We start from the raw sequence: 121,896 nt of genomic DNA on the forward strand, positions 1-121,896 counted from the left end.
TTCGAGCATTTGAGCTATTGCTGGAATAAACAGTGGTGTGTATCTCGCCAGTTAGAGGTCACTTATACAAGATTGCGCTGTGCAGTTCTACAACTAAATTTTTACCTTAATAAAGCTCGGCTCAAGGTGTCACCGCTATGCATTTGGTGCAACGAAATTGAAACAATTGAACATTTCTTTTTATTCTGTCATCGTTATTCTTATCAGAGAAAAAAGATTTTTAGTAGCCCCATTACAAAAGCTAGGAATACAAGTAAATCTACCAGTAATTTTATGACTTGGCGGAACTTCATTTGGTTACTGCCACAGGGATGTATGCTCCGCTGTGTTTGATTACATCAACGCAACTAAAAGATTACCATGCTAGTGAACCACTACCTTTTCAGATCTTTAGTTTATAATTCGTAGTTATGTCTTTCAAAAACAAAAGATGGTTTGACCGCTTGCTCAGCAAACATTTTTGTTTTTTGGTAGTATTATTTTAAGCTACTTTTTCAGATTGGCTTCATTTTCAGTTTAGTTTCATTTAAGTATCCTGCCGCCCGGTTCTTGGCCCATCCCCCTTTGTGGGTAAGCGCCATCCATCAGAGGTCATGAGCATCAGCATCAGCATCAGCTGGTCGGCTTTATACCTCTGCGTTTGCCCCAATAAACGTGTCTTCGGCTCACTGCTAAAGGCGCACTAACATACTATGTAGTTTGAGTTTGACTATATATAGTTAGACTGTCACTTGTAGAAACATACTCACCACCGACAACACATGCGCACAGATTTTTAACAGACATTAAACTGCCGTATCACATATTTTTTATCAAAATGCCTCACTGCACTTTCAGCAGTGCATTTGAATAGCACGCAGTGAACCAGAAAAAAAAATGAGAGCGAGAGACTTGGAGGTGGGAGACAGGGGAAAGCCAGTGGTGCGCAAAGTTTAGGTTACTCGCGGAGTTCACATTATTGCTGCCGACCTTCTGCCGCCGCTATACGGCAGACGATGCGAAGCGAGACATTTTTCGAACGTGCCCTACGTGACCATTATTTTCCGTTCCGTTAGAGCGGGCGATTTCCTCCGAGCTAACGCTCTCGGGTCGAAACTCAACATAAGTAAAGCACAAAATGTATGCTTCACCTCCTCTTACACAAGCGTGTCCTTTTGACACAAAGATTGTACTGGGAGGCTTCTCAACACCCCTTGGGAAGTGCTACGGCGCGATTATTCCATTGTGCATCGAGGTGGCATTTCAAACCCGCTGGCTGAGTTAGCACTCTGTCGAAATGAATCTGCGAAGGCAGGCAAGTACAAGGGGGGTAAATCTTATTTTGATAGAGCCCACAGTAATCTAACGTTAGTGATTAAAATTATAGAAGTTTGATTTTGTTCGTTGGCAAGGTCAATGACGCACTGTAATTTTCAATTTTGGTTGCGGATAACATAAAGATAGAGGAAAAACAACAAAACAAAGGCTATAGGAGTTGACGTTAACTGCTTTTCTCTGTATATGAGGCTTCCCAATCGTTTTGATAACAGTGAGCTAGGTGACACTGCTTTTCGGCTTGCTGCTGATTTCCATTAGATCGACAAACGACGTTATTTTGAGCCAAGAAAAATCAAACTTTTATGGTTATCAAGGAAGTTCGAAGTGAAGCACTGCAGCATTTATGCTGAAATAGAGACCAAAGTGACAGGGCGCCGTGTCCTATTTCACAGCCAGGATGACTCTATTGCTGGCTGCAGCAGCTATAGAATGTTGCCATTACGTCATTCAGATCACCCCTAAGCCAGACGTGGGGACGCGTTGAAATGACCTCCATTGAACAGGCGTCGTTAGAGCAGATCCGCTTTCCGGAAGCGGAATCACTGCAGGGGCCGCTGCCAAAGAGGAGAGCCGATCGTGGACCACTCTCGTGTCGACATCAAGGACGTGACGAGGTCACCATCGGCCTCGGCTCTCGGAGGCTGCTGACCGTTACGTTATTTTAATGGGCAGCCGATTTCTTCGTTCCGAAAGCTACAAAGTGCAATAATTGGTGGCCCGACAAATAGCTCGTCGGACGATTGAACGCTGAATATTATCTGGCGCTTTACTTATGGGGCCACCACACGGGCGAATTGGCAACACTGATAAACTAGACCCCTGTGGGAGCGTTCTGCAAGGTTACACAGCCTAATCAGACCATAATAACCAAATACGATGTCTGTATTGTACGGTTTGTGCATTTGCACAGTGCCTAATTGACTGGACAACTGTCGACCATTGAAACAAAATTTTCTGTGATAGTGCTCCCAAACTCGAAGCTCAACCCATGGCAAAGTTCCGCGAGGTTTACTCGCGAAACTTGGGTTTGTGATGTGAATGGACATTTATCATGGACATTAGCATATCTGTCTACTACTTTTTTTTTCCTTCCTAATGCTTCACTCTATCCCTGTATTTTTCTACTCACTCTTTTATTTCCAGGCCCACTCTGTCCTCCTTCTTGGGGATCCAACCGGAAGTATACCCTTAGTTAACCTTAAACTTCCTATGACATTCCTTCTGCTTTGTCCTCTCCACTAGGCTTTCTTTCTGCTGCTTACTGATGACTCGGCCGAGTAGTGATGACGAAAGAGACAGTCGTTTTACGGTAAAGCTGTTTAAGACAGTCGTGAAACGTGTGGCTCATATGAGCCATGTGTCAGATAAATGAGGCAAATCCTGCTACTCATGAATGGTGCAGTATAGTCAAAAGCAAATAGTCAATAGTTATCCCAACAAACAGGTACCTGCCAAAGAAATTTTTGCGGCCTTTCAGGAAACTATCATCTTGAACGAATATGTTCCACAGAAATAGGGTAAATCAAACTACTCGCCATTTGTTTCCTAAACGGAAGAAGGCAAAAGGTAGCCCAATAGATCACAGCCCCTGGACCAGATGGAAATACGAATTCAATGTTAGATGTCTTACTTCAATGATCGCATAATGTTCTTTTAAATAATGTTAATTATTCGTTGAAGAACTTTGCATACCCCTAAAATGGAAACTTGCTGAATTTATACTGTTGCTGAAGAAACAAGACAAAGGGTACATGTTGAATAACATAAGGCAAATCCCCTGACGTCAAATCCGGTGAAATTGATTGAGAGAATGATCCATACCAGAACCAATAGTTTTATTGATGAGAGGTCGATTCTAAGCCCCTGTGAAATGGGGTTCAGGGCAGAGTGTTCAATATGGAATGTCCATGTTGATTTAAAAAGTCGTATACAGTTACCACGACATCACAACAAATATGCGGTGTTAGTTACTTTGGACATCGCTAAAGCATATGATACCGTAGAACTTGGCATTCTCATAGACGACTGGAATCCCTCAATTTTCCGGCATACATAGTATACCGTGGATTCATAATCTTTTTTTTTTTGTGGACAGGAAGTTTTATTGAAATAAAGGTGGCTTTTTATCGACTATCCACACACAAACGAAAGAAGTACCGCGACAATCAGTGCTGTCCCCGATGCTATTTAATGTGCTGAGGAGCACCATTTCACCTAACCAAGAAATTGCAACTTAAGTGTATGCTGACACGATAGTATTCTTTGCAATAATATACGACATTCAAACCTTATATGACCGGCTTCAGTGTGATCTTAGCACCCTGGAGAGCTGGCTCGATGACAATCACTTATTACCAAATCTTAGTATATGTGCCCTTCCTGTCTTCCGCTTGAAATACCCCGTGCACTTCTCAGTATGTTACCCTTCTGAGGGCATGCCACAGGAGGAGTCTATAAAATACTTCAGGGCAACTTTGTAATGCAGAAAAAGGTGCACGAGCCATTGGCATGTTATGTAGGATAATCAACTACGGAATACGGGCATGAGAAGAGATACACTAGCACTGATAAATTGAATGTACGTTCATCCTATTATGGGATTCGGTCGCGCGCTTTTCTCCGGTGCTCCAACCGACGAAATCCGGCCTCAAATTATTTTAGAAAGGAAATCACTGCGCTTATGCCCCGGTCTCCGTCAAGCGGTTTTCAACTGCGTTCTATACCTAGTCGAGAGTTCTTTCATTTTAGTGAAGGTGTCCTATTTTGACCATTCAGACGTTCTTCAGAACTTACGAGTCACCACTATATACAGCAGTCGGAAACAGCATTTATATCCTCTTCTGAAACTATTCTTCAGTGTAAGGTGACTATGATTTCACAACCCACAAATTACATTTGTACAGCGTTTACTGGACTCGCTGAATGTACGTATCTGCGAAATTACACCAACAAGTGAAATTTCACACCAGGTGGATATTCAATTTGAAATTTTTCCGAATAATATAAAGAATGTCCTTCATCAAACTTCAGATGGTTTATTGCAAGAACATTTGCAGAGCGTCAAAACAAACGTAACTACAGATGGATCACAGTGTGACGAAAAGTCAGGTGTTGGTACATATATAGCCCAAACATTGATGGTTCTTATTCGCCTTCGATTACTTGATTTCATACTCATGTTTGTGGCTGAGTTTCTGGAATTGGTACTCGGCTTAAGAAAGTGTAACACGGAAATTACATCGGCTGTCATAATTACAAATTCTCTGCCTCTTTGTGCTACTCTTTCTGTTGGTGCTCACACGTATTAAAGACGTTCCGGGCATTAGTACACCTACATTTGAGAGAAATTAGATTAGATTGGGTGCCTGGTCATAAAGGGCTACTCCTAAACGAAATGACCGATTCTTTAGCGAAGTCATCAATAAGGAGGCCAACTATACCACGTTTCCCACCATCCGCTTATGTGACGGCTGCGTGACTTCACGCACGTAACCTTATGGAAAGCTTTGCAACTACGGCACTAACAAAGTACACAGAATATCAGCTCTTGTTATATTCCGTAAACTAGAAGTAAACTAGAAGTTGCAATTTATGAGGCTGCGTTGTCGGGGGCTGAAACTATATTTCTATCAACACAGGTCTGATTGATTGATAGATTGATATGTGGGGTTTAACGTCCCAAAACCACCATATGATTATGAGAGACGCCGTAGTGGAGGGCTCCGGAAATTTCGACCACCTGGGGTCCTTTAACGTGCACCCAAATCGGAGCACACGGGCCTACAACGTTTCCGCCTCCATCGGAAATGCAGCTGCCGCAGCTCGGATTCGATCCCGCGACCTGCGCGTCAGCAGCCGAGTACCTTAGCCACTAGACCACCACGGCGGGGCCAACACAGGTCTCTTTAGGCTCTTTCTTCAATTTGCGCTTTCTGTGGCTGTCTAGAAAGTATAGATAATTTCTTCTTGAGCTTTTGGCAAATTACCACAGCTATAAGAGGCAAATTGAAAGTCCTAGCTTTACGTGCTATTAGAATGAATTTAGCCGTGTCAGTGTTCTATCTTTTGAATCTTCTATTTCTTGGTTTCCCAGTGTGAAGGTTTGCGTTGCTGTGCGAAATGATCTGAATTAAACCAAAAGACTATCGACTATCAAAACAATTTACATTATTATCCTTTTTTGTCGACAGCTGCTTAACTTTTATCTTATTTGTTTGTGTTTTTAAATGAGGGTGTTAATTCAGTTTGCTATATACCACTAATCAAAAAGATTTACAGTTGATACTTAGGAGTGAGCATCAAAATTTCATTCTAATATTCGTATTGTTTTCATTCTATACCATTCATTACTCTAAAACACCACATAATTTTATAAGACCACTCCATTACTGGCCAATCCCCCGCAGTGGGTATGAGCCGAAGTAGGAGCTGAACAAGAACAAAAACAACAACAAGAAAACGGCGGCTGTCAGAAGATCACCTAATGATGGATAGGCTACGCCCACAACGAGCTGCCTGTATATGTATGAAAGGTGTGAACGCTGAGTGTCAGAGCGAGTTCTTGTCTTTGGAGTTTGGACATATGTGGTTTAACTGCCTGTGGTTTAACGCACATCTCTCTGCGCTCAGAAAAAAAAAGTAGAAACGCTATATACTTTCATGGTTAAAGCCTAGCAACGACCTAAGAGAGACCTCGAAATAAGTACCTGAGGGCTTGGAAATACCTAGATTAGTCTTCAGAATCGTACAATTTCACACTGTCTAGCTTTGCATGACTTTGGGCCGGCGTACCTCCGCCCTCCCACCGCTCTTGATGTTATTTTTAGTTAATAACCACGCAGCGGCGATGTCATTTGTGAGGGTATAGAGTGCCCTCGCGTGCATGCGAGTGCACTCTACCCCCTCACATGTACGGACCATAATAAAGTTGTTCTCACTCACTCACTAACTCACTAGCTAACTCACTAACTCACTAACTAACTCACTCACTCACTAACTCACTCACTCGCATGTATAACGTTGCACGTGGTTTGTTGTCGCTTCTTTCCGGGGCTATAGCATTCGAAAAGAATGTTAATACATGTTCGCAACGACAAATCTGGCTGCGTGCGATAAAAGCGTTGAGACCGGTTCTGTCGACTCGTCGCCTGTCAAGCGATAGGTGAAAGCAGGTATTAGAGTATAAGCTCGGCGCTCGCTTCTTTCACACACCGGGTGCACGTACACGAACGCACTTCAAGACATCGAATTTTCGAGACAGCGTGGCGAAAAAAATCGGAACGCTTTCTGCAACAGGTGGTCTTTTTGAAAGAAAAAAAAATATATGTGAAAACTTGCTCAGTAAAACTCCCTATCCGTGAGGTTGACGAAGTTCTTCACTCGTTCACATTTACTTTATAGTGATAGCACGAATGTGTGCTCAGCAATTCTTGCTGCGTGCATAAATATAGGATTCAAGACTCGCACTGTTCAATCCAGGGTCGTGGACTCAAAATAGCTCCTTTGCGACTTCTAACACTGGCAACTCTGGCTAGTGACTACTGTGGCAAGTAATTGTGGACGCGGCATTTTTTCGCTCTGATCCTATAGAGTTACGAGAGGACGCGTTTTTTTTTTGTAAGTCTTGCTGTTATGTGCACATCTTTGCATTACCAGGAACGACAAATGAGCCATTGTTTGAAGGGTAACTTATGGCTTGACGTAACCTCACCACTCACGTCAGAGCACAGATGTCAGTATTATCGACAGGTAGTGCCCCGAGAGGCAGTATGAAGGAAAGAAGGAGTCAGAAAGGAACATTTTGCGGTGCAATAGAAATAAATAAACGAGTAAAAAACCCAATATAAAAAGATCTAAGCATAAACAAAAAGAAAAAGAGCAAGCATAGCCACGTGTATAGGGTAATTTAGCAAGACAAGGGATAACTAAGAGGTAGGAGCCTAGCAAAGCTAGAACCACATAAGTGCTCAACAGCTCAGCTGTGACCCACTCGCACAACTTGAGAGCAAATTGCGCTACTTTATTTTAGGGGCGAAGCTCCTGAAGGCGTGGGTATTTCCATTCTTGTATGTATGTACGTTCCACCTTTACCAACTGCCCACTACTTTGTCCTAGCAAATTTCCCTCTACTCTCCATCACCGAACCACCGCTTCACCAACCATAAAGCAAATACTGTTGAGAAGTAGCCAATATAAGATGCTAGATGGTCGTGTACATGTATCCAGGTGCACGTTGAAGAACCATAGATTCTCCCACTGTGTCCCCCCTTGTTTGTACGTGACCGCCTATACTTCCACCTTTGCCAACTGCCCACTGCTTCGTCTTTGCAAACATCCCACTACGCCCCATCACGGATCCACCACTTTACCGACCACAAAGCTGTTATAATAAGGGGCAACGGAAGCGACGTATAGCTACCACTTACGAATAATAACATTTCTGGTATGAAAATATATACAGTGTTTGTGACGTCTTCGATTACGTAGTGGGCGATATTCGAGGATGGTTCACGGTTTAGCGATGAAACCCTCCAGCACGTCGCCCCACTCCTCATTATTCACTCCGTTGATACGCTGCGATTTTGTTTTTGCGTGCCATTAATTGTTTGATTGATTCATAGCACTGTTGGCAACATTTGTTTGGCGTTGATGTGTACGTCGCCCTACAGATTTAGAATTGTAGAGTTGTATCGGTGGTGAGAGGAACTGGAGTTGCCACTTGGGTGACATTGCGCACACTATCATTCGTCGTTGCATGCATTTACTAATTTCATCATATCTAAGCGCCGCGCAAACTTGGGCATCTTCGCGGCGACCCTCTTGTGATGTCGTTAATCTCTATCGCGAGTGCCTTCTGAGCCCCGAATCGCGGAACGAGCGTGAAGCACTACGTAAGAGATATCTTTGAAATGTGAGCAGAGAATTTTACGGTACTAGCTTGTGGTTCCTTAGGAGGGGGATGCCGATAGGAACGCAGGGCGAGTGTGTTCGTGATGTTTGTTTCTAGAAAAAAAAAACAAGTGGGCAGGGCTTGAGATACGGCGGGAATATTTATCTTTGTAGGAAGCACAACAGCTATTACACGAGACCCACAACACCAGCACTTGTGTTGTGTGTTCCGTGTTGTGTGTTCCGTGTTGCTGCGCTTCCTATCAAGATGCATGGTTCATACCAACTGGCCCGATGCAATTGTTGATTGGGTATATTTACACTTGTATTTCGTCAATGAGGAGTTGACAAAGGTGTAACATAAAAAAAATAATTGCTTCCTTTATTCTGTTGTTCCTTCCTGCATGCGCTGGTTGTTGAAGATGAATGACCGACTGTGTAATTATAGAACCCTGCCTCAGTATACAATAAGTTCCTGGTGTTATTGCGAATGACCGTATTGGTGTCAACGCGGCCGTAAGAAATACTCAAAAATGTCAACCGACGTCCCGCAAACATTTCTAATAAAATCCCATATACGCGGAATGTGAGTGAGGTTATAGACACATGTCATTTTGAAAAAAATACTGCAAAAAATGTCGTACTGTAATGTCTTATATGTATGACGACAACTATTTGATGGTCAGTAAAATTGAGTACACATATGTTTCGCGTGCGCGACCTCTTTTCGCGATTTTCGGCACATCAAGAAATCGCCAACTGTCTCGAAAAGATCCCCCTACCTTTCAGTACTAGTGTGTTGTCCATGATGCAGGTTTCAAAACGTTGGTAAGCTTCCGGTTACGTCCAATTAGTGCAGTTCCTGGAAATGTAACACGCACAAGTCTATCAACCAAGTCGGTCGCTCACGATAGCACGCAGTAGGCCTACAGGTAAACATGCGTGCGTGGGAATGAAGAAAAAGAAAAACCGGGGTCTCAATCTTTCTATAGATAGGCATATCGATGTAGGTCGAGTGATCACAACCCGGAAGGAAGTGCCACTGGAGACAATTCTAGTCGCATGCCAGCAGCCAGGGACCAACCACATGGAGACAACTTTCTATACGTGAGACGCCTTCACGTCGTTCCAGTCCCATCCATCAGCGCAGCTAGCCGCGTCATCTTCACCTTTGACGCTGCCGTTCGATGAGTCATCCAAAGAATGGAACTCAGAAAAGAAAGCAAGATTGCCTTGCCACCAAAATAAACATCAATTGAAGATATATATATATATATATATATATATATATATATATATATATAACTGCTTTTTATCTCTAGTGGGATGCGGAACGCCAAGACGTAAAACAGGCAGGCGCTCAATACAATGGCTCGATTTCTTTTTCTTCCATTCGTTTTTCTTTCTCAGCGTTTCTCTTTCGCCATCTGCTTCCCAATCTACCCACGAAGTGTGCGCGCTAAACAACACAGCCGGATGGCGAAGAAGCACATAATGAAAAAAAAAGCCGGATGCTTGATAATCCACATGTAAGTTAACCTTGCGTAACACATCGGCAATATTGCAGCGTGTCATCGATCGTCGAATGTGGGGTACATATCGTTCCAGCTCTCAAAGGAGCGGCTTTATGGACAGAGTTATGATGTACTTTCTTTTGATACAATGTTTTAAATGCCGAGTTCTACGCACATATGTAAATAAATTTTTTCAGTCATATTCTATTAGTATTTATGGCTCAATTAAGTAAATATATATAAAGTAACTGAGTGTCCCATGTTTTGCAACAATGCGAGAGAAAAATGTTCATTAACTTTCCGCGGTGCTGCTATACTCGTATTCCCTCACGTTGAATGTTATCAGGTTAGTTTTCCCAGAACAAATAGATTTGTTAGCCATCTGTTCGTAGCGTCATAGAAGCACGTTGCTAGAAAACACTTCAGTGATGTCTTAATGGCATGTCCGTCATGTTCTTGCCTAGTCAGACATTGCGAACAAATAATCGTCATCTTGTGCGCGACTGCTCACTGTTCAGTACAAAGTACGTCTTCTTCTCGGTATCACACAGACGTAGAAGTCTTATGAGCTGTTGTTTCAGAAAAGAGAAAAGACATATTCATTCATAAAATCATGTGCCCTGGGCTTGATGTGCTGCGCTTTCTAAGTGCAACGGCTCTGAGTGAACACCCGTATCGTTGTTGCATGTACCTCATAGGTGTTTCTCTTAACCTCCTCCGCTACTCCTCTGTCAGCTTCTGACAGCGGAGTGGATGGGCTTTAGATTGCCCTCCCTACCTTAATTTTATATCCTATCACGGCCCAATCATCCCGAGGCAACATAATTGTAAAAAAGTAAGAAACAAGAAAAGATCAGCAAGAAGTTCATAGGCAGGCGCTGCATTTCGGTTTCTGTAGATGCTTTCGCAATATGCCATGATCTCGGCCTGACAATTTGCTGAAGCATGCTCTGAGGGCACGGTGCCGCAGCCTCAACGAAATGCCGAAACGCGAATGACCCACTATACGCTGAACAATACGGCGCACATACTGGGCGCTGCCTCTGCGGTCGCTGCGTGCCGCCCAATTCTGATCGAAAGTGCGTGGCCCCGTCACGGTCATTCGTGGCCGAGCCGCTCGGCACCATTCCCTCACCATGTCCGAAGGCTCGTTGGGGCACCCCTTTGTGCGGCCGCCAGTGAACAGGGTGCCAAGGTCAAGGTCAATCCTCGATCTCGTCGGCTCCCTTGCGTGTTCCCGTTATTCACGACTGCTAACGCCTGCGCAAGCAAAGATTTCGCATACAGCTGTCGGTCCCGCGGAAACGATCTTTCCTTCCACATTTAGAAATCAGCCATCCGAAAGCTGTGCGGGCCTGAGTGTTTTTATTTATTTATTTATTCAGTAAGTCCTTTCCGGCTCCCCCAGCGCATCGCATACGTTCAACCTGCGGGTAATAGCGCGCGAGCAGCGGTGATGAACGCGGCTGAAGCAGAAATTATACGAGCCGTCCCGTCTCTGTCGCTCAGAAAACGCATGTAATAAGATCCCCTGCCTATCAGACTGGTCGCCTAATGCTGGACGTATGAGTGGATGGATGGATGTATCCGGCTGTGCCCTTCAGATCGGGCGGTGGCTCACGCCACCTAGCCATAAGGTTAAGTAGTATAACTATGTGTTGAAGGATTGAATTTCACTCACGCCTTGAATGTAGCCACCAATCAGTTAACCTCCTCCTGATTACTTCTACCCGTTTAAAGTCTATTTTGCCTTCACTGTCCCTAAGCCTCAATGCTTTGGAAATTCGGCGCCATTATCTTAGACTATAGGGTGTAGCCTTTTATATTACATTATCGAATGTTAAGCCGTCTCCTCCTCCTCTTCACACGCACTACATACCGTGTCTGTGCCTTCGTATTTGGATCGGTACGTCTCGGTCCGCAATACTCCCGTTCTGGCCTCCAACAGCAGAGAACTAGCCCGAGAACTATCATAGATCTTTTCTTTTGCAACTATCTGCTTGAAACTTTGGTAGATCTGCAGTGATGATTTCGTAAGCATTCCAATCTTCCACATGTTATTCTCTGTTTTCTTCACCTTCTTCCTAACTGATGTTTCCTTTTTGCTTGGTATTCTGCAGTTGTTTAAATACTTGCTTGACCATTTTCGAGTTCGCTTCCTCCATTTAGTATCAACACTCTTAATGTACAAGTAGCTGAAAACTTTCCTATAGCCCAACGCTCCTCTCCCATTTCTATCAATCGCTCCTCAAATTCTTACCTGCACTCTATAACGATGTTCTTCCCATGTCACTCGGCTGCTGACCAGCAGGTCGCGGTATCGAATCCCGACTGCGGCGGCTGCATTTTCTATGGAGGTAAAAATGGTGTAGGCCCGTGTGCTCAGATTTGGGTGCACGTTAAAGAACCTCGGGTGGTCTAAACTTCCGGAGCCCTCCACTACGGCATCTCTCATAATCGTATGGTGATTTTGGGACTTTAAACCCTCGATATAAATCAATGGGTATGCGTCAGCGCATTGAGGGATTCAGTGAAGGCTCAGAGGCATTTTCACGTACTAAAACCATCATATGATGAGAGAGACGACGTAGTGAAGGGCTGCGGAAAATTTTTGCGATCTGGCGTTCCTTACGTGCGCTGACAGCGTACAGTACACAGGTCTCTACCATTTCGCCTCCATATAACTGCAACCACCACGACCGGAATCAACCCCGTGACCTTTAGGTCAGCAGCGGAGCACCGTGAACACTGTTCTGCCAAGGTGGACGCAGATTTAGTTTGGCCACGACGAAGTCATGTCTTTTTCGCTAACAACAAAAGCTTCCAGCACGTGGATGGCTGGTGTACGTCGATCACGACATAGAAGGAAACACTGATCGATCAGCAGATATATTCCCAATATACTTAGTTACCTTTCTTTTTTTAACATTGCGAGTTCACGAACACTCTCAATAAAAAAAAAGTCAGACATATGCAGTTTGCTTTGCTCATATTTCCTGCACCAACAGGTACCTGTATGGTAACACTGTTAAAGGTCTTCAGTTCACGTAATACACTTCGCAAGACCGGTTTTCCTTCCGACAAAGTCTGGATTCTTGACGGCTCAACGAAATCCTCCCTTGTCGCGCAGTATAAGCTCCAGCTCGTGCTCAAACACAGACAGGCACGCGAGGTCGTGACCGCCCTACGCCGCATTGGGGTTACTACCGCGCGCGCGCCTCTTTCGTCCTCCCATTGTTTCAGCTTGAGCTCCCATCGGCGTGAAATCCAACGTGCGAAAATCGACGCGCCACGCTATAGGCGTAAGCCTGCATGTCTCAGGTGGCAGTGCCCAAGTGTTAAAAAACAATAACTGCATACACATTAAAGAAGCGAAGCACGAAATGAGTATCGTTGGCAGTCACGTCGCTGAGTCGATAACGATAACCTCCCTACCTTTTTATATTATTTGTTTCTCTCTGCAGTTTGTAGCTTTTCGTCGTTGTTGCTGTTCTTTGTTTTCGCACCTGTTCTATAATAGGTGATCAATTAATTTATTTATTGCTCAGTGTTACGTGAAGTTCCGCAAGGAGCACTTATAATTTCTTACAGAACATTGATTGATTGATTGATATGTGGGGTTTAACGTCCCAAAACCACCATATGATTATGAGAGACGCCGTAGTGGAGGGCTCCGGAAATTTCGACCACCTGGGGTTCTTTAACGTGCACCCAAATCTGAGCACACGGGCCTACAACATTTCCGCCTCCATCGGAAATGCTCCATCACATGCACGTGCACAAAGGCGGAGGGTGAAGGGAAAATGTTGATATTGTGCGCCTACACTTACGCATAGACGTGCGCAGATTTTCCGATAAGGAGGTGTAGAGGTTGATCGCAGTGCCCTTTTCCCGTCACTAAGTCAATGTATGGGACGAATTTTACGGCTCACCTCTTAACTAACCAAAGGGGTCACAAGCATTTCTTTCATTCGGCCAGCATGAGTTAACATATAACCGTGCAACAAGAACTCCACATTTCATTCAGAATTGGCATCCATATTTAAGTCATTCTGGAGATTAGTATCAATGTCTCTCCGCAACCGGACGCCAAATTCCATTATGAAATGGTTCACGTACGAGATATAGAAAACGGATTCTTTCAAGTGGTAACATCGGGGGCCATTGTTTCAAGCCACCCTCCACACTCTAAATTTTTTTTCAGTCTCAGTCCTTTCGGGTTAACTTTCGTGACTGTTACCCGTTACCTGAGGTGGAACCCCTGGTGTAAGGCCTGTGGCCATATAAAACCTCCTGCGACCTTTGCGTATCAAGAGAACACTCGGTTTAGTGCGGAGAAGCGTTCTTCAAAGCCTTATTTTTGTTTCTTTGAAGGCTTCACGTGACATGTAATTTGTGAAGTCCGTGCTTGGCTATTGTTGTCACTTCTTTCTGTCAAAAACAGCTATACGTACCAGTCAGTGTCAACATAAAACTTTTCCCCCGGTCCGTCTAGCTTTGTTGTTGGTGCCAATGTGCGCATCCATACACCGAATCATCCCTGCAATATCAACGCTTATCGAAATCACTTGCTTTCAATGTCCCTCCATCAAGTATTTTATGATATATTAGCTTGTTAATAACAGGCCACTTTCAGGTGTCAACGCATGTTCTATGCCTGGGACTAGGGTTAACTGCAGTCAGTACGGCGCCTTCGGAGCGAACAGCTGAATCGATCACGTGCGATTACCTTATGTACGCAAAGTCAACGACAGCATGATGGCCAACCGATGAAGATATATTGTGAAATGACAGTTGCACACTTAGGAATGGAGTTTCTTAATACATGCCGACTGACCTTTCTACGGGTAAACCTAACCGTAGCTAACACGCCAAGAATAAAAACATTGCAATTGTTACCAATGGGTCCACCAATATACCGGGACGTCGTTCACTTGTCCGCGGTTACATGACCCTGCTTATTCAGTTTTTCTCTGAACATGTATCTATGGGGTGAACTGTAGTTGCAGTAACTGATTGTTGCGCTTTGGGGGCACATTTCGTTTGAACGGTATTTTTTTAGCTGCAGTCGTACGTCTGTTCTCTTTTTGGCACAAAGAAAACCTTCAATTCAAGCTACATGTTTAATGTAGGGCTTCTCAATCTACGTTATCATCCCAGTAAACCAAGTATGGCAGCCTTGTGCGTTTACAAAGAACACACGAACTTAGTCCTATGCCGCCGATAGCGCTAATAAAGGTGGGTCCGGATTAAGCGGCAATTTACAGGGTGGTATCTGGGAGCGGCTTCATCCTGTATTTCTGCCTACATCCCGTTTCGCTAGTAGATTTTGTTTCTATGACCTAAATGGTCCAAGAAACGTGTCAGAACGCACTTGCCTCCGAACGTACGTATACAACTACCGCTTCATCATCCAGCGTTTGTGCATAAGTTGCTTCGCGTCACGCATTAGGCATTTATTGTCTAACTATGTTGACACGTTGCACGAATCATCAATTCCAACTCATTCGCTTCAACAAGTTCAAGTAGGTCAACATAGTCCCCACTTCAATAGTGCGAATTAACTGTAACCCGCTGAACAAAACAAGAGAGTAAAATAAAATCATACCTTTCGTGTCAATGCGCACCCCTATGATACGCATGGAATATGCAGATCAGCCTTAATACAGCAATCCTCGATCGAAATTTTCCCATCGTCTACCCTGAACTGAATTTCGAATGTTTCACCCACCTAACCGAAGTGCGTTTGATTCGCGGTCAACAAGCATTTTCGCAGAGAAACCCTCGCGAGCGTGGCCTCTCCTTCTTCGACTAGCCCCGTAAGAATGCTGAATAAGGTGCCGCCGCCTCTGTGGAGACAGGTTCGCCGAAAACACAAGGGGTGATGAAGCCAACGGGTGCTTCCACCACCGCAAGAGCAAGGAAGGAAGGAAGAACGATCAACGGCGGATGGAGGGAGGGCAACCAATGAAGCCGTTGTTTGTCGGCCATGCCAAGGTGGGGGGATGGGAGTGGGCCGAGGAGGAAGATGAGAAAGAGCGTTGTGGCGGGGGGAGGAGGGAGGACCTGCGGCCACGGAGGAGGCGGTGGCCTTGGCCGGCCCGTCTGGAGCGCCAGAAAGAGCATCGCCACCGGCCAACAACACGGAGCATACTATCTCTCGCTCGGGGCAAGGGACCTGCCGCGGCGGTCCGCATCGAATCAGCCGCAGCATCGTGTGCCGACGTTGCCCATCACTCCTTTTGTCACCAGCAGGCAGTAGTGGCCCATCTTTAACCCCTCCAGCGGAACTTAGCGGTGAGACACGACACAGCGTGGCTTCGTTTTAGTGTTTCGAGTGCTTCCTGGCTGCCTTGGCCGCTGCCTTGGCTACTGCCTGCCGCTGGTCACTGGCGGGTCACGACCACCGCCCACTCGCCCCGAAGGCGTGAAGAAACGTACGTACAAAACCCATTTGCACGCTCCTTCTCATGCCCAGTGATCGGAAGTTCATTTTGCTTCGTTCATCTAGCAACCGATAATTATCACGGGAAGGCAAGTTTCTGCCAGTAGCTTTTTTATATTTATTTATTGTGGTACTCTGATGATTCGGGAATGATTTTCTTCTCCTCCGGCTCACACTTCGAAGCTTTGCTGATCGAGAGTTAAACTTACAGTAAAGCGCAGATATAAATTGAATTCATCTTGCGCAAGACATTGCAAACTGGTGATCAGTGGAAGAGCCCTTGTTCCTGCTTTGGATATATAAATTGATTGATTGATATGTAGGGTTCAGTGTCCCAAAATTACCATATGACTGTGAGAGACGCTGTAGTGGAGGGCTCAAGAAATTTAGACCACCTGAGGTTCTGTAACATGCACCCAAATCTGAGCACACGGACCTACAGCATTTTCACCTCCATCGAAAATGCAGCCGCCCTAGCCGGGATTCGATCCCGCGACCTGCGGGTCAGCAGCCTAGTACCTTAGCCACTAGACCACCGCGGCGGGGCGTGGACATATAAATTGATGATGACGATACAGAAGAAGAAGAATTGATTTGAGCGATGTCTTATTCGGCACTCCCGATACGTAGGATCTGAAGTGAACCGTCAACCGATAGCGCACGCAGAGTGAGAAATCCCGGACGAGGTGACAAACAACCCACGTACCATGTATGGACGCGCAACAGAGCGTACGCACGAGCTGTATCAGATGACCTGTTGCCACGCTACTTTCGGCCAGCCGGGGCGAAGAATCGTGATTCATCGGCAATGCTTACGCCCGGTTTATCGAAACGTGCCGGGCGCGAAGCTCTCCCAACAGGGTTCCGCGAGCTCGTCCATCAATGCATCGCCTCTGCCGAGGCAGCAGGCTACAGCACTTTATTTTATTATACCACGCTGACCTTGATGCATCTGGGACAGCATCCGGCTTGCGCTTCTGGTCTTTCTGTCGCTCCCCAGTTGTCGTCGTCGCCCAACCGTTTTATGTCCACTCGTTCTTCATTTAGACAGTTCTCTTTTTTTTCTATCTCTATCGCTCTTGCTCTCCTTCTTGCACGCTTCTATCTCCTCCATCTTTCCGGTGGCGGCACACAGGCCATTTAATCCTTTCCTGCAAGGCACGGGCACAGTGTCAGTGAACCTGCCGTGACCGTGTTGCTTCTGGCTGGACGTGAATGGAATTGCGCAGCTGCAGGAAAAGGCTGCGCTCCCACGTTCATGACCCGCTCGTGGTATCACTGCTAAAGTAACAAGGCGAGTTCATTAGCTGCCGCAGTACTACATCAGAGCGCTGAAAGTTTATGCAACCGGGCGTGTAACTAGCACACGCGTGTACTGCATAACAAGCTATACCTTACGCTACATCTAACGGTAAACCGTTAGGCATGGTGGTGCTGCCTTACCATCACAATCGGTATTGTAAGCAAGGCAAAATAAACGAAAACGTCGCATTGTTGTTTGTTATCTTGAAAATGTGATGACGTGCTAATCGAGCATGAGAGACAAATCTGAAGGCTTCAGCTCCACTGCGATGGTCTCAACGTTATCCTGCTACAGACGTGTGGTTCTATGAAGATCAGTCGTGATAGTGATTTCTGCTCATTTAAACATGTATTCATTGTTCAAATCATATTAGTGGTACGCTACTCTATTGCTTAAAGGCAGTAAAGAATCTACAGATTGTCAGTTCTGGACTGCTATTGATGCCGATTTCAGGCAATGGCTACGTTAGATCACCCATTAAAATTAGAGAGATTTAGTATATCGGAAGACACTTTCGTTCGCGTTAGCGTGCGTCTCAGAGCTAACGCTAGAATGGAACGCGTGGCATGCCAACTTATGCGCTTTTAGTACAGTGAAAGGAATTCCCGTTAGCGCAAACGCAAGCACGTATACAGCGTCATCTATGGTTATAAAAGCAATATAAGCACTGCAGTAGATTGGAGGCAATTACAAACCCAATTCATCCCCAGCCCAATTTATTTTAAGAGGATGTATTCAGATGTCTATCCAGATGATACTTGTGAATTGTGCGGCTGGGGTGACGCATCACTTTGGCACATTCTCTGGGAATGTGCAGCTTTAGCAGAAGAAAATGCAATCTTCTTAGATGAGGTTGCGGCGCGGTGGATGGCTGCGCTGTGCAGCTCCTACCTCCAGAATCATCTGTCGGCTATCCAACAAGGCGGTGAGGCGGCGAGGAGAGTTTCTGGTCCTCTTCAAAGGTGGCCTCTAGGCCACAAATCTGCCAGAGTTATTAATAAAGTTTTTATCACAACAAGTGTAAAAAGCTCAAGTGCGCCACTGAATTGAGTTGACCCAAAGTCATCGTTGTTGCAGCTCCGTGCCGCGTTTGTATCAGTGTACGTCGACAGGCCGAAACTCATCGTTTTCGTTCGACTTATGCCATGATCGAGTATTCCTCAAGACCCGTCTTACCTGACTTAGCTTGAATTGTGGCCGAATTTGCCTTATCTTAAAAACATGCAAATGAACACAGTGGGGCCATCTTTTTTCGGCTACCAAAAACATGAGATAACCTATGATAAAGGTTATATTAAGCCTTGTGCACCCAAATCCACTTTGTATCTCAATAACGTAGCTCTTTTATCGGAAGTACACAGCTTTCGAAGCCTCATTACACCGTTCTAAATCAAGTTCGAGCAGTATTTGGGAATGAAGGATTTTAACAATGAAGGCTGACCACTATAAAGGTTCGAAGAGGACGATTCTCACTTCAACAGGCCCCGCCACCTTGTCCTAAGTACGGCATCTCCTGCTTGCGTTTGTGTTGAATGCTATATTTCAGAAATAGCGCTCGTACTTAATATAAGCTCAGGCTACGATAACGTTCTGCACATGCTCAGTTTGGAGCACGCAACGCTAACGCTAACGTTATATCCTTGCGTTTGTTGTTTCTCGCGACAGTAAAACTCCGTATTGACTAGAGTTCAATGTGCACAGCTAGAACTGAAGAAATTGCGTGGGATCAACAATCAACGTCATCTATGGTTTACTTCATAAGTCTAATGTACTCGGGCAGTATTGTGATTAAGCATACATTTTTTCTGGGGTTGGCCTCCGGGTAATGTTTCATAAAAGTGCTGGTTTAGGCTGATATTTGCTTGATATGTGAACATCCATGTGCGCAGTGATAAAATAAATGCTGCAACTCATACTACAGAAGGGCAATGCCGAGATGATTTCTCTCGTACGCTCTTCCTCTAGCATTCCGATTCTCGGGAGTTAAATTATTTTGGCAACATTCAAGAGTGGCACTGCATGTCGTAAATATACGCTTCCACAAGGTACATCTTCCTACAATTATCAAAAGCTTTAGGGATATGTTAATAACCACAAGATCATGAATGTTAATATTCGCAGTGTCTTTGTGAATCTAAGGCTATTTGTTGCATGCCCACGACCATGAACAACGACATGCTTTATCTCTATACAAAAATAATAAAGAACTTGCCCCTTTTGACAAGCATCAGGCACAATTGTGTCATAGAGAGACAGTTTTCTTGCATCTCTCATCTCCTGGGCACCTTTGTTCCCGACGGTACATTGGAACAAGATCGCCATCTTTTTCCTCGAGTCTCTGCTTTTCCTTTAAGGCTACAGCTGGAGGCTAGTCTTCAACGCACTTCAACGTGTGAGCTGCAGCGCCGCTATGGCCTGCAAGCGGTACCGGTTTCGAACATATCACCTACCGGATGGCTCGGCTAAGGTACAGTGGTTGTGCTTTGGCCCCTATTAGCTTCTTGTCAAGCAGCCGGTCCTGACGATAGGCCCCAAGCGGCGCCGGAGGCGACCTTCGACGCCGTCACGATCGAGTCAATTGTTCGGACGCCGTGGACTACTTTCTGCATGGCGTGTGTCGTCGTGATTCCTCCCCGAATGGCAACACCGGCGGGGACACGCGTGGCGAGTGTAGCAGCAGGAAGAGACAGCCTTCCACCGGAGGCCGAGCCGTGCATGCCGCGCAGGGCAAAAATCGGAGGGAGCACGGCGACCGCATTGGCCGGGGCCCACCGCTCGCGCTTACCTCACGAAAGGGGAGAGACGCGTTGAAGAGGAAGAGCTTGCATGCACTACTCGACTTCATCCTCCGTAGTATACACCGCGCGTACTGTACGAACTACTCGAGTTTTCAGTATAAGTAAGAGCAAGAGGCACGCGATGAGATCGCTCGACATCTGATGTTTGCCCGTGCCCATTGACTCGGTCTGTACACCGTGTAGCCTGTTATGCGTTGATGAAAAAGCTGATCAATAACTTTCAGTTTCAGACAAACGAGCTGGGCGAAAATCATTTACAGTTGCATCGCCTGATTACAAGTGCTGATCGTACTTCGTATGCAGTATATGATAAAACAGGTATAGTTAACGATTATGTTAGCCTTTGTAGCAGGTAGCTCGCTTAGCATGGTTGAAGCGTTTCTATGGAGAAGAAGATGTCAAATATTGTTCCATTTACCTTTTCTTCTACGTGGTTATTGGCCACTCAGTAAAGTAAAAGGTTATGGTTTTACTGTGTACATATTCTTCTGAGCTATTCGATAAATCTCACCAGAAGTCTTCTTCACTTTCGCTTATCCTGTCCCTTCACATGTAGTTTTTTTTTTTGTAGAATGCAACTACGCTGCTGAATAAATGACTATCTTCGTCAGATAATGAAAGTAACCGGAGTTTTTTTTTGTTTTTGTTTTTGTTTGTAAACTTCAAGGGGTATATTTGATGACTACAAAGTAAACAAGCACCTTCGAACAAACTGGCAGCTTCACACCTTTTTATTACATTGCGTCGGCTAAGACGAGTCATCGAGACTTAAATACTTGTAGGTTTTATCTGTTTGTTTATTACTACTCAGTAATAGGCCAGACGATAATCGAGCATGAAACTCTATAAAAACATAGTAACCCTGAAAACAAAGATATTACGTGGAAATATATTACTATCAGTGTTTTCAGCGTTATTGATGCAGTTTCTATACTTCAAGCTTTCATGCTAGCAGGGCGTGCAAGCTTTACCTAAATTCATGATGATTTCCTAAATAGACAGGAGCGATCAAAATTATTAAAACAACGAACTTTCCCTGTCGTTTACAAGAACCGATTCGCACGTTATACTGACGCAACGTTCGTGCCACCGTATGGAGAAACTTGCCCAGCGGAAAGCGCAGACAATATCTATACAAAAAATAAAACTTCAAGGCAGCACCGCAAGGCAGAGATGTATGGGCTACTGATCCCAAACTATAAGTGCAGGTAAACAGGAGAACGGTGTCTAGGCAAACAACGTATTTCCATATCTTATCCAGTGACTCCCGTAATAAGAAAAAGAAGCAATTCATAAGAACGAGTGACGTAACGAGCCAAAAGAGATAAAGAAGGGAAGCCGGGAAAGGAAGAGATGCTTACCGCATTCTGCTTTCTGAGCACGTATGCAACGTCTGCAGTGTGCGGGTGCATATTTTAGCGAAGCTCGCTCTCGCACTGCTCTCCTTCGCTTATCTCGAAAGCGCGTTTCTCCCACTGCAGTACAATATAGATCGCCGCCCGCAGAACGGCATCCGTGGCTAGTAAGCCCGTAAAATCGAGCAACTCCAACAAAATCTACGAGAAAAGCCAATTCTGTTCTTATCGCAAACTGCGCTTCTCTTTCCCAAGACTTGACAGTTTTCGAACGCCTCCTGCTGTATATGTGCACCAGATAGACCGCTATTAGTGATGAGCACAAGAGGGCTGAAATAGGTGCACTTTGAAGCTACATTGAAAAGGTGCAACGTTCTTTCAACACAGCTCTATTTCGTTAAAGGTGACCTCAGTACGCGCCCGTGCACGAGGATGGCCGTTGTGTCAGGCACACTGGATTCAGATTTAGTTCAGCCTATTGACGACAATTTTTTCCCTCTATCTATGCTCTCTCTCTCTCTCTCTCTACTATTTCCTCTCTTTCTCATCTTTATGCCCTCCTTCCCATTCACCCAGCATAGGGTTGATTGATTGATATGTGGGGTTTAACGTCCCAAAACCACCATATGATTATGAGAGACGCCGTAGTGGAGGGCTACGGAAATTTTGACCACCTGGGGTTCTTTAACGTGCACCCAAATCTGAGCACACGGGCCTACAACATTTCCGCCTCCAACGGAAATGCAGCCGCCGCAGCCGGCATTTGAACCCGCGACCTGCGGGTCAGCAGCCGAGTACCTTAGCCACTAGACCACCGTGGCGGGGCCCCCAGCATAGGGTAGCAAACCGGGCATGTTCCTGGTTAACCTCCCTGCCTTCTCCCTTGTTGTTCTTGTCCTCCTCCTAGTTGAGCATCCGCAACGTCTCTATGTCCTCCTACTCACCAGGATGTGTCTCTTGATTGTACTTTGTCTGACATGAAAAGGTGGCCTTGCAAGGTGGAGTACGTATACGAATTGACTCAGTTTCGACGTTGCTGTCTGCGCCGAACCCCACTAGAGCCGCCTCTTGCTCTTGTTTCTAGTTTGCCTAAAGTCTCGCGAGAACGCAACGCACTGAGCGCATTGTAAGCGTTAGGTACACAGCGCCTTAATTGTTACGGACGCACGCGCGCATTCCTGGAATAGATACGTTGCATACTGCGCATGTGCACATGAAATGAAATGAAATGAACACATTTTATTTATGGAGAGATACAGTTACTTCTCTCCCGCAGTCATGCTGCGTACGTAAGCTCGCTACACACGTCAAAAAGAAAAAAAGAAACTGTCTACTATCGAATGCGATTATCAAGCATTATCATGAAGCAGTCAGCTCTATATCTTCAATCGATCACAGCAGGTCTGCCTAAAAGACAGTGCTGCTGGCAGTCATTGCGGCAGCGATGAAACTATAGAGCACGTTCTCCGTCACTGCCCTCGTTACAGCGTGCAAAGACGGAAACTAGCTGATGCGTTAGCTCGCCTTGACGACAGACCTTTGTCTGTACTTTTCAGTACACGACCGGCAAACGTCCTCGGGCGAACCCGCGAGGGGGCTACCATCGTAGCCTTCCACGGGGCAGCCCTACTAATACTACGCTACGCTACCAGCTCTGCGCTAGCCTAACAAACCAGGAGGCCCAAACAATCAGTGCTTGAAAGGCGCCATGATCCGTGTGCTCACAGAAAATCAGTGAAGGCCTTACTGAACTTTTTGCGTTGCAGTGGCCTATTGTAGAGACTATAGCACCCCAGCCCCACTCCCCTTTTTTTTCCTTTTGCGCGCGTCTATTTCTCTCTTCGTATTTTCCCCATCTTTCTTCCCCATTCCCCCTTCCCCTAGTGCAGGGTAGCAAACCGGATGCTCCATTTTCTGGTTAACCTCCCTGCCTTTCCCTCATTTTATTCCCTCTCTCTCTCTCTCTAGCAGATCTGTGGAATTTATTTATTTATTTATTGCCAAATGCTATAAATAAAATAACTACTGGTTTTGTTAAGAGGAAAAAAAAGATAACGCCCCGACCTCAGCGAAGCTCGAGGGCTAGGTACCGCTCACTTACACCTGCAATACTTTTTCGGGCTTATTACTTGATTGATTGATATGTGGGGTTTAACGTCCCAAAACCACCATATGATTATGAGAGACGCCGTAGTGGAGGGCTTCGGAAATTTCGACCACCTGGGGTTCTTTAACGTGCACAAAAATCTGAGCACACGGGCCTACAGCATTTCCGCCTCCATCGGAAATGCAGCCGCCGCAGCCGGGATTCGATCCCGCGACCTGCGTGTCAGCAGCCGAGTACCATAGCCACTAGACCACCACGGTGGGGCGGGCTTATTACTTCCTGAGCGATTCTCAGCCGACGGGAAGCAAGGAGTGCTTCTGTGGAGCATCCAGCCTCCTTAATTTCCCATCATTATCGACCAAACAAGTTGCCCCAAATTCGGATTCTTCGTTTCTTGAGCATCCTTGTTGTATGTGTACACATATATTCCGAGTATACAGCGGCTCGGGAATCAACAAGACCGCCGTGCAGAACGATGATTGAATGCCGCTCTTCTGCCACGTTACGGTTTTCACCTTGAAACCGGCTGCCAGGCACGAACAAATGCGTGCGCCTACGTGACGTGCAGGGCTACCCGGAAGCGGCGGAGCGCATCCCCCTCCCCCATCCCTCTCGCTGCTGCGTTTAAAACCGGAGCTCTAGATTGCCCCGCCAATTGCGCTGCGCGAGCACAATTACCCGCATGCTTGCCGCAGGACGAGGATAATAATGGCATTCTCGTAGATTTATCAGCGTTTCGCGCAAACGGACAGAACTCCTTTGTTTATGAGGCCGTGCTTGGACCTCGCAATAGCCCGTGGCAGTTTGCGAGCTTCTTTTGCCGTGTGTGTTTTGTTGTGCTTATGTGTGCGCGTGTTTATGTTTACGCGTGACGTAGATAAATACGTGTCTGTCATCACTATGGCTGGTTTTTCTTGGCTAAAACAGATTTAATTGACGTTAAATTAGGAGAAAATGAGTACCGCTTCTTTCATTTCATTTCATTTCATTTATTTTACCCTCAAACGCACATAGCTTTACAGAGGGGAGTGGGGTACAGAAAAAAAAAACTATAACCAAGAGCAAACATACGCCTTCTTGCCTTGGCTTTCAACGCCTTTTATTTATTTATATTTGTTTTGAGAATTCGTAGCGCTTTTTGAACGCATTAGTGCGTTACGGCTGCGCGTGGTCGACTGTTTTATAGCGCCCCTCTAGCTTAGGGAGCTCATATTTCACAGATTGGCGTCTCGTTAGTTGTCATGGATGGAGTCAGCCTTCCGTGATTTGAGCAACACTACGTGCGCGAAGGGGTGACGTTTTTGTCATCGTGGTGCTCTCTCGAGTGCGGGAAAGTTAAGCGCACTTCTGTGGTCCCAATGACGTCATGTTCAGAACACACTGTTGTCGAGATCACGTGGTCTGCTTCGACAACCAGGGACAGCATGCAAGGCCGAGTCAAGACAACTGACCACATGGAGCACGCTGTCATCCCGGCCATCATGTCGCATACGCACTGGTGGAACCAGAAGCGGCGACCCGTTCCTTTGAAGTCGTGTACGCGTTCAAAAATAATAGAAAGAGCGAAGCTTTCGAATGCTCCAGGAAGCAGCACGAAGCTGCCACGTCGTGTAAAGATCCCGTACAACGTGAAGTCCTCTTCCACACTCGCCACCTTGGCTACGAGTAGCGCTATCTTACACTAAAAAAAGAATGGCGGGCCCAGGAACACCAAACAAAGTGGACAAAGTAGAGTATTTTCTGGTAGTTGAACTTGTCAAAAATCAAATGCGTAATTCAAATGTTGTCGGTTCGGGCCCCACTGACGGGAAGGGTGTTTGTTCGTCTATTTTAAGACATATCTATTTATGGCGTCACTACTACGTACTGTTCAAAAGAACAAATAATAGCCCCGATGTTTTCCTTGACTCAAATGTTTGTTAGGCTCATTTGATTGCATCTATTAAAGAAACGAAGTGCTCTTATACAGTGTGTTGTGCGAACCAACAACGCAAGCCCAATTTTAGTATGTATTCGAACCACGCTAGAGGAACACCACGTCGATGCCCTTCTTTCCCGTGCTCGGGGAAGCAACACTGAGAATGCAAAAAAAAATGAGAGAACACAGTGCGAAGCATATTCTCCACTAGCGAGACCCGTCGGTATAGAGAACTAAACTTCCGAAGCGATAACAGCGTGCGACCGAATTTAAGAGGACAAAGCTGTTGTCACGTGCTCCACGCACACGACCTCAAACGTTGAAGCACTGCCAGTCTCACCCTTCCCCAATCACGGTCGAATCCGCCGAATCACCTTACGCGTGTGTGCACGATGGCGCTATCAGCAGCTGTGATATAGAGCCATACTGTGATAGACTATAAATGAAGACGACCGCAGGGATACACTGCACTAACAAGTATACGTACACAGTCTTCACGCAAATGACGTCATATTCTCTCTCTCTCTCTTTTTTTTTTGTCTTCTTCGTCTTCATAGGACGCGTATTATCAGCGAATACGCCAAATATATAGTACCTGTCTCATCAGATAGCACCGCTGTCTTGCTTCCGAGTTGGAGGTCACGTGATATAAGAACGCAGTTTTTCTTAAAGAGCTCCAGCCAGCACACTTTGCTTGAGCAAGAACTACACCACAGTGGCATTTACTTTAGGCGAATCTCACAACACGTCTTGTCTTTCCACCACGAAGGTTCATTAAGTGCCACTTTAGAACAAAACCAGTACTGAACACTTCGCACCTGTTGAGAATAGCAACGTGGTCACATGTGGAGGGCAGAAAGTACATCTAAAATGCGAAGCATGTCATAGGGAAGTAAGCGAGTATTTTATGGGTGACAAGTTTCGGTAAAAACGTTGTCTCCCGAGTTAAAAATGAATAAAAAAAGTATTTCATGGAAGGGGCAAAGCATTGAATGAGATAGAATCAAACTGTAAGAGGGTGCCATATAGGGTGCCAAGCGCACCTGCTGAATTGTACACTTTGTTGATGCAAGCTGCTGATAATGACTAATTATTTTCAAGTGATTGGTAACAGGTGGGTCTTCAAAATACCCACTCGTTGCACTTAATGTGTTTTGATATGTTCTGACGCCTGGTTTTGTTGTGTGCGTTTACCACGCAATATTACATGCGTTAAGAAAACTCCTCCCACTACGCGAAATTCACAGTGTTTTTTTTTCCTCCGACGCAGCTTTGAGCAACGCAGTGTTTTTCTGGCAGTCTGCTTGCAATGCAGACAGCCTGCGTTCGTTTCTTACTCGAGCTGAAGCATTTTTACTGTTTATTGAGTTGCATTTTTCTGTTTTTTTTTGTCAAGGAAAACGCAAATTTCTCGCTCACAATGACGCCGCCGCCCGCAATTTGACACCGCAATTTCTTCGAAACGAGCCTTCCTTAGAATATGTAACGTTAATTTCAATACTTATGCAAACTGGAGGCAGATTCTTGCCTTTCACTCAAACTGTACGGTGGTGCAATGACGCCATATACGCTAACGTCAAATAAGCCCGAGCATTTGAGACTCAATTGATTTGATGATTTATTTGTGGGGTTTAACGTCCCAAAACCACCATTTGATTATGAGAGACGCCATTTGAGACTCAAGGAGTCTCCACCTAAAATAAACGTCCGCATTGATCTGATTGACAAATTACTGCGCACACGCGACAGGTTTTCCTCACGGAAATTCACTACAATTTCTCCGTCTTTCCCTGTTCAACTCTTGCGGAGCGGAGCGCGCGGCATCCATAATTAGAGGTCATTTTGTTGATACAATACTTGTCCTGCTACTTGGCGCCTTCGAGAAGATTGAAATTTCGGGCTGGTGAATAGCAGTTTGTTAACCTCTCGCTTACATGTCAAATTATTTTTTTTACATATCTTGCTACATCCATGAATTAACGGAAAATAGAATGCCAGTTACTGTAACAATAGTAGCACTCTAAGCGCAGCAAAAGTGATTCCCATACTTCAAAGACCTAGAATCTGACGTGCCATACATTCAATCCACGTGATGAACGTGGGCGTCTCTGACACGCTTGACGGCACTCGAGTGTTTTCAAGCTAAACAGCTGCTCTTACGTTTCTGGAAGCTGTATAGTCTAGGCGCAAAGCCGACAACGTTGTATTCATTGTACAGCTAAAGCTTCACACCAGTAACTTCAATAAAGAGGGATGCGAAAACATTCAGTCTACGAGCCACGTGAGGCAGCAGTTTATGCATACGATCTTCGACGTCGGCATTCATTTATTATTCGATTTTCTTACAAGGAAATACTGCAAAGCGGAGCAGTAGAATTTTTTTAGTCTAGTCTCTCCATATATGGAGAGACTAGACTAAAAAAAATTCATATTCTGTGGCTAGTAGGTTGTTATAGCAACCTACTAGCCACAGAATATGAAAATTTTCTCCACACATCGCGTATAGTTAAGACTTAAGACATCTTGACAGTTTATATGCATTTCTGCAATGACTGAAGCAGAGTTTAACACCTTTAACCTTCTCAAGCACTGTCAGCGTTCTGAAGCTCACGGTAAGATTTCCAACTTTAAGTCGTACACAGTCCCTGAACCTGCCTGGTGGAACGGTATTCAAACAGCCGTAAATAGTGCCATCGTTTCCGAATAATGAATCAGTGCGGGGAGCTAGATAATCACTCGCTCGCCGGCAAACTAAGTTTTATGCGGGCTAAGGACAGATGACGTGAGCTGGAGACATGAACTTACCGAAGTGATCGGGTAGCTCGAAATGAACTTGGCGATTCGATCGAATAACGAAACTTGAGGTACTTAAGGCACACCTTCGAGAGATCACGCCTTACCGCTGTAGCCGCCGCACACAACGGGATGAACGCGCGTAATAGAGTATCTTCAATATTTTATTTTCCAATATTGAGCGCCACTTTCAAATGGAAAACAGCGTGCGTTCTGCATATACTTATTGGGGCACGCATTTGAACGCGGACGACATCTGTTCGAGATAAAATGTTTTTATTGCACGCAAGAGTATAGGAGATACGCCACGCGTTTCTCTTGCTTAAGTATACTTAGGGAGAACAAGGTAACATTTGCCATCACCGCTTCGTGGTGTGGCGTTCATATGCATAGAAACACGACTGAAGGTCGTTCTTTACAGAGTTGCATCTCTACAACGAAAAACAGAGCAGTGTGCGCACTGGTCCGCCTCGGTAGAACAATGTGTACGGTTCTCGGATGCCGATTCGAAGGTCGTGGGTTCGATTCCGGCCGCGACAGTCGCGTTTTGGTGAAGGAGAGATGGTAGAGCCCCGTGTACTCTGTGATGTCAGTGCGGGTCAAACAACACCACGTGGTCGAAATTTCCGGAGCCCTCCGATCATACATCTCTCGTAATCATATCTCGGCTTTGGGAAGTAAACTCGCAGATATTATTAGAGCTGTTAGCACCAGAGTAATACATGGGTTTTACGAAATCCATGAACCAAACGGACCTCCCCACCCGTTTATAGACGGTCTCTTTCCCTTTTTTTTTCTTCTTTTCTTTCTTATTTATTATTTTTTATTTGTTTATTTACTCGTACTTGTCGAAGTCTTTGTCAGTTTTTTCTCTCTCTTCCTCATCTTCCTTCCTCTTTCTTCCCTCTAATCTTTGTTTCCTCTGTTTCTTCCCTCCTCCCGAAAGAGTGAGCAGGTGTTGTACCCCTCCATGCAGGTGGCAGTTGCCAGCTTGCTCTCTCCCTCTTTCCTCTGTGTCTTTGTGTATGCAAATCAAATAATAATAATAATAATAATAATAATAATAATAATAATAATAATAATAATAATAATAATAATAATAATAGTAATAATAATAATAATAATAATAATAATAATAATAATAATAATAATAATAATAATAATAATAATAATAATAATAATAATAATAATAATAATAATAATAATAATAGTGATAATAATAATAATAATAATAATAATAATAATAATAATAATAATAATAATAATAATAATAATCATTGCTTTTTTAAGGCAATAAACAATCACCTTCAATTGACTGTTCCTCATTTTAGTGCTAATATCAGCGGAAGAAAAAGGTAATGAAGAGAAAAAGTGAAAATTTGCGCTTTTTTTTATTCCCATTGTGATTTTCCATAAGGCCGAAAACAACAACAACAACAAAAAATAATACCTCACGCCCACCCCACCCTGCGCGGCTCATGAGCAGATAAACACAATCCATGTCCTTCTGCTTGGATTCGGATACAGCTACTTGTTTTGCTACTTCTTATCTTCGTAGATGTTGTACGCGTATATAATTATCAAGTAAATGTCGGCCGAGTGAGTGTGAGGACAAGGCTGCTCATTCGTTCAAATGCTTCCTTCGCAGACGCGTAAATTGTTTTACTTGAACACAAGTGTATACCCAGTCAATATGTATTGCAAGTTTAGGTCTCGCTTTTCTAAATTTTCTAAGGGTCTCAAAACAAGAATTACACGCAGAAGTAAGTTTCGTCGTGTTTGTTTCAAATGTTTTGACGTTTATTAGAACGTTATATAGAGATCGGAGTGCTGAAATTGAACTGTTCATATAATTTCATTCTAGACATGTTGAAAAGGGTCGTTCTACGAAGTATCAATTATTTTACTACCATTTTATAATTTTTTATCACTGTTATATTTCTCTTAGACACATTACTGCTGATGTGCTTGCAACGATACCAGTGCACCACTTTACATTTTATGTATATATAATTCATTGTACTATATTTAACATGTACACCATCCTTACAATACTCTATAGATTACGAGGTCACGTAGCACCAATGCCGTAAATTTGATTACGCATGGTATTTCATCAATAACTATTTCTTTAATTAAAACGTGAGAGATAAACTAATTAAAAAATGGGAAACTTGACTGGAACAGAAGCTTCTGATTTGCTATCTTACACCAATCGAAAGGGGAAAGAAATAGCGAGCTGTAAGGTACGAATAAACAAGGTCAATCCCACGAAAAAAAAAATCCCTTGTGTATTGACCGCCTTCTGGTGCGACGAATGCTTACGTCTTCAATTCAGGTTGCCTGCTCCGAAAGTGGGCTGCCACCAAGATGGGCCACCACGATCACCTGTGCGCGCTGTAGCAAAGACAGAAGCAAAAAGCACGACAGATAGTTTGCACGCTACCACAGTGACCACACAAATAACACCGTTTTTCATATTCAGTGAAAGGCGAATAATTTTAGGAAAAAGACACGAAGCGTTGACCATATGCAAGCTATTAACACGCAGATATCGCATGTATTGCTTTCTTTCTTTTTTTCGTTATTCGTACAACTTTCAAAGATGCCACATGAGTCTTCATTGCCATTTTCATTTATAGGCCCGTTGGTTCAGCATACGTGGAAAGTCGAGATAAAGTTCAAAAGAGAAATGACAAGAACAGCTAGCGGATGACGCTCTTAGTAATAACTATACGCCCATCGAGGTGACAGCCTTACGCATAGCTGTGATTAGTGCTGAAGACACCCTCATCAAGGGCCAACAAAAAAAAAGAATGCGCACAATCGCTACACACCGCAATCTTCACGATAAGAAGACACAATAGCGGGGCTGTTTATATCTCACAGCCCTACTATACAGGCGACAGTAGAATATAAGGACACTGCCGTTATATGGCCACTGTTTCAATCGTAGCCAAGTTAAGTGCGCTCACGGACAAGCGAGGAATGACGTTCTTCGCTTCACAAAACACACACTCAAAAAAAAAAAAGGCGTGGAAAAGCACGTAGAGTGAGAATTAGCTATCGTAGGACGGAGACGAAGCACTTGAAACATGATGGGCGCCAAATGAAATGTGAGCGCCCGTGTTGCTGCAGTTGCTTCATCCCCAACTTTGCGCCGTCAGTTCTTACGCGATGTGTTATCAACTCGCTTATAGGTCAAGTAATTGCAGAAAAAGATGGTGGCAAAAATCTGCAGCCATCAGCAGCGTAGGCAAAATTCTCTTCTTTCAGCGAAGGGGGCTGCTGGGGAGGTTTCAGCCTCCCACATGTTTTATGCGTGTGTTTGTATCTATATACTTGTGCACACGCACACGCCTAAAAAAATATGAAAATGGCTTTTTGTTAATACACGTGTTAAAATGTTACGACCTATACTGCCATAAATAAATTTGGGCATGTTCTTTCTGGATTTTTTTTTCCTTTCAAGCAAACTCAAAGCATTTTTTTGCCTACTGCTAGCACCTTGAGTATCTATCTATCTATCTATCTATCTATCTATCTATCTATCTATCTATCTATCTATCTATCTATCTATCTATCTATCTATCTATCTATCTATCTATCTATCTATCTATCTATCTATCTATCTATCTATCTATCTATCTATCTATCTATCTATCTATCTATCTATCTATCTATATCTATCATGATCACCCCGATAGCATGGCGTAATAAGGTTCAAGGAATATGACTCGCTGGTCATCAAATAAATAATGTCACAATCTCGTCGTGTACGTCGTCAAACCCTATCCGCCAGACGTGTGGAACATACCCGTGGGCGGGTACCTGTGGCACATACCGGGGACGGGTATGTGCCACAGGTATGCGGGTATACGTGCCACAGGTGATTGACAGTTTATACCTACCCAGGAACGGCGAGAACAAAAATGGGTAATTTCAATGTGGGAGTTTTAAAAAAAAACTGACATCGGCAGCGTTGACCCGACTGATCTAAATAATAAATCTCAGGGCGCCACCAGAAATCTAATCCCCGCCTTCCGCGTGGCAATCAAGTATTTTACCACAGAGCCGCATCAGGTCTTGGACCTACTTTTTATGTTCATGAAACGATAACCTGGTTGTGGCGCTGGTTATCAAATTGTATAAACGTTACATATGTACCCCTGATATACAGCCGCCACGTCGTGTTAATGTGAATTGTAGTTAGGTGCCATCCATTGAAGTTGATTTATATAGCAGTGTCCAGGGCTACTATTCTCGCAAGCACCAGCGCTCCATATCATTTTACTGCTTCTCCCGTCGCTAACATCTATGTTGCTGTTGCCATCCTTACGAGACTGTACACAACCGGTTATATAAAAGATATGTGGCAGTTTAACGTATGCCTCTGCGTGCATTTGTACATATCTATAGCGCCACATCGTAACGTTTGACTCAGTGAAAAATTACGTCACACAAACGTTCGATCCGTATGCTTCGCATAAAATTGATTCCCGTAGTACGCTTCCGAAATTCGCTGCCTGTCTCTTTATGTCCGCATAAATTTCTCGAGTAGGGTCACCACCACCATGTTACGTCACAAAGTGGCGGTGAATTCAGCGCTTTTCTTAAAAATAGGTGCATTTTCGTTATTTTTTGTAATCTTGCCTTTTTATTCAATCACGTTCACACAGCACGTGGCAAGGTCATTCGTCGATTCATGTCCGTCCGTCTTGAAGACTCAGTGGCTTCGCGACCACCAGGAAACGGCGTAGCTCTTTATCCGTCCATGTACAGAACGCGCCAAGACGTTTTTCCTTTTTGTTTTTTTTTTTTGCGACCGCACGAGCTCTGTCGAGTCCATCGTGCATGATATGCAACTCGCCTCGTGCTTCTCTCGGGTTTCACATTCACCACTTATCTCTGTTTGGCGTCAGCGGCGCTTACATTACTTATCGCCGCGAAAAAACTTTCACTGAGTGTAGAAGGGGGGGGGGGGGGCGCAGCTTCATGATGTGGCGTTGCCAGACAGCTTTAGCACACTGGCACCACAGCATAACGTTCAAGAAATGGCGTCTGACTGCCTGTCAGCTTTCTACGTGATGGCTCGTACTTTCACCTTTGTAGACAGACCAAATAGATTTAATAGCGGAAGCAATTAAGGTGCTGTTTTTAGGTGTGAAATTGAGACAACTAAAAGACAAAAAAGAGCGCTCGCACATTATATCCTGCTGTCTTTGGTTGACACTGAAAAGGGCCGCAACGTCATCATGCAAAATACCTACCCTCCCATCTTTACTGAAAAGTAAAGCTCTGTCATGGCAAACAGTATGGGTATGGTAAACATATCCTTAATACTGCATCAATGCACGTAGCAGATTGACCTATATACTGCGACAGAATAAGGAGCAACGATACTGATGCACTTTATTGAGGATGTAGTTCATCTGTCCCAAGTGGTGTTTTATCTCAAGGCTATTTATAGTTTCGGCATCTCTTTCGAGCGCCGGCTAGTTCAGCTCGTTGTTGCCGATTGCCTGCAAAGCGCGCCGAATCACGTGCACTGCTCCGTCCGCGAAATTGATTTCAGGGAATCGTACGAAGCGCCAGCTATCGTGGCGCGCTCCCACAAAGCCAGCAAGGGGCTGCCCAGACCGGTTGCGGAAGACTGCCGCACCGGGCACATCATTAAACGGCCTTAGCAGTCGGCGCCAGGTAACGGGGCAAAACACACAATAAAGCCCACTTCGAGGGCGCTCTCCGGAATCGCTGCGGGCCATCAGTGAGGCACCCGAAAAGAGGAGAACCACCGGAGGGTGAGGTTTCGTCAGCGGAAATAAAAAAATACGGCTGGGAAGAGGAAGGAAAGCGCCGGCGGAACGATAGGAGATTCGGGTCTGGGTCGCACACGCCAGTGTTGTTCGTATAGGGAGAGCAAGAAGACGAGAAAGATGGAGCGAAGCTGGGAGTCCATTGGCGTATGCGCAACGAAGCGTCCACGTGGCCCCTTCGTCTGACCGGAAGACGACGCCGGACACGGTGACATTCGCGGTTCGGCGAATTCAATGCGCGCTGCGCTCCGATGCGTCGCTCCGCCGGTGACAGGCCATTGCGCGTGGAATGGCGGAGTGGCTATTAAAGAATTCATGAAGCATTCTTATTCCGCCGATCAATGGTATGAGAAGTTCAACCCCCCTCTCCCGAAAATTTTCTATTACACGTGTATGTATGCAAACGCACACACGAGCTTCCCCCTCCAACTGCAGAAAAAAAAAAAAAACGCCAGGCCTGCACGGAAGGCGCAGCGCAGTCACAGCGAACTGAGCTAAAAGAGCGGCCTTTCAGAGCATATTCAAAACACTCAGTGGGTAAATACTGCAAGCACACTTGCTTGATACCCACTAGGGCATTATTAATAAACATTTGGGTAGTTGGCCGGCCTTCGCTTTGCTATTTTTTGTTATTCTTCCGAGAAGCGTGGTATCCGCTAAAAACTTCCGAAGAATTCCATGCCAATTGCTCATGCACTGGCTGACGACGATGAGCAATTATGGCTGGAGTGGGTATGCGCCACAGTTAATAGGGGAACGAGAACAAGCGTTTGTAAAGGGTTAAAACATTGGACGGTCCACTCGTTACGCTATTCGTATTGTGCGACGACTGGTTGTTCTTTCGCTGTTTTAAAACGCTTTATAAGTCATAATAACGTGATTGCTTTGCCGACATCAAGCCTGCCTAAGGCAAGTTTGCCAACAAGTCACAAGCACCAGCGTATACCTCAGTGGTAGAATACTGCGCTGGCGCCCAGCAGACCCGGGTTTTGAGCCCCACTGTGTTTTTGGGGCTAGTTTTTTTTATAATTTTCGCGCCATGTGGTTACGGACACCGGCGGCGGCGGACAACTGCGCGTGACCCGCGTTTTGATCTCATAACAGCTTTCGCTGTAAAATCTTGCTGTCCAACAACGTGAAAGCGCCTCGCTGCGTGAAAGCGGCTTACACCAGAACTAGCAGTAAAGGTTTGCATCCATCCATACATGGCTGCACCCCTGGCGGCGACTTACTCTAAGGCGTAAGCTTGAGCGCGTCTCTTCAAAGCTTCCGGAAGAAGGAAGAATAAAAAAATACCACGGATATTGTGTACAATCGAATCATCTTAAGGTGTACGCAGCCACTCCAATCTACACTCGCGTGTGCGAGTGGATACCTTGCTGTGCGTCAGCCATGCGATGGAGCAGGGTTGCGAAGTAAGTGAGGTTAAGCGCGTGCCCAGAAAGCATGCCAAACCGGGCTTATCTTCTATGCTTCCAAAGCGACGTCGTTTGGCACCACTGATTTTATCGTAACTAGGAATAACCACGGCCCTTCTTTCGCAACAGCACTGTCATTCCGCTTCCGCACACGCGCAGTGCTCTCGGATTACGTCTGTGGTGCGTCGCAGTGTAACTATTGCTGACTAGTAGTGCTCCGGGCCGAATGAGGTGCGCAATGGCGCAAGTGTTCTTGCCGCCGCCGCTTCTAAATCCGGTGACAGGCAGCCTTTTCCGGCAGCATTTGATTGATGATGTGGGGTTTAACGTCCCAAAACCACCATATGATTATGAGAGACGCCGTAGTGGAGGGCTCCGGAGATTTCGACTACCTGGGGTTCTTTAACGTGCACCCAAATCTGAGCACACGGGCCTACAACATTTCCGCCTCCATCGGAAATGCAGCCGCCGCAGCCGGGATTCAAACCCGCGACCTGCGGGTCAGTAGCCGAATACCTTAGCCACTAGACCACCGTGGCGGGGCTTTCCGGCAGCATTTATCGGCATAGTTTGGACTTTCAAAGATACTGAACTCGCCCACGCTTGTTCAATATTTTAATAAAGCTGCGCGTATACATGCGATGGCGTAAGACCGTCGTATTTTTTTTTATATGACAAAACATTCTGCTCACTTCACTCAATTTTTGAAGGGCATTCATCCCTGTGCACTTAAAGAAAGTTTATCAAAGTCTCATATAGCCGCCCATAGAGTGACTAGTAAGCTTCAAGGCCTCAGAGGAACATATACGCTACGTCCTGCCATGGTGGTATAGTGGCTAAGGTACTCGGCTGCTGACCCGCATGTCGCGGGATCGAATGCCAGCAGCGGCGGCTGCATTTCCGATGGAGGCGGAAATGTAGGCCCGTGTGCTCAGATTTGGGTGCACGTTAAAGAACCCCAGGTGGTCGAAATTTCCGGAGCCCTCCACTACGGCGTCTCTCATAATCATATGGTGGCTTTGGGACGTTAAACCCCACATATCAATCAACACATACGCCACGTATCAAATTCTGTTAAAAAGGGTTTTGTACTAACATTAATCGTTTGTTTTCATTTACTTTCGCCGGCACCGAAGGCTTCGAAGACAATTGTCGTTGCACTGTGCCCTTATTATATTGTCGTACGCAACGGCTAGGAATCAAATTCATGCCTTTGTGCTCATCGACATAGCGTCATAACTACCGGGACGTGTTAGTGCACACTTGGTCATCCTATCATCAATACGGCCAGTATACTGTATGTCTCATGATGTGCTTTCGGTACTAGTTGTCTGCTTGCTGTGCTTTATTGTTTGTTTGTTTATGTGTGTTTGTTGCATCAGGAGAGGGTGATTGATATTTACATGAAGCACATGTTTCAGCGTCATATGAAATGAGAAATCACGATTTTGTGAAATGTTGCTGACACAGGCTAAAAACAGTTCAGCTTTCGTTGTTTGACATTTGTTGAGCACACGCGATGCTTAGAGCCACGTGGCTCGTCAAGAGGTGCGTGTGCGCAGCTACAACGGAGTAGATGAATCATGTAGACCCACACATATACATAAAATATATGCAAAATCGATTCTTCTGCGCACTTACCATATTATTGCACGAGATCTTGAGATGGTGAAGATCGTGTTTACTTTGTTTTGTTTTACTCCAATATCAGTGAATATAAGCCCAAAAACCCTCTATTACCAGAAGAACACGAAAAAGATTAAAATAGTGCAAAGCGCAACAGAACGTCACTCTTGCGGTGCGTTCCAATCAACGGAACATATGCGCATGCAAGACTTGTCAGCATCTATGAAAAAATGCGAGGGCCAGTTCATTGAAGGGTGGTCGCAGCATCTCATAAAGTAAGTGCCCCTACACTGAAAGCGGCATTCCTACAAATCAGCGTTGAAGAGCGGAATCAAGCCTATACAAAATGCGCTCGACCGAATACAGCATCTACTTTTTTTTCCTTCTTTCATACGAGGTAGATGGGGGAGGAGTGGTGATAAAAATTGCGAGAATCAACATAATGGAACCAATTTTTTTTTCGGTTGTTCCTCCTCGCCTGCTGTTCCAAACACTGAGCTGAACGTTAGTTTGTTTGTTTTTTCGTTTTTTTTTTTGTTTAAAGCAGCTTCTTATTCTTTGACCCATCCATAGGTTTATAACAAATACCTGTACAGATCAAGACGATATAGAGCAACGAAATAAGATGTTTGCGAGTGTGTTTGGGGGGGGGGGGGGGAGGTAGTGCGCGCACTTATCGGTATTCCTACACTACCACTCACCAGACTACCTTCCAGCGATTTACCAAGATATATTGAATGCATAACAGCGTCCATAATGATAACGTCTGATAAAAAAATTGCCCGCAGCTTCCCTCGGGGGAACACTGAGGAGGATGCGGACCATATAATTGGTTAACGGGGTGTTAAAGTGCGACTTACTTGGGTCGATGGCTAAATTGGTTAACGTGGTTGTGAAATGGGGTGTTAAATTGCGACTTACATGGGTTGATGGCTAAATTGGTTAACGTGGTTGTAGGAGGGGGTGTTAAATGAGTGAACACGTACACACGTATGCGAAAGGGCGGCGCTGGTCGAAGGGACGTCCATCATTGTGTTTGTGGATTCGTTGGAATTCATTTCACCGCGACCTTGGACGTCGACGCGCCGTACAAACCAACCGACGAGCGGCAACTGAGCGAGCGAGCGCCGACCTTGAGTATATATACAGCACGACGGCGCATGCACTGTCAGCTGTTGAATGTTCTCGAAGCGCGACGCCACATGCGCGTCCACTGGAGAATCAGGAGAATTGTAGATGTCGAACGCGGTGTGTAGAGGAGGAAGGGTGCACAGATAGTGGAGGAGTGAAGCGCGCGCGGTGTGTAGAGGAGGAAGGGATGCACAGATGGTGGAAGAGTGGGCGACGGCGCGACGGCGCATGCGCGCGCGTCAGCTGTCGAATGTTCGAGAAGCGGTGCGGACGGCGCACTACAAGGCGCGAGTATAAGATGCTCCGCATCTAAAAGTATTGTCATGAGGAATTTAAAATATAACCATGACGTCTCATTGGAGTCATTCTCACGTATTGGTCATGCCGATCCAGAAATCTCGATTGGTGTTCGCCGCCCTTGTGCTCCTTTTTTCATATTTAGTGAGCCAGCGTGGAGTAGTAGGATTTTATATCAGTAAAAAACGTGCCTTAAAACGACAAGAAGAAAGCCCAAGGAAGGAAAATAGGAGGAAAAGAACGGCAGGGAAGTTAACCAGCTTATAGACGGCCGGTTTGCTACCCTGCGCACGGCAGGGGGATGGGAGAGATGAAATATAGAGAGCAGAGAGGGAAGAGAGATAAACACAGAACATTTGGCAGCACACGCACGCACACTCAGTCATAGTGCAGTCTTTTCTTTCGCGGTGTGTGAGATTGCAGTTACAGCCACTTGTCAAGTCCGTGTCGCGTGGGAATTTCAACAGAGGTTTTGTCGCCTTCTGTTGCAATGTCTTCTCTCGGGCACTTGAAAGAATAGTGTCCACAGACATTTGGCTGTCGTCGATAAGCGCAAAAACGGAAGCCAGTGACTGTCTCTGAATGTCATACTACGGACAGTCGCGCAGGATGTGGTGTAGCGTCTCTTCGCAATGTAGCTTTCTTCGCAATTGCGAAGAAAGCCCGAAGAGGACCAGCATGACATCGGCCTAATTTCAGTGCATGCGTTTTTGCCTGCACATGACTTCTTCATAATTAGTAGAGCAGCAGTGAGAGGGGGCTCTTTCCCAATTCATATAGCATATATATGCTCGGCGATGTCGCGCAAACATTACGGACAAATTTCAGTTTCGCTTAACTAAATACAGCTTCGTTATAAAAAACAGACGATATTTAGTAGACGTATATACGTTGCAGTGGAACGAAAGAAAGTCTCCCTATAGTATATACACAAACAAGCGTGTCGTCTTATTCAGTATCACCACGTGGTTAAAGATATATATGCCATTTGAATCTGCACTTTCATCGTCACAGCAATCCACGTAACAATATCAACTAAGCCTAGCGGCTTTGCATCAACATTAAATAAAAAAAAAAGAACAAGCAGTTCACTTGTTGCTTTTATAGTAACACGTGCATTCCAATCCAGCTTTATCTCCCGGGTCTTCCACTCTGCGTCACCGCAACGCACATTCTGTGCTTGACGTCGGTGTGAACAAAGAAGGTCAGCGCCTTATTCTTCTCTAATGCCTGTACGCGGGAGTGTAACGCGGCTATGCACCAGTCACCACGGACGACACGTCATTTTATACAGGCCGGAACGAACGGTGGGCCGTTAGCTCTTCTGCGAAGCACGGGCGACGACGCAGGGGAGCGGCCCGCGGGTTCGATGAGTGGTCGTTCCGTAGAAGCACCCATGAATCGCCGGCTCTTAATAGATGCGCAGAGGCGTCTGGGTTCGTGGTCTAAATTGATTTTCAAGGCCGGCTCTGGGGCTAGAGGCGTCGTTCTTGGTGTCCCGGAAGTTTGCTCCGTAGTGTTACAAAAAACGGGCTTACCAGTTTGCGTTGGCATGTAGCGCGAACAACTGGCAGACGCTGGCTTCACTTGCACCTGCAGGTGGTTGTGAAACGTGAGTCCACTCGAGTCTAGAAAACTTCTGCGAAAGCGGGTTGAGCCTTTGAGCTCTGCGCATAGATCAACCAGCTGTGTACTTTTGATTGGTTGACTTTCTTCAAAAGATAACAGCTGATAACAGCTGTGTACTAAGCTGTGCCATACACCTAATAAAACTTAGAAAGTAACCTTTTGAAGATGCACGTTCGAGCCCGGCTGCAGATGACGGACTTCGATGGGTCATAAATGCAACAAACACACGTGTCCTTAGATCTGTGAGCCCGTTAAAGAACAGCAGGTGGTCGAAATCAATCCGTTTCTCTGTTACGGTGCACCTTATGATCGTGTCGTGGTTGGAGGTGCAAATGGTATAGGCCCGTGTGCTCAGATTTGGGTGGACGTTGAAGAAACCCAGGTGGTCGAATTTTCCGTAGCCCTCCACTACGGTGTCTCTCATATTCATACGGTGGTTTTGGGAAGTTAAATTCTACATATCAATCAATAATTGCGTGGTGGTTCCGGCACGCGAAACCGCAACAGTTTTTCAGTTAGACGCCGCCTTTTCCCGCGAGATAGATATCATAGCATTACAGAGAAATTTATGTGTTGCATGCTATCCAAATGCTCGCCTTCAAATCGTAAAGCTAGAAAGAAAACGCACTCGTATATTTACGAGCGCATGCGCAATCAGAAAAAAAAAATGTCATGTTAGTATTTGTATCAGCATTATCTTCATATGCGAAAAGTACCTTTTACTGTGCTGTACAGATAACGTATCGGTGTGAGTTGTTATTTTACTCGTTCCGACTGAAGTATTCTGTTGCAGAGTGAAACCGCGTAGAGATAAATCCATATTGTCTTTTTTTTTTAAATACGTGTGACGGCCACTTGCGCTGTTTGAAGTATTTTATTTTTTGTTCAATGAACCTACGTATCTGAGATGAAGCTGTACTTTTTAGTTACCCATCAAACATTTTTTTCTTCAAACAGTTAAGCGATGCTTGTTTCTCGTATCATCTATTTCGTCTGCGTCACCCTAACGTACTCAGCATATCCCAGGAAGAACCGAGAACGCCACGTTACTGATACAGCCAGGTCTCGCAAGGGGCCCTATAAATCGCGCGTTCTGTGTTTCTCGTTACTTACTGCATATAATATTTTTTTCCAGCTGTAGAGCATTTATGACACCCTACATTAACCCGAGGACATTTCGATGCTCTCCATTAATGTCCCAGGATCACCGACACAGACGCAGGTACCGGAACAAAAGGGGACTATATAGAAACTATACGCAGGCCTATATATGCACACGCTTCTTCAATTGCTCCCATTTTACCCACTGAAATTAGCTGAAACTGAGAACTCAAGATACTAATGAGGAGACAAGGCATGTCGAGCTGTGCGGTGCATGTGATGTTGAACCCTTGAGCTACCACAGTTTTTTGTGTACGAATATATGAGAGACGCTGAAGCAGGAACCCAACCAATGTTAGTTTTACTGTTTAGCAGGCCTTATAATGGCGCTGTCAATAATAAAAGTTGTTTTAAGCTCAAGGCTGAGCACTGACACGTCCTAGAGCCAACAAGCTTGACAAAGTGGTGATTCGAGGGGATTACCTGTGCCATCTGTTGACTACATTTTCAGAATGCGACTGACATTGAATTCCTGTTGGTGCAAGCTGTTGGCGTGATACAAGACACTAGTTACTGAGGGGCCAAGCGACTATATGCTAACATATAGTGACCCGGCCTATGAAAACTCGGACCTAGCGCAATGCAGCCGTCAGCCTCGAATACGAGCAGAAAAACTACGGAAGCCCGATGAGCCGCCCGCTCGACAAGTACTCATTCGAAATTTTGGTTTTCACTGTCGGTTCCCAGAAACAAAGTTTAGTGCAAGGTATTTGACGTAGCAATTACGAGAAGTGAGTGTCCGGAATGAAATTGTTCTGTAGCATGCTTCCGCGTTAACCGATAGGCAACTGATCTCCATCAACGATCGCTTTGTTCGCAGGGCCTTCGAATAGCTATGGCCCCGGCCAGCAGGAGCCGGATCGTCGCAGCTGCGTTGCTGTGCTTCGTTGCAAAGGTAAGCTTTTTCATGAGAAATTGCGGGCGTAAATTAGAACAGATTATGATTTTTCAACGATGAGGAATGTCGATAATCTAAATGCACACGCCCGCTAACCAAGCTCTGTTGATGTACACACCTACGTTGATGCGGTGCCTCTGTTCAGGATATTAAAGCAATCGAAAAAAATTACGAGCAAATAGACACTGTGCAAGACGTAAGGACGCAATACAAGGTGGATAAAACAAGGGAAGATCCTTATCCTGTATCTCTTGTTTCTTCGCCTCGAGTAGCGTTGTTATCGTTTACACAGTCTGCATTAACTAGCCGAACAGCATGTTTTGTTAAAATAGCGAGATAACTGGGCGCGGAAGCATTTGAATACGGAAGTTTGGAGACTGCTGCTTGCAACTGCATAAAAAATATGCAATGATCTGAACTAGTCTGAATAATGATACACTTCAGTGCACGCTTTGTGGAACGGATCTGAATATGCGCAGGGCTCAGTTCTTGATGTTTCACTTTAGTGTCTGTGTTATAAGCAGTGTTACGAATCTCACTGCTACAAACAAAGCATAATATTACTCGAAAAGCAACGACACGAAACCAATTACAGCTCTCGCGAACCATTTACGATTTTTCTGAAGCTTTATTAAAAAATACAATTTCATTTCGCGCTTTTTCAATAATAATGACACTTCTTGTCTAAAAATGAATAAAACACAGGGAAGTAATGCACATAATGAAGTGATTTCACTCGCGTGTGACAAAAACTCAGTCGTTAATGAAACAGTGTAACCATGAATTGCCTGCAATGTGCGCTTACTTCGTTCAATGGTTTGTTTCGCTGTCTGCCAGGCTCTGCCACTCAAGCCACCAATTGGCTTTGGTTGGCAGGCCTAGTCGCATGTACTGTTTTACTTGAAGAAATAAAAGGCATAATTATTATTATTATTATTATTATTATTATTATTATTATTATTATTATTATTATTATTATTATTATTATTATTATTATTATTATTATTATTATTATTATTATTATTATTATTATTATTATTATTATTATTATTATTATTATATAGTTTATTGCTACATCTAAAACTGACGCTTGATATCTGTTTCTGACCCGAATAATGCTATAAGAATAGTGATTCGCCTGTCTAACCAGACTTACGAAATTTCCCTGTTCTTGCTTTGTGGGTACTTAGGAAACCAGAAGTTGGGTATAATTTTCGAACTAAAATTATGCAGATGTCCATGGCAGGACCCACATCATCCAACCGGTTGGAAGAGTTAGAACGGCCGTTCTTCAACATCGCCCACATGGTGAACTCCATCAAAGAGGTGGACCAGTACCTGCGGCTTGGTGCCAACGCTATCGAGGCCGACGTCACCTTTCAGGGAGACGGCACGGCCAAACAAACGTTCCACGGGAGTCCCTGCGACTGCTTCCGCAACTGTTACATGCGTGAAAACATCGTCGACTACCTCGAGTACATACGCAAAGTAACCGGCCCGCGTAAGTTGGTGCCCGTCCGGCGTGACTGTTCAAGTGAATTCAATGTGATAATAAGAGCAATAGCGTTATAAAGAAAAGCTGTTAGATTTATATTCAACAAGTACTCCAAGTTAGACTCACCCTCAGATTTAATGCTAGCCAACAACATTCGCTTACTGCAGATGCGAAGACAAAAAGCTAGATTAGAATTCCTCGATCAACTTTTGAACAAAAAAAAAATAGCTCTAGACCCATCCCCTTATTTGACACCCCTTAGTAGCCGGCCCACCCGACACCACTACCGAAAGGCCTTGATCTCATATTTTGCTCGCACAGACCTACTGAAGTATTCGTACTTTCCAAGAACCATATGTGAATGGAACTGTCTTACTAATACATGTGATGAATGAACTAACCTACCAAACAACCTTCTTCGCCCTTTATTGTTTCGTTTCGCAATTATTTTATTTGTATGTGTATTACCACCCTGCTTGGACCTCGAGTCTGCAGTATTGTTTAAATAAATAAAATAAATAGCATTATACAATAGACTAGATCACGGGAGAAAAATGTAGCTCGATTGTATATTTACACTCCCGTTTCATACTTCAGGTGCGACAATCTGTGAAAGCTACGCAAGAAATTCACCCGGCAAAGTGTGTAACTACGCCAGCCTAGCACTTGGATTTCGTCGTTGCAAACGTGGCCTCCGCGATCGTTTCCGGCTACACACTACCGGAAATCGCCAGTAGTTCCGGTAGCAGCTCTGATACCGATAGCGCACAGCCGGAGCTAATAATGAAGGCCATTGTATGAAAACAAAAAAAAAAAGGTCAAGTGATCTGGAACAACCTATACTGACAACCGCATGAGAGGTATTTTTCACTCCTAAGGCATAAAACGTCATTTATTTCTAGGTCTAAGAAGAAAAACTAACGAGATCACAATACGGTTTCCTGGTTGGCCAAATCATTGAGCTATCGCTTGGCGCTGACGCATCTGCGGCGAGAAGTCTCACTAACCTGGAAATCGTAGCACCAGTTGTAAGGCACGGAGTACAGAAAATATGTGGTAGAATTCAGATAATGGACTTGAGAACCCTTAGGCAGGATTTCTACTCCGAAGCCAAGACTATCTAGGGTACTCACGTTCATACTATGTTCGGAAGTGTGGACAACCTTTGAGCTCGCGTCATGACCAAGCACTGACGGGAAATGGTGATTTAGCACCGAGCGAGACAGCGTGATAAACAGATAATTTTGACTTCGTTTCATTCGAACAGCGGATGCAAAGTACAAGAACCGGGTAGCGCTGCTCTTCCTAGATCTGAAGGTGTCCGACCTGCCTGCACCTAGCAAGCTTAAGGCCGGGAAGGATATCTCCAAGAAGCTCCTCGAACATCTGTGGTATAACGGTGAGTGTGCGCTCTCGTTTGTGATCGTTTACTATGACGCCTTCTATGCAACCCTGTCTGATGCAAGATAGCGCGCACAAACAGTCGCTTGACCAGCGCAGACTGAACAGGTTTTACCGCATCAGCTGTCAAAACAGCATCTTATTTGTATGTACTTTATATGTGGATTATTTGACCTCATGACAACCACTATTCAATTTTTCCCTGCTTTGTGGCGGCTGTTGTGGGGGTGGTGACGCTGCCACAGACAGGGTTATTTTCGCTGCTTTATCTTTAAAAGTATCTCGGTTATCTTGTCTTCTGTCGAATTCACAAGCCTATATACTTTCAAAGTTCAGATCTAGCGAAAAGCGACAATTTCTTGTGATTCTGACTGTGTGCACAGGTATGGTACGGTACATGACAACCGGCCAACTTCAATGTATGCACACATGCACGTGGCGGCACAATTCATGTTTCTCTGACGTACATCTAGTACATATGAATAACCCAAACACCAACGTGTCGTAAGCCGGAGTGAAATGGCACGCTATTACCGTCGTACGATCATCGTCACGGTCTTCAATATTTTACTATTGTCCTCACTCACGCACACTCTCGAATTGTTCGAAGCCCCACGTCTCGCACAGACACGCCGACATGCAGCTCTGCGGCAATTCAAAAGATGCTTAATACTCAGTTCTCTGCGTAACTTCTCGTGTTACGTTGGTTCTTGTCGCACACCGTCTTGCTTCATTTTGCTAATGTTTTTCTTGTTTGATGACGATTGGGGGCAACGTTAATGGTAGACTATGTTATACATGTGCTGCAAGAATTGTGTATGAAATGACGGGGTGTTTTGTTGCATCATTTATCATATATCTATGGGACATAGCTGGTTGCGAAATCGCAACGGAGACCGGCTTTCAGCATAACAGAAAGTTCTAATTGCAGGCATGCTGCTGCATTTCCCTCTTTTTTTTTGGGGTTGCGTGGGAGATGGGGTGTGTGATTTGGCAGCCACCTCGACGCAAAGCACTGCCTTTTGCTGCGCCTTTTTTGTTCCACAAGTATCTCGCTATTCGAATCAGATATGTTGGGTGAAATCTATATGACTGGTCGGCGACCACAGAAGTCTATTTATGAAAGTAAACGAAAGCTAAAGCAACATAAGTGAACAAGGTGTGTAGCCTTGCAAAATCACGGACCATTGAAAGACTGACAGAGTCCTCAATGAATTCACCTGAGATGACTCAAAAGCTAAATTCAACTTCTTTATCTCCTCAGTCTACTTATTATCCCCCACCCCCCTCCTTGCAAAGCTTTCTGCTGCTAACGGGGTTTTGCGATTGCTCCAGCACCTCACCTCGTTTTAACCTGGCTCCCGACCAACCCACCTCTGACCAAACGATGACGTCATGATGTTACGTCAAGCTGGGTGTCGTCATGTTGGCGTAATATGGGGACGTCATCAGTTCATGATTTTTTTTTTTTGTCTCTTGGTGTTGACACCACCACCGTGGAACATCAAAGGTCAATTTTCGTATTTGATGAGACATCTAAGGCTTTCTTTCACTTTAAACGCACAGTAAAGAGTATTATAGTACACTACAATTTCACAATACCATCAGTACCATAAACACCACTCTTACTGCGAGAACACAATTCGTAAGCGAGAAAACACACGAAAAAATGCGGTACTGAAACGCGAGTTATTTATCTTAAAGTATTAACTTTGGGTTCACTTCTTTTATGTCATTGTATGGTGAGGCAATCGCTGCCTTCATTGTGTCTATACCTGTCATACTGAGCAAATGCAGGTGCAGAACAATGTACTTGACGGATTAAGCAATTGCCTTTATTTTGAGAACTGGCGCCATGATGGATGGTTCTCAGAGAACGCTGAAGTTCTATGCCACTAAACTGATTCACTTGCAGACGTTCATTGGTTTTAACGGAATAGCGTTAAAGAGCTTGTGTCGCAGAAAACCCGCCGCCGGGGTCGGCCCCGTTCGTTGTGAGCGAAAAATCGTCTGTGCGTCTGCGACAGAAAAATCAAGTTACCGAGATAGCCGCGCGAGGCTGCTACTTGTCCAAACGTGCGCCCGTGATCACATTGAAAAGCCGCGCATTCAAAGAAAAAAAAGTGCTCAGGGTCACCAGGCGCGGTAGCTTTTTTGCCCTGCCACCCCTCTCTGCTTAGCTTCCAGCGCTTTCGTCGGGACGAGAGAAGAGGTAATGCAATTGCAGCATGCGACAAACCTTTGTATCAGCACTTCCACTGGACGGATTCTTAACATTTTGCGGTGTTGAATTCGGGAGGCAATAAGCTCTTCTAGTGAATTCATTTTCCATGGTTACTTGAAGAAGTGCTTCAGGGCGCCTTTAACGCATTTGGTTCGGCAGGTGTCACGAGGAAAACGAGCCCATTAGGCGATAATAGCGCGCGCTGGTCCAATCTACTGTGTGTGTGTTTTTGTGCGTGCGTGTGTATGTACCAAAACATATGGATAAGTATGCGCTTAGCGGTTGAGGGGTGCACTAGGGGCCGGATTTCGCAATCGCGTTCAACAATTAAAGATGAAGCTTAAGGGTCACCCAATTTTTTCGCTGTGAACTTGAGTGATGTTTTGACGTAAAGGCACTTTACTATTACACGAACCAGATCAACGCTTCAAGATGTTGTGATTTCAAGTGACCAGCAACGGTCGAATAAGAGGTGTCACTGAATACAATAGTTCCGCATGTCGTCTGGTCGAAACATTGATTCCTGAGGCGTGTCTTTTTTGACCGGTCTAATCTGCCAGAGCTTGTGTTGTGTGCAGTTTAGGCTACAAATATGCAAGCTACTCGGTTATATTTCATTTCCTGTCTCAAATTCACTTTTCCTACTGCGTACGTGTGACATAGAAAACTGATTGTACTTGCTGTAGTGCGTGCCTTATTTTGTTCGTCTTTCTTTCTACGTATTTTTTTTCCTAGAAACGTGCGATCAACGTAAATTTATACAGAAGGTCCAAACGTACATTGCCAGTTGCAATTTTTGAAGAAACTTTTCAAGAGTAAAAATATTTTTTTTTTTGCAGTTAATCAACTACATCATCTGATATATGTTTGATATTTATACTACTGATAATTTGAACGGGATAGCGTTAAATAGCTCGAGAAATTTCGTTGACAGTGTTGGCGTCATTGGTTGTAAGTTAAAAATCGGCGTTGCACGCGAGAGGGTATTTTAGGTAGATTCAAATAAGGTAATAATAAACATATTCGACTTAGGCACATCAGTTCTCCTTGAAACAAGTGGAAACACGCTGAACAAAAGATGTCTGCCAGGCGTTACTTCGGTGTTTTTAATTGCGAAAGCTGAATTCGAAGTACTGCTACCAAGAGCTTTTCCCGACACTTTAGTGACATGCTAAACAACGGCTCAAAAAGCATTGAATTGGGAACATTACACTCAAAGTAAATGCCAGGTATTACACTCACCGGCGGCGGTTCACGGATCTTCATACTCGTGAATATCGTTACGTCCGAAGTTTCACATATGAAGTCAGAGAAGTGTTTCATCATTATGCCTTTTTTTTTTTTTTGCAGTCGACCCAAACAACACTGTGAATGTGCTGCTGTCAATAGGGCACGTCAGTGACAAGGATGTATTCAAGGGCGTCGTGGAGACGTTGATGAAGAATGGTGATCCAATCATTGCTGAGCGAGTAGGTGAGTTCCTTAACTTCTGTTGTGTTTCTTCTATACTTGTGTATCTTTCACGTAAGCTGATTTATGTGCTAATGCTTTTGATGCTCCCCAGAGTACAGATCCGGACCTGCTCACCATTTCAATGGCATGGCATATCAAATGCCCGATGGCCAGGAGCATGTTCTGGTTAAATAGTATTGATATATACTTGTTCCAAGTTCTTCATTGTCTTTTAAGTACAATTTTCACATAATACAAGTGTATTAGTATAAAAATATTAGACTGGTTACATCAGGTATTTTATAGCGAAGTGTCTGAAATCTTGGTAGACTAAGTCACGCGCATGCCATTGTATCAGCATGAAGGTCAAGGTCGTCTTCGTTGCACAGCTTTAGTGTATTAGCAGATGCATAAAAATAGTCCTGCGCACAACCACGAAACTAAACTAAGAGGAGCATACTGACATGTGTATTTAGGTATTGTATGGATACTCTAAAAAGGACTACAATATTTACATATATCATGAACAATAAGCTGTCTGGACGAATGGTCCAAGTTTGGCATTTCAAAGCAAAGAAGATTGACACATAGAGCTGGCGACATTCGTCGTTAAAGCAACGCGAGAAATTATACGATCGATTTGCGATTCTTCGTGCAGGCTTTGACGTGGGCCTCAATGATCCGCTGGAGGACATATCCAAAATGTACAGTGAGCTGGGCATCGACCACAACCGATGGCAGGGCGACGGCGTTTCCAACTGCATCAGCCTCTTCCGACCGACCAACCGTCTCAAGCAAGCCCTGCGCTATCGGGACTCCCGCAGTGATCGCAGCTACGCTGACAAGGTGTACCACTGGACCATCGACCTCAGCTCCGCCATTCGCAATTCCATACGGTATGATAAGCTCTCTATATTGAATGTTGTTTGCAGCGATTTCTACAATAGATATATCAACACGCTCTTGGATTTCACATCTGTTCTAAAAGCACAATATACGACGTTAAGTAAATTTAACACCCAGGACATTTTCACTCTATACGGCAGCACATGCAGCAAATAAAGATTATCAAACAGTACGCTGTTGATTTGGCAAGAATCGTTTGCCTCATGTACATCTAGCTGCCTAACTGCCTGTTTCAAAACAGCAACTGTAAATAGGGCATAAATCACTTGCAGTACGACATCATTTAGTGCATTCATTCATTTTCTTTAAGTTTCAAAATCCAGAGTTTCAGCGCCACCCAACCTGCTTCTTTTATTATTAGAAACTATTTCGTACTTCAAGCGTGAGCTTCCCGGTGTTGCGTAAACAAACTAACGGGTACATGTTTTTACTCTACTTCTTTTGAACGCTCACCGTTGAATTTTGGTTGTGACGATACGCAACCAGAAAAAAGGACGCTTGTTCACCTGTGTAGTTATCACACTGTCTTTTGCATGCAGACTCGGAGTGGACGGTATCATAACCAACTACCCGGAAAGAGTGTCTACCGTTCTCATGGAGGCTCCCTTCAAGCGGGCCGTCAAGCTAGCCAGTCCGCAAGACACGCCCTGGAAGAAGGCTAGCATTGAACTTCTCATGCCCGGCGGCGGCGGAAGTCCCATCTCCACCGTCCTGGGCAACGTCTCCGAGGTGCTGCAGCAGTTCTGGGCTTACGTGGTCACGCGATTTTCGGGACACATTTTCCGCCGGCGCAGCTCACGAGACTACGACGCCGCCGAGGCGGACCCTCCCATGAGCCCACGGGAACTGCAGGAGCAGCGGTACTACAGGTGGCTTCACAAAAAGCTGGTCGCCTGAATTGTGCGAACGACTGCAGACGAAATGGCGCGAACGGTGCATGTCAAGTCACCCGGTAGGCAGCTATACAGTGGAGAGCCCAGCCGTTATCGGCAGTTGTCCAGGTCTGCCCAACAGTCTCGTAGCTTTCAGCAAGCTATCTAAAGCCTCCCCGTGACAAACGGCAATCACCAGTCACGTTCAGGTCAGAAGCACCGCTATTGAAAAGCGCTTGTTTATTTATTTCTTTCCTGAAATGTAGCCCACCGTGAACGCAGCGTGCCATTGTGACTTGAATCTACGGGAAGTCTTTAATGTATTGTACGTACACTTGCTTCAATATCTGATCAGTCTTTCTAAAACTATTGAGGACGTAGTCGAGACCAGAAGTCCGCGAATGTTTTGTGATTCGTAATAACAGGCAGGAATCCATACATCCGTCAGTTAACTAGATTGCAGTCTTATAGTTCTTGGTTTAAGCAGGGCCTCCTATTTGGCGTAACAGTAACTCTTTGCATCATTCCGAACGTGCCACAAATTATACGCATTGTGTGTTCATACATTCAATCACTCTAAACGCAGTCATTTTAAAAGTAAACAGTCAATTCGCATTTTTATCTCTGCTGCCTACACATGGTGTAAGGAAAAGCCGTAATAACTGAGGTATGTGGACGTTTATACACCCCGAGATCCCAGTCGAGTGAACGCTGCCCGGTGAGCCTCGTTTATTGAGATGTAGCGCTGATGTATAGGAGCGAAACCGATGTACCTCAAGCACAGCAGCTCTCATACATGTTGGGGTAGATACCTCTTCGTCTCCGCATTGCCCTGGTACTAATCAATAGATTATCTGGATAATATAAAGTTAAGGATTGGTTTACACACGAGTGGTCATTCTGTATTTGGTAGTCTTATATATCTAGTTCTTTACTCGAAGATGATGCTTTTTCATTTGTTTCACATTTTGCACTTCATAGAATAGCACTGAGGCGTAGTTATTATGAACGGAGGCATGATGAAGGAAGGCCACAGAAAAGAGTTCCAAGATGCTATTTCCATTTCGCTTTACGTCAATGAAAGGATAAACTGATCAACAAACGATACAAAGTCGGACATGTCCACGACACATCTGCGTCAATGCTACTAGCACTTAACTTGTAAACGAACGATGGCCTTGAGATTAGTCGATCAAAACTTTTGCGCAATCTTTTTTGTGCTACCTCTCCCAGTGTGTCGTCCACATTTGAGTAACAGATAATCAATCGCTTCGACATCAAGCAGTTTGCAGCAGACTCATCTCTAAAGAATTGAGTTTTCCATCACCAGTCACAACGCTGAAATCGGTTCGCAGCTATGTCTGGGCAACAGTGCCTAGGCGATTGCAGCACGACGAGATTGTGAGGCACGGGACGGACAATCGGTGTCGCTTCGTTCTACGAACTTTTGTACAGTTTATTTATTTAGTATTTATTGTGACGAATCATGCGAGCATGTAACTGCATCTGACGGAACAGAGAGACTTGCATACTGGCATCTGCCAACAAGGTGATAACAATACATGATGATGCAGTCCCCGGCTACCGCGTCACGTATCGAACAACTGGTCATTTCTATAGTGACCGCACCACATCCACGCTACTTTTTGGCGAGTGCATGCCTTCCAGTTCGACCGAACCTACTGTAAATAAACATTGTTACTTCTCATACTTGTGCGTTTGTGTTTACTGAACGATTAGTGTTTTCCATTAAGCAAAAACACCGTGTTTTCTTCTTTTACTCTACCTACTCAACACATGTATTCGTCCAATGCTATGTCAACGACACTCGGTTAATAACTAACAGACAAAATGTCATTTTTATCGGGTTGAAAAACATTATCTCAACTGTGCATTTCATCAGATGTTACAATATGTGAGCTGCCGGAGAGTGAACAAAATATTTTTGTTTTATTTGAAATACTAGATTTTAGTCATTTGGGCTTTTGCGAGGAATCAATTCCGAATCAGGGTTCAGAACATAGTAATCCGAAAGCAAGAGACTACCTATGGACACATATATCCAAAAGATACGTTATACTTTTGCTATACATTGGTGAAAACATACAAGTGCTTGCTATAGGGAAAATAGGTAACATAACAAAAAAGTGCAATTGTCATGAGCTATAGCCAAATCAGCCTACGCAAAGAAATTTCTGCTATACCAGAAACCCAGCGACGTAATGATCATATCTTCCGCTTCTTAGCCCTGCGTTGAGGTGACCCTAATAGGAATGTTAGCAGAAGGTGAAAAAGGCTTCTTGCGAAAAAAGTATACATCGCCAGCTCTTTCGAGCAGTCGTCCACTTCGTATTCATGTAAAAAGAGACATGGCAGCCATTGAACAAAAGTGTAGCAATTGAAGTCGAGCACTGATCCGTGAACAAAACCAACCACCTCCCCACTTCAAATTCTATTTGTACGCAATATCAGAACAAAAGCTTGCACCAATAAAAGCTTATGCACCCTCACAAAGTGTACAGCTGGTCCTCCTACAACGGAGATAGATTATGTGGACAGTTGAAAAATATACTGGTGCCTACAGCAGCTGTCTTCGGGCATGATATACGCCCGTCTTTCCTTCATATGCTAGAAACAATGCATGTGATGCACTTGTTTCCATGCCCATCACAATAGGCAGTGTTTATTACGTCCAGCTATTAGACATATGAAAGGTGCAGGTGAAATAGAAAACTCTTCCTAAAACTACAGGGACAAGAAGTCCCTGTTCATAGTTTCGCTTATGCCAGCGCAGTGTTGCAGGTAAGAAACACTGTACTCGCTGCTTCGCAGGACTTCCTCCCTGTGCCACGTGACAATATAATAATGTTATTGTGAACGAATGGTGAGTGCATCTGTTCTGTATTTCAAGGGCAGTTTGTGGTGTGAAGATTATGCATATGTATATGAGCGTGCGTTGTTACTGCCCCTGTCATATCATTACGAGCGGCTGTCATTTTTATATTACATTACCTAATTGTTTGATATACCTAACATAGTGTATATTACTAAAGATTACCGGTCTGATTATGCAGAAAAATATGCCATTTCGTTTTGCGTTCACTGCCCCTTCAAACTGAGTTTTGCTGGTGGTACGTAAGCAAATATATATATATATATATATATATATATATATATATATATATATATATATATATATATATATATATATATATATATATATATATATATATATATATATATATATATAATTTACACTGCTTTGAAATACGGAAATGTGAACGGGTCTTAAGGAGCCTCCACGACTTTCATTCAGCTACTCAAATAATTAGGCGCCGTAAGGAGATGTGCGACGAAATGAAACAAGTTATTTATCAGAGTTTTCTCAAATTCTTTTCTGCTTTCTGCTGATTTTTTTCCATCAACATTACGTCTGTATGCTCTATTAATCTATATAAGGCAGTGTGAAAATATATACCACAAAAATAAACTATATGTATAGTTCCACCTAATCTGTAGCTCTGCATTGTTTTAGAAAATATTTGAAAACACGTGAGTGGTTTCCTTTTTAGCTTTTTGCGCCTTATAGCCAGTTTATCTGCCAAAAACGCACAGCAACTTTTTAGAAACGCCAGTGAAGAACTGACAGTCAGCTGTGAGCAGTAACATTTTCCTCATACCCTAATTATGTTTCTTACCCAACACAGCTCCTGAAACAAAAGCGTACTCTGTACGTATAAATGCCTTTTCTAGCTACGCACACGTAATTATTTTCCCGCGACTACTCATTCCTTTACAGGAATGCAGACTGCGTCTTCTTATTTATTGAGGTCGTCCAATTACAGATTACCAGTTAAAGATGAATTTTTAACCAAACCACACCAGCAATAAAGATCCAGCAAGTACCTGCCACCTTGTAGCTACAGGATACCTTGAGAAAATATCTTTCACCTTGAACACTGACGTCCGTCTATTACTTCAAAGATCCTCGTCTGAAAAAATACGAACGACGCCGGCACAACACTGTTCTCGTCTTGGCCGTGAAAAAGCATACGTAAAAAATCATGCCCGAATGCTCTCAATCCCTGCAGATAACACTCCTGTTTTCAAATGACACAAATACGTTCGCCACGTTTGTGTAGCAAACTGGAATAAAAAAGTGCTTGAAGTAAAGAGGACCCGAGGAAAGCTTAAAATTGTAAAGTCGACCCCTCTATAGTACTTACCCGTACCTATCGGACGAGAGACTGCTGCAAAAGACGCACTGCAGTGAGAAAGCTACCTAACAAAGGTGCACGACACCACTGGGTGTGCGACCATCTTCCAACAAAACTGAAAGCAGTTTCGGCAACAGGCGCCCATTGTCAAAGTGAGGCAGAAAATGGAAAGGCGAACGCGTATCGAGCGTGGCTGCAAGAGACTCATATTAGTATCAGATATCAAAAGCTCCAATAAGTAAATAACCAAAAATGCATTTGCCAAATGTTATATGTTTTACTTCCAAGTCACGTTGCATCAGCAATAAGGAAAGGCAAACAGCGGCAACGTAAAATGAAGCAGAAGGTGATATCCGGTATGCAGGTCTGCACCGCAGTTGGAGAATGGGAGAAACCAACTGACAACGAAGCTAAGAAATCTATAGAGACATTACTCCTGTTTTTTAACGGCAGTATAGCGGAATACACGAGAAGTCAACAAACAGCCATTAAGGACCCGACATACAAGGTTGGGTCCTTACTTACGGCAAGCTGGTTTTAAGAGCGGAGCGCCCAACACCAACTTGCCGCAGATAAAGATCAGGCGCCTGTGCAACGACTCCGCTATCTAGGAGGCACTGGCCTGTGCAGCCCAGTCTGTTGTATACTGTCGTATCCTGCCATCGTATGCTGTCGTAGCATAGCGTAGCATGGGTGAAATCCCGCATAGGGATAGAAAAAAAAGAGGAAGCAAACAAGAAGTTGAAATACAGAGAAAGTAAAGAACAACGAAGAAAAATAGAAAGTGCAATAAAGAGAAAGGATTAACTGAAGAGGGAGGAAGAAATAAATAAAAATAAAGATAAAGACCGATGGCGGGAAAAAAAGGAAATGGAATGGAGGCAAAAGACCGAAGACGAACAAAGAAGGCTGCCCAGAACTTCTTTAGGCCTGGCACCCCTAGTGCGAAGCTGTCTTGATTTTTCATCCACTTTGATTTGTTTCCATTTATGTCTTGATTTCTTTACCACAGCTAAAATACAAGAAAACTAAAAGTTAGAACGCTCAAGTTTTGTCGTCTCTCCCTTTCTTAGCTTCATTGCTTCTTACTTTCATTAGGTGTTGCCTAAGAAAAAAGAAGTTGGCTCTCGATCGATCTCTCTTCTTCGTTTTTGTGTACTAATGTTTATTTTTTGACAGTCACTTTCTTTTTATACTGTACTTTGTTTTAAAATTTCGATAAAAGACCGATCTCCATGATATCTGATAACGAAGTCAAAAGAGTTAGCTACGTAGAACACTTTGACTTGCTTAAGATTGCATGATAAAAAAGCATAAATAGAAACGGCAATGTTGCTTTTTTTCTTTCAGCATCCACAACGATGAAAATTACGACATTGTTTTTCATTTACTTTCTGCTGATAAATTTCTATTTTGTTGTGTTAAGCAACGTGGTAAGGCACAATATATTGCGAGAAACTTCAGAGGAAGCACCAAGGCCGAATGTGAGTACCACTCTAGAATTTGTCATCCACGTCACTTTCAATTATGGCAATCGAAGCCGTTTGATCTTCAATGCAGGAAAATAATTCCGTGAAACTTGAAAAAGACACCACAAAGAAAACACACGAATAGATTGAGCAAAATTGGTTCTTTGTGGCGTCCCTTTCAAGTTTCACGGAATCATTTTCCTCCATTGAAATAAACCAACTAGCTCCTCAAAAGTTTTCGTTTTCACTTTCAATGGCGCTTATTCATGAATGTCGGAAACCCAAACCGGTAATGCTGTGGGCAAAGAACAATGATTGAGAGTGCACACTCAGTCTTTTAGAACGAGCAAGTAGATAATATAGGCTGTGATGACATTCCTGTATTATGTAGGAGAATAGCGATAACATTTTTCGTGGGGTTTTGGGGAAGTCTGTCGCCTCTATATGTCGTTTTTAGCTTCTATTAGCGCGGCACATATGAAAAGGAAAGAGGAAAGAATACAGAGACGTCAAGACAGGTAGGCGCTTTAGCGCCTACCTGTCTTGACGTCTCTGTATTCTTTCCTCTTTCCTTTTCATATGTGCCGCGCTAATAGAAGCTAAGTTCATGGATAACCAACTCGCCCGAGCCACAACACTTTTGATCTATATGTCGGTTTGTGCGTGTGATTCTGTGCCTTTCCGTGTTTACAAGCACAAAACGAACGCCAAAATTTTACGAGAAAGGGGAGGGGGGGGGGCTCCTTCCATCCCTCCGCAACCTATTCAGCCCCCTTGCTATGCAACGGTCGATTTTGCATCGTTTCCCGTTTTAGTTCGTCATTTCGTATAGAAGTATCAACGCTGCGGCCACGTATTTTGTCATGTGGTTGAGCATCCCTTGATTCGCACTCTCTTTCTCTCCTTTCGGCCTTTGCTTGAATTGTTATGATTGTTTCAATTACTAGTACTTATATGGTGCAAGCGGCTTGAATTAAAAGTAAGAATAAATGTATTCAAAGTCCAGACAAAATAAAAAGATAGAATCTGAATAAGCAAACCATGAGACAGAAACCAAATTAAAGCTTAGTGGCCAACAAGTCAGAGACCCATGGTAAGGATGAATATAGTGTAAACATTCATTCATTCATCCATTTCGGAATTCGACCGTGGCGCGAAAAGTTGCGACCAACGTACCAGTTATATACGATGTAAAAACGACCGCTGACTCTACTTCAGTCTGTGCGCAGCAGTCGTGGACCTATCCATTGCGCAGTCAATGTGCTCGGGGTCAGTTGTTTTTCTTTTTCTTTCGGGAAAGGAGGGGAGTAAATAATAGAAAAAATAATGGTAACAAGCATTCAGTATTTGCGCATCGTTATCGGTGCATAGAACTCCTGAAAAGAAAAAAAAGGAAGGATCAACCATTGGTTCGTCGTCGTAAGAATACGTCAGCAATACGACTAAGCTCGAGGTTTCCAGAACCGCGTTTTTCTATCGCATTTATACATCAATGTTTTTCTATTCTGAGCATCAGTCTCAATATTAGCAGTTAAATCTCCATAGACAGAAATTGTTCGCTAAGCTGAAGTTTGTAGAAATACGTATTCAGTCAAAGATATAAATAAAACAACATCTGCAACATCCTGTTCCTACTTCTAAACGCGAAGGAACACGTCATGGCCGAACTATAACAGTGAAACTATAGTGCTGCGACTCTGCAGGTGACCATGGAATCCAGGAGGCCCTTCTACGTCATCGGGCACATGGTGAATTCCCTGGACGAGGTGGACGACTTTATTGAAATGGGCGCCAACGCACTCGAGGTTGACATCGAGTTTGCGAATAATGGCACCGTTCTTGGAACGTTCCACGGCGCCCCTTGCGACTGCTTTCGTGGTTGCTTCAAGCGCGAAACCATCGCGGACTATTTGGAATACATTCGAGATGGAACTAGTTTCGGTGAGTTCCCTGCCGTCCTAAAGCACACGCGTTTCGTTGTGAGCGACAAAATATAACGCATATGATGTCGCCTACACTTAGATGTGACAACCAACTGTGCAAGAGCAGCAGGGACGACTACGCAATGATCTGTTCTACTTAGATGTCACTGCCCGCGGTTTTACGAGTCTGGCTCGTAAAACCGCGGTTAACAGTGAAGTGCCTTTGTTTTTTGTTTAGTACTTTTGAGCTATTTCTGATTCCTCCAAAAGGTGAACGACTTCACGCGCTGCAGTGGCTTTTAGCTTTTCTTTTGGCCATGGACCCAAGATTTTTTCAATTGATGGAGGTCGCTTATCCAAAGAATTGAGTTTTCGAAAAAAGGTTCTTTCGAGGTACGTCATGATTTTTACAATGCAGAAGAATAGTGCTCCACGTCTTCTTGAGCTTCTCCACATGAGAAGGTAGGACTGCCAGCTTTCCTTATACTATACAAGAAAGCCTTCGTGTAGGCTGTACCAAGTCGAAGCCCATGGATGACTGTTTCTACCGATTGGCTAACCTTTAACGGAATATTAAATTCTATACCGGGATCAATGTTATACAACAGAGAGTTTTGCGCACCATTTTCGAACCAGGTTTCCTTAGGCAGTTGACAACTCAGCTTATTTATTAGACACCGTGCATCGCTCATCGATAGAGGTATGACAGTACACTACCCGCGCAAGCACGCACGGGCAAGAAAGAGGATGACACATTGTGGTGTATTAGACAGCGCAGTGTGTTATTTCTTCAATGCCTGACTTAGCACACTTGATGATCCTGCCGCCCGGTTCTTGGCCGATCCCCCTTTGTGGGCGAGTGCCAGCAAAGCTGAAGGTTCATCATCATCATCATCTTCATCCAAAGCAGAAAGCACTCTCAGTTGACGACAATAACGCCAAGGTCCATTATAACTCCTCACGCTGTACCTCTCGGATGATTCCTGATCCGCGCGTGCTCATGATAAAGCATACGTTACTCGTGCCTTTTTCAGCCGATTCAAGGTACAAAGGAAAGGTAATTCTACTAATTATGGACTTGAAGACAAGCAAGCTCAGGTCATCAGCGAAGAAGAAAGCTGGCCTAACTCTGGCGGCGAAACTCTGGAAGCACCTATGGGAAGGTGGTGAGTGCCCCTTGCATCTATGCACGCTCACCTCGTGGTTGTTCAATTATCTAAGGAAAATATATGGCACAGTTACACCACGAAGAATAGGCATGAGCAAGTCACGTGCAGGCACTAATATACAGGCACCAGCCCATTTTGAGAAATACACGGAACAAATCCTCGGCAAACAAAAAAGTGTTTTCGGAGATCCAGTTGTATGTCCCGTGGAAACAGCGCTTCCTTATTTTCTTGGGCTGCTTAACCACATAACATTTTCGCACTGCGTCGGAGCTGACTTATTTTTTCCCTTCTCTGTGAGATGGTGGTAAAGCTTTTGTTACAATCTTCTATGACATACGGACGCAAGCATGCTTTTTTCCATGCTTGCATACTTGAAAGTAAAACAGCTAGAAACAGGTTCAATGTGGCTGCACACCACGCACAGCTTATAGACAAGCTGTTGAAATCGAATTGGTGTCGCACATTCGCACATTAGCCTTGCGATTCTCCTCTCATAAAAAAACAGCATAAAAGGCCTTCTTCAAGAGGAATGTTGAGTTGAATTATAACCCATTTCGCCCCCCCTCCATATTTTTCACTGCAAGTGGTTCCGTACCACTTCCACAAGTTCACAAGAGGTCCCCGAAATATCCAAAATATCTATAGCTGATAAGCTCTGCTCTACGCTCTCGTCCTTTTTTCTTTGCGCTATAACCTTCGAGGGTGTTGAATTGCCATTTAGCCTCAAACGCCATTCTTCTGAGAAAGTAGTCGAGCTATACGAACTTGAAAACGAGGGCTTTTGTAGCAGTAGCTTAGGCCGTACCGGGGATGTTCTTTTTTTTTGGGGGGGGGGCGGAGGGGGAGGGGGGTGCTGTTCGTGTGTAGAACGGCTAACATAATTGTAAGTGGCGGTCGATGCGAAGGCGTGTAAACGCTTTAGTATCACCCAGAAACTTTAAGCGTGAATCAAATTGGGGGGGGGGGGGGGGGGGGTAATCAGAACCCAGTCAACTCTGCCCTATAGTTACGTCCCTGGCTGCAACTGACTACTATAGGTATGCGCTTGTAGTATTCTCTCCGGGTAATATTTGTCCTACAATGCATCAGCGTATGCTTCTGGTCAGTTAATAATGAGAATAAGGCACTGAGTTCACATATCGTGTTGGTCAGCGCTTGTCCAAACCAATCAGCCAATGCTACGATACAGTCATGATGGAGAAACGCGCGACACGCGAGGTCCCATTCGCGGCTACCCAATCTTCATGCGAAGTACAGTGAAATGCACGTATACTTATAGTTCTTGTAATGCGCTGACGCAGTGCTCACAATGAATAATGCATACACGTCCTTCATCAAAAGAATCAGTGTAAGTAGTTTTTACAAGATTTGAAGAAGGTGTACCAAGGGTTTCCATGCTTATTGTTATAAGATGTAGCAGAACGCTCTCACAGAAAAATTCATTGTATGCGTTACGCGCTTTTAAATACGATAGTCTTACTAGGGGACCTTCGACGGAAAAATTTTGGTCCGTCTGTCTCTCTGTTTGTATATTTGTCTGTTTGTCCGCCCTTACCGATACCTCAAACGACACCTAACGGCCAACCCCATGCATGCGCAGCGCCAACCAATAGTGCTCAAGATTCAGCGTTCAAAATTGTGCCATTGTCAATTAAAAAGCAATTATTGCGTATATCTGAGGCACCATAACAACACGCCAATGTTTTGTATGTGGGCCTTTATACTAGAGAAGGCACACGCAAGTAATTCTAAGGACCGTAGTGTTTATTACGCCGCGCTGACAGTGCAACGCGATCCTCAAAAGGTTAAGTGCTTCCAATGCTTTGCTAAGACGACCCGGTGGTGACACCTGCCCATCGTTTTGCGTTGTACACCTTAACACCGCCGAGACAAGCGCGCATCTTCCTCCGCGAGTGCGCATGCCTTCCTTCGTTTTCGAACTGCCAGATGGCGCTCGTGTCTAACCTGCCTCGATGTGCTCGTTCGCCTCCGCTGCACGCTCGACGCACTAACGCAGCGCCTCCAGAATACCATTCACCAATTTTCTTGCGCAGAACATCACATAAACGTTTTGTTCTCTCTCTCTCCACACGCAAGACTATCGTCTTTCGACGACATATGCAGTTTAACCTGCTGATTAGGGACCAACTTTTTTTTTCACGCTGTGTGACACACAGCTACTGTAAACCTTGCTAATTTTAATTTTAATAATTTTCCTGTACACAAGCTGTTCATTGTGTAACCACATCGGAAGCTCAGTTTGCCATACTCATTCGAATACGAATATAACAAAAGTCGTCAGTTATGCGTGTTTTTACGTGTTCTACCGTGACTGTGTTTTCACGCCACGCTTGTGCTTTCGAACAACAGTGTGGTGTGTGGACCTACCACTACACAAAGCACGCGCTAGTACACTGGAAACCACTGAACGCACAGTAAATTATAATCGCGTACCAGCGTTAAGTCATGCTTGATCAAACGCAATGCTGACATATCCTCTTAATCCTAAAAACTTGCTCACCTATTATGCGTTTGACTACTATTGTCTATATTTACCAAAATGTGCGAAGACAAATGTAGCACACGAGGTATTTTCAAACCAAGTTCATTACACCTGCCTCGTTAAAAGAAAACAGTTACGTTTACTGAACAACTAAAAGTTTTAAGGGTTGTGATTACAATGACAACGCGTCACATAGTACTGGTACTACAAACCCAAAAAAACAGTTCATTGTGAAAAAGTACTCATTTGGTCCTGCTACGCTACAATCATACGCTTCTAAAGGTGTCCCCTGAAGGAATGTAAGCAGTATTTAAATATATGATATTTGACGCAATATTAAATTTTATAGAGGAGCTTTTGTCTCAACGTTTGCTATATAGCCTCTGAAGATATATGTCAACCTCTTTTGCACAAGAATTTATTTTTTTTAACCAAGTTATCAGACAGACTGAAAGCTTCAGCATTACGCGATTTGAATATGCGTTGATACCTGATATATGTTTTACGTTTGGCTGCGTTTAATTCAATACAGCTCAATTCTTCATTTGCAGGCGTAGAATACTGAAATACCAAGGCTGGCTGGACCACATATCCAAAGGCTAGTTGCGGGTCCAATGAAATTCAAAACATTCTAGTTACTTTTAAAAACTTACATAAAATAATATCTGTATAATACAGATTATTGTAAATCACTTACACCATCTATCGCACTGTCTACTTCTGTTACGTTAAGACTTAGTTTTGTGCTTTTTAGTACATATTGTGAGCGCATAGAGTCTATGACGCGAAAAGCGATGATGTAGCGTGAGAGGGTGAATCTCTCTTTCAAGTTTTACTTAACAAAAAATAAAGCTGGCCGGCAGATTGGCATATGAAGATCAGTAGGAGCTCAATCCTTGCAATTAACAGTGAGTTGCCTACAGAACATCTTCCTTGAACGGGACAGCAGCTTATTAAAAGTGTGTATTGGTAACTTCTACAAATATTTTGCTGCTTGTTAACCCGCCAAAGGCAATGACTCGGTTATCAATGCATTTGTTTTCAGCACAAATTGAGTAATATGTGATGCATTTTTTTTTCTTTTTTGGCCTACTGTATCCTGGTCACTTCGTATGCAAGTGCAACCGCAGTACATGGTGAACGTCCTGCTGTCCATCGGCTATGTGAAAGACAAGAACGTCCTCAAGGGTGTTTTAAAATATTTCAAGAAGGAACAAACTAGACACATTCTCGACAAAATAGGTGCGTAGATGTTTCATGTTTGGATACTGAAAGAACACTGCTATAGGGACCGTAACAGGGCCTTCTTTTTTCACAGCTGCTACACTGCCGCTTTAACCAGAGTTTAGTCACTCAATTAATCAACCAGTTGGTTGGTCGGTCGGTCGGTTGGTCAATCATTCAATCACTCAATCAATCAATCAATCTATAAATTAATCAATCAGTGAATTAGTTTCCTCTTCAAATACCACGAGGCAATACAGGAAAAAGCTACAATTAGCGGCGCGAAACTTCCGAGCCTATTTCTTACAGTTAAGCGCCATGTAGGGGCACCATTCATATATCATGTGCACGCAACCATAAAGGAACTCTTCCTATTTGGTGCTGGGGTTCTAGCACTTAAAACACTGTTTTCGTTTCGTTCTCAATATATAACCGATTGACGTGAGTGTTAAAGCAAATTGGTAGTTCATTGTCGAAAAAATTTCAACAGCGTGGGCATTAGCATGAATATGCAAAAGAGAGCTGACACAGACCAGCGCTGGTCCGTGTCAACCCTCTTCGGTGCTTTCCCGCTCTGCTGAAGTTTTCTTTCTAGAGTACTCACACCTGGTGATAGTATACTGCCAACTCTTAGTTGGCTCTAATCACAGATGAATCATAGGGTTCTCTTAGAATAAAGTTCCTTCCAGACATATCCGGAACATTGTCGCACCCATCGGGATATCACATAATTGAAAATGCAGGTGAAAGCGTTTTATGATATCGTGAGATATCAAAACACGATGCCAGTGTAAGATATATAGAAGCATCAAAACGTCAGAAAGTTGTTCACAAAAGAGTATAATAGAATAAATGAACCGTAAATAATATACCTGTATTGCCACAGATGATAAATATGTTCACACACGCCCCACCACCCTACCGCTGAAACACTTCTGTGGCGAACTCAGTAATAAGTAGTGAAGCTCGGTACGAAACATCAAAACATTTTCTATAGGTTTCTTTTTGTTTTATTTTTATGATAGCTTAAAACTCCTTAAACTGCGCCTTCACCTTGCTAAAACAAAAATCAAGAATACAAATTTTGCTATTGTCGACATCCATATTCGTCATACATAATGCATATACAACGTTTTTTAATACAATAGCCTAGCAAATTGGACACATAGTCTAGTTAACCTCCCTACCTTTCCTACATTTCTTCTCTCTCTCTCTCTATTCTCAATACAGCTGACTCTGTATTATTCACTTGTTTTTTACACGATTCTGGTCTTGTGAATAAATTAACCGCAATCAAAAGAGAGAAGTTTGCGCTTGCAAAGCTTACGGAAGCAAAGCTTACGAAACAGTGAAGCTACATAGTTGATCTCAGGAGCATGATTTGATTGATATGTGGGGTTTAACGTCCCTAAACCACCACATGATTGTGAGAGACGCCGTAGTGGAGGGCTCCGGAAATTTCGACCACTTGGGGTTCTTTAACGTGCACCCAAATCTGAGCACACGGGCCTACAACATTTCCGCCTCCATCGAAAATGCAGCCGCCGCAGCCGGGATTCGAACCCGCGACCTGCGGGTCCGCAGCCGAGTACCTTAGCCACTAGACCACCGCGGCGGGGCTATCTCAGGGGCATAACGCGGCCTTTTTGACTGATGCAAGCTATTTCCTAGCGTAGACAAAGTAGAGTCAAACCACAGCTTGTCACAGGCGATGCAGGAACGTCCACACTACAGCGCCAGAACTAGAGTGTGACGCTGGCTGCGCCCCCCAGTAGAAGCGCGAGCCGTCCGCCACTTGTAATCGGACCGCGGCATGCCGGGAAACGCGGCACGGCGGCTGCGCGGACTGCCTGCGTCGGTGAGCGCTGCCGATAAACCACGACGCGTGATGAACAACGGCGCGGAGGGTGACTCTTAAAGACGATAGTCGTTCTTAGGGTACTTCGATCAAAAAATTTTAAAGACGATAGTCTCTCTTGGGGACCTTCGACAAACAAAATTTGGTCTGTCTGTCTGTCTGCCTGTCTGTACGTTTGTCTGTTTGTCCGCCCTAACGATACTCCAAACGGCATCAAACGGCCAACCCCATCCGCAGCGCCCAGCAATATTGCTCAAGGATTAGCGTTGATATTCGTGTGATTGTCAATTAAACAAGCAAATATTGCGCATATCTGAGATGTCATAACAACACGTCAACGTTTTGTATGTCTGCCTTTATACTAGGAGACGCACACACAAGTAACCCTAAGGACCGTAGCGTTTATCGCGCTGCACGGACAGTGCAACTTGATGCTCAAGGAGAAGTTTCCAACGCCTTGCTATTTGCTTGTCTGCCTGTACATTTGTTTGTTTGTCCGCCCACCAATATTGCTCAAGTTTCAGCTTTCATACTTGTGCGATTGTCAATTGAAAAGCAATTATTGCGCATATTTGCGGCACCATGGCAACACGTCAATATTCTGTATGTGTGTCTTTATACTAGAGAAGACATACATAAATAGTTATAGGAATGTAGCATTTATGACGCTTCTCTGACAATGCAACGCTATGCTCAAAAAGGCAAGTGTTTCCAACGCTTTGATAGGACGACACGGTTGGGGCACCTGCCCGTCACTTTGCGTTCTACCCCTTATCGCCTCCGAGACAGGCGCGCACGCCTTCCTTCGTTTTCGAAGATAACTGCCAGATAGCACTTCTGTCTAACGTGCCTCGATGCGCTCGTTCGCCTTCACTGCACGGATCGACACACTAACGCAGTGCCTCCACAATACAATTCAGTGATTTTCTCGCACAGAAAATCAAATAAACGTGTTGTACACTCTCCCCAAACGCAAGACTATCGTCTTTCGACGACATTTGCAGTGAAACATGCCAACGGGGCCAATCTTTTAGGAGCTTGCTTCTTTTTTGCCCAACGGAAATGACCGAAATGTACACTAGTGTTGCCAGTGTGTACACTTCTGAGGTCATCGCTCAATGTCACCTCTCCGGTTATTCCAATAATGCTAACTAGATGGCGCGCCGCCGCCCAAGGCGTCAGTTTTCGATGGCCCGCGCGCTTGCCTTCTGTGAGTGGCTTTGAAAGAAAGGGAAGTTAAGAGAAAAGCGTGGTGTCGTGACTGTGTCCATCTCAGGAGATCAACTCTGCAACGCCACACGAAAAATGGGTAGTGAGGGAGAGAAAAGAATCTCAAAGAGAAAAAGCGGAAGGTGTCAGTTGTGTTTGGTTTGGTCACGTGCGAACGTGTGCCGCCTCCCAGCCGTGTGCATCAATGGTCATCGAAAAAAATCACAGAATATCCACTAGGTGAATGATGAAGAGTGGGGCGAAGCACGGATGGACGCATGGACGCACAGACGGACGGACGAGCGCTTCACGCCCTCATCATCATTCACTGCGTTGATTGATTGATATGTGGAGTTTAACGTCCCAAAACCACCACATGATTGTGAGAGACGCCGTAGTGGAAGGCTCAGGAAAGATAGAACACCTGGTGTTCTTTAACGTTCATCCAAGTCTGAGCATGCTGCTGTATGGCATTTTCGCCTCCATTGAAAATGCAGCCGCCGCAGCCGGAACTTGATCCTGCGACCTGCCAATCAGCAGCCGAGAGTACCTTAGCCACTAGACCACCGTGGTGGGCCCGTGGATATGCTGTGACCCCCTTTTTATTCACATGTAATGCAATGCAACTGGCTACTACGACTACGATGACTACGACGAGACGACGCATACAACTCACGGCGGGCTTCGCCCCCGAAAACAAACTGCCAGGCAAGCCGACAGGGCGAGGATCGTCGCTTCGTAGGTACGGCAGCACGTGAAAAAGTTCCCGAGATGAGTGTTGCACGTGGGTACCAACATGCTTCAAAGCCCCCTCACCTGCCTGTTCTCAACCCCGTTCAAGAACGCCTGATAGCTCCACCTCTGCTATTTACATAGATCGTTAGGCACTTGACTCACGACAAAGGCCAGTATGGCATAAAGGGACGGTTGGTTAACGTGCCGATCTACGAGGCCCATACTGTGCAGTGCCGTTCGCGAATCGTGCCCAACAACGCTGCCTTCGACGTACACATCATGCATCAACTCATTAGCAAGCTTTCCTACAGATATGGTCTCGCCAAGAAACGTCCTATGCACCTCCGAGCAATTTACTCCAACATATTAACTTTGTGAATATGGTGTTGATCTTTTTTTTTGTGTGTGGACACCTGATATTTTAGCTAAAGTTTTAAGAGCTTCGCTCTTAAGAATCAAACGTATGTCATCGAAGCGGTGACCTCAAATCAATTTACGTTTGAGGACGCGCACATTTGCGTTTATTTGAGCTATTTCACTGTGCAGGCTTCGACGTTGGCATGAACGATCCACTGGAGAAGATCGGGCGCATGTACAAGCAGCTGGGCATCAATGGTCACCGGTGGCAGGGAGATGGTCTCTCCAACTGCGTGCGCTTTCTGGTTCCCGTCGCTAGGCTCCGGCAGGCCGTCAAGGCCCGCGACAACCGGAAAGGCTACATGGACAAGGTGTACCACTGGACCGTTGACCTGCCACACTTCATCAGGAAAAGTGTCGAGTAAGACCCTACCGCAAACACTAACTCGTAACACGAAACTGCCCGCGGAGAGTAGGGGACCGAATTCACAAAACTTCTGTTTTAAGTGCGTTTTTATTGGCTAGCCAGTTCATTCTGTTATGTTTTGTATCATAACTAGTTGAAATATTATCTTGTGAAAATCGTTAGTGTGAGACCGTTTTCAAAACATGGGCTTCGGGTAGGTGTAATCGCAGTGGCGGTTACCCCATTTAGATGGGGCCGAAGTGCTAAAGCACTGGCGTACGTGGAAAAAACCTGATCAGGGGCCGATTTATACCAAAGATTTCTGCTGAGAGGAAAGGGTGGGGGGGGGGGGGTCAATTATCTTCTATGTTGCCCCATCGTGGTGGTCCTGTGGTTAAGGTACTCGACTGCTGACCCGCAGGTCGCGGAATCGAATCCTGGCTGCGGTGGCTGCATTTTCAATGCAGGCAAGAATGCTGTAGGTCCATGTGCTCAGATTTGGGGTCACCTTGAAGAACCGCAGGTGGTCGAAATTTCCGAAGCTCTCCACTATGGCGTGTTTCATAATCATATGCGTGTTTTGGAACGTCAGACCCCACATATCAATCATCTTCTGTGTATGCTCATTCATATGTTTATATGTGCGCGTTTATAAATACACTGTAAAATTGAAAAAAAAAATTTGGGAGTGGATTTAATTCCCACTTCCCACTGGCTACACCAGTGAACCCAATGTAGCCGCAAAGCTAAAGTCATCGTCTCGAGTTCAGCTGTAAACAGCACAGTCCTTGAGTCATTTACATGCCACTGATATACGAAATCTGTGCGCACTCGGTAAGACGGTGACAAGTGTTTCAATCAACTGCTTGGGCGAGAACAGAAAGACATATGACATACCACTGAACTAGCAACTGAATCTCGAGCCACAGCTGAACAACTGAGCCGGATTCATTTGCTAGTTCAGCAATATGCTGTATGTCTTTCGGTGCTCGTCCTAGTAGTTTGCTAGAACCCTGCTCGCTATATGCCACTAACGAGCTCATGAAAGCGTAATTCTCGATAAGACGGCTTATGCATCCGACATGCCCCGCCACAATGGTCTAGTGGCTAAGGTACTCCGCTGCTGACCCGCATGTTGGGTGATCGAATCCCGGCTGCGGAGGCTACATTTTCTATAAAGGCTAAAATCCTGTAGGCCCGTGTGTTCAGATAAGGGTGCACGTTGACAAACCCCAGGTGGTCGAATTTTCGGGAGATCTTGGCTACGGCGTCTCTTATAATCATAAAGTGCTTTCGTGCGTTAAACCCCACTTATCAATCAATTATGCATCTGACATGCATCGATTAATGAGTGGTGCCTCTGCTTCCTTTCCTATTTTACTCCTTCAGTTTTCTTTGGAGCGAAGCTCCTTAAGACCTCACGATGTCCATCTGGCTTCAATCCGTTCGTGCGCCGTACACAGTCGAAGCGCAGGTGCAAAACATCTGTTTGCAAAACCGTCTACAAAGCTCACATATGAATTAAAAGTAGATCATCCGTCCGTTGGTGCATACATCCGTTCGTGCGTCCGTCCTTCCATCTGTTTGTCTGTGCGTCCATCGGTCCGTCCGTGCGTCAGTTCATACATATATTCGTCCATCAGTGAATCCGTGCGTTGGTCCCTCCAACAGTCGTCCGTGCGTTTGTGTGTCTGTTCGTCCATCCATTCATGCATCCGTCCATCCGCCCATTCATCCATCCATTCATCTGTGCGTCATTTACTCTAGTCGGTAACTTCAACGAGACAATGTGGACTTTAAAGGGACCCTGCAACACTTTTTGAGCATTGTCAGAAAACGCTTCCGATCGGTAGTAGAGGCTCCCGAAAACACGCGGGCTTAATATTATAGCACAGCACGCGGCCTGGAATTCACAATAAATTATCAAAGCTAAAAATTGCTTTCTCTTCTCTCGACAAATGACCAAAGACGCTGAAAAATCATTGGTGGAAAGCCACCAATCACCCATTAGCTTATTTGAACATGGCGTGCTCTCTCGTTACAAAGATTGCCGTGGGCATAGAGTTTCCCAAAATTAACTAGAGGGCACTCTGGCGCTGCGATCGTTCAGCGACCTTGGGAATGATGGGTAGTACACACATTTGCCTAGTCTTCGTACTTGCGGGTGGCAAATCGTACTTGCGGCTTCGTTTACTGCTTGTTACGGTTTTGTTTTGAAAGAAAGAACAAACCCTTTTGAACTGAATGGCTTGATTCAAAAAGGCAAACCTAAATAAATAAGGTTGTAAAGCGCAAACGGTGAGCATTTGCTACTTTATTTTTTCGTGAAAAAACAGCTTCAAGCCACACGAACACACACGGAGCCAAAAAACAGGCCAGAAGTACGAAAATTAGACAAATGTGTGTACTACCCATCATTTCCATGCTCGCTGAAGCGCAATGTGTTGCAGCTCCCATAGACACTAGTGCCAGAGTTCCCTCTAGTGTATATTGGGAAACTCTATGGCCGTGGGAGGCTGCGACTTCTCCACGTGCGCGCGCGCAGTAACACTGAAAAAGCCGCGTATTCTCAAAAAAATAAGAAAAGAAAAAAATGCTCAAGGTAATTAGGTGAGCCTGACGTATTTTCTTTGCCTCTGCCATCCCTCTCTGCTTAGCTTCCAGCGCTCTCGTCGGGACGAGAGATGAGAGAACGCAATTGCAGCATGCAAAAAATCTCAGTAACTCTACTCACACTGGGCGGATTTTTACAGTTTTCGCGGCGTTGAATTCGTAAGGCAATAAGCTCTTCCAGTTAATTACTTCTATGGTTTCTTGAAAATGCGTTTCCATGCATATATGCGTGCAATTTTTTTTCTCTACCCTTCCTTATACACCTCTGCTGTATAAAAAACTGGTATAGAAACGACATTCTGTGGTATGGGAACACTGTAGCATTCCCAAAAAGCAGCTTTTAAAGGAACTAGTGAAGCATCAGTGGGCCACGCATGCCGGTAATCGAAACCCAGCGCACATGGGGCACAAAGGACTTGCCATGCAACATCACACCTAATAAAATCCTTAAAGCTTTTAAGCCAGGCAACCGTTTGAGTGTATCCGTAGGCACTGTTCTTGAAGTCTTTTGTTGATATCCGCACTCGTACTGCGTGCCGCAATGGTACGTTGGCCTTAATATGGGAAGTCTTTTAAATTATTGACAAATGCTCACAAATGAGCAGGTTTTTAATTCAGCTGTTATGCCTGTATATCTGCATATATACACATTATTATTATGATGATGATGACGAGTCTTCAGCTTTGCTGGCACTCGCCCACAAAGTGGGATCGGCTAAGAACCGGGCACCAATACACTTTAATTATCAACTCCTCTTCATGCACTCGCAAAGACGAAGTAAGCGTGCAGCTCGCGCGCCTACGGCCACATTTTTATTAGCTTTACTTTTTTAGGGTAAGAGGGTTGGGAAATACGTGTTGACGCTTTCCACAACGTATTTTTCGACTCAATACAAGACCATCGCCTTCATAAATGTTTTGCCCTTGACACGCCGCAATTATTTTTAATAGTAATTGTTAGTGTTTAACGTTTCAATTTGATATTTCGGTTTAATGTCCAAAAACCACGCACATGATTATGGGAGACTCCGTAGTGGGAGGTTCCGAAAATTCGGCCACCTGGGGTGCACCTAAATCTAGGCCCACGTACCTCAATCATTTTCGCCGTCACTGAAAATGCGGCCGCCGGGGCCGGCATTCGATCCCATGACCTTCGGATCAGCAGTCGAGTGCCTTAGCCATCCGACCACAGTGGCAGGTGCCGCAGCGATCTTTCAAATCCAACAAACATGTCCTCAATGGCATTAAAACCCATGCTTACTTTTATGCGTTCTAACGCATTGACTTCACTTACAAAGAATCATACTAAAAATATATATATGCTTGTGTTCACTACTAAAAGTACTGCCAATTTTCCTTCAATAAAAATAACACAATGAATACTCAAAGTTAGTCTATCACAAAATTTCAGGCATAGAAAAAGCCCGGACACAAGCAATGAAAGTTTTAGACATTACAAAATCATATATGCCATAACGCCTTCTTGTCCCTTTGTCGTCGCTCTGTTTTCGCGCTATAGCTACCGTCATGTCATACCAACTAAGCCCAAATCTCCACTCGTCTAAGGCAAAACAGTATCGCGCACATGGTTACACAAAAGGGGAATGACGAGATTTTGAAAACGAAGCAAGTATGGAGAGGTCACGCGGATATAAATACTTTAAAATCGCGCAGTAATTGCTCACAAGAAATTCACCTACTTATTTTACTTTACTAAAGAGCGGTCCTTGTGTCAACTGGTGCTCTTTGTAACTATTTTAACAATATATGAGCTTTATGATTCATTGTAAACTGATTGCCATGCGCAGGCATGGTGTGGACGGAATCATCACGAACCGGCCGGACAACGTGCTCCAAGTACTGAACAGCACTCCGTACAGTGAACTTCTCAAAGTTGCCGACTTCAACGACAGTCCGTGGACGCGGTTCATTGAGCCAATGTTGAGGAACGAGACGGAGCGCGACATGGAAGTCCTGGGTGGAGGAGAAGTGGAAGAGCGCCTCAGTCATCCCTCCAACTTGGACCCTTACGAGATAACTGCGGTTTGGACGGAGTAGAAATGGGTGCCGTGTATTGTGACCGTACACCATAGACTGAGCTCCAACGTGCCGTTACAGACTTCCAGTGAACGCCGCGAAACGTCGGGGTTCCAAGAACGCAGCGACAAGGGCGACTGCAAAAATACTTCGCCTTGGACAACGTGGAAGCCAACCCTCAATATGAGGGCAGTGCGAAGGGTCATTCTATTAAAGAAGTACTGCAACTACAGCATACATAGCTACAAATGGTAGCTGCACAGAAAACTAGAGTGTACGAGCAATCAGCACATTTCAAACGTGTTGCAGTAATGAAAGTTTGTAAAATAATGGGAAAAGGAAGAAATACAGATGTGCCTTTCCTCTACCTGTTTTCTTTGTTATAAACTTTGGTGTACTACATCATGTTAAGTAAACAACAACTCGCCCAAGAAGAAGTTATCCTGCACTCGATATCATCATGTACGAATACACCCCTCGCCGACGCGTTCGTGCTAAAAGGACATACGGGCGATCGTATTCATTGATGGCATACTGACAAATATGTTCATACTAATTTGCAATAAATAATCATCCTACATTTCTCGTCAAAAGCCTCACGTTGTGTTGAACGCTGCGGACACTACAGGTGCCCGAAAAAATGATTTCAAGAAGGGTCTCGAGTTTGGCAACACCGGCCTTTTTGTGTTATTCTCAATCACATATTTTCGCGCGTGAGCCGTTGTGCCTATCCTCGACATTCTAACGGTATAAACAGAGCACAAATATTCGCGTACACGCACGCACGCACGCACGCACGCACACGCACACACACACACACACACACACACACACACACACACACACACACACACACACACACACACACACACGCACACGCACACACAAACACACACACAAAATAAGATATGCGTAAGGATTGTTTCTGAGGAGTACGGCTAGGCAGTGATAATTTCGGGGTATGTTAGAACCACCAGGTGCATCCCTGAGTGTGCCACAAGATATCTCTTAGCGTTTTCAACATGAAACCAAGAGCTAGATTGGAGGCCGCAACTCTAGCAGCCTTCTCTGTTTATTCCCAGACCACTCACATTTGGTTTCAATTAAATTTTTCCATCTTTAAACATCTCCCCCCCTTCTCCACATGAAGTACTGGGCAGTGGAGAATACTGCGCGGTGCTGTGTAGAAATAGTGCGTGGTAGAGTACACGAAAGACAAGCAGAGGGGGACAAGCTTTTATCATCCGTATTCTCTTCGGCGCAGTATACATCTATCAAGATTCACCAACTGGCCCAATCAATTATTTGGACTTTGCAAAGAGCGAGAGCACTTATTTTTTACGAACCCGTCCTTATGTCAAGTGTGATCCTATCGCAGCTCCAGCTTCAAAATGTCCCGGCCGCTGACGTGAAGACGAGTGCTACACCAAAAAGTAGGTTCATTAAAAGGAAAACTAATTTCCCACTTGCGAGATTGCCGTTGAAAACATGATGATGATGATGATGATGATGACGACGACGACGACGACGATTATGATGATGATGATGATGATGATGATAGATATGATGATGATGATGATGATGATGATGCCTTAAAGTGGCTTATACCCACTCAGGGGGATAGGCCAAGAACTGATTACCTGAATTAGGCGTTTTCAATACTGAATATTTATAAAAAAATAATGCTCGTAAAACGTAAAGAGTCCTATAAGTGTTGTTCCCCCGTTCAGACCAGACAGAATAAATATTGTCTTGACTAACACTGCATGAGATTCCTCGACGTTGTCCTTGTACTTCATATACTATGCACAACCCAATTCGGGGAATAGGTCTTAAGAACTTAAACCCATCCACTCGGACAGTGTTAAGAAATTAGTTCACTTGCTGAAGGAAACGGCTGGAAAATGAATAGTTTTAGACATAACACATTTAATGCATGCATACACTTCCATCCTCATCGTCACCGCCACCACTATATCACGGAATCGTAAAGACAAGGAAGACGCGTGTGTTCTGCCATCCCGTCCCCTTTCTTCGAGGTCTTCGTGCTTCTCTACCATAACTCGACCCTCACAGCAACCGTGATGACTTCGGAAAGTACACCAATCGTAAGTAGAAATTAGGGAGCTTTTAATTGGGATTACAATTACAGCGATACTCCAGCCACAGTCATAGGCTTGAGTGCGGGGGAAGGGGGGTGCACCCACTAGTCTCCTAAGAAAGGGGCGCATTGTCGGCCTACATAATAGGGGGTAGGGCCACTTTCTAGTAAGTGAATAACATTATGCTGGGAGACTTCGCGTAATCTGTCAGCCTTGTGCTTCATGTTGATCTAGTTGAGGCGCAGTTTCGTTGTGCGGTTCCTAGGCGCGCGTGCACCACGACTGTATTAATGCCGTAGCTCCTGTTTATTGAAGTCGTTTTCACCATATCGCCGTCGCCGAGTCCTCACAATCTAATTGATGTTGGTCGTGTTGTCTACTCGCAAGGAACCTTAAAATAGCGAATCGGGAGTGTCCAGGCGGGCAGTGCCATCGGGCACGGCGAGCTCCCCCTCCTTCATAGGTTTTGTTCAACTTGCCATTTATCGTTATTGTTATCCTTCCACAGTGTGTTCCTTCATTAAGCATTCCCTCCACATCGGCATAACAATTGCATTGTCTTCTCTCAACAAGTATTTTATTTATAGTGGAACGAACGCCATTTGCAATAGAAATAAAAAGTATTCACTGCATTTTTTTCGACTATTTCGTGAATAACTATCTTGAAAGCACGTCTTCTTTCTTTTTGTAAGGTTTTTTTTTATTTTTTATTTATTTATTTATACTGTCAACCCTCACTTGAGGGTCATTACAGGGAGGGAAGCATAGGATATGGAAAGTAAATACAGACATTGATATTTTCAGCACTTTGAACAATAACACAACAGCATATTCATTGCTCGGCAAAGTAAACATCAAGAGCACATTCAAATTTTTTAACGTCAGAATTTTCAACAATATGTCGCGGCAATTTATTCCACGCTTCTATAACATCAGGGAAAAAAGATTTGCGAAAGACGTCCGTGCGAGCACCGAAGGGGCGAACTGCCGCGTCATGATTGATCCGGCTGCTGAGCTTATGCGGGGGGTGTACGTAAATTGTTCTATCTATTTTTATTTGACCATGCAATATCTGAAAAAATACTTTTAGGCGCTGCTTTTGTCGTCTAATTTCTAGAGATTCCAAACCACTTAGTTTTAGCATCTCGGTAACCGAATCAGTCCTTTTATAATTCGAACATATAAATCGCGCGGAAAGTCTCTGAATTCGTTCCAGTTTACCTATTAAATCCTTTTGGTGGGGGCTCCAGGCAGCACAAGCATATTCTAAAACAGGGCGCACAAATGTTTTATATGCAAGCAGCTTGACGTCTTTCGTAGCATTCGGTAATTTAGCACGCAAGAAACGCAGTTTTCTGTAAGAGGCACAGCATACATTCTCGACATGTGCACGCCATTTCAAATCATTCGTAATATGCACTCCCAAATATTTAAATGCACACACCTGCGGTAAATAATTAGGTCCAATGCTGTACGTAAATGGTAAAACGTGTTTCTTGGTAGTTATATGCGTATATGTTGTCTTAGAATAATTTATTTTCATCTCCCATTTATCGCACCATGTTTGAAAATCATCAAGACAATCATTAATTACAATTTGGTCATTCGCACACGTCACTGGGGCATAAATTAAACAATCATCAGCAAACAATTTAATTTTTACAGGAGGGTTAACAATGTCAACAACATCATTTATATACACCAAGAACAGCAATGGGCCCAACAAGGAGCCTTGGGGCACACCGGAATAAACATCAAGTGATTCAGACTCAAACTCATCAATTCGTACCAACTGCTTGCGGTTCGTTAAGTATGCTTCAATCCACTTCAGGATATTTTCATTTACGCCTGTTCGTTTGAGCTTGAAGAGCAATTTATGGTGGGAGACCTTATCGAAGGCTTTCGCAAAGTCTATGCATATCACGTCGACTTGTTCTCTGTTATCTACGGCAGCGGCAAAATCGTGGAGAGTTTCAATCAGTTGGGATAACGTGGAAAGCCCTTGCCTAAACCCGTGCTGTTGCCTACATATCAGCCCATTTGTCTCCAAGAAAATAGCCATCTGTTTGGCAATGACGTGTTCAAAAACCTTACAGCAAACACACGTCAGAGACACTGGCCTGTAGTTGGTAAAAAGCATCCTGTCGCCACTTTTAAATACCGGTTTCACAATGGCGCTCAGCCAGTCTTTTGGAAGCGAATGTGTCAAGAGTGATTTTTCGAAGATAATGACTAAGTAAAACGACATCCACTCCGCATACCGCCTCAAAAACACAGTTGGTATTCCATCCGGTCCATTAGCCTTCTTTTCGTTCAAATTAAGTAGCTGCTGAAACACGCCCGCTTGATCAAATGAAACTGGATCCATGGCGCATGTGCAAGTATCGGCCATTTCCTTATCTTCATCCGTGAATGCCATCTTTGTAAATACAGATTGGAAAAAGCGATTGAAACCATTAGCTATATCTTGTTTCTGGGTTACAACATCAGAGCCAACCGCGATATGTTCAATCGCTTCTTTCCTATCGCTCAAGTATAGCCAAAATTTTCTAGGCGAAGTGCGCAAGAACCCAGAAAGCGTTTCATTGAAGAACTTTTTTTTGGACTTGGAGATTTGGATTTTCAACGCTGCTCGTAGTTGGGAAATCTGCTCAGAGTGGCCTTGTCTTTTGCGTAATCTCTTTATTTTGCGTTTAGTGTGAATAACATCTCTAGTGATCCAGGGATTAGTCTTCCTTGTTTTTTTCAATCGAATGGGAACAAACCTTTCTATACAGCTGTTAATTATTGATTTCAATTTCTGCCACAAACAATCAACTGGCTCGCTATCAGAGGCTTGCTTGAAATCATCAAAAGCAGTTTCCAAAAAGTCTAATATTGACGTGTCATCTGCCCGGCCGTAGTCACTAACAGGCACCCGAACGAAGGGTCGTTTTCCAGGTTTTGTACCACATAGAATCTCAACCGAAATCAGTTTGTGGTCAGATATGCCGTCTTCGACCGTAACACTGAAGTCCTCAATAGTGCCCGAAAGGAATACCAGGTCTAGCAGTGACTGAGAACCCGATGTTACTCTAGTGGCCTGTTGAACAATTTGGGTTAGATTATGGCTGATCATTATTTCAAATAACTTTTCGCTGCTAGTAGCATCCTTATTACCGGCCGATAAAGAAATCCAGTCTATATTTGGTAGGTTAAAGTCTCCGGCCAGGACTAATTTTGTTGTCTTGTTTACATTTGAGTTCAAAAACGTCTGAAGGTCTTCCAGGAACTCGGGCGAAGTGGCAGGTGGTCTGTATACGGCTCCGATAAGGTAATTGGTGTTCGCGTACGTAAATTTACACCATACAGATTCCGATAAATTGTAATTATTTGGAACTGCTGAGATACATTTTTTTATGACAATTGCAACGCCCCCACCACGGGAATTTCTGTCCCAGCGAAACACTCTGTACGCAGGAGGAACAACCACATCATTCGGAATATCGTTGTTTAGCCAAGTCTCTGTTACGATCACCACAGAGGGAGATCTCGACAGCAATAAATGTTCGAGTTCAGTTACCTTATTAACAAGACTACGAGCATTGAACAGGAGAAGCACTAGCTACGCATGTGACGGTGCAGCCACTGCCCCTCCCACCGGGGCGCCGCCAACGCTATCAGAGTTGCGCGTTGCTGCTGGCGATCCTTTATCATATCGCTCCTTATGATATGGTTGGCGTTCATCTCGGTTGTAGTCCCAAGTAAATAAGCTTTTGCCTACCTTCAATTTGTCATAAACTAGCGATACCTTCTTTCCGCTGCCCCTGTCCACAGCTGCGCTGTCCCACAACTTTTTCCGCACCGCGACCGTCTCCTTCGAATAATCATTGCTCACGCTAATAGAAGTTCCCTTTAGTTTGCTGCAGTTTCGGAGTATAGCATCTTTTTCTTTGAAATCGTAGAACCTCATTATGACTGGTCTAATATGCCCCGGCCGTTGCTTGCCCAATCTATGAATTCTTTCTATTGTTTTAACATGGACGTTCAGTTTTTTGCCAAATATATTGTCGACTACAGAAACTTTCAGGTCTGACTCCGATTCCGGGCTGCCTTCCTTTACGCCAAAAACCAAGAGGTTATTGCGTCTACTTCTGTTTTCAAGTTCACTTAGCCTTTCTGCTTGTGTTTTTACAGTATGTTCCAGAACTTCAATTTTTGCGTTCAGTTCTTGGACTGAAGCAGCTAAGCCAGCCAATCCATCGGTATTTGTCTGTATCTGGGCTAATTGATCATGAATGTCAGTCAACCGACGGTCAAATGCTGCCTGATTTTCCAAAATAGTCTGTTTGCGGCTGTCTATAAGTGTGTCACTTGGCAGGATATTTATTTTGACTTTCGAATGAATGAATGGGTGAAGATGTGGTAATGGGTAATACAAGTATTTAACGTGTTCTTTTTCGTACTCTCTGGCACCTTTTATGGTACATTGTACAATGGTGGATTCAATTCGACGTCGAAATCTCTCATCACCTTTGATGTGTTGCAATAGATATTGCAAGTCTGTTATTTTTCTTGTTTCTTTCTTGTTTTCCTCATAGCCTTGTTTTTAATAACGGGTTATTTGAATTATTGGTAACTCATCTACTGCCAATTCATTCCTCCAAGTTTTTATGATGCAGAGTGTTCTGCAATTATTCAATGGGCTTGCGAAAATAATGGCAGGCCTGCGTGGAACGCGCAGCACAATCACAGTGAAAGCTAGAAGAGAGGCCTTTCAGGGCCTTTTCTAAACACTTTGGAGTGCTACAAGCAAACTGCTGGGTACCCACTACGTTATAAATAATCATAAATTTTGTGCTGTAGGCTAGCATTCACTACGTTATCCTTCGTAATTATTAGGAGAATCGTGGTATCCGCTACACCTTTGTTGGGAGTTTTGTGCAATTTTTGATGCATGGGGCTGACGACGATGAAGAAGAAACATGCCTTAAGTGGGCATGCGCCACAGTTAATAGGCGATCAAGAAAAAAATTTTCTAATGGATTCGACGACCCATTATTAACTCGTTACGCAATTCGCCTCGTGTGACGCCTAGCTGTTCTTTTGATGTTCCAAAACGCTTTATTACTCATAATAGCGTTAACACATAGAAAAGAGCCCTGAGTACTAGAAATATGTTGCAGTAAGCAGGTAAGTTGGCCCAGTTGGTTGGTTGGGATCGTAATGACGTGATTCCTTTTCTGGCATCAGGCCTGCCTATGGCCAGTTTAGAAATGAGTTAGAAGCACTGGCAATTCTCAGGGGTAGAATACTGGGTTTGCACGCAGCGGACTTGGGTTCGACTCCCATTCTGTCATTGGTATTTTTTTATTTAGTGATTTTTTTTTTTTCGTTCGATACTAGTTATGGACACCGGCGGTGGCAGCGGAGTACTACGGCGCCACGCGTGACCCTTGTTCTGATCTCATAAGAGCTTTCTTCGCTCTAAAAAGCAGGCCTTTAGTAGCAGTATAGACACTATCAGTATAGACAGTAGCAGTACGCAATTAACTTGGTCTGCTCAATCGGACATTTCCATGTCACTTTCGCGATACAACACATGCAAAGAGTTCAGTGCTATCACGCGGTCCGCCCTTCTTTATTTAGAGGCCACACACGACCAATGTAAATATTATTAGCTAAGTTATGAGTGTGTGCAAACTTAAATACTGAGAAAAACTGTCGGCTCACTCTGTATCAACGCTTTTAATTTAATCAAAGCGTCAAGATTATAAAACGACCAACAAAGTTGTAATGCGTTGATGCATCATGGGCGCGATATCGGGGCTGTATTACTTGAGTTTTTTGAGACAACGCGAACCTTGTGGCTTAAATGTGAGCATCTTTGACAGATTTGTGAAGGTGTAGCATCTAACTTGACCTTGCGGTGTCAGACCACATGTTTTTTGCAGGATGCCTTTCAAGAACAGCCGAAAGTTGAAAGCCAGAATCTGCCGCAAGACCAGCAACTGTCTCAAGCGCAGATTCTTTCACAGGCTAAGCCGCATCCACAAGAACAGCCACACGAACAGCCACAAGAAAAACAGAAGGAACAGTCGCAGGAAAAGCCGCAAGAACAGCCACAAAAGGAGCCACAGGAACAGCCAAAAGAGCAGCTGCAGACCCAAATGGAGGCACCGCCGAAGCCTCAGCTGCATGACCAGCCATATCAGGGACAGTTTCAGCCAGATGTTCAGATGAAAAATGAGCCCCAAACACAGCGCCAAGATCAGCAGCAGGATCAGGAGAAGGCTCAGGTACAGGATCAGATGAAGGATCAGCAGAAGAATCAGCAGGGTGCTCAGCCACAGGCAAATCCACAGCCTCGGCCAAAAACAAAAGGGCAGATTCAGCAGCAGGCTTTAGAGGCCCCCACGCCGGTCGTTGAGGGCAAGACCTTCGGCACAGTCGTCCTCCAGATCTTGGGCCTAGCCGTAGCAATTGCGCTATTCACTGTCGTGCTAGCGTTCGTGTTCAAACGTCATAAGTTCGCTGCGGCTTCAGGACCCGACCATGCCATGTGCTCCAGCAGCGCCTGCGACCGACTAGCAGGGGGTCTCATTTCCAGTATTCAGCCGGAGTTGGACCCTTGCGACGACTTTTACGCTTACGTATGCGGACGGTACACTGGCATGCATTCTACTGGTGACGTCTTTAGCGACATAGAGGCGGAGCTGTGGAGGCTGGTCAAAGACAAGGTTGTCTCAGGCACTGACCCTGCTTGTACGTATATACAAGAAACGTCGAACGTGGCCTCCTTTTAGTGGGGTCCGAGTCGTTCACCACAAAATGTGCACTTTACTGTCATTAGCCGCTTAATCTGATTTATAACGTGCTATTTTCCGTTTCGTGCTATTATGATGCTAGAACGAAACTTCACCGGTGTAAAAAACAACCGCTGTACTAAATAATTATTATACTCGAACAGTTAGCCTAAACACATCTCAGATGACCTTAAACGGTCGCATAACGACAAATAACTGACCGAAATGGGCGAGTACATAATAGTAATTCGTTTTCCATATAAGCTGAGTTGCCCGTGAATAATTACACTCCAATCAGGCAGCAGGGTATTAGCACATAATGACGGTTGTATGTTTTGCAAACTCAAAACCATCAACACCACTTTTTAACAAGAAGGTGTTTATAAAAATGCCCCTTGTCAAAATCCTTGGACTACACCAGTTCACCCCTTGAAAAGCAGATTGACCTAACATGAAGCTACCTTAGTATATATAAGTATTATTGAAATGATTACAAATGATTTTATGCCGACAAGCCTTCATGAAACGCTTTTGAAGAATTCGGGTTAGCGCGATGTAATAACAAAAACAAGAGTTTCTAACATGTGTAACCTTTATGGGCGCAGTTGCAACGGTAACAACAACGCCCATGCCACCGCGTAACTCCCTTCTGAACAAGATACAGGCTCTGTTCGCGTCTTGCCTCCGGCCTCCCGTCAACGACTCCACTGCTCCCCTGAAGGTTTTCGTCGACAGTCAAGGGCTCGGATTTTCCGGAAAAGCCACTGCAGTCGATGCCGTGCTTATCATGTTGCGGCTATCGTACCTGTATGACGTGCAGTCGGTCCTCAGCGCACACTTGCTCGCCGTGATGTCCCAGCCTCGCACTGTGCTTCTTAGGTATGTACAGAAAAGCATAGTTCTACGTGGACTGGGCACGTTTCAGTCGTCAAACCTTGAGCGGGTCCATAAATCGATTGAAAAGAAGCTCGGGAGCCGAAGCGCGTGTTAAGAGATAACTCAAGGTCCTGATATGATAGAACTCGATTGATGTGTGAGGTTTAACGTCACGAAACCACCATATAATTATAAGAGACGCCGTGTTGGAGGACTCCGGAAATGTTGACCACCCGGGGTTCTTTAACGTGCACTCAAATCTCAACACACGGGCCTACAGCATTTTCGCCTCTATCGAAACTGCAGCCGCCGCTGCCGGGATTTATCCCGCGACCTGTGGGTCAGCAGCCGAGTACCTTAGCCACTAGACCACCCCAACGGGACAATTATAAAACTTCAAGGCGTAGCTAAGAGAAGGGACTTCATCACTATTGCTCACAGTTAAAAGAATGGACAGCTGAGTTTGAGATCTTAAGATGAGCTTGGGCCTATTGATACGTAACATATGTGAAATAATACGCACTTATAGGGCCTCGGCGTAAGCAAAAAGACGTGGGCTCTATTAACGAATGTTTATTTCAAAAAACAGGAAAAAAACTTATGTGGTACGTCTATCAGACAGACATGGCATAAGCTATCTAAAATCGACAGAAAGCAACACAAGTTCCTTTGCAGATAAACTAATAGAAGGCATGCTACACAAGGTGGGTCTGACCCTTCAATGACTTCAGCTGTCTTGTGTACTACATTTGCTTTATTCTTGACAATAACACCAACATAATAAAGTTCAGGCTAGCATTCACACGTGCCGCAAAGCACGTGCGGGTGAGAGAGAGAGAGTAAAGGTGATTCTTAAGAGAGAATGAAGAGAAAAGTGAGCCCCGTAACTGTCTGCTTCCGTGAGCGACACCTCAACAGTAGCTCACAAGGGATGGGGGTGAGGAGGGATAAAAGCGGTAGGAGTAAAGGAGTAGAAAAGAGGAAGAGACGTGAGGTGGTAAGCCAGAAGGAGCGACAACAAACTGAGGGGATAGGCGAGATAGGAAAGATGCAAACACGGTCACAGGAGTCCGAGCACGGGGCACCACTTGCGAGAGCTCTTGTCGGCGTCAGTAGATGGCGTAGAGCAAGTCCAGTCGGTCAGAGCTACACTGTCGTCGAAGGTCGTCGGCGTCAGGAGGTGACGTAGGGCCAGCCCAGTCGGCCAGAGCTACGCTGACGCCGGAGATCACGAGGGCGCAACCGGTCGGCACGGAATCCAGCAAGCGAGTCCGCGGGTGATCTCAAGACTGTGGTCGCATGTACGACCATAGTTTTTCAGAGAGCATCTCTTAGGCACCCGTTCCTGCGCTGAGCGGCGTCGTCGGCGTCATTACCGGCAGAGCGGACGAGGATGAAGGAGAGCGAACACAAAGCGCAGCGGAGGACGGGAGACGATGATAGCGAGGATAGCGCGAGGAGAGGGGAACAACAGTAACGAGACGACAGGTTCGGCGGCGGCCACCCATGGTGCCACAGCAACGCGTACCATCGTGCGTTCAGGCTGTTGTGGAACGCACCCACGCGTTGCCTTCCGCGGTCTCTTGATTATAGCGAGGCAGTCGTGGTATGCTCTGTCTGCGTTGCCAAATGAGCTCCCCGAAAATGTCCGCGCCAATCACTCTACTCACGGCATTCTCTTCTTATAATCATCTGCAGTCTCAGCCATAGGATTTAAAGGTGGGCTAGTTGGTAATTCATGATGGTTCAGTTAACTGGGAGCGCGGGGGTAAACACAGACACAAAGCGTGCTGTGTGCCTCCTCTTTGCTTCGTGTCTGTGTTTACCCCCGCGCTCCCAGTTTACTGAACCATCAGTCTCAGCCAGTTTATGAACGATGAGCGACGCAACTGGTGAAAAGTGCGTCGTCTGCCGCTGCTGCAATAAACGCCCTGCCCGAGCACAGGCTTAACGCTACCGTCGACAGAATCGAGAGGTGCGCGCCACACAAACACAAACGTTTGCCTCAACTTATCACAAAATCAAAACAACGAAGAATCTCTGGTCAAATTTCGCATCAGGCAGTGTCGTAATAATTGGTAATGTGTCATGCCTCTTGGGTTACCCCGTATACAGCCTTCTCACTTGCTAGTTTTAATTGTAAAAGGTGGAAAATTCGCACACTTAATTCTGTCAGCGTCGTGACGACACCAGGCCGTCTTATTGAAAATATGGCCCCAGAGACGAACCCATTATCGTATACGTGTATATCACACCATCTTCGCGTATCTCTGGCTTTCCGGAGCCCTCCACTACGGCGTCTTTCATAACCATATGGTGGTTTGGGGACGTTAAACCCCGCATACCAATCAATCAAATCAACAACTCACAAACACAACATATAGGTCCTCCGAGGAGCGCCCCACTAAGCCTGCAGCGTTGATTATTTCAATGTGATTTTTCGAAAATAGGGCCGAATCCATACAAATACTTCGCTGTCGAAGCCTAAAAACATGAATACAAGGCAAATAAAAGCACAAGTTTGTAGCTAATAGGCTTGATAGGTCGTTCATTTGATAGATCACTTGCAATCACTTGATACGGTCACTTTATAGATTTCAGGGGGACGGCAATCACTTTCGGTGGTGCGGCATGTGCACCAGCTTCAGCGCAATGTGTAGTTTCTAGCAGCATCAGAAAACAAATGCACTACTAAAGGTAGCATATACAGGGATACTAGATGCATCGACTTAGAAGAAAATGATCCATAAGACGTCTTTCGCCTTCGAATGGACTTGGACAAATGCACTTCGAACCCTGTCACTTTTGTTGCGAGTACAAGTTATAGCTATAAAAACCTTGCTAATTTTGCTTAGGGAGAGCACGTAGGGAGCGGACATAGATGAAAGTAGATGAGAGTAGAGATGGAAGTGCTCATCAGTGTTCACTGTAATCTCCTCAGGGCTTCGGTGAACAGGTGCTACGTGTGGTGGTATATAGAGTAGAGCACAGATTAGAGTAGAGATTAAAGTGCTCATCAGTGTTGATTTGTTTACTGTAACGTCCTCAGGGCTTCGGTGAACAGGCACTACGTGCGGTGGTTGGGAGACAAGCCAGACAACGTGTCCTTCAGCTACCACGTTTTGCTGGACGTCTACGGTGAGGTGGAAAACGCGGATAAAGTCGTTCAGCTCGTCAGCGCCACCGAGAACGTTGTGCGCCGCTCAGCGATGTCCGCAATGAGCGCTAACGCAACCCCTCTGGAGCCTATTCTGGTAAGAACACGAGCCTGCTTGAATACTTCACTAGGCTGCAAATGAAATATATATACAGACATGCTTGTCGTTTCTACCAGCATTATAACCGCGCGATTGAGCAAAGAATCGATTCAAATTTGATATGAAAACGCGCTGATAAGATGCTCTCACGTTTATTGTATTGTAAAATTCATTTTCATTGGCAAAATGTTAAATGAGAAGCACTATAGGACGTTTTTTATGAGTCTTATTAGGTGTTTTCTTGTGTCTTTTTTTTCTGCCCTCTATGCAAAATTTTTCCATTACTCTGAGTTCCACAAAAGCGGTATCCACAAAGTAGTGGTATACCTATTCCAGCACGTGCAATATGCCAATTTTGTATGTTTCTTATACTTCAGAAATCCGGCAGTGAGAACAATATCACCGCTGATGCTAGTTTATTGCTTGTTATTCAACTATAGTTGTGGATGAGTGCACTAGAGTATTTCCCTATATTTCTCTTTTCTGAGAGTACAGCAAAGAAACTTCTACTTCGACACATCACTGAATTAGGCGCGTTTTAAGTTCCGTAGATTTTGTTCGAACACTTCGCACTCACTAGTTAATTTCTCAGGTATAGGACGAATCCAAAACTCACACTCTAAGTAATGAAAAACGAATTGCTTTAGAGCCTTAAACAACATCCAGGGTTTCGTTGCGCTTTATAAACACGGCAGGAAGACGAGGATTTCCGCTACTACGGAAACGGCGCCACGAAGACGCTTCTGTCGACGCTGCGCTCTTCGCTGTCACCCGATACACTTCACCTCCTGGTGTCGTGGGACGTGGTGCGGACCATGGCGCCCGTCGTGTCTCCCGCCACCGTGCCCGGAGAAGGGGGCACACGTTTCAGCCGCTGCTGGGGACTTGTCCAGCGCAGCCTCGGGGTGAGACGCAACGCATCTTCAAACATACCATGCGAGCCTAACCTAATAAACAATTGTATTGGGCCAGTTGGTAAGGATCCATCTTGCTAGGAAGCGCAGCCACTATTACACAGAACACTTCCTACACAAGCGCTTCCTAGCAAGATGGTAAGCGATTGTGTTGTGTGTTCTGTGTAATAGTGGCTGCGCTTCCTAGCAAGATGGAGCCTAACCTAACCTAATCTAACGTAACCTAGCCAAGACCGCGCGTCTTAAACCTGTTCTACACCAGTTGCGCCAAACATACAATATTGTATCTGGGTTTTCACGTGCCAAAGCCACGACATGATTGAGACACATCGTAGTGAAGGGCTTCAGAAACTTCAACAATCTGGTGTTCTTTATTGTGCAGTGACGTGTCACAGTACACGGGTTTGTAGCATTTCGCATACAATGAAATGCGACCGATCCGGCCTGAATCGAACCCGTGACCTTCCGATCAGCAGCCGAGCAGAGTAATCACTATACCACCGAGTCAGACTCTAACCTAATCTAACCAGACATAGCCCGAGCTCAATTAAAACTAAAAAAACTCGAACACCACTGCATATTAGAGAAAAATACAATTCGTTTCCTTTGCACTGATCACTGTGTGTACATTCATAAAAAAAAACGTATCGTGATTGCTAACTAAGCGCTCATAGTTATACTACTGGGACACAGATTTTTCTATTTGCTTACTTTAACGAAAGCAGTAAGTTCAGACGCTATTACCAACTAGTGGCCCGTTGTGAGATGAAATTGTATATAATGCGAAGAAAAAGCACCCAGAAGAATTATTCCGCTACTCGGAACAAATTTTTAATGAACATGCAAGAAGCGTCGTAAATCGTATAATAGGCAAAACAAGCGCATCTAAACGGCTCTCCAAACTCTTGAGTTACATTTGAAGTACGACAGGTGGCCAAAATTATTTCTACAGTTACGGGAGTCAGCTTTCGCTGAAGCAGTGAATTCAAACTTCTCAAAAATACATTTATAACTTGTGTGTAAAGCAGGGCGTGTAGTGTATCACATCCATGACAAAATTGATTGATATGTGGGGCTTAACGTCCCATAACCACCATATGATTATGAGAGACGCCGTAGTGGAGGGCTCCGGAAATTTCGACCACCTGGGGTTCTTTAACGTGCACCCAAATCCATGACAAAATTAACCTCTTTAGTGTCTCTCTATGTGCAAGGCTTCATTAGTTTCAGTTTCAGCTTTTATTAGTTACAAAGCATTGATTACATAAGACTTGTATACAGATGAAAGTCCCGGACTATAGATACTGAACACGGGACCCTCAGTTAAAAACTACAGCAAAAGTAAACTGAAAACAATTGGCAGAAGATTAGCACGTGATAATGATAAACTCGTGCAAGGGAAAACAAGCAGCAACGTGCAACAGTTGAAAAAAAGTGGAATAATACAATAAAACTAAAGTCACAATGCGAAAATATTATAAAAAGCAATGGAAAGTCAATTAGGACACACCGAAGTAATACGAAATAAAAATAGAAAATTATCACAAAAATTGAACGAGGCAATGAAGATTTTACACGAGAAGTAGAAATAAGTACATAAAATAAATCGGGACAAGCGGAAAAAAAATTATACACCATAACTAAGGTGAGCGATCAGGAGTTAAAAGGAAAGATTTCATTGATGTATTGAAAAAGGAAAATGAGGGCAAAGATTTTAGTTCAGACAGCAAACTATTCCAAAGATGACTGGTAGAGAATTTAGATGTTTTTTACCGTGGTTAGTGTGAACGTGTGGTAGCAAGTAATTATGATTAATAGCAAACCTGGTGGGGTTAGTATTCTTGAGCCAGCTACATTCAATATATTCAAAGGAGATATCATTGGTAGGGTCCAAAGTTATACTTGCACTGCTTATACGCTACATTAGTTGGTATCGAAAGCTTGTACCAGCTTACTGCAAAAAAACGAGCATTGTACACCAGGGGATGCTGTGACATTGGTTAGTTTGATTGTTCAGAATTGATTCACGCTGTTGGAACTTTGTGTACTTGGTCACCGTCAGCTGCTGTCTACGCAGTTCAGCATATATACGGTGAAATATAAACAAATCCGTTTCGTTGGAGCACGCACACATGAAATGCACTAGAACATCTCACATTGAATGTGTGACATACAATGCACAGAATGAAAATAAGCACTGGAATGAACTTCCCAGCATACTTGTAGAGTGGTTATAATCTGTACTGTGCAGAAATACCAAAGCACTTTTTTTTTCAGCAGGGACACCGCAGTGTCTCCTCATGTAATGCAAATGAGTACTGTGGCATGCCGCAAGGCACCGGAAGAATTCAGAAGGGGAAAATAGACGACCATCCAATTTGTAGCCCGTTCCTTGTGGCTTCATGCTACAAAGAGGGTGGTTTTCTGTTGTCAAGTGTCTTCTCATATTAGAAGGGAAAATAAAGGAGGTCTTATATCTTAAGGAAGTCAAAGCTAACAAACAGCAGCACTTCGTTCTTGACCGGCATTAATAATTATATTGTTCAATTTTTTTTTCACTCAAGACGTATTTAATTCTTGTTTGTTACTCTGTTTCTTTCATTTTATACTTGTAGGTACCCGCCGTCATGACGTACCTGCTTCACAATTTAGTTCCCAACACGACGGAAGCGCTTCACAAGATGACGAATGAGCTGCGCGCCACGTACAATGCACTTTTCAGCAACGAGGCCTTTATTTGGAACTCCGTTCCAAGGACGACCCTCATAGAGTTCCAGGAGCTTCAAGCGACGCCTCTTTTCTTTCCATCGGGTGCTGAATCAAAAGAACAGCTGGACGCCTTCTATGAAGCCTTCCCATACACTCGCGAGAACGACAGTTTCCTGGAAAACTGGCTCACGGTGCGCCGTCTGGTCGACGAGACTCAGAGGAATGCCAGCGGGCTCGACATCAGCATCGTGTTGACGCCCAACGCGATGACCCTCGCCTCTGCCACGACGAACAAGATCGTCCTGCCGGCATCTGCCCTGTTGCTGCCGCTCTTCTCCACGGACGCTCTCGCTTCGACGAATTTCGCTGGCCTCGGACACGTCCTGGCTCATGGCATGCTTCGCAAGCTCCATAACGCGCTGATAGGATCCGGCGAGAGCAATGGAAGCGCAGTTCTGGAACCGTACAGCGAGTGTGTGCAACGGAGCTCGCCAATCTACGATCCCTCTCCTTCAGCTTCGGATGCCGGCGTGACTTCAGAAATCGACAGTGTGGCAGACCTCGTGGGCCTGCACGTCTCCTACGAGGCGTTCTCGGAGCGTTTGCAACGCCGTACTCTGCCGTACACTAACATGACCGAACAGCAGGTCTTTTTCGCCATGCACTGCTTCAAGTTTTGCAGGATAGCGCCGGCGATGCAGTACGCGACGCCGACCAGTGGACAGGACGCAGCTAGTAGGGCGTTCAAGGCGTCTCGCGAAAGGTGCAACGCACCTCTGAGGAACATGAAGGCCTTTGCGGACGCCTTTAAGTGCAGGCCGTCATCACCGATGAATCCGGACAGAAAGTGCACATTCTGGTGACCACGGCGCGTGGCTGTCAGATTCCCAAAGTGCTCCTCTGAGATGCGCGAGAAGAGGCTTTTCAGCCGCAGAAATAATACAAGATGTCTGGCAAGAAATAAACTTTAAGCGGTATATGGCACAAGATGGCCTTGGTTTACTGCTGTTGTTCTTCGTGCTGCCGGTCGCATAAAGTAGAGCTAAACGTTCTTTTCTGTGTACTTCGTCAAGCTATACACAAGCTATTTTTTAATTTACATTTCATCTAATACAACGTGCAACGTATCTATGCCTAATACCTCATAACATGTTATGAGATATATTTTTTCATATTTTTCACCGACAGTTCGCAAGATATGCCGAAACGTGCACACCAAACTTGTCGGCCAAACTGAGTAAGCCTGTAAGGCGTCAATACAGCGGCGCCAAAGTACGAGAGGAAAGGGTCTTCTTTTGTGTTTTTAAACTAGCTGCTTCGCAGGTAGAGAGCAGCAAAAGTAAAAAAAAGCAATAAGAACCACTGCATAAAAATAGCCTTGAGTGACATGCCCCGAAAAGCAACGCCATGCCTCTCAAATATTATAGGAACGTTAGAACGCTTAGCTGTATTTATTTTCGCCCAGCTGTAGATACCTTAGGTCACACGCGTCACCTTGGGCGTTATTGAAACTTTTGACACAAATTTTTGAGAAGTTCCCCACAATGCTGTGAAGACTCCAGTCCAGGTAAAAAGGGCTCTATTCAAATCACGGTGCTTCAAATTCAAGTAAGTAGCGTTCGCGTGCTGCAAGCACTTTCACTGAAAAAAAAAAAGTTTTGAACTTAATGGGTGCGCAAGCGTGCAGCTTCTTGGCAACAACGCGCGTTGCGCACAAGCACCGCACAATTCGGGCTTCGGGGGCCACTTAACATGCCCTTCGCAGGGTCCAAGTCCCGGCGCAAAGCGTGCGCGTCCCCCATTAGGCAGCGTCTTAGGTTGCGTACCCTCTTATTTTGTGCAATCATATTTCTGCAACTGTGCGAGGAAAGGGTCGTTTCCGGATGTAGGACGTTTCCGATTAACGTTGGGGATGCTGACGCAATCAATAGCCAATGGAAGGGCTGCATCGGCTGGCTCGGAAAGTAAGTGTAGCCTTTTATTGGTTGGCAATTTTATTTTTAAGTCGCATTTTTTTTACCTATAGAATTAGTTATCTGTACAACATATGACTTGAGTGGCTGTGCACAGCTGGGTAACTCGGGACACAACGCGGAGGACGGAACCATGGCAGTGAGGCGAGCAACCAGCCACATCACCTTGTAGAACCTAAGGGCTAAAGTAATCGAACTTATGCTGCTGAAAGAAGCAGTTTCTTGCCTGGTGTTCATCCAGGGTATGTGAACTCTAATTTTGATATTTCAAATCGGTAAATTTTATGCCTATATAGACTGAATACACCGACTACCAAAAATCGACCATCGTATGTTCATTGAGTAGGACTTGGACCACATCCGAAATCTAGTTACAGAGAAAGTCTTACTTGCACATCTGCGTAGCGTCTACCTAGAATCATAACTATAAGAGTCTTATCTGAACGACTATTCCTTCCTGCTTCGTCAAATTTTGTAACCTCCCCTCTTCGCACCTCCGCACGTTTCACATGCATCGGATGTTACCATATTGGTTCACCTCAAAATTATTTGCATATTATAAATCTCTTCGCGTACAAAAATAGTCAGTTGCTAACATTCGAGGAGCTTTGTTTTTTTTTTAATGGGCCAAATCCAAAACCGAAACTATCTCAAATAAGACTGTATTGGCGTATACATACTTTAAACGTTCCTCTAAAACAATAGAAATAATTGAATAATCGACCGTGCTAATTTATTAATACTGTTTTAGAGGAGAGTTCATTTAGAAGAAAGTTGAGACTATGTATGTGTCAATAGAACCTTATTTCAGCTAGTTTCGGCTTTGGAATCAGCCCATTTAAAAAAGGTCTCCCCATTTCTTCATTATTGACAATCATGTTGATTTCTGTTCTCTTGACAGTTGTCACGGGCAATGTTACGAATGAGGCCCCATTGCCGGCTTCTTACTCAAGCATGAGCGAGATCGTGTGCGACTTCTGCCGGAAACACGAAGTAACTTTGATCCCGAGCAATAGTACACTGCAGGAGACGAGTGGTATGTATGACGACGTCACGGTACTGTATTTTGTTTGCAGTCACGTGAGCAGATACGGACGGAGGCTACTCGGCAATCTTCATTAGCTTTAACGCAAATGAGCTGAAAGTGCTGCTCAAGAAGGAAGAGATAAGCCTGGCCACAGAAGTTTCATAGTTAATTACGTCGCCGATGCTTGGGCAGCGCCTGAAACTAATTTGTGACTGATTTCAGCACGAAGTGCGCCATGCTACTGGAGGCGTCGCCGCGCGCACTGACCTTATGTGCTCTCAATGGGAAAATTTTTGCATGAACTGTAACTGTACAGTCAAAGTAACTGTTAAAGTTTGATGGCGGTACAGTGAAACCCGACTATATCGAACTCAAATGAATAAAATTATCCATTTTACCAAACTATTTTTCAACCCGGCAACGCTTTAGTGCTAGTTCAAAGGAAACATCACGGCTACATTGAGTAAAAATATATGCGACCCTTCATACATCGACTATCGGACGGTGCGAAACGCCCAAAGTCGGGTTTCACTCACAAAGCGATGGCTTTTTTTAGCTTAAGGGGGCTTTTCCGCATAGACTTAGGAGCGCAAGCTTGCCAGTGCGCGAGTGGTGCCAAGGCGGTCAAAGGCTTCAGGGGTGCGTCGAGTACGCACAGGTGTGTATGAAGTTATTGAAGCATTGTTTACATCACTAGTGTGCTTTCTCGCGTGTACTTCTACTGCATATAACCCTCACGTCCAACTGCAAACAGTAAAAAAAAATAAATAACAACCCCCCCCCCCCTTTACTCCTTTTTTTTTTACCTTGAACCTGTCTTTTTTGCAATACTGCAAAGTGCTGCTGCAAAGCCAACTTGCGCAGTGTAGTTTACATTGAAATTGCGGAAAGTTCAATGAAAGTTTTATGTCGAATTATAGAGTATATCGAAGTATTTGATATATAGAACGAATTCCTGCTTTGCTGCGAGTTATATACGAGTTCGTTTGACTACAGTCGCAGTCGGTTACACCCAAAACTATGAGATGATTCGCTCACTTCCTCCTTGCAGCGACCTTCGCTGAGATGTTTCATTCTTGCGGCTGCCTCACCGCTTGTGCAAACATAGAGAGCCTCAGAGAAAGGCACCAAAGACCACCATGGAACCTGGTCTTGTTCCCGGACCCGGTTAAAATATACAAAGTGATGTTGTTATGGGAAAGCATCGAAAAGCTACAGGAAGTGCTGCAGCAAACGGTTAGTGATTATTCCTCGAATATATCATCAGCGCAATGACAACTAGGATTTCGTGGTCCATAAGAACGTTCGCACCATAACCTGTCAGCGTGTGGCATGTTTTAGCCATGAAATAACACACACACATACAGAGCAAAGAAACACACAACAACCAGCCACCCTTCCTTGTTGTGGGTTTCTTTGCTCTGTGTGTGTTACTTCCGGCTAAAATATGTCATTAAGCAAGTACCAAGTAGGCCAACACAGAGTCTTGTTAAAACATACATCAGCGTACTTTTCAATGACAAGAGGTTCAAGAACTTATTGTTTGTATAAGTAAAAAAGGAATCTCATTATTTCAATCTTGATGCTCTTTTCTGCTGTTTTACCTATCCGTATTTACAAGTTTCTTGAAAAAACCTGTTGCGATATTTATAGCGACGTACTTTTATATCGTTATTGTACTCATGCGGTACCTAAAATGAAGGAGCTCAAATGAATTCATTCAATCAGCACGTGAACGAATTGAAATAATATTTTCATGATATTCTGACGATTGCTGCAGGGTTCTGCCTTTCACGACTTCAACTGGCAGCTTCCAGTTATGTTGCAGTACTCACAGTTCCAATTACAGCACAGCATCTTCGTCTTTAGTGTCCATCTTTTGTAATATTTCGCTCGCTTGGTTATTCATTTTTTCCCTACTGGCGCACAGAGCCTTCTGAGTTCTCAAATCAGCATGGCCTGCCAGCTGAGTTTCAAGACAGATAAATTCATCGACGTCACAGTTGACTCGCCCGTGGAAATCAGCCGATGCAATGTGCTCGTGGTTGACAATGAGGACACTATCGGGAGCCGCCACGAAGTGGTACGTAATTGCATGTCACTTTCTGAAGACAAAATTATAACAGCATTCAGTGCAGCCACTTCTACAATTGTATGAAAGAATGCTTTTGAAATAGGCTCTCAACTCACACGGCATTTTTCTAATGCATTCCCCTATTTTGCACGGACTGATCACCAGTACAAAAGTTGTGAATGTCGAGATAGGACCAATTTGTATGCAATCTTTTTAATAATGCTATCACTCTGTGAAATGTTTTTTATAACGTGATCAGGAGTGTAGTGTTAATGAAACTGTATGTTATTCACGTTTGTTGTCCCCCCCCCCCCCCCCCCGTTTAACACTTTCGGACTAAACCAACAAATGTCTGAATAAAAAATAAATTCATTTTCGCAGCACTTAACGAATGAAAAAGTGGGTGCTTTGGGCCTAAACAGAGGCGTTCTTATTGACTGTGTTCAGTTACGAAAATCTCCCTGGATACGAGCCTACTTTAGCAGAAGAGTTCGTATTCCCAATTATTTCCAATGCGCGCGTCTTACACGTATTCCTATGCCTTTAACAAATTATTTTCTCTGGAACCATTGTCAACGTATTACTTGTTCATTCTTTTTGCGTACTCTTAAGCACTGTCTCATTTAGGCTGTTGAAGAACACGGAAGAGACTACGTTTTCCGTCTGTGGGCGATGGGTAACCAGTCCTCCATCTGCAGCCAGTGCGGAATTATTCAGAACCACCACGGGCTCGAGTGGTACACCACGGTGGCTGGACTGCGCCTGAAAGTCGGTGCCGTTCACGTAAGTGACAAAACGTAGTTCGTGTCAATATTTAGAAGTACTTGTTGTTGGGCTAGTTGGTTCGTCATACTGAGGGGTAATTCTAGACGCCTAAAGCACGACAGGAAGAAATAATCACAGAGAAAGAGCGTCACTCGCAACTAATTTATTTGCAGGAGAAACGCAGGAAATATGTAGCCGCACACGCATGTGCAGAGCACACTACTTCACCTAGTCACATGACCACAGACATAAACTGAGGACGTTCAACCAGCATATCTAATCAAGCAACGAAGCGCAAAAATCAAACTCAGACTTGCGCAAGACGACTGGCGCGTCACTTATACACAAGTCACCTTTTTTCTTTATTCAGAACGCTTCCGTTATTTCACGGGCCAGAGCATCTGGGCTTTTGGCGGGGACAGAAACGCTTGAAAACCTCGCCTCACAAGAAGGGGAACGGCAATGCGCAGGCAAATGTGCTCCGGAATTATTTCGAATAGAAAGCTCATGTTCCCTAATTCTCACGTTCAAACACCGTCCAGTTTGGCCGATGTAAACCAGGCCACAACTTCCCGGCTGGTGCTTTAGGCGTCTAGAATTACCCCTCAGCATGTCAATATTGTTGCATGGGGAATTATAAGGACCGATTTATTGAAACAGTTCTACTGCACAGACACATGATCCATTCATCACTAGGTTATACACGGTTCTTAACGGGTATGAATGAATGCGTTGATGTTTACGCTAACAGAACACCGTTCTTGGAACACCGCTGTTCATTTCTTTTTAAATGTTGGGAGACAAATACATCATTTTTTTTTGGGGGGGGGGGGGGGGTAATATAAGAATATATTTCATGTCGTTACTAATCCTTGCCAATAAACTCAGGTAACTCGAACAGGTGTAAAAAATAGTCTTCTGCAGTTCCTACATCGCATTACAAAAGGGGAAACTGGATTTAGGTGTAACGCCTCTAAAATTGCAACACTTTTCTATTAAAATAAATATTTGCTAAGACTAAATTTCACATAAAAAGCATTTATCCGTGCACCATAACAAAATAAAATTCCCTCCCTATTCGTGTCATCTCATCTAGAAACTTGGGAAAAGATTAAAAAAACCTTTCCCCCAAAATTTAACACGGCCTTTAATCAGCACATAAATGATTTCTTGTCATTTTAATTGGAAGTTTTGTTCCACTGAGTGCCCTTTTATTGTTTGAGGAAGTTTTTTTTTTTCAATAAAACGTAATTTTTGTTTGTTTTTTCTTCATTGTATTTAGTTTGGTATGTGTTTCCGCACTCACTAGTGTTTCTGCACACTGTTTTTCCGAAAAAGTCATTTATTTTATTGCGCCAGAGAAGCGTCTCGTTGTCTGCAATAAATACGGCTGCGGAATGCATCATTTTCATCTACTGTTCATTTTCCCCTGTGTTTTCTGTATTATTTCACCACTTTGTGACTGTATTGTCCCTGTCGCATGAGCCAACACATTGGCCTGCAGTATAATAAAGAAAAACCAAATGAAATAAAATAAAATATTTAAAACGTGTCGTCACGGTGTTTTTAAAAGAGCTTCGCCACAAAACCTTTAGTAATGCAGTGAAACAAATGTTATGCACCGCGGTGATTTATTTATACGACACAAATAACTTTATTTAAAGATCTGGGTAAGTGCCACCTCTTAGGGTGAGACGCCGGGCCACTCCCACGTGGCGACAGTTAGACCTAGCTTAACTGCCACATTGCAGGCTCTCTGGGCAGTTCAAAGTTGGTGCTGATATTCCAAACACTTCAATGCCGAGTCCCATTTCTGCTCTGTGAGGTCCTTACCTGCACGTAACGAGGGGCACCACCAAAGCATGTGCTCTAAATCGCACGTTCCCCCACAGCGATGATGATAATGATGAAAAACATTTATTATAAAAGAGAGAGGTACGGGGCCAAAGCATGACCCCGCTACATGGTCGGCGTCCTTAGTCCGGGACACCGCATGACGAGACCCCTACTCGCGCCCGTCTCACCAGAGCCCGTTGAGACTCTAGTGATGAGCAGTTGAGGAGGGCAGTCTCCCATGCCTCTCGGGAAGGGGTAGGGGAAGGGGGTAGGTGGGGATTTTTCGGACATGCCCATACCATGTGGAAGATATCGCACGTCTCCCCACAGTGTGGGCACCGCCCATCTGTGTTAGCATCGAAATGTTTTAGGATTGCAGGACAGAGTAGAGTACCTGTCTGCAGGCGCCTTAGAGTTCGCTCTTCCGCCTTACTCAGCCCCTTTGCAGGAGCCGGGTAAAGGTAGTGAGTGTCGCGAAAATAGGTCAGAATTTCTTTGAACCGCAGCAGCGGTGTATTGGCCTCCGAGTCATAAGAGCCAAGGTGAGGAGCCCGGTGGGTAAGCGCTCGGGCGGCCGCGTCAGCGGCCTCATTACCTCGTAAGCCCTGATGGCCAGGAGCCCATACGATGCGTTTCGGGGCTGGATCAGCGAGAGCCCGTTTTAGAATTTGGCTGGCTAGGGGGGATATCTCTCCTACCAAGTAATGAGTACATGCTTTCCTGGAGTCCGTGATGATAACTTTCGAGTTGGGGTCCGCAGCAGCAAGCGCTATCGCGACTTCCTCAGCGCGCTCTGGATTTTGTGCTCGGAACGAGAGCCCATTGACATGCTTTTCCCGGTGAACTACAGAGGCCGTGTAAAATCCCGTGGGCGAAGGCCCTGCTATATCTACGTAGAATACACCAGGTCGGGAGCCGTGTTGCCTCCCACCGCGAGGGCACTGCGAGCTGAAGTATTACTTTTTTATAATAAAACTGGCAGCGCAAAGTTGCTACACACACACACACACACACACACATATATATATATATATATATATATATATATATATATATATATATATATATATATATATATATATATATATATATATATATATATATATATATATAGTGGTCTAGTGGCTAAGGTGCTCGGCTGCTGACCCGCGGGTCACGGGATCGAATCCCGGCTGCGGCGGCTGCATTTCCGATGGAGGCGGAAATGTTGTAGGCCCATGTGCTCAGATTTGGGTGCACGTTAAAGAACCCCAGGTGGTCAAAATTTCCGGAGCCCTCCACTACGGCGTCTCTCATAATCATATGGTGGTTTTGGGACGTTAAACCCTACATACCAATCAATTTTATATATATATATATATATATATTATGGAAGTTTTCTGCGCACCAGGTTCTGTTCCACGTTGAGATGACATTCAGCAATACACTATGCTTGCTTCGTTGCTTCGCACAACTGCATCGTGAAGAAAAGAAAGAACACGCAAGCGATTTTTTTCTCCTCATTTGGCTCACTTGCAACTCATACCTGGCGAACAATTAACAATTATTCTGCAGCTGTGAGCTAGGTGGCGACAGTAAAGCACTGTGGTGAAACAAACTGTATGTCTAGCTGTAAAGCATGTTGTTACTACAAGTATCTAACGTGACCCTGTGGTTCTTAGTAGAAAAAAGCGAATGTTGGGCATACTGATATCAGTTGTTTTCACTTGCCAAAGCAACGGTATCGTCGTGGCGCTCCTGAAATTTCTTTACTTTGCACTCAAGTTTGAGCTCACGTGCCACTAGCATTTCATGTCCGTCAAAATGCGACCGCCGCGGCTATTATCATCATCATCATTAGTAGTAGTAGTAGTAGTAGTAGTAGTAGTAGTAGTAGTAGTAGTAGTAGTAGTAGTAGTAGTAGTAGTAGTAGTAGTAGTAGTAGTATCATCTGCAGCAGCAGCAGCAGCCACCTGACTACGTTCGCAGCACGGCAAAGGCCTCTGCCATGTTTCGCCAAATAACCCGGTGCCATACTTGTTAACATTTGAGATAATATGAATTCAATTTCATTTACAATTGTGCTTTTGGTGACCGAAAAATAAAAGCTACACATTATAGCGCGAGCTTACTTGGCCACCCAGCATACCCGACAGCCGCACGAAGCTTGAAAGAAAGACTAAAAAAAAAAAAGATAGCGCTATGCATAGCACGAAAGTAAACATAAACATATATTCGTGCTTATTATGTGAGCGAGATGTAAAGCGAACAACTGCGACTTCTTTATCCACATTGAATTAGTAGGTAACAACAATTTACAACTTACAGAGCAATGATTCGCCCTAACGCAACAATGTTTCTTTTTTTTGTGTGTGTCAGGGGAAACGTAAAGACACAAATGCAGTAACCTTTAAGCCGTATTTTTTTTATTGTTTCTAAGAGTCAAAATATACCATTGAGCTATTTTTACTGTATTTTGCTTACGTGCTATGTAATGGGCCCAAACTAAGAGGAAAGCTTTTCACATCAGACTGACACGAGTCTCCGCAGTTTGGTCTTCTTTTTGGCCCTATGCACTATTTCGCTCACTATACATGGCCGCCTGAGCATGACCTCTGAGATAGCATGCCGGTGGGTTTCTCCACCGGCGTGCAATCTTGGAGGTAATAGTCCGCGCATTTTATATCAAAGAACAACCGTATGATGGCGCAAGCTTACCAACACAACAGAACATCCAACTACTTGTGCTTTGCTTTGCCTCAATGCTTAAATACAATGCAGCAAAGCTAACACTCACAAACGAGCTTTCATTTAATTACGTCACTGCTTCTTTCCCCGTTAAGTATATTCAATAGCTTAAATTTTACGCGCGGAGCAGCAAACAAGTCGCCAAAGAATGTTCATTTGGTGCAAAATGAATTAATGACCAGGAGCTTGTCGTCTGTAATCGGCTAGTTTGGAGTTGCACCCCTTTATGAGGCAGTTGTCAGTTCGATAACGCTGTTTTGCGTCTTCGTGCTTTCTGTGTATCGCAACACGGAAATGGTGTGTGTGCGTGTGTGTGTGTGTGTGTCTCTTTGTCTGTGTGCGAGCGTGCGTGAGTCTCGCTTCTTGCTAATCCTCGTTGTCTTGTACTCACAGAACGCGCCACATTGGAGACTCACAAGAATTCCCAAGCATCACGGTACCGACAGTCGTGGTGGGATAGAGCAGGCCTACGTCATCGCCTTGTCCCGCCACTTCAACTTCACGTACGTAATTAGCATTGCTTTATGTAACAAAACCACATCGAAAACGCTGGCTTGTGGAGGGCGGGCGAAAGAGTCACGGTCCTAAGTGGTCAGCATGTTTTCCCATGCTGACACTGCTGCAAACGTTTGAACAGGCAAAGCTTCTGCAATGCAGGGTCTGAACATTCTGTGATAGTGCTGCAGTGCACAATTCGGCCTACTCATATACACCAGCTCATATATATACGCTTACCTTCCTTAAGCGGACGAGTTTTTTAAATGAAGTTGCATGAGCCTTGCATAGGTGATATAGGCCCACTTACGCTAAGTCATAATTGACAGTACTCGACTTAAGCATGCATGTAAGAAGTATCTTTTGGGAAGCGTAGGCTGTACTGAGACGTCTAGATATGCAGCTCAATAGTACAACCGGTTCTCCGTCGCACATATTTGAACATGTGCGACCATTCAGCTGGGAATTTAAGATAACAGCAGAGGACGCGAGCAGTGTTGATACCTTAAAAGGTCACCAGAGAGACCAAAAACAAATATTTTTATTTATACTTCGTTCTTTGAACGAAGAGGTTGCCAAAATAACTCGAAATCTTTAAGTAGAGGTAAGCAATCACAAATAAGTGCATGCGAAACCGTTCCCCACGTTTAACATTGCACCACTGACCACTGTGCAAATCGTTTACATTTTACGCGCCTTAGAAACGCAGCTTTAAAGCGGTATTGAAGACGTATTGCATGTATAAGTACTTACCCCCCTCATACTGAACAGTTGCGTTATGACATATGAGACACCACAGCTTTTCAAAAATAAAACGGCGTAAATGAACCACGTGAAAGTTTTCTGATGTGTGCCTAATTCAAATCTCTAGTGAGTGCATTCAATCAAAGAAGAAAAGAAAAGGAAAAAGAAAAGTAACTTCACGCATAAGATGGCCAAATATAAACGGAGCAGCAAAAAGAAACATCCTGTAAATATACTTGCCAATCTATCTCTTGAAATAACTATTTAGAATCCCCATATATTGTTCGTGAATAATGGGAAAAAAATAACCACACATGCTAGTAACGCTAAAAAGTCCCGATAAAGTTAACGAACCAAAGCTTTTGACAAAGCGCCATGTCTACGACGCGTGCGCATATTGCGCAATATAAATGGATCGCTTAAACGCTTCAGTGCCAAATCTTTGGCTTCCGTAGTTCTGGCGCATGGCCTCGTGTAGGTGTACATTTAATCAACTTCTCTGAGCTCACCCGGAAGGCGTAGTGTAGTTTTTCGCCTTTATTTGCGCAATGTGCAACCTCAACTTTCTCACATACGCCCTGAAGAGGCCTTGAAAAACTTCCCTTTCGTAAAATGGTTTTTGGTTGCGGAGTTTTGGCTTATACAGGTCAGGGCAGGTAAGGTCGATGGATATTACGAAAGGGCATAATTAATAAGTGAGACTGAAGAAAACAGAGAAAGAGAGAGAGAGAGAGAGAGAGAGGGGGGGGGGGGCGCCTGGCTTCCACGTGCATGTTTGCCCTGTCAGTAGTGCGTATTTTATCAAAGTACTAATCTGCATTTCATAACCGCGATAGCTCATTAACTGATTACCGGAACGCTTTTTTATTACATTTTAAGCTACCGTCTTCTTATCGTTTAACTATAAATTGTATATCGCTAAAGTGATGACACAATGCTTTCCAATATTTCCGATTTCATAAATATTGAACTCAAACCCTGGTCTTCAGCAATGTTTTCGGCCATCCAGATGTGATTTTAAGGTCAGAAAGTATAGAGCGAGCAATACCTTTCAAACATTCCGGCCGATAAAAGTAAACGGCATCAAATTCGTCGATACTTTGATTTTTAAAAATAACGTGCCCCCTTTCTTTACACGTGAACGCGAAACGATTGACGACTTAAGCAAAAAATTTTTAGAAAAAATGTTTCAGGTTAAAGAACGAATGTGAAAGAATAAAAACAAAATTGATTTTTAATATCATACCAATATTGTTTTTCACGTACCAACACGCCTAAAGCAGTACGTTACTAAGCCCCAGGATATTATTTTCCTGTAATTTTCTAGTATATATTCCCGGCTGCGGCGGCTGCATTTCCGATGGAGGCGGAAATGGTGTAGGCCCGTGTGCTCAGATTTGGGTGCACGTTAAAGAACCCCAGGTGGTCTAAATTTCCGGAGCCCTCCACTACGGCGTCTCTCATAATCATATAGTGGTTTTGGGACGTTAAACCCCACATATCGATTGATCGAATTTTCTAGTATAACTGCAGCAACTGCACCAAAAAAAAAATGGATACGGCGAAATGGTCAAGTGTATACCGTTTTTGTTTGCAATTTTCTGTGCTAACGCGTATGTCAAGCCGAAGTAGGCATTTATGCCAATTACAGTGAAGATAAACCATGTCTACACTTAACATCCATGGGACTACACTTACCATAAAAATAAGGATAAATAATAGTAGTAATAAGTTAGAAAGCCATAGAGCAAAGATTACTATCATTTTGATACCTTCTTTTGCACCCAGCAAGCTGGTTCACTCGAAATGACATTTCCTGTTACTTAAATCATAACTGTCACAGGTATGACGTCATTGAGGCCGGCGGAAGCAAATTTGGTGGACTGGACGGTGACACGTGGAGTGGCATGGTCGGCCAAATACACCGAAAGGTAATGTATAGCCATATTTACATTTATGCATTCGAGACGCAGAAGCCACTCCTGCGAGCCTGATGTGAAACAAAGATATGTATGGTCGTCGACTTCACGTTCTGGTTTCCTGTCTCTGTAATTAGATATTCGCGAAGACCCGCGCTTCAGTGCCTATTTGAAGCTCTCTTCTCTCGCTGCGATGTGTAGGACATCGGCACATTGTTCGCCAGCACTGCTTGAGAAATGATAGAATGCTACTAGACCGTCGAAACTAAATGCTTTCGCCTGAGCTCCAGTCACGACATCAAAAGTTTGGCTCTGCCCCTATCGACAGTGTTGCGTAACTTGAAAAGTGCCCCGCGAAGACGACAAGTGGGCAGGCCTTCTGCGTATAGTGCACGTAATGGTGGTGGTCTCTTTCGAAACTCAAGAATTGTTTCGAAGCTTCATAAACTGGTTCAAGGAGCCTTCAACTTCGAGATGGAGAAATTTTGCAGCCAAAACTTCGCAGCACCCGTCAGGTGCGGTTATTAATGCAAACCAGGAATCTTCGCAGCTGCTTAACTTTCACGGCCACGAGCACACGTCTAAGGATGAAAAATGATGATCACACCGGCTTCCCTCCCAACCCCTGGGCGTCTGGTCTAAACCTGTCCCACCTGCGCGACAACTCAATTAGACGCTCGCACTTTCTTGGCATGTTAATGCCGTATTGCAATCCTCCACGACTGCAAAACTCGTACGCCTATGTATGGAAGTTGCACCGCATATCGCCTTTTCAGAGTTAGCAGCGAATCTGTTCACCTTTTATCGCTGCAAAAGGAGCAAGTCACGAAAAAACGATCACTAGAGAGAGAGAGACAAAGCAGATTTTCTTGCGCATTTTGAGAAGCCGCACTTGAAAGGGCAACTAAGGCCAGACTCTGTTAATACATATGACAAAGAACAAGGCTTCTACAATGAACTGAATCTCTCAGCTATTTTTCGAGTTTAATATATTGTTGAAAAATTAAAGCGACCTAATCTCCTACTCTCAGCACATGTGCCGTCTCCGAATTTGGGCAATCACCAAGAAATCCAAATTTCTAATAATAACAATAATAATAATAATAATAATAATAATAATAATAATAATAATAATAATAATAATAATAATAATAATAATAATAATAATAATAATGTATTATTATTATTATTAGTAGTAGTAGTAGTAGTAGCAGTAGTAGCAGTAGTAGCAGTAGTAGCAGTAGTAGTAGTAGTAGTAGTAGTAGTAGTAGCAGCAGCAGCAGCAGCAGCAGCAGTAGTAGTAGTAGTAGTAGTAGTAGTAGTAGTAGTAGTATCTTCGCTAAAACTGCTGCTTGGGTGAGCCGGTTTATAATAACGTCTTTTTTTCCGCTGGTAAATCTATAATAACAATACTAACAAAATAGGAGTTTTATAAATGTGGTTAAGGCATACGATTGAAAAATAACAGCGCAGAACGCAAAGCGAAGCACCTAATCAGCTCCGAAACAACTAGAAATCTTTTTGTTTACCTACATGGCCAGTACGAGTCGTATCTGTGTGAAGTCTAATCTATCATTACCAGATATCAGAAATTATATATGTCATGACTTTTTGGCTTCTTTTCCCCTTCGGTAATTTCCATTGTAAGCATTGCCCGGCGCGAAACGTTGAACACGTCTGAAAAATTTATATTTTTTAATTGTTGAGGTTTAATGTCCCACGATCACCATAAGATCGTGAAAGACGCCGTAGTGAAAGGCTCCGGCAATTTTGACCACCAGGGGTTCTTTAACGTGCACCTAAATCTAAGCACACGGGCCTCAAGCAATTTTGCCTCGATCGCAAATGTGACCGCCATAGCCGGGATTTGATCCTGCGACCTACGGGTCAGCAGCCGAGTACCTGCGCCCTGCGGGTCAGCAGCCGAGTACCTGCTGCCGCCGCCGCCACCGCCGCCACCGCCACCGCCGCCGCTGCCGCTGCTGCCGCCGCTGCTGCTGCCACTGTTGCTGCCACTGCTGCTGCCACCGCCGCCGCCGCCGCTGCTGCTGCCGCTGCCGCTACCGCTGCTGCTGCTGCTGCTGCTGCTGATGATGATGATGATGATTGTTTAGAGACGTCCTCAGTGAACAGGTTCCTTCACTCTAACCATTTTCGAGTACACCGAAGCATTCTTCACTTTGCTACGCCCCCATAATGTGTTCTCGGAGAATTGAATGAGCAAGTAACGTTTCGCATGTAACTATCAGTTCTGAGGCCTCTTGAATTCAAATCTAAATAGAAAAGAGAAGGAGCTAAGAGAGCAGACTAGTTAGCATTTTGCTTCTTTCTCCCACCCGTAAAAAACAAAGGCAGCGCTCGCGCCGGCCCCATAAGTCGATTCAACGCAAAATGCACATAGCGTAGGAAATGTGTATTTAACGCGGAAAATTATAACGTACGCAGATGGTCAGGTATGGTGAGAGTGGGAATGCCAAGCAAGCATTTTTTTTTTTCGTCAGTACCCCACAGTTGCAGACGATGCATCAAACCGAGGCCAGAGTTATCATTTTTTTTAATGCGAGAACAGAATAGAAAACTTTCCATGTGCTTTTGTTCGTTATGTACTCAAAATTTTTCATTGATATGCGCTGCAACACTTTTCTAGCATGACAAGAACGCGGCTAATCAGCAATCGAGGCACCCTGGACCCACGAGCCAGATATTATAGCGCAGCACGCGGCCTGGAATTCCCAATGAAGTCCCAAAGTCAGCAGAAAATCACCGTACCTTCTCTCGGAAAATAATGCTACCTACTCAAAAACCATTGCGTCACAGTCACATGTATCACGCCATTGGCGCATTCCAGCAATGCGATGCTCGGCAGTTACCGGGACGGCCACAAGAGGCCGCGACCTGTCCACGCGTGCGCGCGTGATATAACTGAAAAGCTGCGCGTTCCAAGAAAAAAATAAAAGAGTGAGAGAGTCAAAGTGCTCACGGTCAAGAGGCCCGTGTGACATACGTTTCCCTGTGTCATCCCTCAGGCACTGCGCCGTGCTTCCGACCGGGCTGCAGAAATTAGGTGCCTTTTCTCATCTTCTAACCACTACCACCACCATCCCTCTCCACTTCAAGCACTTTCGTTGGGGTGAGAGAAGAGAGAAAGCAATTACAGCGTGTGGCAAATCTTTGTAAATCCGCTTGTACCGGGTGGATTCCACAAATTTTGTAGTGATTCATTCCTCAGGCAATAAGCCCCCTTACAGAAGCAACTATATGGCTACTTGTAAAATCATTCCAGGGCCTTTTTAATGGCCTATTTTGGAAGCCATATAATAAAGTCGTAGGGGTGTGCATTCTGACAACTGTGCAGGTCATCCCTGACTTCAAGGATAGTAATATGCTACATGCGTGAACAGTAACACCATAACTACAGGATAGGGTGGCTTTCTTTACGCAAATCCTATCGTTGCGTTGCTGTCTCATTAGGGGACTTCTCTAAGGGTAACATAAAAGTTATTGAGGTGGACACACCATAGCGGGACCAGTAGACCAACAGGCCATGAGCATTAGATAATCGGCGTCAAAAGAAGGCACCATTGGAGTGTATAGTCGGGATGAGCATGCGAATAAATTTGCGCAGATTTCCGTGAATATTCATTGCATAATATGACGCCATGATGCTATGCAGTCGTCATCATCTTAGTTCCTTGGTCGCACATGTTGCCACTGCAACGTGCGTTCGTACATTATGCAGTGTAGAAATGCAAACTTAAGTTCATCGTACGCGTGTGGTTATAAGTGAAATAAAAATGTTATCATTTCGTCCTTTATAATTTCTTCTCATTTAACAATTACTACAAATAACACCCTCTATAATTTTGTTAGCTTATTTATCTGCTAGTTCTCATTAATGATATGCCTTACAAAGAAAACACCCTAAAACACCCCTTCTGTTGTTCATTCATAGCAAGGGTGTCGCTCCGGCAGACTTCAAGCTTTCGGCTGGTATATGAAAGAGAATATTGGTGAGCTGCCCACTCGTAAAGAGATCACACGCTACGTCACACCAGCAGGCAGAAAAACAGAATGTTCCGCACTCACAGTTACGGCTACGAGCAGCGCTGATTAACACCCCCAAAACTTTATTGCGCATATATACGCCATGAGGTGGATGGTAGGATGACTGCCACTGTAGCTCGATTAGAACAGCATCAGACGCGTTATTCGTAAATAGGAGGTTTGGTGCTTGCCAGCGGCATGTCTACTTCAATTTCTTCTCAATTGTAATAAGTTACTGCAAGTAACATTTACTTTACTTTCGTTACCTTGAGTGTCGGTCAATTCTCATGAATCTGTAGGATAACCGCTGGCTATTAAGGGTAACTGACTGGATTCCGCAGAAGGCATATGCACGAAGGGGAGACGGAAAGCTATAGGTGGGCCGATAAGATTTAAAAGCGCGCAGGTATAACGTGGCAACAGAAAGCACAAGACCAGGTTGATCAGCGGATATTTGGAGAGGTCCTTGCCCTGCAGTGAGTGTAGTCAGGCTGACGATGATGATAATGATGAATCTGTGTTTATAGTAAATTGGTCTTGCGGACTGCATAACAAGGCGACACAAATGGGAAAAATGCAGTAAGTTAATCGAAACTAAAACTCCTGGTTTACTACCCATGACTTGCAAGAAGGAAGCGGGAGACCGAAAAGATGACACTTGACTGCACAAGCACGTAGATTCAGTACAGTGTTTACGACACGGCATGATCCATGTGCTGGTCATGTTGAGCTAGTTCTGCTACTCGAAATTCAGTGGCGCTATTCCTGTCTGTGGGAGCATCCTTTCCCGCTAACTGAGCTTATACTTCTTTATTTGCCTCTGCCACACGCAGGAAGTGGATATTGCAGTCGGTGGACTGAGCGTCTTCTACTTCCGGTTCCTGTTCGTGGACTTTGTGTACCCGTACATCACTGACGTGTTCGCTTTTGTTTCGAAGGCGCCCACACGGCTCCCCCTCACGCAAACGATCATCTACCCTTTTCAGCAACAGGTATAATATTTCATTGTTATTCGCAACTTCGTGACGCAAACTACCATGTAAGAGAAGAAGGATAATCGCCACCTCGTCTATATACGCCCCAACATCTTTGTAAACACATCTATTGAAAAAAATTAGGTAATATTGCCAGCGCATGCTTTAAGGCAAATATTGCATTTAAAATACGCACACTCTGCTTTCATCGCGCTTTCCCATGACTAGCAAGATTTTAACGTGCCTCTTCTCTTTCTCACTGTCTTACGTGTGTTGTTCTGAAATGATATCAGGGAATCTACGCAACTTCCAGTATGTATAACCAATAGCAATGAATTCCCACTTGTTCAAGCATCGTATGTATCATTTTGCCGTTCGTTCTTTGGTTCATTAGCTCGTTCCGCTTCAGCATGTACTGTACGGCCCCCTGCTTGAGGGAACACGCGAGCTTGTGGCCGGTGGGCAACGTGGCGCTAACTGGTGGCGAGATTTGTAAACGCGGCGCATTCGCAGAGAATCGCTCAAGGTTCACACGCACGCCCATTTCGTCTGCTACTTCCCCGCTCGTGCGCATTAAAGTATTGGAAAGCGCTTCCGTATCTTCCCGGTGCAATTTTTCTAGCTGTCTGTCTGCTGCTTGTTCCATTTCCAGCAAGCACCAAAAAAAAAAAAATGTATGGTGTTATTGCCGTGGTTTTTCGCAGGCTCACACAGTTAAGCCCGTCAACTTTTCCACATACTGCTCGCTGCAACTTGCCACTTTCTATTACAGATAAGGCTGTCGAAGTCTGATGTAGCGAACCTTTCTTATATGCTCGCCTTTGTGACCACGGAATATCGACTTATTAAAGAAGCCGAAAGCCGACTTGGTATCAGTTGATTTACGGCGCGAAAACGAAAAGCGCGAAGAGTCGTGGCTTGCTAGCGCACGCCGAGTGCATGGACGGAGGAGGAGCAGGTGACGCGGGGCACGCACCACCGCTATGAACCAATGCGCATGCTCAGCGTGTCGAAATCTCGCCAGCATTTAGCGCTCTGCGGACCGCCGGTCACGCACTATAGCGTGTTTCCTCTAACATTAGACCGTAATGTACATATAGAAAGATGTCGGCTTCATTAACTTCCGGCAGATTGCTGGGATGGGCTCCCACCTAGGGGCCAACGGAGGGACCGTGTCTCCCGGCAGCTTCCTTTGTCTGCTGGATCGCCCAACGTTGCTTGACCAGGCCCGAACTGAGCAGCGCAGTCCGCCAACGCACCCGAAGGTCTTCATTGGAGGCCGCGACCCCAGAATTTCTGACTAATGCTGGACATTCCCATAGGATATGGTCAAGATATATTCAAGCAGATATCCTCAACATTTTTTTTCCCGCCAGAAGCAAAAAAACCCCTCCCATGGTGATTTATCGCTCTGTTGACATGCGAAAAAAATATGTTCGGCGGTGGCGGGGAGGACACACTGGCTCTGAAGGCTCTGAGCATCCCCCTGGGTACGCCACCTGTGTTAAGATACTTAAAGATACCCTTTAAGTTAATATACTTATTCAAGACATTGATGCATTTTTCTAAATATATGCCTCGTTCAGATGGAGCGTTGACATACGCACACGTGCAGGTGTGGATGGCGCTCTTCGCCTCGTTGCTCGTGGCGTGGGCAGGTGTGATCGTACTGCGCCGCTGGACACCACGGGACAAACTGGTCGGCGACGCACCAGACATTTGGCTGCTGTTTGCCACGCTCGTAAGACAAAGTGCGCAACCTCATCTCTAGTTTGTCGTACTTTCAAACACACTCGCCTCTTTCGTTATCACGGGGGTGGTATCTTCCAAGAACGCGAGGTTTGAATTTACTCGCTGATGCAACGCCCCAGCGTGAAACTCTAGTGGAACCATGTAGTCCGAGAACAGAGCTTCATGCGGAATACGCATGCACCAATTACGTTCGTTGATTGATTGATAGATTGATATGTGGGGCTTAACGTTCCAAAACCACCGTATGATTATGAGAGACGCCGTAGTGGAGGGCTCCGGATATTTCGACTACATGGGGTTCTTTAACGTGCACCCAAATGTGAGCAGATAGGCCTATACAGCATTTCCGCCTCCATTGGAAATGCAGCCGCCGCAGCCGGTATTCGATCCCCCGACCTGCAGGTCAGCAGCCGAGTACCTTAGCCACTAGACCACCGCACCGGGGACGATTATGTTTGTTCTCATGTAGGAAAACATGGGAGCGGGTCAGACAAGAAGGCGTAACCATGAGAAAGGCCTGATCGCCTTGTTCTCAATTTCCCAAACTTTCTACCACTACCACACAATTCTGTCGCATATTTGAGAAGCGTGTCTTGTTGCCCCCCCCCCCCTATCCCCCTGGGATGCAAGATCATGCACAGAAATGTAATCGCGCATGCCTGCACGTACATTTTAAATGCACGGCTTTTCTTTGCTAACAAATGGCACCATATATATCCATCTATTAATCAAACTTCAAAAAAACAATAAATAACATGCATTGTTTTTCATTACGAATTGTTTTATTCGTGGCGTCGTGTACCGTGACCAATTGTGGTGTATCAGCCAAACACACTTTCCTGCTTTTATTTATTACCTGAAAGCTGTTGCCTCAATCCTTAAACGTTCATCATTTACGTGAGTTTTGTTCACCCATCGATCCCATCTATCTATCTATCTATCTATCTATCTATCTATCTATCTATCTATCTATCTATCTATCTATCTATCTATCTATCTATCTATCTGTCTGTCTGTCTGTCTGTCTGTCTGTCTATCTGTCTATCTGTCTGTCTGTCTGTCTGTCTGTCTGTCTGTCTGTCTGTCTGTCTGTCTGTCTGTCTGTCTGTCTGTCTGTCTGTCTAATCTAATCTAATCTAATCTCCCTGAAGCAGATTTTTTCTCGTTGTCCTCCATCTTTATGTACATGGCGCAAATAAAAATTTGATTAGATTTCACTTGATTTGAACCTAATAAAGGGAGGCGCTGCACACCACCCACCCAGGTGACTGGGGCAGCGAGTTCCGTACACTCAGCTTCCGGTGCCTGCTCGCCGCGTGGCTCCTGCTGTCACTGGTGGCGTCCAACTCGTACAGTTGCCTGCTGCTCTCCTTCATGAGCGTGCCAGCCTTCTCGCCACACGTCGACACGCCCGAGCGGCTGCAGGAGGCCATCCTAGCCGGGAAATACACCGCGGGCACATCCAACGGAACCGCACAGTACACACTCATTATGGTACGCCATACAGGAGCTATACGAACACGCGGCTCCTAGGAATATCGAGTACTTGCGCAAATCAATGAACGCGTTAATAAAAAAAGTATGACAGTGAGAGAATCGTTGACAGCACTATTTCTTAGCTCGAACAGGACAACCTCCAACGCTCTGCCTCTGTTCTGAAAGCTTGCTTGCACAGGCAACTTACCTTGTGAGCGCATGTTCAATGACTTTACGGCAGAACGCGAAGGCAAGCTGATTCCACAAAACGGAGTTTGTTTGACCACTACATAAAATATCTTCTATGGGACTGTTAAATTTATTATTCCTAACTTTTCTTAAACTTATTGCAATGTACGCAGAAAGTAAACCGAAATTGCAAGCAGTTTCTTCTCTTGGAAAAAGTTGGGGCATGTTCATGCAAGCAGTAGACCAGTGACCCTTTCCGAGACTCCCACCTTTCTGTGGCATTTCTTTCTGACAGCTGGCTTCAGAAAGCTAGCGGGTGATGATTCAGTTATGTTGAACCGAGAACGCCGCAGCAAGCCTGTCATCCAGGCTTTTTAACATGCGTGAGAGAGGAGCGAGTGATTACCTCGGTTTAGTGAAATTCATTAACGGCTGATACTGAGAAGGACCATTGAATCCCTCAAACAAATATATATTTATCCTCGCTTGCCGATATACGATTGCTCATTTTTCTGTCATAGTGAGTAATTCAAAAACTGCCATATACAACTTCAGAGCGGGTATGGTTTGCAGGACAGCCCTGGCCATTCCCTCCTGTAATCCGCCATCCCAACTTATTGCGTTAATCTGGACACCGGCTTATTTGGCTCAGGCTTAATTGGTAATGAGGCGCCCACGCAAGCGCTCGAGCTTTCAGGATCCGAGCGCAGCAAGCTCGCCTATAGGGGACGTTTCAGAAGACAACGATTTACCTATAGCATGTACATCTAAAGAAAGATTACTTACATACAACGACATTTGTGGGCACTACCATCTCGGTCGCGGAACCCTACCCCCTTTACAGCGCCAGTTTCCCCACAGGCGGGAGGTCCTCTGGCGTAAACTACAAACCCGAACTTTTCTCTCCCTTACCTTATACACCCCAAAATTTATACCGGAATTTACCCCAATTCAGACTACAAGTTTTGTACGGTAAGGAAAGCGGACCTTAACAGCATTATGTGGCAATGTGGAAATCACTCTCCTCGCCGAGCCTTCGTAAGCAAAAAAGTAGGCAGGAGCTGTGGGAGGCTGCCATGCGCAGCTACAACCCCGCCCTTTAGGAGGCTATCCTGAGGTGGGCTGAGGTGGTAGAAGAGGCCAACCACGAGTAGGATCCCTCGCCTTCTCGCAGCCCATTTCCCTTAAGATGAGATAAAGTTGTTTCTCTCTCTCTTTTCGCTTGTCTCGTCGATTACCTGTAGGCTTTTTTTTTTCTAAACTTGCACGTTTCCTTCGTTCCTGTCTATAATTACTTATATCATTAAATCTGTAAGCGTGAGTTCGAAGCCAACCCTACTATATTTCTTTTTTTTTTGGTGTTGTTTCACAGGAAACCCGCGAGGGTCCACTGGCCGCAGTTCGTTCGTGCATGGTGCGTGATTCGAACGACCTGGTGCCGAACAAGCAGGTAGGCCTGGACAGGGCAGTGAGTCATAACTACGCCTACATCGACACCCAGCGTGGTCTGAGCGCTGCTCTACTCGAGCGGCACAACACGAGCATCGAAGTTTCCACGGGTCACATAGGTACCACCATAATGTCGCTGGCCATGCACAAGACCTGTTTCTACCGGAACGCCTTCTCGACCATGTAAGTGTGAGCACGAATTTCCTTTCACGCACCGGACAAGTAAAAACAATTTTGTAGCATAAGTATAATTCAAAGTTCACCCCGAGGTCATGCATCGTACACTAAAGGTTACCTTTACGAGCTGTAGTACGAAGTGCCTCAGCGTGTACTATACATGTGTTTATATCACATTCCTTGAGAAAAAATGCTGATCGGCAACCCAACCTCTGGACACAGCAGGATTTGTATCTCGAAATCAAAAAAGTACTGCAAGAAGCCTTATAATCATTATGGTGAACGACGATACATAATTCTTTTTCGGAGTGGAAAGTTGGGAAGTAACTTGTATTTGCATCGTTAACGATGGCATATTCACGCTTCTATGCACAACGGTACAGATGATCGGTCGCATAAAACAGTATCTATGTGCACTGAACATTCGCCTGCTTCTTGCGAGATGTTGCACGTGCTGCCAATTGCCTTGAGGAGGAAAGAACGATCTTGACGGTAGAAGTGGTGTCCATTTGTCCAGTAGCAGTAATGAAAAAGAAAGTAACTAAAACGAACTAGGTGTTTCCGATGAAGGCCGTTGTTTTGGATGTGAAGGCCCAAGATGCGGAGTGTGTTGACCTCAGGGATAGCACGGCCGGTCAGAGTAATGGTGATAGGGGTAGTGGGAAGAGTACGTGGTGAAGGGCGTATGAGAAGAAGCTCAGATATTTCCGGGGAGCAGGAGAGACCAGTGCTTTGTACGTGTTGCTGTGTGATGTTGGCCGCGGTTTGTAATGTTTTCTCTATGTCTCCATCACTAGCGTAGGTATAGCCCACAGAGTGATGTCGTCGGCATAGAGGGTGTGGTCAGGGTGAGGGATATGGTCAAGAGCACGGGCTAAGGGAATGAGTGTGGCATTGAAAAGAAAGGGGGAAAGGACTGAACCTTGCGGAGTGCCTGCTCCGCCCAGGGTATTAACCTCGGGCGTGTGTCCCGTGAGGAAGGATTGTATGCATGCGTACATGCGAGCGCCCACATTGAGGTAGGAAAGAGCCACCATGATCGCTGGTTGTTCGACGCAATCAAAGGCCTTGGTTAAGTCCAGGGCCAAGACGGCTTTAGTATGAGCGGCGGGGATTGTAGGATAAAGGATGTCGTACGTCAGTTGAAGCATCGCATCTTGGGCGGAGAGACATGGGCGGAAGCCCACCATAGTGTGTGGGTATAGATTGTGGTCATTCATGTGTTGAGTTAGTCTGCTGAGTGCAACGTGTTCGAGAGGCTTCCCGACACATGATGTGAGCAAAATAGGCCGAAGATTTGATATGGTGAGGGGTTTGTTAGGTTTAGGGACAAAGAAAATCTTGGCATAGCGTCAGGATTGCGGCAGGGTGCCTTCTTTCCAGCATTTAATAAAGTGTTCTGTAATCTGGGCAATCGATTGATCATCCAGGTTACGGAGCACAGAGCTAGTAATTATGTCTTTTCCCGGTGCAGAGTTTGTTAGGATGTTTTGGGGGGCCATACGAACCTCTTGCTCCAATTTTTTTTTAGTCCAGAGTCTCATTCGGGGCTCCTGTGTAGGGTGGGAGAGGGGAGGAGGTGCCGGGTACTGTGTGCGTTGTGCGGAGTTGGCCCAGAAGACTGCCAGGGGAAAGCGTCGAGCTGTGAAGTAGGCGTGTAATGTGATGTTGTGACGTTGTGCGTGAGTGTGTGGGAATGATAATGCGCCATAGGAGGTGCCATGCATGTTTTGTGGAAAGGTTGCCAGCTATGATGTTGCGCATCTGGCTCCAGTTGGAACGGCACAGCTCCTCGGCGAGCGCAGTTATTTGTGTCTGTAGCGTGACCAGCCGGCGTTTTAGCGCTGTCATGTTTCTGCCGTTTCCATCTCTCCTGAATGATGAGGTGCGCCTCCCAGAGGTGGGCTATAGGCGTGTGTCCAACGTAGGGGTGTTGGGTGGTGTGGTAATGTGTTGTGGGTTCGTGGTAACCTCATTCACGAGAGATGTGACCCAATGATCAATGTCTGTATTGGGGTATTGGGGAGCTACCGACGAGCGGATCGTATAGCGTCCCATAGAATAAGATTGTGAGTGAGTAGTCGAGGCCTGTGGGTTGTGTAAGGTATTTGTATGGCGATCATGTAATGGTCACTTCCAAGTGTGTGTTGCGTACGGGACCACGAGATATCTTTGAGTGAGCGGCTTAGTGTGAGGTCTGAGCTAGTGTCCATGGTTGCGCTATTGCCGATTCGGGTTTGTGTGTGAAAGTTATGTGTAGCGAGGCGCAGTTCTTGGATGGTAGTCCAAAGCCTGCGACCCCTTGCTGTGGTGTACCGATAACCCCAGTCAATATGTTGAGAGTTAAAGTCACCGGATATGTGTAGGGCACTTCAGCCTGCAATGCTGTGAATTCTCTGCAGTAGAGCATCGAGAGTGGCCATGGCCTGACGTGGGGTGTGGTAGATATTGGCTATAAATATTGGAGGTGTGCCGAGTTTTGTGGGGATGATCTCTATGAGGAAGCTTGAGGTGAGGGAGGTAATGGTGTGTTCTTGGTAGGTAATTGTGCAGTGAATGATTGTGGACACTCGGGGAGCGTCGGTGGTGTCTGAGCGTACTGCATTGTAACTGGGAAGTTTAGCTTGTTGTTGTGTATCCTGTAATAAAAGAAGTTTGGGTATGGCAGGAAGGCTAGATACTAAAAATTGAAGTGGCGCGCGCTTACCCCGAAAGCCGCGACAGTTCCACTGGAGTAGTGATAGATGATTAGAATTATCGCCACCCGCCATATTGAAGCGTGGGCGGAGCAAGTATTGACTGCTGTGGCTGTAGTGAAAGTGAGGTAGGGGGAGGGTGTGTGTGTGTGTTATAGAGGTAGAAGATCCCTCGTGTGATGAGCTGCTAGTGGTCTCGAGCCTGTGCAGGTATCTCAAACTGCGCGAACTTACTTTCTAGGGTTTGGTTAGGCGTGTGAACAGTGCATTCATCTGTTGCTCGAAACAATTAGATAGCTGCTCGGCTAGTGTTGAGAATTTGTCTTCGAGGTGCGCCTCCAGAGCTACTAATTTCGCATCAAATTCAGCCTGCAAGTTTCTGAGGTCAGCCTGGTAATCATCGTCTGAGTGCGAACAGCGCTTATTTTCATAAGGGGGCGAGGTATATGTGGCTGAATTGTTTGATAACTACGCGGTGAGCTGGGTCTGAGTAGGTGGCGGGGGGGGGGGGGGGGGCAACTGTGATGACAAGGGAGCAGGGTTTTGGGTTATGGGGGTTGTAAGATGGCTTACCTCCACACGCAGGGCCCGGAGCTTCTGGTCACGGGGGTCCGGGGCAGGTGGTGTGTTGGTTACTGGTATGCTAGTCCCCTTGGGCGTCTTCAGCTTATCGACCCATGTGGGTCTGCTGGAGCTTTTGGAGTGTCCGTCTCGTAGGTTAGCAGGTTGCTCAGTGCGTTGGGCGCTTGAATCTGGTATTGTGTGCTCTACTCGTTGCTGGGATCGTGCTTCACGCTCTAATGTGCGCCTAGTGACTTTTGGTAGGTGCCGGTGCTTGCACTCTCGGCTTCCCGACAGATGCGGCCCTTCGCAGATGATACATACTGGAGTACATTCAGGGTTTGCTTCCTTCTCAAGTAACTGGTCACATCTGGGGCATTTTTGGGACCTAGGTTGGATACATACATCTGTGCGGTGGCCTATGGTCCGGCAGTTACTACACGTCTCGACCCTTGGTGTGTAGGGCGTGCACATATGCAGTCCTCCACCATAAACGATTCTCCTGGGGACTGTGGCTTGACCAAAGGTAATGAGAATTGAACGTGCGAGTCTCATTCGTCGAGCGTCTTGTATGGTTTCTTGAGGGTTGCGGGCGATCAAGTCCGCTAGTAGTTCTTGTGGCGATTCTTTCCAGTAGGCGTTTGTAATAACTCCCCGGACCGAGTCATCAGGGGGTACGATGTATGCCGTCGTTGCCTGCTCATGCTGTTCGTATGTTATTTGGTGAAGCTGCACAAGCCTGAGCGCGTCCTCTTGATTCACCGCAGATACTGTGCAAGTGTTGACAGGGTGAATCCGAAAGGTCAGCGTAGATGGGTCGGTCAGCTCAGTGACCTGCATGAGAGCGGCGAGGAAGTAGCATGGCTGCAGCGTCTTAAGGTCAAGACCTCTCTGGGAGCGGAACACCACTTCATATCCGTCTGGTGGAAGGAGTGGTAGTTGCTTGATTTTTTGTACAGATGTATAGAGAACGCGCCGCTGTGGCGATGAGCTCTGTAGTGCGGGAGGTCGGGTGGCCTCCGGCGTCTCTCGCACAGAAGGCTGGGCGTTCATACCATAGTCGTTTTTCGTGTTTTCCGTAGGCGTAGCTGGGCTCTGCGGACTTGGGTCCAGTCCCGAGTGTCATACTGGTCTGGGTCAATCGCCGTACCTTGAACTTGAACCGCCATGCTGGCTTCAGGTGGATAGGCTGCAGCATGGCACGTCGCAAGGCCTAGCACAGAGTTGGCGCGACGTGGCTTGGTGTATGGCCATACGGCCTTCCAGGGGCTCACCGAAACCTCACGAGTGGTCAGTAGAAAGTACTCACCTTTACGAAGACGTTTGTGTCGTTGAGAGCACTTGAGATACCAGCGATTGGCAAATTTTGCTGTCGTGGAACGCAGCCGAAGCGAAGTGCGGCCGCACTCCAAGACCCCTAGCGCCCAATCCTGAAGGAGGGCCTCCCACTAGACATCTAACAAAGCACCAAGCCCGCCCTGAGCCATTAAGGCGAGTGTCTTTAATGTCTCATACTCTGATTCATCCGTCCCTCCGTTCGTGCCCTGGAATGGTGACAGCTGTGGCTCCTCCCCCTCATACTCTCAGCAATCGCTTGATGGCTCTTGGGTAACGGGCCGCTGTCACCACTGTTGGGAATCACGTGTCTCAGCTCGTGGCTGCTTCTGCGCAGAGCTGATAGAAGGAGCGGACAAGGCGGTGAGTTAAGGCAACATTTACGTAAAGCATAAACAGAGGCGTTACATATTCGGCACTGGGGCCGCACTCAGGTGCGACGAAAAGCCGGGATGTCTTCGGACGCTCTCGGTTGCTCTGACGCTATCGTCTGCTGTTTGTTGTCGCGCCGCTTGTTCTTTTATATGCCTTGGGGATACCTCACGTCAGCAGCCTCCAATCAGAAACAGCCGATGGATTGCGCCATAGGCGAGTGGTATCGCCCCGTAATACGCGCAGGGTTAGATCACGTCAGCATGGCTCGCTCGATGGTTTTGACGCTAGTTGCATTTCCAGAAGCAATGAAGTTCGGTTTGAAATCGAAGACATAACATAGCACCGCGGCGCATAGCAACAGTTGCGTCACCCTAGCTGTGACCTCTCTCTCTTCACTCTCTCAGCAATCACGTTATCACTGATAAAGTGTAAAAAGAAGAAACTTCAAACAACAAAAAGAAAAAAAAAGACGGCATCGTTTGCCTAATGGGCGCAGGCTTTCGCTGAACACACGTTGGAATTCACAAAAGGTCCTTCAAGTTTTCAGTCGAACTTCTTTTGTTATTGTTTAACGTGCACTTAAGGTTATGGTAATGCAGATTTTAAACTGCGACGGCTGGTCAAGGGAAATACTGTTATTTCCTGAAAATCCTAATCAATGGCATGCCGTTGTGGGAAGCATCTCATCCCTTCATTTTGAATTTTGCGTTCGTTGTGAAACTTGTTTTCTTTCGGACACTGCCATAAAACTTAGGTCCCCCTACGGGAAATCCTGCGCATGCCTAACTGAACAGTAACAAACAAAGTGTAAACTTATGCCGAACCATTTGAATACATCTGAATGACGTTCCCGGGTAGAGACGTCAGCATGAATTCGTCTTGTTTCTTTGCACTGCCCACAGCTCACGGCGGCTCGTCGAGTCTGGTCACTTTCTGAAGTGGGAACGCGAAGACCAACCCGCGCAACCCAAGCTGAAGCAGAGCCAGTTCAAGACAATCGAGATCTCGGACGTGTTCAGTCACGGCACGATACTGATCGCCGGCTACGGCTTGGCACTCGTAGCATTAGTCGGCGAATACGCACGATTCCGATGTGAGTAGTTGCATCCTAACAGCACTGCCGTGTACTAAGAGGAAGTTAGAGCTCGTACCACTCTTCTTTCGCTGCCACACGACCACATAATATGCCCCCTTACACCATGCACTGCCGAGAAGGTTGCCAGACCAAGTGAATACAGTAGTCCCTGCGGTAACGTTTTCCATCCAAGACAAGTAGCTTCCGAAGTGGTCACTGCATCCGGTGCACAGCAGTTCAGATTGTGCTTCTTGGTGACATTCAACGTAAATGCTTGTTGTCGTTGTCGTTGTCGTTGTCGTTGTCGTCGTCGTTGTTGTTGTTGTTGTTGTTGTTGTTGTTGTTGTTGTTGTTGTTTTGCCCTCGCGTGCCACGGCGGTACTGGCTGGTGTGCGTTACGAAAGTTTCAACACTGCTACGGTGTCACCGAGAAACACAGGCTGTCTACTGTACGCAGTCGCCATGCGCCACGAACGCTTCCACCCTCCCCGCTATCCTTACCGCCAGCAACCACGCGCTCCGAGTTTCATGGTTTAATCACACGGCGCAGTACTCCTATTTACCAATTAAGAACTATGCACACCCTTACAGACGCCGCCAAGTTTTATGAAGTCACGGCGAGCTGGTGCGAGACCATTATTAGTATGGCGCCACCATCTGCCTTTTCTTTTTTGCGTATTTTCTCATAATGAGGAGGTATTCTCAGGAAAGGAGAAAAGGAGGAAAGGAAGGACGGGGAGGTTAGCCAGTCTCAGACAAGAGTTCTGCCTTTGGTACTGTCAAGCGTAGTAATTTAGGAGCATGAGAACAATTGTTTTTCTCTTTACAACGACGTCCGTATGATTGGACGTCATTGTCCAATCGCGCAGCGCTGAGAGAGAAATGCTTTGTGTGAGTGTTTGAACGGCCTTGTTCATTGACCCAGCGTTGTTTCGTTTGTTATTGCGAAAGGGAGACGAAAGTGACCGTAACTTACCAAGGTGGCATCAGTGTCGCCCGAAGCGAGCACTACAGCATGACGTATATACGATGAAACGTGTTTTCGAAGAAGTGTATACCTGGTCGGCAGACAGTGTTTTTTTAGTTTCTAAGCACGCGACACTTGCGGGTGGCTTGCTGAACGAATAACGAAACACGTGAGGAAGAGCTCTGTGGCACAGCATCTGCAAAGGCTGTCAACCTTCTTTACTTACAAGAGAAAGTATATTTCTCATCTATTCGCCGTCTAAATGCGGTAGCCGAAAGACAAGAAGCCTCCATTGAGTGCAATACTTAAATCCCAATTGCGAAAAGCTTGACTTCACCGAAGCAAAACGAAGTCTTGTTCAAGTCTTTGATTATCCGCATAGCACAATAAATGTGGCCGTGGTCGTTTAAAGTAAACTATGAAGGTTCAAGCATGGAGTTATTTTTCGTAGTCTGATTCTGATGATTTGTCATGCACATGGCTAGAGGTAACGCGAATAAGCAGAGTGAGAAACCGGACGCTGTTTCGCATTACTTCCATGTACACTGTAAGTACGCGTGCCGCTATATATGCCGCTATATATGCCGCAAGAGTTTTCGTACAGCTGTTGTTTCGCTCTGCCACGGTCGTGTTTGAGTTACGGTCACTTGAAACTTGACAGTATCTGTAAGTGCCGCCTGCAAAAACAAACCTGAACCCCCACCTCTTTCTTTTTCCTCTCTGAACCACATGTACTTTAAAGAAATACGCTGTCACAATCACCGCTCCGTATTCTTTACACTCCCTGTACCCCACCCTGTTGCAAAAGACGTGTCACGCAGAAGACTCGGCCAGTACCAACAACGGCCCACGGACAGCCCAGTGAAAGCAATCGCCTCGCTACGACCGCGACGTGCGAAGAAAGCGCAGCGTCGCCAGAGCATCAAGAGATCCTCGAGTACGGTTGCCATAGCCGTTCCCACTCCGCTGCCTCCGCTGCTTCCGCCGAACCGGCCTACGCGCTGGGAGACGCGGGTCGTGGGTCAGTCGGGTTTCAAGCGCGTCTCCATAAATCTCGGTCCAAACGCGTTTCCCAAGATCGACTCGACGGCGGGCCAGCTGCCGCTCGAAGCAAGCGGCGCTGGAAGCCAGCCGAGAAGGGACGATCGCCGCGTGCTACCTAACTTTCTGACCGTGAGCACGTAGTATAGTATATAGTTGCGGGGAGGCCGAAGTATTCGTGACGACGCACTTTCTCCCACACGCTGTTAATGGACGCGAAAGTAATCAATGACGAGGAAAAAGGTCAGCCTAATTGCATACAATATGCGAACGCAAGGTGTACACAGAAGCAGCTCGCAGAGAAGTCAGACCAGCTAAACAAGGACGAAGCCAACGAAAAGGGAGAAAATATGTTTGGACGTATGGGCATGCGAAACAATGATTTCTCGTTCATTTCGGCTACTTAATAACTAAGGCAGGCTCCTGAGTCGGAAGGTGGAAGAACTTAAGGCTGAGCTTGTCGGTATAGGAAAAATGAATCCTCATGCGTCCACGTTTGCATGCCCCTTCTTTTAACGCGAAAAGCTCTCACTTCAGGCGAAAGCTCCGTTTACTAGTTCACTGTTCATAATTTCATCTTTCTTTTCTTTGTTTTCTCATTTTTGTTTTCTTGAACTGTCTGTCATGTCGTGACAAACAAGCTATCGCTGCTTCGTGCCTTTATAAACTGTAAATCATCGAGTCGATCTTTCTGAAACTCCGGGAACACGGTGGGGCATCTATATGGTCCGTATTCATTTTTTTATTGGTGTTTCTAATGTGTGACTTTAGGTTGCCGAAGAAATTACCACTTCCTATACTGTTCAAGTTGCAAAGGTTGCACCCGCACAACCAAAATGCAAGATATCACCCACCTTCACGTTTTATTCCCCATGGCGAAAACCATTTCAGAGCTGCTAACTTCTTTGCATGTACGCGCGCTTAACCACCAATGTTGTATGTAAATTCCCAGGTCGTCCCTTTTGCATCTACCAGATTCCTGCAATCAAAGTGCTTCATGAATATGTCTTCTATCTGCAAATCAATAAATCATATAAAAAGTTTGAATCCCATGTGAAGTCATTCATTCGTTCATTTTTTATTCATTATTTGATTGATT

The 121,896-nt window shown here is 45.0% G+C and overlaps 4 protein-coding genes across 5 annotated transcripts; all 4 read left to right on the forward strand.

The window, feature by feature from the left end:
* Positions 1–16,022: 16,022 nt before the first annotated feature.
* On the forward strand, positions 16,023–51,067 carry LOC119171748 (dermonecrotic toxin StSicTox-betaIB1i). 2 transcript variants are annotated; one of them, XM_037422577.2, is made up of 7 exons: positions 16,023–16,156; positions 42,337–42,411; positions 43,648–43,915; positions 45,177–45,308; positions 48,885–49,007; positions 49,645–49,882; positions 50,432–51,067. In XM_037422577.2, exons 2-7 carry the CDS (start codon positions 42,352–42,354, stop codon positions 50,787–50,789), a joined length of 1,179 nt encoding a protein of 392 aa, XP_037278474.2. In that variant the 5' UTR covers positions 16,023–16,156; positions 42,337–42,351; the 3' UTR covers positions 50,790–51,067. The 2 variants fall into 2 exon arrangements, with proteins under 2 accessions (XP_037278474.2, XP_075748476.1); XM_075892361.1 differs by lacking the exon at positions 16,023–16,156 and adding an exon at positions 40,253–40,338.
* Positions 51,068–53,484: 2,417 nt separating this feature from the next.
* Positions 53,485–73,068, forward strand: LOC119171365 (dermonecrotic toxin LspaSicTox-alphaIA1i). The gene is made up of 7 exons (XM_037422216.2): positions 53,485–53,648; positions 56,332–56,465; positions 58,154–58,391; positions 59,407–59,538; positions 63,164–63,286; positions 67,617–67,848; positions 72,255–73,068. The coding sequence occupies exons 2-7, from the start codon at positions 56,343–56,345 to the stop codon at positions 72,502–72,504; spliced, it is 1,098 nt and encodes a 365-aa protein (XP_037278113.2). The 5' UTR covers positions 53,485–53,648; positions 56,332–56,342; the 3' UTR covers positions 72,505–73,068.
* A 7,372-nt stretch (positions 73,069–80,440) lies between these two features.
* On the forward strand, positions 80,441–89,989 carry LOC119171566 (neprilysin-1). Its single transcript, XM_037422342.2, has 5 exons — positions 80,441–81,329; positions 81,976–82,249; positions 85,296–85,500; positions 86,199–86,408; positions 89,033–89,989. Exons 1-5 carry the CDS (start codon positions 80,735–80,737, stop codon positions 89,987–89,989), a joined length of 2,241 nt encoding a protein of 746 aa, XP_037278239.2. The 5' UTR covers positions 80,441–80,734.
* A 4,732-nt stretch (positions 89,990–94,721) lies between these two features.
* On the forward strand, positions 94,722–120,941 carry LOC142814135 (glutamate receptor ionotropic, delta-1-like). Its single transcript, XM_075892072.1, has 9 exons — positions 94,722–94,983; positions 99,922–100,031; positions 102,611–102,698; positions 107,564–107,722; positions 109,320–109,455; positions 110,721–110,950; positions 112,494–112,753; positions 118,617–118,807; positions 120,565–120,941. Exons 1-9 carry the CDS (start codon positions 94,873–94,875, stop codon positions 120,939–120,941), a joined length of 1,662 nt encoding a protein of 553 aa, XP_075748187.1. The 5' UTR covers positions 94,722–94,872.
* The last annotated feature ends 955 nt before the right edge of the window (positions 120,942–121,896 follow it).

This window comes from Rhipicephalus microplus, chromosome 4 (genome assembly GCF_043290135.1).
Source record: "Rhipicephalus microplus isolate Deutch F79 chromosome 4, USDA_Rmic, whole genome shotgun sequence".
Classification (NCBI taxonomy): domain Eukaryota; kingdom Metazoa; phylum Arthropoda; class Arachnida; order Ixodida; family Ixodidae; genus Rhipicephalus; species Rhipicephalus microplus.

Excerpts from the sequence above, each read along its gene's own strand:
- LOC119171566 (XM_037422342.2), top strand. The coding sequence starts at position 80,735 with ATGGAGGCACCGCCGAAGCCTCAGCTGCATGACCAGCCATATCAGGGA. Across the intron at positions 82,250-85,295 it reads CCTCGCACTGTGCTTCTTAG|GGCTTCGGTGAACAGGCACT; the intron begins GTATGTACAGAA and ends TAACGTCCTCAG. Across the intron at positions 85,501-86,198 it reads CCCCTCTGGAGCCTATTCTG|GAAGACGAGGATTTCCGCTA; the intron begins GTAAGAACACGA and ends TAAACACGGCAG.
- LOC119171365 (XM_037422216.2), top strand. The coding sequence starts at position 56,343 with ATGAAAATTACGACATTGTTTTTCATTTACTTTCTGCTGATAAATTTC. Across the intron at positions 56,466-58,153 it reads AGGAAGCACCAAGGCCGAAT|GTGACCATGGAATCCAGGAG; the intron begins GTGAGTACCACT and ends GCGACTCTGCAG. Across the intron at positions 58,392-59,406 it reads TCGAGATGGAACTAGTTTCG|CCGATTCAAGGTACAAAGGA; the intron begins GTGAGTTCCCTG and ends TGCCTTTTTCAG.
- LOC142814135 (XM_075892072.1), top strand. The coding sequence starts at position 94,873 with ATGGGTAACCAGTCCTCCATCTGCAGCCAGTGCGGAATTATTCAGAAC. Across the intron at positions 94,984-99,921 it reads TGAAAGTCGGTGCCGTTCAC|AACGCGCCACATTGGAGACT; the intron begins GTAAGTGACAAA and ends TTGTACTCACAG. Across the intron at positions 107,723-109,319 it reads TCTACCCTTTTCAGCAACAG|GTGTGGATGGCGCTCTTCGC; the intron begins GTATAATATTTC and ends GCACACGTGCAG.
- LOC119171748 (XM_037422577.2), top strand. The coding sequence starts at position 42,352 with ATGGCCCCGGCCAGCAGGAGCCGGATCGTCGCAGCTGCGTTGCTGTGC. Across the intron at positions 42,412-43,647 it reads TGCTGTGCTTCGTTGCAAAG|ATGTCCATGGCAGGACCCAC; the intron begins GTAAGCTTTTTC and ends AAAATTATGCAG. Across the intron at positions 49,883-50,431 it reads GCCATTCGCAATTCCATACG|ACTCGGAGTGGACGGTATCA; the intron begins GTATGATAAGCT and ends TTTTGCATGCAG.